Genomic DNA, 144,179 nt, shown 5'->3' on the forward strand with positions numbered 1-144,179 from the left:
AATAGGATTTCCACCCATGTCATCTAAGGAACTGACTCTAGCACCCAAGTGGTTAAGTGATTCAATCACCAGGAAAAGGAACGTGGTTCCAATTTCAGTATCGATGGAGGATGTTGTGAGCAAATGTCTAGGAAAGTCTACAAAGCTCAAAAAGTTAAAAATGGAGGCCATGATTGATTTTGACGAAAGCACGAAGCATTGGACCGCAGACATTGCCTAACCCGCGTCCGACAAAGATGTTGTTTTTTCTTTAGAAGTAGACTATGCTATTGAACGAGTTGATTTGGGGGTCGAAACCAGAGCCGTCGATGTGAAACATCTGAAGACTTCAACTAAATGAATTATCTCTCGTACATGGAAAGATGAAAGAGACAAGGCTGAGTTAAAGGAAAATTTAATGAAAATGGCTTAGTATATTCATGCTTTGTAGAACAGCCCATTGTCGTTGTCTCAAAGTTCAGGACCAATTATCCCAAAATCACCTAGTAATCAGAAATTCTTTGATGAGGTTCAACGAAACAAGATGATTGTCGAGGTCTTCTCAGAGTGGCTCACCTCGATCATGCATCAAGCGACCAATTACATAACGGATTTTGTCCAGATCTTCAAAGATGCAAATGAAGTCACCAAGGCATTGGACTCCGACTTAATCTCATGGCAGAAAGAGAAAACTAAATGTGTCGTGATTTCAAAATAGATGCGTGATATTCAGTGTTATGGTCTGATGAATTTTCTTGCAGAAAATCAAGTGCCAAGGTTAAATGAGGATGTAATGTTTATTTGTAAAGAGAGTATTGAATGGCGCAACCAGATTATTGAACAGGGCCATAATGAATCGGTCAGTCTGTGTTGCGAATTAACAACTCTAAGGGTGACCATGCAGAAGGATCTGCACTGCGTGGATGTTCAATTGCTTAAGGAAGATAATGAAACCCTGGAAGATACCACAAAGATGATTAACCAATTTAGCAGTCACATTAAACAAATCAAAGTGGAGAAATCCTTGGTTGTGGACGATTTCACGAGGATTTCCAAAGTGGATTTGATGCTCACAGTTTGTCTTGATCACCTAGATTCTCACAGAGACAAAGTGCAGATGATGAAGAGAAAGAAGGAGCTCTGGAAGCAGAGAGTAATTCACATCACTTTGCCACACATAACCGTAATTTAAGAATTTTCAAAGGTGCATTGAGAGTGGAGTGTGGTGAAGGCGGTGATGGTGTCTGTCGAAAACACCAACCCGAGTGATCACACCGGGACTGAGCACACGGCATGACTAGCACTGCTGGCAGTTGTTCGCCAGCAAATCTAATCATTTTCTTTAGTTTCGGTTATGCAGTTAGGGTTGTTTTCTATTAACTCTTACGAGTTAATTTTACTTTGGTTAAAAACTATTGGTCTGGCGACCTATATATATGTTTTGTAATGACTTTGAAAAGGTTCACTAAGTTTTTGGAAAAGACTCTTTTAAATTAGCTATAGATGTTGTGTATGCAAAAGGTGGATGTTCATCAATGAATAAAAATCTCATTAACAGTTCTCTTTGATTTCAAATCTGTGTGTTTGTTATTTTGGAATTTGATTTCTGTGAAAATCTGTTTCAAGAAAGGAACCGTTATACTTTCTATGTGTGCAGAAATTATTAGCGAATTTCATCTTTAAGGATTTTTCATTTTGTTTTAGTGTACGCATGAAGTTTGTTGGCTTTATATAAAGAGTTATATATAAATCAGTGCTTGCACTCATTTTGTGTTGACTGGTGAATGCAATTACCTTTTAGTGCTTTCTGGTGAAAAGCATCCTATTGATTGTGTGTAATTTGGAGTTGATTGAATATTTATTAGAGGGAGTTGTACCTAAATTTAGAGGTTAATCAAATATAATGATTTTCCAACTGATTGGTAAAGAATTTGTCTTTCTTTACGTGAGTCAAAATATGCAAGCTTAAATAAATAAGGAAAGACCAATCTATTTACCAACGGCTACTGACCCTTCCAAAGGGTCCAGAGCAAAATTCCTTTACAAGACACTCCACCTTGACCCAAATTAGGAGCTAACCCATTCCCAGGCTTGAGTGAAGGCAAAATACTTGTTTGAGTGAAGAAATGGGAAGAATGAAGACAGAATTACAGCCTAGGGGTGAATTTCGCTCCTGACCCTTGCAAAGGGTCCAGAGCGAAATTCTTGTAGAGTCCTATTTCTTCACAAAATATTGAAGTAAATACCAATTTGAGCTTGATCATGATGGAAGGAAGCTTAACAAAATATTTCCAAGGCATGAGAAGGAGAAAGGAAGTGATAAATTAGCTCAAAATGAGAATTTCGCTCCTGACCCTTCCAAAGGGTCCAAAGCGAAATCCACTTTCCCTCTACTTTTTTCTTTGACATGACCAAATTTGTAGCTCCTAAGGCATGGTTTGAAGGACTTTGATGCATATTTTCCTTGAGAAGAGGTTTGAGGTGATGAAATGATGAAAATCAACCTAGAATGAGAATTTCACTCCTGACCCTTCCAAAGGGTCCAGAGCAAAATCCTCATTTCACCCTCTATTTTGCCTAAGGCATTGAAAAGTGAAGGTTTTGAGCTAAGTGGATGGCAAATGGGGCTTGATGGTTGTAAGGAGAGGTGATTTTGATCAAAATTGAAGGCAAATTGAGGCAATGGAGTGTGAACTCAACCTAATTTATGAATTTTGCTCCTGACCCTTCCAAAGGGTCCAGAGCGAAATTCTTAGAAGACACCCATTTCTTCCTTGATTAGACCAAGATCTTAGTTTCTAAGGCATGTTGGGAAGGTTTTGACATGTTCTTTCCTTAGGAAGTGATTGAAACCATTAAAAAGTGAATATTTTGTCCAAGATTGTGAATTTTGCTCTTGACCCTTGTAAAGGGTCCAGAGCAAAATTCTCCATAAACCTCATTTTATCCCTTGTTTAGGCCAATACTTTAGATCCTTGGGCATATTTGGAAGTGGATTGACATGTTTTTGCCTTAGGGAGTTACTAAAAGTGAAGGAGTGAAGGATTTTAGCCTAAAACTTGAATTTCGCTCCTGACCCTTCCAAAGGGTCCAGAGCAAAATTCCCAAAATCTACCTTTTTCTCTCAATTTTGTGTCAAGCCAAGTGTGGATCAGGGTGAATTAATATTGAAGATGTCCTTAAGTATGGCTTTGAGTTTCTCGTGATCACCAAATGTGAAGGAATTGAGATAAAACTAGAATTTCACTCCTGACCCTTCCAAAGGGTCTAGAGCGAAATTCCTAAAACCTATTCTTTCTCCCAATTTTGTGTCAAGACAAACCTTGATCAAGGTGAAATGAGTTTTGAAATACCCCTAGGCATTCCTTTGAATGGATTGTGGCCACCAATGATGGATATTTTGAGCTAGAACATGGATTTTGCTCCTGACCCTTCCAAAGGGTCTAGAGCGAAATTCCTAAAACCTATTCTTTCTCCCAATTTTGTGTCAAGACAAACCTTGATCAAGGTGAAATGAGTTTTGAAATACCCCTAGGCATTCCTTTGAATGGATTGTGGCCACCAATGATGGATATTTTGAGCTAGAACATGGATTTTGCTCCTGACCCTTCCAAAGGATCTAGAGCAAAATCCTAAATAGGTCTTGTCCCTGGCCATGATTTTTAGCAAAATTCTCCTTTCAAGCCATTTTGAGGTCAACCAAGTGTTATCTTAATGAGAGGGGGATCCAAAGTTGAGAGTCAAAGGAAAACAAGGTATGAAGAATGAATCTAGGTGAAGGAAAACAAACAAGACATGAATTTTGCTCCTGATCCTTCCAAAGGGTCTAGAGCGAAATTCTCAAGATCACCTAAATTGCTCATGATGGAGACTAAGGTAGAAATTCCTAGGCCTTGGTGGAAAGAAATCTAGTATATGCTTGCCTTGGAAAGCAATTTGGGGTAAAAAAATGATGCAATTTGGACATAATCACAAAAATCGCTCCTGACCCTTCCAAAGGGTCCAAGGCAAAGTCCTTTGAAATCCACATTTTTCACCTTGTTTGAAGGCAAATTGCAAGTTCATAAGGGCAAAACATTAGAGTTTAAGGATCAAGATGGTGAAATGATGAAAAAAAATGGAGAAAAGTGGCAAACATTAAAGAAACTTCAATATCTCCTAGACTTGCCTATGCCTCTTCAAGAGATTCACAAGCAAAGTCACAATCAAGACAAATGTTTTCCTCTCCTAAATTGCTGATCAAACCTCATTTGGATAAATAATGCAAATTTGCCTTGATTAAACACTTGTCAAATGGGCTAAAATTGATCTTTGAGCCTTGAAATTCAAAAATTTACTCTTTGCTGCCTAATTGCATTTTTTTTTAAGCTTTATTGATAGGTCGGCCACCTTAGAGATGAATTTTTTAAAATTATATTTATTTATTTGAAGAGATCGCCCTCTTTGAAAAAGGATGAAAGCGCCATATAAAGGAAAGAAAGTTTGCAAGCATTAATCATTCATTCATACTTTCTTCATAAGCGAACGTTAGGAGCAGAATTGGAAGAGCGAATTGCAGCAGGAAGGCGAATTTATGATCTAAAAAGGCTAGTCAAGGACTGAATCTGCAAAGGAGAACCTGAGGTGCAGACCTGAAACTTTGAAACCCTTTAAATATCACTTGGAAGGAAGGTGAATCCAGTAGCAATCTCCATTTTTTTATCCATCTTTTAGGATTAATAAATCGGGGATAAGGTATGTACAATCTAATTTTTTGAAGAGGTGTTGAAGATCTTATTCAAGTTTATATGTCAATCTTCTTAAGGTTAGGTCTTCAATAATCTAGTTTGATTTGTAGGTGATGACTAATTTGAAAATTCATAATTTTAAGGGTTTAGCATTTCATTTTCAAATTTAATTGTTTCTTTAAGAGATCCCAAGACACCTGTCTAAGGTACTATACCTAAACCTAACTTAAGCCTTTTTGTAGGTAGCAAATAGTGACCCCCAAGGCAAGTGGATCCGCTACCTGATAGGCTCTCATTAAAAAAGATCAAAAGAATGATGATTTGGAGACAAGGATCGTGTCCAAATGGAGCAATATTGGTGACACCAACTTAGGGAACTTCAATGTGAAGAAGTTTCGAGAAGCACCCTACATCGGCAAGCCTTCACCCATAGCTAAAAATATTATTGAGAGTGGCATCATCAAGGCTACAGGCTTCCCTCCCGCAGTCAGATGTCATGAGCTAATGATCGAATCTGCCAGACACTATGATTCACATTCAAGGACAATCGTAGCCAAGGATGAGATTGTCCTCGCCTATCCTTCAAAGGAAGCTATAAGTGAAGCTTTTCATCTTCCGGAACCGAGAAATATGATCTACAAGAGCTTAGAAGGAGCTAAGTTTGTCTACGAAGATGACCCTGAACCTATCTGAACTTCATCAATAAGAATTGGTTACTCAAGAGTAGGCCTCGCTTGAATAAGATACCTAATACGCCTCACATAATTGATTTCTAAGAGGAATTCAAAGACTTGATAACCATGCTCAATCAGGTTATAGGGGCCTCTCAAGCCTTCTTTTTCGACAAATGGATGTTCTTCTTTATACAGGTGATTGTTCAAGGAAAATGAATGTTCAATTGGGCCAGAATTATTAGCAACAACCTAGATGTGCAGTTGAGGAGGCTAGTCCCTACTAAGTCATTCCACATGAGTTCATATGTTATATATTCTTTAGTCAGAAGTTTTGAGTATGCAGGGCTACCACATAGAGGAGTTGTTGGGAGAGGGACAGGAGAGATAAGAGTATGTGATTCTTATGCTCAATTGCATCATCCACCTAAGAATTACTACAAGCTAGTCAATGACACCTTCACAATGTATATCACTAGGATGTTGCAAGGAGGGATTCACCAACGACTATCTCCAGAAGCACAGGAGTTCGTGAAGAAACATGGTGCATGGTTCATTCAATTTCCTAAATTAACCTACATCAGGGCCCATGGATGTCCTTTACCTCCTTATATGTTGCCAAGGTATCCTACGGATAGAATAATATTACTTGAAGTAATTAGATAGTTGGCAGCTTGTGCTAAGGCATCAAGACATAAGCATGGGAATGGTATCCCCATACCTATTTCACTGGGAAATTCAATTGAAGTGTGTCCTAATTCTCTAGTAGCTGAAGATGCAGAAAAGGAACTTTCTCTGTATCCATTCACATCCTTTGCCTCGAGAGAGAATTTTGATCCTCGTGGTCATGTGGAACAAACAGTTGGGAAAAAGTACACACGTGTTTCAAGTAGAGGACTTCTGGATGAATGTTCAAGATGATGTGGAGGTGAAAAGAAAGATGCATTCTAGATTACCCTTGGATCTTATCAAGAAATGTAAAGTTTATAGAGTAGCCAATCAAGCACAAGACTGTGGTAGATATCTCCAATCATCCTATGAGAAGGAAGACAAAGAAGTTAAGATGGATTGGAATGAGCAAGAAGTTGCATACATGAGAGCATTGATGGACCCAGTTTTGAATTGCACTCCCAGATGGGTGGACGTTTAGTATAAAAAAATGAAGGAGCAGAATATAGCCATCACATTCAGCCTAGAAGCAAGAATAGAAGAAGGAGAAGCAAGTGTAAGTGAGAACACTTCTCATTCCAAGGGGTCAAAGAGAAAGGAAGGACATGAGAAAATTGAACCATCGAAGAAGAAAAAAAAGGTGAATCCTGATCGTCCATCAAGTACTTCTTCTAGACATGAAAAGGAGATAAGTCAAGGAGAGGATCAAAGAGAGATAGTGTATGAAGTTGATGAGTCTATGGAATCCACGGTGCATAATGATAAACAAGGCAAAGGGCGAACACCTCAGCACTCATCAAGTCAATCTCTTCCTCTCCAAGTTGGTGCTAATGAGCAACAAGAAGAAAAGAATGATGATGAAGCAACATCTCCTTTCAGAGCTGAGGGGCCTTTGCCTGAGGAAATACAAGATAGAGAAAATATTCCATTCCAGATTGGCTAAAAGAAAGACTTATGAGGGTAGTTGTGGTTGAAGATGAAGAGAAAGTATTTGATTTGGAAAGTCTCCTAGGAAACTCTCAAGAAGAAATCGAAAAGAATAAGGCCACGAAGATGTCAAAGGTAATTAGAGATGATGCAGGATCCAGGAAGATACAGGTAGCTACACCAGCAGTGGACAAGTATGAGGATGAGATTGTGGTAGAAGAATATGATTTAGAGACATCTGATCTTGGTCCACTTACCTCCGAGTAAGCCATGGAAGAAGCAACCGATTCAGTAAGAGCAGTTAATGATAAACTAAAGGAAGAAATGGAGAAGAATAAGAGGTTAGAAAAGGAGGTTAACGCTTGGACGAATTATTTTAGCCACCCCAACCAGCCATTAAGGCAACAAGATCCAGCAGTCTCACCCTTGTATGCACTCCCTCCTGAGTCAATAAATGAGGCAGAAAAGATGAAGAACTTAAGCCAGCTCATGAGTACATGGATTGATGAATCCTACAAGGTAGCCATGGAATTTGTAGCAAGAATGATGAAAACAGTCCACAGAGCTATCCAAGTCCTTGAGATCATTCATAATCTAGTAGTGACTGTGGATGCCTTGACTCACACTATAGATATTGGCATCCCTGTATTACAGGTAGTAAGAAGGACATCTAGACAGGTTTTAGCACAAGAGAAGATAATTGGAGGAATCCATAATCTTCTACAATGGTCAACTTTACTCCAAATGAAGGAAGTTCTATTCGAGAACATCAATAGTAGATGCAGCTGAGTGGAGGGTACTATCCATCCTATTCAAGATAAGGTGTTTGATGTATTACGTACAATCCTTGACAGAAGGATAGAGATCGAAATAAATGTGGATGTCCAAGAATTGGAAGACAAGATCAAAGTTTTTTTTTGCAAAGAGGAGAACATGATCATAGAAAAGCAGTGAGATCAGATGTATGCTACTGTGTTCCTGATCAAGAAAACAAAAGAACTAGAACATGGATGGGAGATGACCCTTCTTGCAGCTTTTGATCAGGTCCTTCACTTGGAAGAGCGGATGAAGAACCTACATGAGATTCCCATTGTTGAGATCGAGGGGATTACGTCCAGATTCATTGAATATGCCACAAAAGAACATAGAAAAGGGAACAAAATTCTAGATGAAAAGTTGTTATGAAAGGATGTGGCAATCCAATTCCTATTGGGCTATGTTTCCTCGTTATTTGTGCCAATTTCTATTGGCTATGTTATGATAATGCTTATCTGATTAAGGTTTTTTTTGTGGCAAACCCTAATTAGGGTTTAGCTGTCAAAATCTCAATCTTTGATCTTCTCTAGATCCAGGTCATTGATTGTATTTGAGAGTGCTATATAAGCCCTCATTCAATTCATTTTAAAGAGTTAGAGAAAAGAGAGAAGAATAATAAGATTGTTAGCAACAGAGATACAAGTAGTGAAGAGAGAAAGTTGAACAATTGTTGTTATATTTTTCTATGAGATCAATGAAATATTGAAGTTATGGTGTTTTATTACAATCTTTGTGTCTTTTTACATGGTTGTTTATCTTCTTGAATCACTCTTAGTGGAGATAGTACTCAGATTTTAGAATTAGCTTTAGTGACAAAATATTGTGTTTGATCTTTTGGTAAAACTCATAGTCCAAACCACTAGCCACTTACTAATTGTAAGCGTGCCCTGTGTGGTCAACTGGAGATATTGAAATTGTTTAGAGTTCAATCATTATTTGAATACCGATATGTATCTAATTGATAGTGTCTATGTTCATTAATGATTCGAAAATCCTTGAATTCCCTTAGAAGATCACACCGATTCTAGTAGACTTGTTTTACGGCAATACTGAAATTGGTAGAGTTTCACCAAGATCGCTCTCCATTTAGTCATTCTTAGGTCTAGTTTAGCATAGCCCTCTCGAATACCCTATCTTTTGTCTTTTTTTGAGACATTAGTTAATATTAGGAAAATCCAGTTTCCTCCTTGAAAAGTAATTGCAAGAACTAGCTTTCTTACAAAGTATGTAAGGCCCGTTGATAAAACAACAAACACAACGGCCACTAGTGCTTATCCACAAGTAGAGAACCTACATATCATAACCTTGGAGCTACTCTGATTGATCCTTCTGCGAGATCTTCAACATTCAGGGAAGCTTTATTCAAGAGAGGATAAGGTACCTTTAGGTATTTTATTCTATGTTTGGTCTTGTACAAAAGACACATCAACAGGTTCATAGTTCAAATTTAGTTCAAATTCACCAACATAGTTAAAGATAAAGAATCTTGCCTCTAACACTCTCATGCTCCCTCAATTCTTAATGAAGCAACTCAAATCCAAAAGCTTGTAAATGAAGCCTTTGATTTAGAGTTTGTCTATTTTTGTTTGAAATACCATCTTAAGCAATATATTCTTAAGATGTCTCAAGGATTTCCGAAGAAGGCTCACCTATCTATTAGCTACTCAATTCCTAATAGAGTTAGGGTTATGCATAGCATCAAGTGTCACATTTTCCTACAACATTTGCTATTATAGAACTACCTTATGTAAATTCCAATGTCTTATATATGTAAAGCCCAAAGTAAAAAAAATTATTGAGCCTTTTCAATGTTCTGATTAATAAGAAAAACAGGTTTTCAGGACTCGAAACCTTTAACATAGAAAATTAAGAAATATCATCATAGAGTATCCAGACCATAAAAATCAACTTACAAAATGACTGGTAATAAAGCCAGTAAACAGAAAGGATAGCAAAAGAAAGCAACAACAAAACAACAGAAACCAGGAAAACACTGCACAGTTAAAGAGTCTTTAGGAGGTCCTCCGCCTTAATTACCAACTGGTCATAGGTGGCCGCAACAACTTTGAGTTCCTCCAAGTCCTTATTAGGCTTTCTCCTTGTTTTTACCTCTGGTTCTTGTTCTGGGTCCTTGAACATCTCCTGTGCCTTCAGTGTCAGGGTCAATTTCCAAGGTGTCCTTCTCCTCATCCAATTTGCTTATGAGAGTTTTTCGTATTGCCAACAGAGACCTTCAGAATGTTTAAGCTTTGCTCTGCGATACTTTTGAGACATATCCTGAAATTGAAAAGGAGAAAAAATGCCTGGTGAAGTTATGCAAGGTTTTACTTAACTTCACCAAGCATTTTTTCTCCTTTTCAATTTCAGGATATCTTTCAATGGCCTCCTTGCTCACTTTTCTGTCTCTGTAGTAGTTGTTTCCTTCCCTTCAAAGACCCATGACCTAGGCAATAAGGTCTTCATCTATGACAACAAACTGGTCTCCCATCTTCAAAGTGCCATTTCTCCAGTTTTTACAAAAAAAATTAGTGACTGTGGCGTCCCGTCCATGGAGCCTCTCCATAAATTTTGGAAACCCACCCTTCTACAGAATGTTCCAGACCGCCTCCTTTTGCTTCCACTCCTTACAACTGCTAGGTTCGTAGCGGTATCTATTTCCTCCCATATTTTCACTATTCAAAACAGAATGTCAAAACTTGCAGAGAGCTTTAGACAGAAAGTTTCTCGGAACTACCAAATTTACCCAGAAAGCATGGGAAGTGATTGATTGAATGTTATAATAAATGGTGCTGACAATATTATAATTGCTCGAAGCACTCCTTTTAATCCGTTTCATTATTGTTTTGTACATTAATAATCTTTGGGGTGCTATTATATCGGTCCTTAAAAATAATTAATCTGACATCCTCTAGGAGGCCTTGTTCTCCCTTCCAAGTAATCATTCCATTTTGATTGACCGTCACATTGGTTGCCCAGTCAGCAAAACCATTAGCTTCACAGTAGATATGAGATATGTAACTTTTTTCAAAAGTGTTAATGAGGTCTCTAGCGGCCTTTATAATGTTATTGATAGACCATGAGGGCTTAGAGGTCCCCTTGAGGCATTTGATGATGTTGTTAGAGTCCCCTTCTATCCATATGTAGGGGCAATTCCATCTTTTTGCGAGGAGAATACCTTGGAGTGCTGCCATTACTTCTGCTTGTGGTTTGTTTGGCTTCCTATTGGAACATCAATCATTTCCTTGCATATACCTTTGTCATCTCTAAGAATAGCTCCACATCCCGCAGGGCCCAGATTACCTTTTGCAGCACCATCAAAATTGACTTTGGACCAACCATGAGGAGGAGTTTGTCATCTTGCTTCTAATCTTTTGTTTTGCTTAGGATCAGAACTGTCAACATTTTTCAAATTCCAGGAACCTAAAATGTGAGATTCCAATGGGTTGGTCGAAAAGCATTAACCCCCAATGATCCCAATGTTCTCCACAATCGCCCATTGTATTTTCTGGAACACAATATCCTAAGTAAGAGAAGTGTCCCTCCTTAATATCAATAAAGGCATGCCTCTAAGGAGGTCTTGATCTCTAAGTTCTTGATTTTCATCCTCCATTTTAATTCATTTTGTTTGAGTTATGTCAAATGGGACTTTGACATCTTTTTTGAGAGAAACAAATGTAAACAACTAAATGTTATTGAAAAAGAGAAATGATAAACCCTAGGTCTATAGTGTTGCATAAATAAAGTAAACTACAACGTAGATAAACATCATCTTCCTTTACAATAATATATTTGAAATCTTTATAAATTGAAATATAGTAGAGGATACTACTTAACTATCAATCATCAATTTTTTGAACAATTACTTGAATGGGACAAAGATGGAAAAATGACAAGGAGATGGTCAAGAATGTGCGCCCCTAGAGAAATTGAAGACTAGAAATGACTAGATATGATCACTACGAAAATCTAGAAGTGCAAACCTTGAAAACTTGAGACTTCTATAGCTTTCTTGGACACCTACATCCAACCTATGCTCATGGAGTTCACCTAGCTAGTGACAGTGCTCTTGTCTTTGCTAGAATCCTAAGACTTTTATAAAAAAAATCATCTCTTTATCGTGGTAATGAATTTGTCATAAAAAATTTAATAAGTGTCTCGAATCTCTTACTATTCAAATCTAGAACTAGATGGTATGGGAAAAATAGGTTTGGCTACCTAGGAAACTACTAAAACCAATCCAATGGGTGGTACTTTTCAACCTCAATAGTAATCCATGGAAAGACTAGAATGTGCACTTCTATGTGGAGTGTTTGTAGTGGGTGTAAAGCTTTGCAACAACCATTGACCCTATGAGGATGTCTATTGCTTGGGTGTTGTGTGTTTATGCAATAGAAGACAAGATATGTAATGAAAATTTCATGGACCTACTTGGGAGATGAAAAGGGTGAATGGATCTACAAGAAAGGCTTTTGAAAAAAGATCCTAGCAATAATGGAGATTTTTGTGTGAGATTTGAGCTAGGAAGTCATTAAAAACTAGGAAAAAATCATGTATCTTAAACTGAGAAGGGGAATGAGAGCAAAGGAGAGCTTCAATTATAGAGTTCCCTCATAGTTGCAACTATGGAAGATGTAGAGAAATGCAGATCTAGAATCTTACTTTTTTCAGAGAGATTAGGGAGGGGCAAGAGGGGAGAGATGAATAACCTAAGGAAAATGTCTTTAAAAACATGGTAAAAAAGTTTCAAATTTTGATTCGAGCACTATTATCTAATTGTCTCAATGTCCTTAACACTAGCCTTCAAATGTCTATCCATTTTGAAATTTGAGTCTAAAATTTTCAAGGTAGATTTTTGGCATTTAAAGATGCTTATGGATGGTTGTAAAACATATCAATGATGGCTATAGACTAGAAAACAGACAATCATAAACATATCTATGAGTATGGGCACCTAAATAAATGCAAAAGTGTAAAGTAGAGATTGCAAAGGAAATAATTTCCAACCTTACAATTATCATTAATAAATGGTTTGTAGTCAACTTTGTCAAATTTTTTATTAATTGTTCTCCGACTTTGTTGCATTGTTTACTAATTGTTCTCTTTAAGTAACTACAATGTATATGGTAGTTATTAATAATCAAAATAATGAATGTGTTGTAACATTCAATTGTTGGTTAGCAAAGGAATGTACATCTATGACAACATAAATAGATCTAGGAATAGCAACAAAGGCAATAGTAAAGAAAGAAGTATGAGCAATTTCAAGTTCAATGGTAATAGATCCTAGCTCATGGACCAATTAAATGCTAGTTCAAGAGTGAGATCTTGTTCTTGATGAGTGTATTACTAAGTTTGATACTCATAAGTGTGATTTTGACCATACTATAGAGATTCAAATCATAAGTGAGATCTTAAAGATGCAACTATTATGAAATAAGAGTGAGTTTGATCATGTAGACTCTTGGTAATGTCAAATATATCACAATTACAACTTCTCCCCTATAAATGGTACTCTACTTGACAAATAAGGGCACTAGCCTTCTAACAAGTCCTTGCACTACCAAAGCATTGTATTGAACACTATCCATGAAATACAAGCATTATTTTTTATATCCTTTGTATGTTGTTCCTTGTTTACTAAACATGATTTCAGTTATACTTATGTACTATAACTTGAAGTTTGGTACGAAACAAATATAAATTAAATATTATGGGGTAATGCCTATCCACGAGATAATTGGATAAGATAATGTAACTTAGGAATGTCTTGTAAATAACTATCTTGTAAAATAAGAATATTACATACGTTTATTCACCAAAATTAAGTAAACATTGTGGGATACTATCTTACAAGATTATACGATTGTTGAATAAGATAATCTGATTAATGAATATCTTATCAATAGCTATATTTTCTAATATAACAATATTGCATACTCATATTCGTGCACCAAAATAATTCGAAGCATTACATTCTCTTCATCAACAAAGGAATCAAAACATTATGATTGTCATTTCTTATTACCACGGTTCTTGTCTATTTACGAGTGAGATTCTTGAGCTTTTAAATTTTGTAAAAACAAATAAAAAAATCATTTATGCTTTCAAGTGTTACAATAGAGAAAATTGGGCCCTAGGTAACTTTGTATGATAAAACAGAAATCTACTTCTAAGTAGGTTTTGCACTCTGGTTGTACAACTACGTCAACAGGGAGAAAATCACATAAGAAATCCATTAGCTTCTTTGGTGCATCCTCTACCCCTTTGTTCCTAGGCTTGTTACCAGAGGTACAATCCTACACACTTTCTGGTGTAAAATTAATTAAAATTTAGAGCCTATCCTACAATTGAGATATACATCATATCATAATGCATTAAAGGTCATTTATTGGCACCAACGAAGTGGTGAAAGAGGTAAACACAAGTTATTCTTTTTAATATATGAGATGTGGATCATAGCATCTACTTTTTTTAGGAAGACAATAATGACTTCGTGCGAGCCATGAAGTATTCAACGCGATTTTGAAGGGAGTGAGGATTGTGAATTTCAAATGATTTGAACGGTACTGGTTATGCTTATAATTTATTTACCATGGTGCTTGAGGTGTTTATTACATTCTAATAGTCGTTAAAAATTTGGTTTCCATGTTCATACGAAAGTGCATGGAAGGCTAATGTAGATAGAAATATAAAATATCAAAATTCAAATGCCAATTTACAAGTTAATTCCTGTCCAGAATAAGAAGCAAGCATGACCATCGGATGCAATATTCTATCTATTACACAGCAATTTGTCCTGATTACTCCAAATGAATTTGGCAACCTCAAAAGATAGTATACAACATTAGCTTGACTTAAATACATGTTACGTTTTATTCAACATACAATCCCACAACCTTAATCGAAGGTATAGCTCTTTCATCTCAATCAGTGGATCCATGTTTCTTTTTTATCACAGCCTAAAGAAACTTTAGAAATCAATATAATATCATTATTATGTTTCCTAAAACTCCGCTTGGGCTTAGCTATGAGAGATGCTTTATTTACAACTTCCAACAGCACTATCATCTACACCGAGATGCACCTAAATTGAAGCCAGATGATGATCTTCTCATTTGTGCTCATATACACAGTAGCAGTAGATATGGGTCGCGGGTATCCACTGTTTGTATTGGAAATGTTACATGAATATGTGTCAAATGAAGTAAACTTACAGGATCAAGCTAGTCATTCACTGCTTTAAGGAGAGATACAAATTAAAAAACTCCAAAAGATTGATTCTTGAAATGAAAAGGACTTAAGGGTCAAGGATTCCAACTTTCTATTTATGCATCATGAAGCTGAAGGGTTAATGTTTCCTTCATGTTTCTCTGACTGCACAATTTGAATCCAGAAGAAGAATCTACTAAGTTTATTTTATATTAGACTAGAAATTGCAGGTAGAAACTTGGTTTGTGCAGCACTCTTTGCCTACTCATGTGCTAATGAATAAAATATTTAACAGGCTAATAAAATATTGGTCTCAAATATTTTCAGAAAAATTTTATGAATGGCAGTTTTCGTTTACACCACAGTAAAAGATTGGAAGTCATTGATGTTAGGTCTATGTTGGTTTTGAGTATGCCGCCCATTAATGTCTTCTGACCCTGGGCTGCTTCAAGGTCTAGTGTTCTATAAGCAAGAACCATGGTGTACATTGCTGGATGAAGTTTCCTGCATTCAATCAAATAAATTCTTCATTCCATTTATTAGATTTGCACAAAATCTAGAACATGATGGCATAACGTTTGGACACAGTGATGAAAAGGTACAATGAAAGAGAAATATAACTCGCAACAAATGGTGGTGATCATTCCTAATATAACAGATGTAAATGATGTAAATAGTCAATATAGTCCCCAAAAACAAAATCCAGTTCTCAAGATTTCCCAATGACAAAAAATCTTAATTCCCATGGTGTGGAAAGGACATAGTAGGCAACATTTAATGTGGAGAAACGTAATAGTAATTTACACAAAGCTAAAATGATCAAGGTGAAAAGACTGTATCTCCCCCAAACTTACATATGCAAAGCACTATCCCAAATGAGTGAAATCAAAACGAAGCTAAACTGGGTATAAATTAGGCCCAAATTAGGCCCAAATGTACTAGTGAAAGAAGTTCCAATGCTTCTGAGACTCAGAAACTTACCCTCGTGAGCTTTGGTGAGAAGATCTTCCCATAAACTTTGATCCATCATAGTAATTTAGGCTTTGCCAGTGTCTCCCAAATGGGATTGTCTTTCCTTTCTTGTCCCGTCCAAATGTTTCAACATACCAACCCCCAATATCATGCTTCTCACAGCGAGGTTCAAAAATCCAAAATCTACAATGATAATTTTCAAACAAATGAATATTTAAATTTACACAGCAATCAAAGGTCAATTACACCACAATCAATGAGACAAACAGAAACTAATCCTGGATAGAACAGAATTTGTGATGATATTTCCTCCTTGCTCTGTTAAGATTGTGTTTATAAAAGAAGCATAAAATAATCTCTGTTTACATATTTTAGCAACAGGGCATAGTGAGTGTTTGTCTTATTTTCAAAGTCAATAAGAATTGTTGAATGTACATTGAGATTTTCTGATCACTAGTGTTGTTATCATTGTACATCACAACAAATTAAGTGACTAATAAAGGAAATGTAATCCAAATAATTAAGGTATTTCTTCCCTTAATCAGAAGTCAGGCCTAAAAATATTTGGACATCCCATGGAGTTTGGGAGAATTGGATGCCACACACTTCAGTGTGTGTATGCTTGTATTTAATATTGCATAGGGAAGTTATGTGGTGATTGTACTTTTAAGACATAACTAATGTGGTATCATTTCATCATTAACGCAAGCACTATGACCGTGGGAACAAAGTGTGGCCAAACATTATATTATATCTCATACCCCTCTTAATGACTAAACCAGAGAAAACTCTAATTTTTCCAAATTTTACATAGAATAGCACCAGGAGGTTAGTCATTAGGTCAAAAAATTTATTCCCGAGAAGTGTGGTAGTGGAGAGAAAATTCACCAATGTCAATCAATTGCAAAATGTAATAATGATGAACCTCGATATGTTTAGTGCGAGCATGATAAACTTCACTAACTTCAAGACACATTGATTGTCATAGAAAAGTGGAGTTGGTATATCTCAGTTGCAAATCACTCAAAACTTGGCATAATCATATTGCTTTGCAACTAGCACTGAATATTACTTTGTACCTGCTTCAATGGAAGAAAGGATGTTGAATCTTACTTTGCCATTAAACAGCTCCTGATCCAAGGAGAAAATATAGCATGTAGTTGATCTCACATTATCAATTGAACCAGCCCAATTAGAGTCTATGCATCCTATCAGCACAGAATAATTTGTACTCTGATAGAGAATGCCAAGTCCAAGAGTGCCAATGACATATCACATGTTTCACTCCCTACTAGTGAACAAGCTTCAGTTGGGCTACAAACCAAGAGAGATAACTAACAACAAAACAAAGCCCCAATCATGTGGAAGCAAAATATATCAGACTACCCACCAATTGTTTGTAGAGTGACTCTGACTAGCAATGAATCATCATAGACTAACATCTTCAGCTCAACCTTCATAGGTGTAGTGGAAGATTGCAATCAAATATGCAAAACTGTTGCAAAAGATTCATAGCATATTTGGCATAAGCCATGAAAATGAAATGGCCATGTTGCAAAAATATACATCTAAGCAACATCAATGTGGGCCTAGTATAATCATGTCACAAGAAAAACATTGATCACATTTCATGTGCATCAATGTAATAGCCCCACCATCTATGATGGTAAGATCATCAACATGGACAACAAGAATTGCAATGCCATCACATCATTTTTGACCTATAGATTTCAATCAGAAAGACTTTGAATAAATGCAAGTCTCAAAGATGTTGATCAATTATGATATGCCAAGGTCATGGAGCCTACATATGACTGTACAAAGACTTCAGTAGTTGAAAAATTGGAGGATCGCTACCAGGAATTTGAAATCCTTCAAGTTGCACTCTGTAGACCTCAACAAAATCCCCATTCAAGAATGTGCTCTTCACACACATGATATAATTTGTTACTACAATAAAGTAAAAGAAGAACTAGAACCTCTTTCAAAGGATATACAATATTAGTTTTAAGTATGTGATTAACCACATGTTGGTTAGAATCCATGTTACTGGCTCCTTCACAGGAATACCCCGAATCTCGGTCCAGTTCGTTCTAATATAACCACATGTTGCATCTCCTGGAATACCCCTGTTAATGACTCTGGACCTAGAATCCATGACCACTCCATTGCATGTCCTTGCCTTTGCACTGAGTCCCGAGTATTATAGTCAACAACTCCTTACTGGCACAAGAATTGCCCCATATAGAGATCCCGAAGTTGCTCAAGGGTACAAGGCAGCCCTTTGCAGACTCGTTCACTGTGATGTATGGCCTGCAGTGACGACTGAATTCATGAGTTTTGCAAGCACAAATGATTGTAGTCTTGAAGCTCTTTGGAATAAGCATAGGGTTGCTGCTCATAGTTGGTGGTACTTCAATGGAGAATCATACCAGCACCTACAACCTCTTGCCATCAAAATTTTATTGCAAGTGAGTTCTTATTTTTAGAAAAAAAAAATCTTCTATCTTGCTTTTGAGTTTACTATTGTAATAATTTATATTTTAATTTTATTCATAACTCTTTAACTCTGTAATTTCAAAATCCTGATAGGTTGCTAGCTTATCTTCATCTGAGAAGAATTAGAGCACATACTCCTTCATCGACTCAATAGAGCACAATAGACTACACTCCAAAAAGGCAGAGGACTTGATCTTTGCGCAAACTTGTGGCTCCTCACACACAGACAATTCCTACAAACAAGAGGAGACAAAGCAATTAGATACTGATCCAAAGCATGCCGAGTTGGATGATTCAGTTTCCTGGCTTGCTGCACTTGAAGTTGATGATGACCATGGGCTACCTAGTGATCATGAGACTGAGAATGCTAGTACCACTGCCACTGCCAATGGCACTATTTGTGGTTCTTCTATTTACCACAGCATATGGAGGATGATGATATTTTTGATGAACCAAATGATATTTAGTCATGGCTGATTGTTGACACTTGACATAATTATTTTTGAACTAAAACATTAATATGGTGGTGTAATTTGCTATGTTACTTGAACTGAAACTTTAAAGTTTAATATATATCATGAGTCAAGTTTTGACTATTAATATGGTGGTGTACTTTACTATGTTATTTGACTATTAGCATAGTGGTGTATTTTGAAATTAATTGCTGCCGCATATATGTCTATAATTTTTATTTTTATATGTTTTTGTATGGATGAACCCAACCTTCCAAATAATTTTGACCGAAACCCGCGAACCCGAACCCGAACCCGAACCCGACCCTGAACCGGAACCGGCAACTTAGTTTTAATATATAAAGCATCTCTAGATTTTGTTTTATATATTTTAATATAACGGAAATGAGCGAAACCACACATTTCATGAATCAAAAAATTTATATTTAACAAATATATTTATACCTAATAAAATTAATTTAATTTAATAAATTAAAAAATTATAGAAAATAATCATTAGATCAAAAATAAATAAAATAAAATTTATCTATTTTTAAAGCATGAAATAAAAAAATTTTAAAAATCTAATAAATAACAAATAATGATTCATGAATTTTGCATTAAAATTCACATCAGCTACTTCGCAATATATCATTTAGGTATAAATGATTTATCAAGATTGAAACTAAATACTTGTCAACGAATAAGAGGGAGGCAAAATGTGTGAGTTGATGTGTACAAAAATCATACCCGTCACATTTCTGGGGTCCAGGCTGCCCAAAACATTTTGATTTTATTTAACAGAAGCTGGTCTTGGCTGGCCCAAATTATTTTGATTTTTCTTATGCATGCCTATTCTGGCTGCCCAAAACTATTTGATTTTTGAGCTTCTGAAAATAGCTATGTTCATTTTGATTTTTAGTTTTGATTCTCCCACATCCAGTTCCATAATTTGGGAACTTGCAATTCAATTTCTAGGGGGCTCTGCAGGAACACAGATCGCTGGTTGAACAGCACCATAGTTCACTACAAAGAGAAACTTTTATATCTTTGGAGCTCAGATACAGGAAACCATCTCTACAAATGCCTTTGCTCTGCCTCTGAAATCTCTGCAAACATCAAACAGAAAATCTACACAACAATTCCAACCACTATATTTATTTATGAAAAAGGGTTTTTTACAATTTGGGTTAAGTCATAAGTGTCTTTGGATATGGCACAAATGAGAAGAGCGCCGAATTGACATGTATCCAACACAGCCAAAAATAAGAAAGTTGTTTTAGTACAGTTGGAGATGGCGCCCTGGCCATATCTGGGCCATATTGTATCTATACCTGTGCTTGCTATGGCAGTATGCATACCAGGGTTTCTGTCCAGGTGTATCCTGCAATTACTCTTTATGCAGCAGCACTTGGACTCACCATAATGTTACCTCTGACTAACAATGTGAGATGCATTATTATCCATACAATAAATGGATCAATTTTAATAAACTTGTCAAGATAAGTGAACATTTTTACCATAGATTCTATGAACAAATTCATAAACAAAACATGTTCATTATTATTATTGCAAATCAGGATCAGGTGGGACATATGGTACACTCATTTTTAGAAAAATTAAACATTGAAATGACTGTTATTAATGTTCTTAAATATGAGCCCTTTAGAAATAATGAGTTTTGGTCAATAATCACTAGTATGGACAAGCATGAAATGGTAATTTGAATGCTTCCGGTTTTAAAAGTATCCTTAATTGTATGTGACACTTTAAATTATTGACTCTTGAATCAAGTTCCATTTGATCTTTAAAATAAATAGATCACTAAATAAAAGAAATTTGAAGAGACAAATTGGAATGAATCCCAGCATAAATAGAACCACCTAGTTTGTTTAAGATTAATTTACTACTACATGCTTTCATGTTCCCACATGCACAAAAGGTTACCTCAATTAGCCCAAAGGTATGCAAACTGCTCTTCTTTGGACAAATCATCTTCAAAGCAACACGTAACATTTTCAATATTTACATTATATGCATCTTTAAATTTTGAAAGCTTGTTTTGCTTGATTGTTTATCGATCTCTTGACCTAATCTCTTAACTACTTCACTTCAGTGGGGCACAGACTTGCTGAAATCTTAGAAGAAACACTTAAATATAAGCTTTTAAGAAGTGTCGATTCAATAAAAGTCAATCGCAATCAATTCCACATAGCCTTTACATATTAACAAAACTCTACAGAACAATATCTTTATCATTTCTCTATGAAAATTAAATTACTCACTTGCTTGGTGGGAGACGTGCTCTCGTACACCTACATTCACAAGCTGAATTTTCTTGCCCAACATCATACCAATACATGTGCTTAACCTGAAGAGAAGACAGACTCCAAATTCAAATTAAAAGAGAGAAACCACACAATACCAAACAATATAACATTAAAACAACATTGGAAGAACTATCACTTGTTAAAGTTCAATATCACAAGATAACATCAAATTTTCTGTAAAATTGATTTATCTCTAGTATAAAACATCAACAATAATATAAGCAATTTAAAGACAGTTCAATTATAGGTCAGTAAGGTCTACTAAGGATTGACACTAATTAATAAGAGAAACATGTACTAAGGTTGTGCAAGCAATATTCACGCTTTTGGTATTCCCCTTCTACTGTTTTTAGAAAATTGTTACTGACTCTATAGGGTGAACTTGCCCAGCCTTCTACTAAACCCAACAACCTCAACCTCATTTGCATTACAAGATGAAGTCGGGAGAAACATTGTTCATCACAAAATGTATGCTGTAAGTTTAGTTTCCACCAAAGATATGGTTTTTTGACAAAAATCAAAGCCTTATATTATAAAAAAAATGAGAGGTACAAATTATATCATAATTATGAAGCTTAAAATACGATCAAGGTTAGAGATCAGAGAGCAAAGCCCCACCAAGACTAAACACGAAGAAAATCAAGAAGGAAAAAAACTTACGTTGCTATTTTGGGTTCAGGTTCAGCAGTTCACAGATTTTTTTGTTTCCTTGGGCTCAGTACAGCTAGATTTGGTTGTACGATATAAATAAAAAATAGAGTTATACGTTTGTAACAATAAATATATTAGAAATAAACAAATATAAAACATATTGACAATAACTTTAATATATAACGGCAATCCAAAATATACTAATATGTATATAATAAACTAATTTATATATATTTTTCTAAACCAATAATAAATATGTTATATAAATAGAAACAAATTGTAGAGAAATAAAATTAAATATATCGTATGATTGTTTAGGGTGTTGAGCTCAACGCTTTGTCATGTGGTAGTGTTTTAATTCACACGTACCAATGCTACAAAAAAACAGAATAGATATGTGGTTGATTTGCTTTGAATTAGAATGGGAAGCTCCCTATAAAAAAAGATTAACCTAACCTGAACAATATGGAATTTCTGTTTACAATCTACACATTCTTTTCTTTGGTGGTTCACTCTTAGCAAACAAAATTAAATCCTATCTTTCTCGTTATCAGGCTCAGCAAAAGGCAAATACACACTTCCACTCAAGGCATGAATTTTTTAATTATTTTTACCAAAAAAAAACCTACATAACTATCAAACATCCACTCTTTCCACCTAAAAACTAAGGCTGAAAACATTTGAGGACGACACGAAGATTGAATAGGTTTAACTTTAAACACAACAACACAGACACTTTGGTAAACTGAATCAAGAAATTACGTATAAAGTCACACTTTCCAACTGAAAGATCCCAACTCAATTCTGTCCTGATTTCTTCAGTTTAAGTGTGTCGGCATTTTGTCAAATACTTGTCATGCAAGGTCACTGGGTTCTGATTTCTGAGTTTAATGCTTGGTTTTGATGCTTGTTTAAGAGGATTTTCACAAATGCCAAATAAAAGTACATAAACTATAATTTTGCATTCAAAGACAACAGAATTTCTATGACAAATATGTCTCCATTATCATCGAAACAATTCTGATTACAAATTTTAACAGGTCTGAAATAATTCCAACTCCCTGAAGTCCCATCAAATGGCTATTTGGAACAACATATGAATTAATTAATTGGCACCAAAATGACAATTAGGAACCGTACCAGGTAATTTGAATACAGGAGTGAATATTACTGATTTTTCCAAGTCACTGAGTTCTCCTGCATTCTGATCTGAGTGATTACCAGCACCATATGATATAAATCTGCTACAGGATGATGCCCTAGCTGATGTCAGCTACAGCTGGGTACTGTACGGCCCTAGAGGGAATGTAATGAATCTAAAACTTGCTTAAAATCTGCTCCAGGAGTGACCAATCTGAACACTAGCTGATAATGGCACCTGCGCACTGCAAAATCATGCAAGAAAACCCTTCCTTACAAGGTGACGTCAGCTATATGGATAAGTACGGTACAGCTGGGAATGATTTTGATGCTAATTATTGCTGCTCCTCCTTGATCTGCAATAAACCTCAGATTTCTTATCCACAACTGTAAATTCTCCACAATTCTGATAAACAAAATGCTCTCCAAGCTGATAAAACAATTAATTCTCAATCTGTGAACAAGCTGGGGAGACGTCCAACCTGTTTACTCCAAGCAATTCAATGTTACAACTTCTCATTAACAATCACAAATACTTCCAGCAATGGGGTATCGTCCAAGCTGCTCAAAATCAAGGGGTTTCATCCTCAATCCTCTGAAAACTCCAAATCTGAAGCTCTCCAATAACCTGTAAGTGTAAATTCCCAATCACACATGTACAAAATGCACTCCCAAACACCTTTTATTTTCAGCCCAAACCTTAATTTCGAATTAGGGTTTCATTTGCCCTTTTTATTAATAAAATAACTTTATTTTATTTGCAAGACAATCCCTTTAGAAGTTTGATTGGCTAGAGGGGTCAATTATTCATTGAATGGGGCCAAAGTCACTTAAACCAACTACAAGTTGCCATGCCTAGGAAAGGTGTTCTAGCTTTTATTTAATAATATAATATGATAAGTGATTAATATAATCACCTTTTTATTATTTAATCAACTTAAGAAATATTTTAATATTTTCTATTTTATTCATCAAGTGCTCAAATAAACTCAAAATTGTAAACTGATTGAAGTCACCTGCCTGTGGATAATGCCTGAGCCACATAAGCCAATTGGTAGTTTTCCCCTAAAATCTAGGGATGCTCCTAAAAAGGAGACCGGACATGTCACCTTGAAACTGAATCCCAATGGTTCCCCTCTGCTATGTGCACCTCTGAAATGTCTGTGAATGAACTGGAAGTTCCTCCTAAAAAATGGGAGCGCCTCCTAAAAAATAGGAGATGCACTCAAAGTCTCCAAAACGCTTCCGGAGGTCTCTGGATGCCCCCTAGACCACTCCCAGTCAATCCCTAAAAAATAGGGATCCCTCTTAAATTTTAGGAAACTATTGTCAACTACTCCAAACTACCTGAAAGGCTCATGCATGACTCTCTAAGCCCCTGAGTTGGTTCCCTCCACGCTCTTGTAGCCTACGGGAACCAGATAACACACCAACCCTGCTAGAAATGTTGTTACTAAGGGCGGGCAAAAATTGGGGACATGACAGTCCTCCCTTCCCAAAGATTGCTTGTCCTCAAGCAACCTGTACCTGCATACTGCACATCAATTGTCGAATCCCATACCAATCTGAGGCATGTCGCATCACTTATCCGTTGCGCTACTCTGATACAAACATCAATATCCCCAAAGTGTAGCAATGCACCATGAATCCACCGGAGGAATGTATTATACATGTCAATACCCGGATTCCAAACCAAGATGAAAAATCCTCTATAGGAGCTGAAGTAGGAGAGTACGATGTCAAACAAACCATCACACAGCAAGGATAATGCTGCCACATTAAGAGTAACCGGTGGCGACCTCATAGGTAAAGTATATATGCCATCATAAGAAGAGTCAAAGCATGTGTCATGTGTATCCAACACTGCAGAATTACTATGGCTCAGGTCCCCATGATTATATGCATAAATGCCATAACAAAGGAACAATAAATCACTGTTGTTATAAATCTGAAAATTAGGACTGAATAGTTCCCTTGTGTCCATACCTTTAGAGTAATCAGAGTTGGTGCAAACAAACATGCTCTCCGCTGCCCTGTCAAGAAAACCATGAGACCACCTCATAATGGAAGTATATGTGCCATCCATGCTCATAAGGGACAACTCTTGAGTGGCTGGCCCACTAAGAGAATCATCCATCATACCCCTATCATTAACATGAGAATGATCAAATGTCTCAACTGGCAATGCTGAATTAAGCAGCTCATGTACCTCAAATGAATGGTAAACATCATAAATATGTAGAGGATTGGTCTAGCTTGTTGAGCCACAGTCTTAGCTCTCTTTGCCTCTTCTAACCTTCCTTCTTTCAACTTCCAGAACTGCTTTACAACAGCGATTCCAAGGTATCTGAAATCAATCTGATAATGGTATGCATCAGACAAATCACCATGACCGATGCATGCTCCTTGTGTACCAACAGTTATAGACTCTTCTTCACAAGTTTTTCCATGTGTAAGGGTGCCAATCTCATATGAATGAGGAAGACGAATATCGCTGTCCCAAATCAGACCTTTGAGATTCTCTTCTTTTCTTGCATTGTAGTCATCAAACAACATTGAATCTTGATTAGTCTCATGCTTTTCCCAAGTGTTTTGAAATGTAAGTGGCTCAAATAAGTCTTCATCCAAGATGCTATGACATCCATAATCAGATCGCTTGCATTCTAAACTCGTTTCATTCTCATGTGAGAATAGAGAGTTATGGTCACCATACTGAAAATCAGAACTTTTGTCTAGCTCCTTTGAAGTAATTTCAGGTTCATCAACAAAAGTTAAATGTGCTTCATCAAATGCTGGGACATGTTGTGACCTTTTTCACACATCGCCCCATTGCAAATGGGGACCCTCTCTTAGCCTGCTTTCTAGGGTTTTTGTTAGTGTCCCATGGCCTTCCACTTCATTTTTTGCCAAGCCTTCTCAGTTTTGAACAGTTCAAGTCCTAGAGATTGAAAGCTAGTTTTTGCAAGCCAAGTGATTTCGAAGTTCGGAAACCGTCAAAGTGCCTAGAAAGGCCAAAGGACGAAGATCGCAATTGATTTGGACGAATTTGGACAACTTTCTATTTTTAGAAAGTTTGCTTTTTTGCTTTTTCCTATTTTTTAGGAAGTTTCATTTTTGGCATTTTTAGCCCAATCCCCGGTATGGCTATTTTTAAAAAGTTTTCCCTATTTTTTAGGGATATCTGCTTTTTGCTTTTTCGGGATGCGAACCTAGTGTTTACACTTGCACCACTAACCAGCTTCGACCGGAACTCGAAAATTCCAAGTTTTGACCTAAAAAGCTAAATCCCTAGATTTTAGGCCTTTTTTGCTTTTTCGGGATGCAAACCTAGGGTTTACACTTGCACCACTGACCAGCTTCGACCGGAACTCGAGAATTCCAAAATTTGACCTAAAAAGCTAAATCCCTAGATTTTAGGCTTTTTTGCTTTTTCGGGATGCAAACCTAGGGTTTACACTTGTACCACTGACCAGCTTCGACCGGAACTTGAAAACTCCAAGTTTTGACCTAAAAAGCTAAATCCCTAGATTTTAGGCTTTTTGCTGCTTCAGACGATCCACCTAAGCATGGATTTCAAATTTCAAGTTAATCCGGTTAAATTTGATTAAGCTATGAAATTTTGAAATTTCTCTAAAAATTCTTCTAAGTCTGGCTAACAAGGGTTTTGAAGTATTGTTGCAGGTTCAAACTCCACCACGATGCGGGAGACCATGTGTTGAAGACTATCCAAAGTCCACCATGCATTGGGAGGCCATGTGGGAGCACTCACCAAAATCCACCATGCATTGGGAGGCCATGTGGGAGCACTCTCCAAAGTCCACCAAGGTTGGGAGGCCATGAAGACCAACACTCCAAAGTCCGCCATGTATGCATTGGGAGGTCATGTGGGAGCACCCCCCAAAGTCTGCCACTGTCTTGGAGGTCATGTAGGAGGCACCTTCAAAGTCCGCCATGTATGTGTAAGGTGCATAGGGGTATAGCCCAAAGTCTGCCCAAGCATGCCAAGTGATGGAGAAGCCTAGCCTGAAGTCCACCATAGGTTAATAGGCCATGAGGAGAGGTGCTTGAAGTCCGCCCAAGGTCTTAAGTGTTGGGAGCAACCTTCAAAGTCTGCCTAGGCCAAGAGGAGGGATGTCTAAAGTCCATCATAGGCTAGGAGGGTCATGAGGAGAGGTCTCCAAAGTCCGCCATGTGTGTGGGGTGCCTAGGGGTAAGGTCTAAAGTCCGCCCTAGGGGGGATGTGTTCTAAACTCCGCCCTAAGCCATGGGAGATAGTTAAGTCTAAACTCCGCGATGTGTGTGATGCCACCAACACCTTCCAAACTCCGCCATACATGTTGGGAAGGCCATGAGGAGCCTTGTTCAAAGTCTGCCTAGGCCATGAGAAGCCAAGTTTAAACTCCGCCATAGGTTAGAGGGCCACGAGGATAGGTGCTTAAAGTCCGCCCATGAGGAGATGTGTTGAAGTCCGCCATGCATGAGGAAGACCTTCAAAGTCCGCCTTGGTTGAGGTCTAGAAGTCCGCCCATGAGGAGAATCCTTAGAAGTCTGCCCTACCCTAGCACCAAGCTAGAGGACTCACCAAAGTCCGCTCTAGGAAAAGGTAACACCAAAGTCCGCCCTATGACTTGTGGAGTGAGGAAAGAAAGTGTGGAAGCCTCATCAAAAGTCCGCCTTAGAAGGAAGGCATGTGAAGTTGAAGACCCTCTAAACTCCGCCTTGAAGAGCAAAGGTCTAGAAGTCCGCCCATGTTGGAGATGTCTAGAAGTCCGCCCATGTTGGAGATGTCTTAGAAGTCCGCCTAGGGGGTGTCTTCCAACGTCTGCCCTATGCCTTAGCCAAAAATTCGCCTTGATTGAGCTTTGCTCAAAGTCCGCCCTCCATGTTGAAGGGACCCTTCAAAACTCCATCCAAGGAAGTAGATGCTAAGTATGATGATGAAGAGCCTTATGAAAACTCCGCCCTAGGCCTTCAAACGTTGAAGAGGTAACACCAAAGTCCGCCTTGGTGGAGGTAGCATCAAAACTCCGCCCTATCCAAAAGGATGATGGAAAGCTTCTAGGAGTCCGCCATGCTGGTTGAAGACCAGCAAAAGTCCGACATGTCTTGGGAAGATGCCCTCAAACTCCGCCTTGACTTAACCATGACTAAGCTAGAGGAATGTCCAAAGTCCGCTATGCTTGAAGGAGAAGTCTTCAAACTTCGCCCAAAATGCTAAGTATGATGTTGAAGAGCCTTCTCAAACTCCGCCATGCCTTGGAGAGGTAAGGAAAGTACGCCCAAGTTTGAGGAAGATGAAGGTAAGCCTCCAAAAGTCCGCCTACACATAAAAGTCAAACAAAATCAACGAAAATACAAGTGATGTCATGAAAATCCTTCAAGATTTCGAACTTAAATCCAAAATAGAAAGTTTTCAAAAGGAGAATATTGGAAGATTGATAAGGATTTCGAACTTAAATCCAAAATGGAAAGTTTTTTTAAAGAGAATATTGGAAGATTAATAAATATTTTGAACTTATAGCCAAATTGGAAACTTTTGGAAGATATTTTCTTCGAATTTGGAAACATGACAACACTTTCCAAAAGAATGAAGTTAAAATTGGAAACATGATTTGGAAGATTTTAAGGGTTTCTGATTGAGGATTTAACTTTATTTACAAATACTTCGTTGTAAACTTCATTTCTACACCAAGAAGTTCAAAAATATTAAGGAGAGCATAGTAAAATACTTTCAGTTTGGAGTTCATCTGGAGAAAGTTTTGGATATTGCTGGAAGTTGGATAAACTTTTTTGACAAAAGTTTCACAGATTTTTGGAGAAAGACAACCAGTATAAGGAAGAATTATTGAATCTCTCCTGAATTTTTGAGTTGGATTGTGATCACAGTTATCTTGAAGGTTGGAGAATTTACATGTGAAAATCCCATTCTCATGGCTAAGTATGAAAATGAAGTGAAATTTTCCAAACACTTAGCCGTTCGCAGCCTCAATTTTCTTTAATCCAAGATAGATTTCTAACTTATTTTCCTTTGGTTTTACAGGTCGCAGGAGGAAATAGAAGCGAGATCATCATAGAGATCGCAGTTGGAGTTTCAAGCCAAACGAAAGATTGAGGACAAGTTCACCGGCAAGGTTCATCCGGGCGTGAAGATAGCCAAAATTTGGCTAAGTATGGGAAATGTTTCACAAAGAAAATTCCAATTTCCTCAATTATGATGAAGGCATGGAGAAATTCTTCTCCAAATGTCAGGATATCGAGAAGAAGGACATGATCACAGCGAATGCCTAAACAACTTGATCCCATCATTTCATATTTGCAAGGGGTTATCTAGAGCTTTTACCCTCCTCCCACACAACATAAATTGGCAACTGAAGGCAGGATCATCACAGAAAACACAAATGGAGTTTCAAGCCAAATTCAGAATTGAAGATGAGACCACGAGCAAGGTTCGTCCGAGTATAGAGAGGGCCAAAATTTGGCTAAGTATGAGAAAAACTTCACAAGGGGATTTCTTCTACAAATTCAAGGCATCAAGAAAGAAAAGTTCTCAGACTTGGTGAAAATATGGAAAAGTTAGATAAACTTCCAACTTCTTGAAGGATTTCATCTCCTGAAGGAATTAAAAAAGACAAGCTCCCAAGCAAAATCAAATGGCGACAAGAAGGAATCAAATTTCCATACTTAGACGATTTCTTGACACAAGTTGGAGAATTCAAGGAAGACATCCAACACGTTGAGGTGGTGCCTCGTCATTTTCCAACCAATCAAATCGCTCCAAGTTAGCATGTCCAAGTTTGATGAACCTGACTTATCCAAAAGCTTCTAGAAGGACACACTTTACAATGCAACAACCTTCTATTTTCATTGATGGTTCATATTTAGCAAGAAGGACAAGTATCCCAAATGTAATTTTCTCATTGGTCGGGGGTAATTTTAGAAACCTTAATTAGGGTTTGTATCTTTCAATCTGGGCCCTTGATCACTGTTTGATCTCGGCCGTTCATTTATTATTGAAAAACTATATAAGGTTGCCTCCTCTCATTTGGAGAGTGTGAGGTTTTTGATGTATTGTTGCTTAAGGTCATTTCCAGATAATATATTGCATGTGCGCTACTTTGTAATCTCTATTATTTGAATGATTTGCATGGTTTCAATTGCCTCAACACTTAGTTAAAATTAATCTAGATTTGCTTTCATTGTTGTTAATTTGAATAAGGATTTGATAAGTATCAATTGATGGTGCATCTCCGCTCATACTTTTGGTAAATGGATGATTTCCATTCTATCGTGCAAAATTAGTCTGAGCCCATCCCCTGTACATCCCAACATCTCGATCATAAGCACAACCCATTGAAGATTGCACCGGGCTTGTGTAGTTGTCCCTAGTGTGGCGAAGCAAGGTTTGGTTTCTCGAGAGCACCCAGTTGATACCGTCTCCAAAGTTCGTAGGATTAGATTAGCCTTCTCAAACCCTGTCCCTTTTTCCCTTTCTTTTGAAAGTCTAAATCCAAAGAAAATCCAGAAAAAAGAAGAGCCTAAAATTGCTAAATCCATCTAAGTCCAGCAGTTCAAGAAACTTGTTAAACGTAAGTCCCCCTTGAAATTTCAGCATACACTACCCAAGAAGCTATTCCACTAAAGTCACTTGTTCGCACATATAGACCTTGAAATTAGTAGTGATTTTTCAGGAGAGGATAGAATACCTTCGGGTATCCTATTCTAATGTTTGGTAGATGATAAAACAGACACCAACTGGACAAAATACTGATTTTCTACACCTCTTGCATTATCATTTTTCTTTATAGGAGCAGCTGTTATAAGAGGCTGATTTTCTCCAACAATGAATGTGTGGTGGAGACCTCTCCAAATTCTATGCTGGTCCTCATAGCTCAATGTAAAGTCCAAGAAAACATTCCAAATCTGCATTTCCTGTATGCTTTTTGCCTCCAAACACAACCATAGTGAAATGATCATGACAAACCAAACATTATCATATTATAGAACCATCTTCTTAGGCATTCTCGTAGATCCAACAATCAGCTCACCAAGGCAAAATGCCTCGTATGATCTCATCAAGTATTCCTCCAAGGCAAATATGTGAATGAAACAAGTGGAATCAAACTTACTACTAGACCACCTTTTTGTAGTGCTTCCATATGAGAGAACAACATCACTGTCCAACGCACAAATTGAATTTTTTCCTATTAAACATAGAGTTGATTCATTCCCTTCAACCTCAAGGTTGTCATGAAGACCTCTATGTGCTCCTTTTGCAGGGGCAATGGTTGATTCTTGCTGGTCCATATATTCATAGGTAGGATGGAACACCTCCTTGTTCTCTTCTTCCACCATAGGGCTCCCACATGACTGAATTTTGTTTTTTATTTTGAACATGGATTGGCTGAAGCCAATCTTTTTTCCTTCTCCTTGTGTAGTACCTATCAAAAGGTTCGATAACCTTGCTCTCCTTGGGTTCACATTAGTAGTCATCAAAGATTCTAGTCACTTCCTCATGCACAGGTATACTTTTCCTCGTTAGAGCTAGATACTCTTGAAATGTTAGATGGTTCTTCTTCTTCTAATACCTGTTATACCAACTAGCAATTTTGATGGCTGCTAATTCATTTTCCCACTCTTCCATTTTTGTAACCATCCCTTACCATACCACAGGCAGGCAAGGTCTTGGCTCTAATACCACTAAAAGATCCCAGCTCAATTCTGTCCTGATTTCTTCAGTTTAAGTGTGTCGGCATTTTGTCAAATACTTGTCATGCAAGGTCACTGGGTTCTGATTTCTGAGTTTAATGCTTGGTTTTGATGCTTGTTTAAGAGGATTTTCACAAATGCCAAATAAAAGTACATAAACTATAATTTTGCATTCAAAGACAACAGAATTTCTATGACAAATATGTCTCCATTATCATCGAAACAATTCTGATTACAAAGTTTAACAGGTCTGAAATAATTCCAACTCCCTGAAGTCCCATCAAATGGCTATTTGGAACAACATATGAATTAATTAATTGGCACCAAAATGACAATTAGGAACCGTACCAGGTAATTTGAATACAGGAGTGAATATTACTGATTTTTCCAAGTCACTGAGTTCTCCTGCATTCTGATCTGAGTGATTACCAGCACCATATGATATAAATCTGCTACAGGATGATGCCCTAGCTGATGTCAGCTACAGCTGGGTACTGTACGGCCCTAGAGGGAATGTAATGAATCTAAAACTTGCTTAAAATCTGCTCCAGGAGTGACCAATCTGAACACTAGCTGATAATGGCACCTGCGCACTGCAAAATCATGCAAGAAAACCCTTCCTTACAAGGTGACGTCAGCTATATGGATAAGTACGGTACAGCTGGGAATGATTTTGATGCTAATTATTGCTGCTCTTCCTTGATCTGCAATAAACCTCAGATTTCTTATCCACAACTGTAAATTCTCCACAATTCTGATAAACAAAATGCTCTCCAAGCTGATAAAACAATTAATTCTCAATCTGTGAACAAGCTGGGGAGACGTCCAACCTGTTTACTCCAAGCAATTCAATGTTACAACTTCTCATTAACAATCACAAATACTTCCAGCAATGGGGTATCGTCCAAGCTGCTCAAAATCAAGGGGTTTCATCCTCAATCCTCTGAAAACTCCAAATCTGAAGCTCTCCAATAACCTGTAAGTGTAAATTCCCAATCACACATGTACAAAATGCACTCCCAAACACCTTTTATTTTCAGCCCAAACCTTAATTTCGAATTAGGGTTTCATTTGCCCTTTTTATTAATAAAATAACTTTATTTTATTTGCAAGACAATCCCTTTAGAAGTTTGATTGGCTAGAGGGGTCAATTATTCATTGAATGGGGCCAAAATCACTTAAACCAACTGCAAGTTGCCATGCCTAGGAAAGGTGTTCTAGCTTTTATTTAATAATATAATAAGATAAGTGATTAATATAATCACCTTTTTATTATTTAATCAACTTAAGAAATATTTTAATATTTTCTATTTTATTCATCAAGTGCTCAAATAAACTCAAAATTGTAAACTGATTGAAGTCACCTGCCTGTGGATAATGCCTAAGCCACATAAGCCAACTGGTAGTTTTCCCCTAAAATCTAGGGATGCGCCTAAAAATTAGGAGACTGGACCTATCACCTTGAAACTGAATCCCAATGGTTCTCCTCTATTGTGTGCTAAGTCACAAAATTCGCCAAATTTCAACCATGAAGTTCGAAATTCGGCGAACTTCAAAACATGACTAGAATTTCATTAAAATTTGTCTCATATTTGAACAGGTTTAGGGCATAATTTTTTTTTCAATAAAATGAATTAAAAAACGTGGTTTTTTACCACTTTGATTCAATGTTTTCCCCATTTGGGCAGCTCCAGGACATTAGAAATCCCTCTGGCAGGGATGGGGGGTCAAGATTAACAAATTATTGCAAGCTGTCATACTCAGGCAATGCCCCAGGTCTGCGCATAGGTGGAGCCGCACGAATTAAATTTTTGTGCATTGAAGCGTAGTTTGCAAAATTATGGTTCAGCGTCCCTAATATATCTTAAATGTTTGAGGTAAATTAAAATCGTAATGAGAGTTTTCCTATGTTGCAAATTAAAATTGTATTAAGAGTTTTCTTATGTTGCCGAATTAGATATGTCTTCTTGATATATTTGAATAAAATCGTAAATTAAGATATGTCTTCCTACTTAAGATATGTAAAATCGTAAATTAGAGGTCAACATTAAAATCATATTAGAGGTCGTAAAAAAAAGATGTCTTCCTACTACATATATCTAATATAGTTATTCAAATATATATATCAAAGTTGCATATTTGATATATTTATGATTTATAATATTTATAGTAATAATATTTAAACTAAAATTTTGAACTTATTTATATTATAATATTTTAAAATTTATTATAACATACAATATATTCAAATTTAATATAATATTATTTTTTTTAGTTTATTATTATAAATATTTATTATTTATATTTAAAAAATTAAATTTATATAAGATGGATTTCATTCGAATTTTTTTTCCTCGTCGAATTTCATTCGAATTTTATTGTTGTCGAACTCGAATTCGAACCTTGTGACTTAGGCCATGTGCACCTCCGGAATGTCTTTCAATGAACTAGGAGTTCCTCCTAAAAATAGGAGATGCACTCAAAGTCTCCAAAACGTTCCCAAAGGTCTCCGGATGCCCCCTAAAACACTCCAGTCAATCCCTAAAAAATAGGGATCCCTCCTAAATTTTAGGAAATTGTTGTCAACTACACCAAACTACCTGAAAGGCTCATGCATGACTCTCTAAGCCCCTGAGTTGGTTCCCTCCACGATCTGCTGGCCTACGAGAACCAGATAATAGACCAACCCTGCTAGAAATGTTGTTACTAAGGAAGGGCAAAAATTGGGGACATGACACCAACTTTTAGTAAACCTACAATACAAAGCATGCAGCCTCACTAAAATAATTTAAATTACCTGACACACATACACAGCATTAGAAGCCAAACATAGTACAGGTATTCAAAGCTACAACAACCAACTTAACATCTACAATAATACAAAGCTTTCAATAAATACCAAGTGATACTCAACTCATAAAAGCACAATAACACATAAGAAAGGCCACTTAAATAGCAATTTGAGCAGAAAAAAAAGGCATACTAAATTCATATTAAATGATATTGAATTACTCTAAACCCCTAACCTAAGTACCCAAAGCACTTATTTATAATGTTTACAAAACTATTGGATGAAAAATAATTAAAAAGCTAAATCAATTCTTCTACCCAAGAAAAGATTACTTGCAAGCAATTCAAATTTTATTACAAATTGAGTCCAATAATAACAATTCTAAACTCAAACCATCTTAAGTTAGACTCGGTAAAGATACTACAAATTATGAATAGAACTTCAAGGTCATCTAAAAATAGGCTTCTCAAAATATGCTTATCTCAAAAACAAGGATGACTAAAACTAACACAAGCTAAAAAAATAATTTTCTAACAATTACCTTGTAGGCGATTCTGATTAAGTTGCTTAGTTCTCACTATAGCAATTTTTCTGATCAAGTTCTGAAATGCTAATAATTCCTTGTTGATGCCACAAATCCAAAAAAAACCCATTTAGTTGATCTTGCATCAAACCCTATTCACAACTTGCAATCTTAGATATTCTGAAACTACCCAAGGTTTGATAATAGCTCTCGATATGATGATGTTATATATGTTGATATCTTATTTTTAGTTAGACTTGTAGAATACTAGAAAGTATGATAAAACCCTAATCACCTTTGACCTCTCTGCAAACTCTTCACATTTGCCTTTATGTAGCTGATTTCTGCTAGAATACTTCACTGGAAAGATGAATAAGCTAATTCAATTCCGAAGAGGAGATAACTAGAGTTTCTAGATAAGAATTTGGAAGTCAATTAAAATACTATGTTACCCCGAGTTTCCGGGACAGCAGGGAATGGGGGTACACGTTTCCGGGACGGTGATTTTTGCCAATTTTGGGGACGGCTAGGGGATGGCTATATAAAATTGGGAAAATTAAAATATATAGGAAAATTTAAAATATTCATATAAAAACATGAATAAAGCATGCATATATACATTATAGAACCTTAACATATAAGAACTAGCAAAGTTCTTATGCCAAATTTGTGTTAAATTGAGAGTCAAAGTCAAATTGCTTATATAATTCATTGTCAATATGCAGATTTTATGGGGATGTCCCCTAGGAGTTCCTTGTCCCCGAGACGGGGACACCTGAAAAAAACACGGGGCGCATCCCCGGGTAACGTAGTTAAAATACACGATGTTATTTTTTTATGAAATCTGAATTCCCTAAAAAATTCTTGTAGTGGACAAAACCCTAGTTGATGATACAAACACCCAGCCAATTACTCCTTGAAATTTTGCTGATTTTAATGTAAAATTAATGTAAAATAGAAGAAAGGTCAAAACCGAAGATCACTAGAACCAGGTACTGTGACTGATGACTTGCTGAATTTAGATTCACTGCAGATGCAAGAATAAATTCGCTGCTGCCAAACCCCTGCTGTAGCACTGATATAACTGCTGGCATGATGGTTTTCAATGAAACCCTAAAAATTTGTAAGAAAACTGCTGTTACATGTCTGATAACTTGCTCAATGTGAATGCCCAACAGACGGCTAATTAGAATACAAATGCTGGTATGAACGAAATACATCTTCTCTGCTGTAGGTCACTAACTATGACTTCTCTTCAAGTCACCCCTCTGCTGCTTGTGACATTCTGTTCTATTTACCAAAACCCTGCCACTGAGAGGATGAAACAATGGTAAACAATGAAAGGTGAAGGTTTTATTTAAACACGAGATATCCTTTTTTTCAGCCCTTAGCCACCCCTCTATTTATATCAAATCCTTAAATTGACGACTGCTGGTCAGCCAGCTATATTTGGTGCCTCTATGCATGTTTTTGAATCCCTTTTTGAAAAAGAGCCAACTTCCACTATGAAAGTGTGCACTGCATGAGGCAAACACGGCTTTTAACTTGGAAATCACCCCATCTACTCTTGGGTGCACACTCATGTACAGGGATTTCAAGCTTTTGTTGATCAAAATACAGTATCTTTCATCAAGCACACACCCATGAATAGAGTTGCATGTTTTGACTTTGACCTTGCATTTACACAAAATGTACTTGCTATTGTCTTTGTATGATTTTGGTTTTGAATGCTCATTTTACACGTACAAGTGCACAACTCACAATACAAACATAGACTTTTGAAAACATGTCTGATCCTTGCTTATACAAGTGTGCACCTAATAAGGCATTTACTCACTTGGAAACTTGAAATCCATATTACCCATTCATAGGTGCATGTGTTGCAAGGTGTACGCCCTTGGTCTCTGTGCAACACAAGCGGTGGGTTTGTGACATGGCTTAACCGCCTCCCGAGGATTCTCTGTGTCTAGTGATTGTAGCAGACATTGATAGGTCGACCTTTTGGTGTAATGGCAACCGTACCCAACAAATGGTATCAGAGCTGGGTCGCGAGTTCAAACCCATCTTGCACTGAGGGGGGGATTGTTGCAAGGTGTGCACCCTAGGTCTCTGTGCAGCACAAGCGGTGGGTTTCCGACATGGCTTAACCGCCTCCTGTGGATTTTATGTGTCTGGGGGTTGTAGCAGGCATTGACAGGTTGACCTTTTGGTGCAACGGCAACTGTACCCAACAGCATGCGTATGTAATAATGTACAGTCCTCATGTTTTTTGAAGAGCCAAACTTGTTTTGACTTATATAGGTGCACCCTTGACGATAAAAGGTGGATTTTGCATGTTTAGTTTCAACTTGTTTGATTTTCCTATGCACAGCGCACACCTCATAATGCATTCTCTAAGCTTTGACTTTGAATATATGTTTCCTTAATCAAGTGCAGACCTCCATTAGTATTTGTGGACTATGTGATAACTCATTGGTGCTTCCCATTTACAAGTGCAAACCTAATTTAGATGTTTCATGCCTTTTCAAAAGGGGAAAATCTATATCCCCATTCATAGGTGCACATGTTGATATTGCTTGAATGAATGAAGTTTTTTGAAATTATGGGAGCCTTTATGTCACACGTGCTTGATAAAGAAATCACATCCCTTAACCTCTAAGCATGCTCTTGTAATGCCCCCATCCTAGTCAGGGACATTGGTTTGAGGAGTTAGCCTATTTTTGGACCCTTGTAGGCTAACAGGGTATGGATAAGGGGGTCAATAATGCAGTATCTTGAGGAGTGGTCTGTCTATTTGTTCTAGTTCAGTGTTGAGTTCAGTTCTGGTCTTCGTTTCATCAATCTCTAACATTATATGAGGATTTCCTAATTTTTGGGGAAAAACTGCTAAAAATAGACATGGTCCTATTTTCATTGGTGTGGCGAACTGTGGCCCCAGCTTCTGACAGATTTAGTTTCCGAGCAATAATGAGAGAGATATGAATTTTTAAGTGGTTTCGCAGGCAATTAATATTTTAATGAAATATTAATATAAAATCACAAAGTGCATCACTTAAATTTATTTAAGTGAAAAATTAATATCTCCTAAGCTAGGCTTTGCTTTTAGGGTTAAGTTGGGAACCCTAAAAGCAAGTTATGCTTTTTAAATCCCTAATTGCCAAAAATCATACTTTTTGGGTATTTACGCAGCCAAGATGGAAATTAAACCTCATTCATTGATATTGAGCATTTGACATTTCTTTTGAGCACTTGGCTATGGCGGCTAGGGTTTGGACCTGTTTTGGAGAGCGTGCATTCTTTAGAATTCAGTAGCTTTGAGATTGTGAAAGATCAATCGAATTGTTGCAACTTGGTTGGCTTCATTCAGAAGTCAAATTGAATTAAATTGGGGCAAATTTGGCTTCTTACAAGACAGATTTGTTGTAGGTTTCCTATTTACTGTTTGTTGTTAATTCTTCTGTGGTTTGGAGGCTTATTTTTTCCAAACACACAACTTGCTCATTTATTGGCGCCATCTTTCACTGTTTGGGCGTCTTAGTATTAAATAAGAGCAGATCTGAATTGTTTCAGAATAAAAATCAGAACTTTGTAAGTTGCTGATTGAATTCTTTTAATTCAATAAAATGGCTAAGGACCTACAGGTATGCTTCTAAATTCTCCAGTTTATTGTTTTAGTTGATTAATTTCATGTATTATTTCAATGTGTTGCAAATTAAAGAAACCCCCTTCTGCAACTTCTGTCTATTTCTGAAAGACCATCTTAGTAATAAAAATTACAAAGAAGATCTACAAATTACAGCAGGTTGAAGAGTTGAACGAGCAAGGGTTCATCACAGCTCTCTACTTTATATAGTGTGCACTTGATACATCATATAAAGAAACCCTCATTTCTTCCTTTGTTTGGTTCCATTTCCATGGTATGGGCTTCTTATTTTCATGCATTAATGCTTTCACCTCTTGATTGATGATTCCTTTGAAAACTTCATTTATCAATCTTGTAGAGATACATTCAAGTAGAAACAAAAACCACATAGTCAAGGAAGACAAGCCTAATATTGACTCGTGCTTATCGAAAAGGAAAGGATTTAGCTTAAAAATGTGATGTAATATGAAAATTTTGTATGGGTACAGCATCATGTAGCATGATAGAAAATTAAAACAGCTATATGCAAATGCATCGGAATTAGACGCAGTTAAGGACATGATGTGATGGTTGTAGATCTAGGTTCAGAAGGTGAATGCTAGACAATTGAAGAATGAAGTACTGTCATTCTTTTTATTTTATTTTTGTTTGAAGAGATTACATTGTCATTTGAAGGGATTATACAAGTGTTTAAAGGAATCTAATGATGTTTCATGGGATTTTGTGGGCATTCAAAGAGGCTTTGCGGGTGTATGAAATGATTCAACAGTCACTCAAAGGGGCTCCAACGTCATTTGAAGGAAATTGAAGACATTTGAAAGGTTCTTGAAGATCTTTCCATTTTATCACAAGGCCTTCTTTCTCTTTTTCCTGCATACTTCTTATCAGGTTTTCTCTACACGTGAGGGCAGCAATTGTCCAATGTTGGTGTAGTTCAAGGGCTTCAATTCCTATGCTAGCATGTTTGTTCATTTCATAAATGCAGCCCTCTTTACTAAGGCTTTCGACCATGGAGCACAACTCTACAGCAAGGGATTCTTCAGGCACAGCCTCCAACATGTGATCTACTTTGCATGAGCATGAAAATGTGAGTTTTATATGTTTTTTTATGCTCAGAAAAGAAACACAACCCAAAGCAGAAAAAAATTTAGATTCAAAACTATGACTAAGCATATGGGGCCTTCCCTGACACAAGTGTGTATTACTCATCACCATCACAAGTTGTTGACTCCCAAACTAAAATATACCAATATTTACAGGTGATAGACTCTAAAATCCAGGATCTCTTTTCCCTATTCTAGGTACAATTGTAGGACAAAGATAATATTATTGCTGATTTGCTAGCAAGGCTTACTAAACTCAAACAGATCCTAGCTAGTCCAACTGATTCCCCATGCCTCCAACATCTTAATGAAGTGGTTTCAAAAATTAAACAAGCAAATAGAGATAGCCAATTAGCATGAGCAACTTCTACAAGAAACCAGGAATTAGCATGAGCACCTTCTACAAGAAACCACAATTATTGAAAAACAAGTTGACAAACAAAATTCATTGGTGCAAGTGGTTAAGGGGAATAAAGCATCTCCAACAATGGATATGGTTGTCCAAGAAAAGTTTGAAGAAGAAAAGGCACATCCAACTAACGCACTTAGCCATCATGTCTATGGCCTCCCTAAACTAGATCCCTTATACAAAAGTCATGTGTTCTTATATGAGTCTTTGAACTTGAATGATATCCACCTCAACAATGTTTGGACACTATTGGACAATACCAGTTTCATTCAATTCAAGGCTATAGGAGAGCATTTGCAAGCTCTGGAAAAAAGAAACCATTTTCCCTTTTGCAGAAAATCTATGTTGCTGTGGATCTTCAAAAAGATCCTATTCAAATTATTTCTAACAAGAAAGAAAACAAGTGAGTTGTTATTAGGGAAAGTAGGTTTGTCATTCGTGCTTCTCCCCCTAGTAGGTGGTCGTGCCCTAGACCATCAACATTACAAGGTCATTAGGTCTTGGTGGGTGGCGATGGCATCTCTATTACTTGTTGCAAATCTAGTGGTGCTATATGATTTTCTCCAAGGACTTTCTAGGATGTTAATACTTCCAAGAACTCATGTTCCTCACTGAAACCCGAGCATTGAACAGTTCTCCCTACTATCACAAGTTAGTTTTAGGACTCAACTTTTCATTGTGATACTCATGCATCTAGTGGTTTTGTGGTTCAAGAGGGGTGGCTTGTCTCATCTGTAATGACTCAAGTCTAAAGTTTCAACGGTAGCCTTTGATGTCTACTCTTGATACATGTGGCTCCAAGTTCATAAGAAGCCTGCTCTTCGAGATGGTTGCATTGTCATGCTACTGTTGGTATTTTGGATATGTTGATATGGTTTTGTCATTGATGTCAACACTTATCAGCACTTGGAGATCTTTGATTATGTTCACCGACACTTGGAATGACTTGGAGATTACTTGGTTATGTCGAAGACATTGTTTGGACACTTGGTTTGTTCATTGGTTTATTCGGGTTTGCATATTTGTTGTTACTGGCAAATAGGTCCAGGTTATACACCGGCAAACATATCTATTCCAGATCAGCATAGCATGTCATGAAGATGATTTGTTATTATTGTAAATGCATTGAGCCGACATGATGCATCGGATATTGATTCATTTGTAATTGATTTTATTGTAATATCTTAGTGAGCCGACCTACTCATTTGGTCTTAGGTTTTGGTATATATGTAAGATCTCATTTATGAGATTGTGTGGAAGAGTGTGGAAAAGGATTGTAATAAGGTAAATGCGAATATAAGTAGAGCTATACATGCAGACATCATTCAAAATTGAAGGAAGGTTTGAAGAAGGCATATCAGAGCTTAACCGATACTGAATCCAGAATATGAAGATGCTATTCTAAGCAGTACATTATCATTGAATTTGACCATCCAATTGTAGTCAGTGTGACTCCCATTTTGTGATGGAGCAGTGAGCTCTAGGCAGTTGGCCTTTCTGCATGTGCAGACTCCATTTGTACACACATACTATCTGCAGTAGTATCATATGATTGTGGGTAAGGTTTCCCACTGTGGTTTTTCCATGTACAAATAACTATGTTATGTGTTGTGTATGTTATTTGTCCTTCTGTTTCATGCATTAAACTTTACCGGTACTGCAATTAACTGTTAAACTATCTACCGGCATTAAGCATTAAGTTTGGTTAGCTTAGTTTTGGTTTGTATTTATTGGACAACTGATTCACACCCCCCCGCCTCCCCCCTCTCAGTTGCCTCCGGGACCTAACAGCTACTTCCCCCCCACCTCATCTTCATTTGCCATTGACATTGGTAGAAACCCATACATGGAACACTATCCTAATCTTTCCATATACTTCAAAATTGGTGATATGATTCTTTTGGGTGACTTTAATGCCCATATTAGAACCCATCAAACACCCATTCATGATCTTATAGAAGATGATTTATGTCTACATGAGATGGATCGAGAGGAGTTTTGTTTACAAGAGTTTTTAATGATGGGAATACTGCTGCTATGGCTTATGTGAGACAACTTCTCCAATTAGGGGAATCTTAGAGCCATCTTAGAAAAAATTTAGGGCCATCTATTCATTAACAAGCACACACTTTGCTTTCATCTACCACTCTTTTACTTAACTATCAAAATTTTGAACTGACTTAACCTTGTTTTTAATTGTTGGTGGAATTTGTTATCACTTTAGCCATGTTTTCGATGTTAAGGCAAGTTCTTGGATGGTTCAACCCACTTGGGTGTGTGCCTAGACACATCAACCATCTTTTTATGACTTGGTGGGGATTTATAGTAGCCAAACCATCAGAAATGTGCACCCAACCAGCTTAGGTGGAGTTTTTCATTAACTTAACCATGTTTCTAGAGATTGAGTGGAATCATTTCATGGCTGAACCCAGCATAAAATGCACTCGATTTGGTTAACAAAACAAGTGGAATCCTTAGCAAAGAATGACATCAATGGTGCCACTTTTTCATAACTTAAATATGGCGAACACTATTCTGGTACATGCCTGCTCTACATTTGCCACTTATTTGACACTGAAGTGGAATTTAAGAGTGTTTAAACCTATTTTTATGCTGGTAGAACTCTTGCTCAATGTCGTCAGGCAGGATTACTATTTCAAAGATTGAAAATTTGGTATCCAATTGTGTAAAGGCGGGAGTTCATTTTGTTTCTTTCAATTTCATATGAGTTCATAGCCTTTGCAGTAGCTTCATCAAAAGAGCCATATTCTGACTTTTACAGGGGAAATATCCAACAATGGGTTCCATGGAATGGAATTTTTATTTTTGGACCTGTCGACATCTACAATTAAAACTTTCGATGCAGTTTGGCACACAATAATTTCTATATATTTATCATAAATTTGTACCCCCTAGGTCGATAAGCGAACCCCTAAATCATAGGGAGGGGCTTATTTAATACCTGTTTTGGGAAATATTATAATTTTGACATCTTGGAAGAAAAATATTTTCAAAAATGAAAGAACTTGAAATTTTTTCATTTACATCCTCAATAGTTTTTCTTTTTCTTTGTCATTGAGATCTATCAAAAAGATTTACATCAATTCTTTTCTTCTTTAGTTTTAAGAAGAGACATGCAGGTATTTCACTTCACGTATCCTTCTTTATCACTCGAAGATGTTATGTAGGGCATTCAACTAGAGAACAATTTCTTTGAAACATAGTGGATAGGGATCCTGTTAAAACCTCTTTTGAAAAATGGTCTTGTCGGCTTTATGTGAAATACTCATTTGGCTGAGGGAAAAGATTTGAGTGGAGTTATCCAATGTTGAGGCCATGGAGAAAGTGAGCTTGACCTTATTTCTGTCACTTCTCACTTATCCAAGGAAAAACTTTGGACTACTTGGGCCAAGACAAAAGTTTGCATCACATATGCCAACTTACAAGTCTATGAGAAAGTTTTTCAAGACTGTCACCACTTTTACAATGTTGGCAGAGATTTCGAGTGGATCAGCCATAGAGCAATTGTGCCCATGACTTATTAACCATGACAATTAGGCAGAACTTCTAATTACTTATGCCATAAGGAAAACTTTGGAAGTACTCTGCCACCTTTCCAATGCTACTAAGCGTTAGTCTTGCTGATCCATGCTAAGGTGAAGTAATCAACCAGCTTAGTCATCTTCCCATTCCTTCTTTTCGCCAATGCAATTGATATCTTCTCAAACATTGTCATCTTCCTCTGACAAATTCGTGGCAATCACCATCCTCCTACAAAATTCATCAGTTGAAGAATGAAGACCATGACATGAAAACCTTTGCAAACTGACTGAGACCATGAATTGAACCGGATTGATGCACAAACAACAGTCATTTTGAGGACCAATGAGAAAAATGGAAGTATGAAAACTGAGTTTTGTGGGGATGCAACAAGGTTGTGTGTTGAACCCCAAGTGATATTTCATTGCTTTTGCTTTGCGACTTCAAAAAAAAGATGATGCAATCAGTTCGAGCAGTGATGCCAGCAAAGCAGTATAGTGGCACATAGAATATCACATAGCACATTATGATAAGGTCATACATGCCAAATGACAAATGTACAAAATTTCCCAGAAAATTGGCTGAGTTGGCTCATAGATGTCAGTCAAATCATGGCATTTTATGCTTCTTCATCCAACCAACTATCCAATCATCAATCTAGTCAACAAGAACAATCAAAAACAACATACATTCAACAAGAGTAGCCCAATTGGTGAATAGTCAATGGGAACAATCACAGAAACGCATAAACAATGGGAATAATCAAGTCAGCACGCAATCAAAAAAAGCAATCAAATAAGCACATAGTCAATGGAAGCAATCAAGTCAAAGCAAAATCAACGTGTTCAACAACACCTATTCATTCCAAATATCACAATCAAGTGTTTTACTGACATCTTCTAATATTTTATATTTTATATTTTCCTGCGAGAGCTTAAGTTTGATGGTTGTATCATCATCACTTGATACCATTTGAGCACTCAACCTTCCAAAGGTCACAAAGTTTGTATATAGACTCCATTTGAACATGTTTTTTAAGCATTAGAAAGTTAATTTTGAGCTTTATGCACTTAAATATTTTGTTTCTTATTCTCTAAGTTACCAGTTCACTCAAAAATAGCCCCAAGTCCAAGTCCAATTTGCACCTAGTCAAAGTACCTACCCTATGGATCATAACAAACAATGCAAAAAAAATGTAGGGCAGTTGGTTTGTTGGTTGAGGCAAGTTATTCACACATCTTTTGGACTTGTGCTATTCACTCTTTCAACTTTCCAATACAAAATATGGGCAACAAAATTGATTGGATCAAATAAATGCATGCCAATGCCATCTAAATGTCCACCAACAACCACTATTAGAGTTAATAATTATTTAATGGTCATTTAGTATTAGTTATTTTAGTTAGATAGTTTCTATTTCAGTCTTCTGCTTTTGATTGTTTCGTTTAGAAACATTGTAATGTAAATCGCGTATATGTAATTCATTTCTATTCATTAATAGATCATGCATTTACCATTTCATGGTATCAGAGATAGAAACAGTTTTCTGGCAAAAAAAATTAGGAAAATAAATTTGTGGTTTTTCCTAAAAAGAAAAATTTTGAGAAACTTTTTAGAATTTTGTTTTACGATTTTTTTTCCAACAAAAAATCATGAGTTTGATTTTCTGATTAAAGGTGAAAATTGAAGAAGTTTCTTTTGTGTGCAAGATCGTGTACTTGTTTGCAAATCGATATTTTACTGGGTTCATGGCGTATTGAGAACTAAAATCTCTGCATTTTCGAAGGTCTGTGCTCAAGAATCGCATCAAATTTTTGGTGAAGGGCATTTGTCTTTCTCTTCTTGCATAAAATCCTCATCTTCGTTTCCTGCAACGTGTTTTCTTTTGCTGCACGACAGAGGTGTGTTGCATCATGCCTAGTCTTTTTTACCCACTTGCGATCTAATTGAAGGCCTATGTTGCAACAGATTTCAAGAAACGTCACATGTAGGGTCTATGTTTCTTTTCTGCGACAGGCGAAACTTTTGACATTTTTTGTTTTGCAAAATTGTGATTCCTTGCAACACGATTAGGGCTTTCTCTGCAACCAGGTTCCTACGACTAGGGCTTCTATTCCTTCTTGCACGATTTTTCCAAATAGATCATGGGTTCTTTGTGTTTTTTCCGCCCTAGGGTTTCTGCTCAATTTTTTTAAGGCTTGTGGGTTTTGTGCTAGCGTTTTTTCCAACTGAGATCCTTTTTTTTTGCGATCTAGATTTTTAATATCTACGACTAGGTTTTCAAAGCTCGTGGGTTGGTATTTTTTGTTGGCAATTTTTCAATATAAAAATCATGGACTTTTATTCTGCACATGTTTTTTGACTAATTTTTTATATAAAAATCAGGGGTTTTTTTCTGACAGGCACCTCAAGATTGTGCCCTGGGATCTGTGCCTCGAAGTTTGTGCTAGGGTTTTGACTGATGTTTTTACCACAAAAATCAGCTATTCGTTGTTGCAGTTTTCCCTTCATTTTTGTGCATTGAAAAGCAAGAGGGAAGGCGTCTTTCACCAACATAATGTTGGAAAATAATCAATGCTTCAACAGCAAAAATTACAAAATGTGGAAACAAAGCATGCTCACAAACTTTGAATACTGGTGTCTAGACAAGATTGTTTTGGGTAAGTCTACTCGTCCCTCGATGGTAGGAAAAGACCAGGACAAGTACAATGAGCACAATCAAGAAGCAGTTATGCTCATCAAATTGTCAGTCACCGACAACATGCTCCCACAAGTGTCGTTCGGCAAGTCAACTTTGGAGATTTGGACAAATCTAAAGTATCTCCATGAGATGTCAAACAAGAGCCAAGCATTCTTTCTGAAGAACATGTTTTCAATAATGATGGATAGTAAGATGTCTTTGAAAGAGCATCTTACGAAGATCAAGGATATTCGCGATCAGCTAGAAGCTATTGGTCACAAAATGGAGAAAGAATACATGGTGGTGATCACTCTCGAGAGTTTACCACGCTTATATGAACATTTTATTGAGACGCTCAACATTACATCCACGAATGTTGAGCTCAAGTTTCCTGAACTGTGCAACAAACTTTTGCAGCAAGATTGGTGGAAACAATAGTTTGGGACCAACAGCGAATCATCAACTACGAAACAACCCTTCATTGCCAAAGCCAAGGACAAAGGCAAAAGCAAAGGCAAGTCCTTTCAACCAAAAGGATAGAGAAAACCTGGGAGCATCTCCAAGAAAGTTATCACATGTCACTATTGTGGTAAGCTTAGCCACATGAAGTAATGTTGCAAACGGTTGGTTGATGAGCAATCCAACCAGGGTGGGTCTCAGTAGAAGGCCCATGTTGCAAAGCACATTGAGAAGGAGTCTTCTTTTTATGCTTTTATGGCCAAAAGACCAGCAGACCGGGTGAAATTATGTCTGGTACATTGATTTTGGAGCTTCTCAACATTTCACGCATAGAAGAGATTGGTTCATGAAGTACACAACTTGCTCTGATTCGGTGATCTTTGGAGGAGGTGACGAGTATACGGTTGTCGGCAAGGGCAACGTTCAAATAACATCAAGAGGGAGGAATCTTATATTCCTCAACGTATACTATGTTCCGAGCATGGAGCTTAATCTGTTGTTTGTTAGCCAGATGATGAGACATTGTCCAAAGTTGGATGTCATCTTCAGTGCACACAAGAGCCACATTATTGATAGAGTCAAAGAAGACAATTGTTGTTGGCCTCGAAGATCATGGATTGTACAGGCTGATTGATATTGGCAAGTCTCAAGAGATTGCAATGGCTGCAAAGAGTTCTTTCATAAGCATTCTTTGGCATCAACTGTATGGGCATCTCAACCTATCAAATCTCTCTCAGTTAGCTCGAGAGAATCTTGTAGAAGGCTTACTTGAGATTTAGCAGCAGACACATGGTGTATGCAAAGCTTGCCAAGCAAGGAAGCAGCATCAAACTCCATTCTCCAATGGAAAAGCTTGGAGAGCATCCAAGGTATTGTAGTTGGTTCATGCAAATGTTTGTGGACCAATAAATACGGCATCGATCACTAGTGCTAGGTATTTTCTTTTGTTCATAGATGATTTCAGCAGAAAAATGTGGGTGTTTTTTCTAAAAGCAAAATCCAATATCTTTAATGAATTTTAGAAGCTAAAGGCAATAGTTGATAAAGAGTCAAGTCATTAGATTGTAATCTCTTAGGTCAGATAATGGGGGTGAGTTTTGTTCCACTAAATCCACAGACTTATGTGCTCAAAACGACATCAAGCATCAATTTACCACACCCTATACTCCTCAGCAAAATGGTGTTGTTGAGTGGAGGTACCTGTTGTGACCTAATCACACATCACCCCATCCCAGATAGGGACCCCCCTTAGCTTTTAGGCCCTTCCGGTCATTTGGCTTTCGTTTTTGTGTGTGTTAGTGGCAATCTCTTCAATCTCTTCGCGTTATGGGTGTTTGGGAGTCTGTTAGGGTTGATCTGCTTCTCTGTCAAGCAAATTTTGTGAGGTCTAGGGCTTGTTTTGTCCTCTTTCTAGGGTTTTGCCTTTTGTCCTAGATTTTAGGGGTTCTTGTTAGGGTTTCGAGAAAACTAAGCATACAACTGGAATCGGGACCCTTCAAGGGACCTCCCAGTGAAATTTGAGCCCAAACGGAGCAACTTTCTATCTTTAGAAAGTCCCTATTTTTTAGGGATTTTTTCAAGTCCCAGAATGTCGCCATTTTGCCAAAAATCAAACTTACTATTTTTAGTAATTTCTATTTTTAGTAAATTCCTATTTTTAGTAAGTCATCTGACGTCCTATCTTGGGCTCTAACTCTGACATTTTGGAAAGTTTCTATTTCGGAAAATCTATTTATGGCAGGATCAATCTAGCAGACAGCGGAGAATCAACATGCACAATCACTTCTAAATTTGGAAAGTTGAAAGCAGGCAGGCAAGGGTCTAAAATGGCTAAATGTGAGAATCATCCCTGAAGTGGAAGGTCAAAATATTCTAAGTCTGGAAGCCATTCACAAGTGCAATTTTCCGCCTCTCCATGGACAGAGCAAAAATGCGCCCAGGTCTGGTCTGGGGCGCTGAAACCAAGGATGGATTCACAAGTGCAATTTTCCGCCTCCATGGACATGTGCAAAATGCGCCCAAGTCTGGTCTGGGGCGCTGAAACCAAGGATGGATTCACAAGTGCAATTTTCTGCCTCTCCATGGACATGTGCAAAATGCGCCCAGGTTTGGTCTGGGGCACTGAAACCAAGGATGGATTCACAAGTGCAATTTTCTGCCTCTCCATGGACAGAGCAAAAATGCGCCCAGGTCTAGTCTGGGGCGCTGAAACCAAGGATGGATTCACAAGTGCAATTTTCCGCCTCTCCATGGACAGAGCAAAAATGCGCCCAGGTCTGGTCTGGAGCGCTGAAACCAAGGATGGATTCACAAGTGCAATTTTTCGCCTCTCCATGGACATGTGCAAAATGCACCCAAGTCTGGTATGGGGCGCTGAAACCAAGGATGGATTCACAAGTGCAATTTTCCGCCTCTCCATGGATAGAGCAAAAATGCGCCCAAGTCTGGTCTGGGGCACTGAATCCATGAAGGCATTCACAAGTGGAAAATTCATGAATCCTTGGCGTGGTAAAATTTCCCCCAAGCAGAGAATTTGAAATTTTGCCTAAGGCACGGAATCCAAGGAGTCAAGGAAGGATAAAACAGAAATTCCCCTCGGGTGAATTTTCAAATATGTTATTTTTAGACATCAAACCCCGGCCAAATATAGAATTTTTTATAGATTCCGAATCAAGACGAAATTCCCCATCCAATGAACCTGACTCCTAAAATTTAGGAAGATCCCTAAAAAATAGGGATATGGAGAAAAGCCAGGAAAGTTCCTTCGACAGAGCGAGATGACAAGTCGGAGTGGAATTGAGCAAATCCCGAGAAAGATCCTGCAATCTCCCTCCAAAATTGGAAAGTGTGAAATCAACGAGTTGGCAGGAGGAATCTTCCAAGTATGACGCATGACTGGGAGCATTTAAGGAAGGTTCTAAATTTGAACTCACACGCATGGGAAACTACCTTGAATGTCGTAATGATTAAGGAAAGTATGACGCGCCATAAATGCAATTTCTAATTTGACGCCTCTTGAGAACTCTATATAAGTTCGGAAAAACATTTCATTTTTCACGTGCAAGATTCAAGAAAGAAAGAGTAAAGAAGTGAAAAGTTTTTTATACTTAGTCTCTATTTCATCATTTCGAAGTATTCCCAAGATGGCGGAACCTAGCAAGACAGCTACTATCTCCAAGCAGGCAATGATCAAAGCAGAGATGAAGGGTTTCCTTCCCCATTCTCGATTGAGTTCAAGATGGGAAGAGATCAATGATACCAACTTCAACACATTCAACTGGACTGCATTCAAGATAAGAATGTTCGGAACTGCAGGGCACAATCCATCTCCGACAGTTGTCAAAATTGGGAGAAGTGGAATAGTTGCAGCAGCTGGCTTTCCTCCCGCCATTCAATGCCCAAATCTAGTCTTAGAATGTGCAGCACATTACAATCTGGAGCGGAAGACAATCTCAATGCCAGATGTCAAGTTACTGGCAACATTGACTCCAGAGGCAATTGGTGAAGCCCTCGGAATCCCTTCACATTACTCCATGACGTATAGGACCAATAGCGGTGCTCAAGCAGTCTATGAAGCAGGCCCCGCCAGATGTGCTGATTTGATCAACAAGCAGTGGTTGCTGAAGCCTAGCGTACACGTTTTCAAGATGCCCAAAACTCTCACAATCTTCGAGTTCAAGCAGGAGTATGTGGACATGATAAAGATGCTAAGCAGAGTAATGGGATGCTCGCACTTGGTAAACTTCGAGCCTTGGATGTTCTTCTACATAGGCGAGATCATGAATTCGAATACATTGATCGGCTGGGCTAGATTGATCAGCCACTACTTGCACAAACAATTGAAGAACCTGCAGGAGAAAAGGTCTCAGTCCTTTTCCATAAGTTCCTACCTATTCTATATGCTAGCACGAAGGGGTGGATTCGACGGGCTGCCAGCAAGAGGAATCATAGGCTGCAGGCCAGCTCAGCTAAAGGTGCATGAATGTTATCCTCAGCTACATCTCCACAACATGAATTCTTACAAATTGGCGAATGACACCTTCACCATGTATCTGACACGACTTATGCAAAATAAGTTGCACATGAGGTTGTCTCCGCAAGCAAGTGCTTTGGTCCAAAAGTATGGCGCCGCATTCCTGCGGTTCCCCAAATTCACCTACATCAGGACGCAGGGCTTCTCCTTCTAGTCTTACAAATTGCCTAGATATCCGTCGGATAAGCTTATATTGCTCGAGCTCATGAGGCAATTGACTGCCTATGATCAGCTGCAGAAGAAGAAGAAGCAATCTATTGAATTTCCAATTGTCTTGCGGGATTTCATGGAGATATGCCCAGGATTGGAGACCGCTGAAAGTGCAGCGAGCGAATTGGCATTCTACTAGCTACCATTTTACACTTCCAGGGCCCAATATGATCCTTACAGCCAGATTAGGAAGGTTGCTGATGTCAAATTCATACATAAATTTCACTTGGAGGATTACTGGGCAGGAGCCGAGGATGACCTTGAGGTCCAGAGAAGAATGCACTCCAAACTGCCCCTCGACACCATCAGAATAAGTGAGATTCATCAGGTACCAGACCAGGTGAAGGAAGACTCAGATTTGATGCAACCCGAATTCGAAAAGATAAAGGATCAACCTATCCTGTTGCCAAATTGGTCGGAGCCTGAGGTAGATGATTTGAACACTTTGGCCAAACCAGTGCTAAAATTCACTAAGCACTGGATCGACAGGCAGACAAGAAAGTTGGTGGAAAACCATGTCCATCTGACATACCAACTGATGGGAAATCTGGATTCTCACAGCGAGGCAACTGAAGGCTCTTCACAGGGTCAGGCAGAAAGAGAGGCCCGGGTGGACAAAGGAAAAAGTGCCCCAAAGAGGCCAAGGGTAACAAAGACAAAGGATATCCAATAGGAAATCCCGTGCGAGGTTCAGCAGGAAGCCTAGCAGGAGGAGCCTCCACAAAAGAGAACGAGGACAGGAAGGGAACATTCACCAGTCAGCTCCGCAAGAGTACAAGAAGTAGAAATGTTCCCACATCCCGTAGGCCCACTTCCAGGGAATGTTCCAGCACCTGATATACTTAGCATCAATGCTTCACAGGGCCGTCATCAGCCAAGAAGTCAAAGACAAGAAGTTTCCCCGCACCTGGAAGAGGTTCGCCAGGATAATTTCATAGAGACTATCTTTGGCGAAATGGAAGAAGAATCTCTAGAACAGGAGCATGCAGAGGATTATAGCCATTCCATCCCCATGCCAAATTGGTTGGTAGGCAGATTGGGAAATGAAGCAGGAAGGGAGCCCAATCCTGCTCAAGAATTAGAAGAATTATTGAAGAGGATGGATCAGCCACCAGAAAGAAAAGCCCCTCGGAAGTTTTCCAAGGTAGTCAGGTTAGAATCTGGAGCCCAAACCTTGCACATTGCTGAACCTGCGGTGGATAAGGATAGTAGTGAGATTAGGCAGGAAGATTACATCATCAGACAGGTGGATCTTGGCCATGCTTCCACCGGTCAAGTAATGGGAGATTTCGACGATTCTTCCTTTGCCATGAAGGAGAAATTGCTGAAGTCAAAAGCAAAATGTAAGCGGCTGAAGGAGGAAAACGGACTTCTATGAGAGTATGTCAGGAGTTTCAAGAAACCCCTCAGGGAAGCAGGTCCTTCATCCACTCCCCCTCCCTTCCTTCCCAAGGAAGTAATTGATGATGCAAAACTTACAAAGGCAATGGCACAGAATTCCCGAGAATGGGTAGAAGATGTTTATGCTGAGGTAGGGAAATTTGTAGAAGATCTAGCTCAGCTCCATTCGAGAATCGTGGCCCTCTTGAGTAGGTTGGAAACGGCGGAAGGACTATGGGAAGATGTTGATGTCTACCAAGATTTAACCATTTCCCGACTCGTGGCTCTGATGAGGAGCCCAAGGCAAACACTAGTAGGCGGAAAAGTAATCCAAGAGAATGAAGCCTATGACTTTCCCCGATGGTTCTATGCCATCTGTTCAGGGAATAACACCCTTGATAAATTCAGCATTGATTCCGTCACCTTGAAGGAATCTATCAGAGGGATACAAGAAGAAATCCTCAGTGCCATGGAAGCTTTATTTTCAAGGAAACTCAGCGACGGGGGAATAACAGTGAATTCTTTGAAATCCCAATTGCATGATTTCTTCTTCGTCGGTTCGTTTCCCAAGGAACATTTTGCAAATGTTTCTTCATTCTCCGGTATGATGAAGAAAACATAGGAAGCCATGGCGGATTGGGAAAGTTTCTTTTCCAGAAGTGAAGAGGAGATTGCCTTGATGGAATTCAACATTGAGAATGTACCAAGTGTCTTCATCGGAGAATTGGAGGCCGTCCTCGGTAGGTTCATTAACCAACATTGGTTGAGAATGCCAAACGTCGGTAATTGCCAATTAACCAACAACTTTCAAGGACAAAAACTTAATTACATTTATTTTATTTTATCTTATTGCTTGTAGACTACATCAGCTCCCCCACAAAGAAAGTCATCTTCCAATGACAATGACAAAATCGAGGACTAAATCAACATAGAACAAGACCAGTAAAAAGATAGGGGACGTCCCTGGATGAACATATGAGGTAGGAGTGGACATAGGTGAGCACATCTGTCACAGTCAATGAACCTCTCCAAACACAATTTCAGATGTTGAGTTGCTGCCAACTCTCGTTTTCTTGTTGCCTTCACCATGTGGTAGCCTCCATCAATTGACGCTTAGTCTACTCCATTTCCTTCTCCTTTGCAGCTAGTTATGTCTCCTTCTTGGCCAATTTTTCCTGTGTTGTTGTTGCCTTCGCTCATTCTATCTCAATAAGATGGGTCTATTGTGCTAACAGTTCCCAAAAAACTTGACTCCTATCAGGTTGTACCATTCAGAGGGCCTCATCTCTATGCTATGCAATGGCATCGGTAGAAATGATCTAGAACTTCAACCAAAGGAAGAAGTCTCTAAAACAAGTCTCCATAACAAACAAGGATAAAAGTATGTGACCATGTCTTCCTCTAACTGTCGGCCTAGCACAGTGCCAAGCTGCCATCATCTCTGGGGTCTCAACTTCTAGCCATCCCCGACTATTGAAGCATCTCGCAAATTCTCCTTCGCACTCCATCTGCATAAATGCCAAGATGCATTGTGCTTCATTGGCTACCAAGGGAAAGTGTCCAATGTCCAGTCTCTGGGAGATATCCCCCACCTCTTAATGAGAACATTGCATTAAGATCATAGATGTGTGTTATGCTTCTAATGCTCATCTTAATATGTGAAAAGATTGCCCTTGCTTCAAAGAGATATCCATGACATTATGCAAACATGGGACCAGCCAAAACAGTTTCTTACGATTACAATTGATAAATTACAAACTTTGCAAATCTCCAATCATTAATAAGTCACAGTGAATTAAAGACACAGATATATGCCTTGGGATAATATCAGAGTTGCGCAGCAGAAGCTAATTATATCACAAGGAGAATCTAAGGGTTATTTTAGGGATCCTCAAATTGAAATGATTTGGCTAAAACTATCATTGCTCGAAGACAAGCAATCTCAGGAAGGGAAGACTGTCATGTCCCTGCCTAAATGGTAGCATTAACTTTGCATCAATTGACAGAAAATTGTCTTATTCATAAGACATCACAATTTTCTGATCCATAGAAGGCAGCGATCAGGTTAAAGAATAGTCAATGGTCATACATCATCAACTGCAATAATTAGCATGCAAACAAACAAGATCGAAGATGAACCACGCAATTATAATATTTGAAGATCTTTAAGCAACAAATAAAATATGTAAACAAACCATCAGCGATCTACCTTAGTAAGAGACATGTGAAAGATATTAAGGAATGATGTCATTAAGGTTAACAAAGTCTTAACAAAAAGGCACGGGTCAGATGTGAGGAGATGCAGCCTTGGAGAAGGTTGCACATAAGGAAAGACACGACCCTTCATTGCCATAGAACGGATATATAAAACAGATTCACATTTGCATCAAGGTATCATCATCAAAGAAGAGAGAATAAGCATTCGAAAAAGTCAGAGATTCAGTGTCTCATTATTAATAAATTAGACAGCAGTTTACATGCTGGTCAAGTATTTTGGTATGAAGTATAATGCATGGCATTCTGAATGACTAAATTGTTATTTGTCTTCCATTTGATAGGAAGTAGGAATATTACATAGTTAATATATTGCTACTGTTATATATATTTATATATGTTGTTATTCATACTCCTATGTTGTCTATGCATAATAGAATAGATATAAAATGACTCCTTTAAAGCTTTCATCCAATCTGCCATCCCATTATGGAGGGGATAAAGTGCATATGAGGAATGCAAGCAGCTAGGAAGCCATTCAGGTAAGACACCCCAAGTGGGGTTGGGAGGCCGAACGGCGGGTGACATTCCATGCTCCTAGGTTTGATGGAACAGTTTGAGGCACCTTGTATGATCTCCCACAGTGCTTCATAATGTGGATGGGTTGTTGAGAAAAGCCTTAAAAGAATCCACATGCATATTTATAATTATAATGATGATTAAAGATAATATTCGTAATCCTAGTCAGAAAGATCAATTTAATACCTAACATGACTGAGGGGTCTCAATTAGAATCTAATTAGTAAATGATATCTCTATTTCATTTCTTATTATACTTGGAATTGTAATTTTAGGGCAAAAACTAGGGCATTGAAAAAGGGGACATTACAATATGTTGTAGAAATCAAACCATATGTTCAAGGGAAATGAGAGTCCTACATTGCAAGTTTTCAATGAGTGATGTTGCACTCTATCCTTGCAAAAAAGTTGTACGCTTCTTTCTTGAGGGAGGGCACACGATGAATACCTTTTGTGTGTTGTGTTGAAGAGGGTCATATAGTAGAAAAAGAGAATGGTCATAGCAAAGAGTAGACGAATCCGTTCGCTGAAATTGATCTGCTTAGGTTGTACAATGATGTCATCTGCTAGAGGGGTATGTGTCGTATGATGTGGCTCAATATCTATAGACGGCGTCATGCAAGGGTTTGTACACTAAAGATTGTGCATAATGAATAAAATCGATAAGGATTCTTTTTCCTTGGCAATATGGTTTCTATAATTCCCCATGTCTGTATTTGTCATGCTTTACGAAAATACATTGGCCAAACTTTATAATTTTAAAAAAGTAATATTTTAATATTGGTCACCTTTAATATTTAAATAGTCCTTATATTTATTTTTTCCCTCTTTAATTTTTTAATAATCACCAACTTTATATCCCTCTTTTATTTATTAATAATCACCAACTTTATATTCCTATTTCTTGGCTTGGATAGTTAATTAATTTTCCCTTGAATATTTTAATATTTTTTAACTTTGACAATCTAATAATTATTTTCAATTTCCTCCTCCCTTCTCCATTTTTCCTTTTTAATTTGATATTTTTTGGCCTTGATACTTTAATACCTTCCTTTTTTTAATTTTTTATATTGGTCAACTTTATATTCCCCAAATTTAATTTTTCAATATGTTTTGACTCCACTTTCTACTTTTTCTTTTCATTTTCCATCCCACCGCCCAGTTTTCTCTTTTGACCTTGTATAATTTTTCCCTTGATTTCCTTATTGTTCCTTCAGTGACATGAGTAGTACATTTGTTTGTAACATTCGTTTTCATGGCATGCGCCCATTATTCTAGATCAAAAAAAAATCCAACTATAGGCAATGATGTCATACCTTTTTCTAACTTTTGACGACCATCCAGAAGTCTTCATCCACATTGTTGGTACCAGGTAACCGTGTCCCTATGTATTGGGTTATTGGCTGAGTTGTGAACGACTCACCAAAGCCTACTTGTACAAGGTAATGGTGGTGGCGGTATCCCCTTTTGTTTTGCATACTCAACCACATCCTCATTATATCTTGACCTCTCTGCAACCATAAAGCATTATGCCAATAGTACAAGTCATAAATTCGGGCGCCTTCTCCCTCTTCTGCAAACTCAGGCCATACCGCTTCCTTCTCACCTCCTTCCATGATGTCTTAATCCATTTCAAAGCTTGCATACCCAAATCTCCTTCATGAATAGGGAACATGCATTATTTGGGAGGTTTCATAGAATTTTATTTGACTAGCCAGTGACCTAACCATGCAACAATATGAGGAAAGGAACTACCAAGGAGAGGAAGAATGTGACACCAATAGGAGACATACCCCCAGGAATTAATTAATGTGCAGCCAAACAAAGATAGGACATGAATTCCAAGCAATCACAAAGTGATAGAAGGATCGATGAGAAGATCCCTTAAATTGAGACAACAAGGAGAACAACGAAGGTGATTGAGAAGAATTGCCAAAGAAATTGAAAGCCAAGCTCGCCAAAAAAGTAAAAGCTGAAGCATCAGCCAAAGTTGTAGTCAAGAAGAAAGTAAGACATTCATTGAAGAACCTACACCAAACGAGCGGGAGGAAATAGCCAAACACCTACAACTCCCTAATGAAGTACACCAAGACCTTGTTGACCAAGCAAACAATCCGTCTGTATAGTCAACATCGAGTGAGGAGGACGAAGAATAAAACCCTGAATTAACTGAGGCATTTGAGAATAACATACGCGCATCGAGAGGCTATTCATCTCGAAGGTAACAAGAATCAAAGTAACTGAACCAAAGACCTCTAGACGAAGGGAGTATAGGAACAAGTCTGAAGATAACCATAGTGCAAGGGACGCTTGAGGAGGATGCATAGAGGACTTGTACATGGTTGAGAGTGCAAAGCAAGCACCAAAACATAGAGGTCAAGACAGTCCACTCAGGTCCAATGCACAAAGACAAAAATCAAGGAAGGAAAATACTAACTCCTCCAGCGAGTTCGAATGTGGAAAGACAAACTCCTGAAGTTCACAAAGAACAGGTCTGAAGATCCTATGAGATAATGGAAGACATGTGAAACCATATGGATAGCAAGCAGCCAATTTGACAAAGACTATTGGCCGATAGCATTTCCAGCCATGCTATGAGGTATAGCCATAGACGAGTTCACCCAACTTGATGCATTGAAGAAGGCGTTCGAGGCAAAGTTCAAACTAATGAGAGATGATAATGATATCGTGGCAAAGATCTACAACACTAAGCAAGGAAAAAATGAGAACGAGCAAGATTACAATTGTAGGCTCAAAGAACTGCAGGTGAAATTGGAGAACCAACCGGCTGATGGGATGAAGAAGCGATACTTCATTGATAATACGACGATCAATATGGCAAGGTTCATTTACGAACAAATTTTCACCCAGTACGACATTCCCATCCGAATTACTAGCGATTGGGGAGGACCTTTTATGAACCACGCCATTTGCTTAATGATGACAAAGCTCTGAATTTTTCACAGCTTATCAAGCCTGTACTATCTAAGAGCAAATGGCCAGGCAGAGTCAACAAACAAAGAACCTATCTCAATTATTCATAAGTTGTGAGGCATTAGATAAGCAAATTGGGAGAAGAAGCTGCTAGCCATATTACGGGGATACCGCACAACATTCAAGATGGCAATGGGACACACATTGTTTCAAGTTTCAACTGATGTACGGCCAAGAAGCAGTGATCCCCACTAAGTACATGATTCCAAGTCTAAGAATTGTTGTGCAGAAACGACTTGGCAATACAAAGAGTTTAAGGGAATGTGTAATGTCCCCTATTTATAGGTTGTCGATTACCAAAGGGAAACATACATTACTATCTAATATATTACATCAATTCGGAGTGGATAATTAAAGTTGTCCATGATTCAACTTAATGTTGTCATTACTCCAGTCCTAATTCCTAATCCCTTCTCATTCTTAATCCTAGAAGAGGGTACATTGGCTTGTCTAGGGTGCTATGACACCACCTCACTAATTCAGCCAAGATGTCAGGAACATCAGTCCTTTCATCCTTGGGGCTCTTTCATCTTGGAAAGGATTTTCTCTGCCTCTTCCTAACAGCACCCGTCTCCCTTGGGGAATAGAATTAGAATTGATTAAGTATTTAGACTATGAATATATTTGTTTTTCAATTATTATGAATATATATGAAATTAAATATGACTGTCATACATATTGCATTCTATATTAATATTAATATTACTACTAAATTCAGCATAAGAATATTAACAGGCTTCATATATTAAGCACGTCACCATGCATACCACCAAGAACAAGATGTTACGGCCTGTAACTTAATTAACAGTTCTGATCTGATCTGATCGATCTTGCTGAGTATTAGCATCTCATATATTATCAGTCTCAATCCCTTCAATGCCTTCTGGGAGTGGTCAGTTTATTGTATAAATATATCTCCATAGGGATGAGAGGTCGTGTCCTTTCATAAAGTCGCAGCCTTAAAAGATGTCCATTCATATGTTGACTTTTCATAACCATTGGAACCTTTAGAGGAACCGCACCCCTTCAGAGATTAATAACAACACTCGTCAATATCATTAGTAAACACTATAAAAAATTAATGAGATAGCTTCTATTTATGGTTTGTTCTTTTTCCCTGATCGCAGTGAACCAAGTTAGAATTTAGATTAATGTTTATGGTTTGCTGTCAGTGCCTCTCCATAATGATCACTGCACCATAGGAAGGAAGGATCGATCCTTAAGACTGATGTTGTTTAATATCTAGCAAGCCTCTGTACATAAGATAAGCGATTGAGTCATAGTGTTTGATCTTGTGAAATCGTGAAGTCTTACTTTGTAAGACAATTTCACACTTAGGTTCGTTGATTATTGGATATCAGATCGGGGGCATGACAGAGTGACTCTTCACACTGAATAAGCTTAACGAATGAAGGGTGCTTGCTCAGTGGACCACTGTAGCTATGCAGAAAAGAAGGAAGTATTGGCACGACAAGCACCTGCGAAGAATGAACTTTCAGTCAGGAAAGTTCGTTTTAAAATATAACGGCCATAATGAAATCAAACCACAGAAGTTCAAGGTAAGATGGCTTTGTCCCTTTAAAATCTGAGAAGTTTGTGATAAAAGAGCTATCAAATTGGAGAACATGGATGGCACCTTGCTGAGATATAGTGTTAACAGATCAAAACTAAAACTGTATAAAGAGAGCACAAAGATTCCATTTCAATATGGTGGACTATACAAAAGAACCTGTTAACCAGAATAGAGTAATGGGGGAACAACTTGCTGTGCAAGCGATTGAAGGAATTGCGATATCAACAGCCATCAATGTGAGTTGTGGGTCCCGCCCATAAGAGACCCATTGTAGATTGTACACCACAAGACATTAAAGGGCAGCTCATCATGCAAAGAATGGATTAAGTACCAGATTTGGACTCCTCAAAGGTTGTGGTGAATGTAGTGCAATTAACTATCAGAATACTATGAAGCATGAAGAGGACATTAAGAGATTAAAAGGTAAAATTTTGCACTTTAGGCAAGAGAATTTGAGTTTGATGGCAGCTATGTCAAAAATGTCTAATATATCAACTGCACCTCAACCTGTGGCACTTCCATCAGCTTCAAGAGAAAGCCTTCCACAAGCCAAACCCCAAAAACAAATCACTTGTTGTAGGCATTTCATAGGAAGAATCGCCTGACAAATTGCAGCAACAAATTAACGAATAGAAAGCATTAGTTGAAAGGTTGAGAAGAAAGAAAAGCCAAGCATCAAAGCAAGTCAACCTCCCGACTCCAGGGTGAAGAAGGATCAACTAAGATTCAAGTAAAAGAGAACCTTACAAATTTGCTGGCTCTAAGGTTGAAAAGTATCATCAATGCTGCCAAGTTCATTTCGGATGTTTTACATGCTAATTTTTTCACATGCAAGAATAAGCAAACCTCCATGAAAAATGGAATCATATAACCAGAGCATACTTGAAGAAATAAATTGGGATGGTTAGATTTTCTCATTGCAGCATAGTTAAAAAAATAAAATAAAGAAAAAAAACTCACCAAAGGTGTCCTGTGGAGAACTATCATGTGAGATTTTTTTCCATCAGCACCATGTATAAAGCATGTACCTTCTGACGAAGTTGTCCCAAGTCCATAAATTGTACCAATAAGAACTTTTGAAGAACCATGAACAGCTGTTTTGGAATCAGAGCCTACAGAATATGACTGTTCTGTATGGGATGTAGTTTGATCCACCTCCAAAAAAACAGATATGCAATCTTGGGAATCCTTGCCTTGATTTGAACCATGAAATTGTGCTGGAGGAACCCTAGTTGCTCTAGCAACAACCTTTCCAAAAAGGTGAATCTCCAAATCTTTATAAGCATCCAATTGATTGATTTTAAGAGATTCTTTCTCAACTTGTAGCGGGTATGTATCTTTAAGGTGATTTGGAACTTCGGCATTATTCTCTGAGAAGACCTGCTGATTTGCTCTTTCAAGTTTTTCCTTGGTGGACATTTGTTCCATGGAAGGATATATTGGCATGGTATATGAAGGAAAACAAGTTGCATTGGAGGACGGTTCATGTGGAAGATTAATAAATGTATCAGCAAAGCAGACAACTCCAAAGAGGTGACGGCCAGAAACAAGATGTAAAACCTCTGATACTGTAGAATCTGACCTTTCCTCTGCTTCAAAACAGTCTGGCAATGTATACGTGGATTCAATTGATGGACCAAAGTATGCTGCTCTAATAGCAGAATGAATCTCTCCTTCAAGGTATTCTCGTAATCCTGATCCCACACCTATCTCAGTTCGTGAGACAATATCATTGACCGCATGCCTATACCATTTTAGCCATTCTACCACTTCCATGTGCTGCATTCTGGAGCAGTTGTCATATATAATGTCATGTGTATATATATTTGGATGATTTTTGAATTGTTTTTCATCCATGTGCCTTTGGAGTAACAAGTCAGCATCATATTGGGCTCGCTTCTGTGGATCAGAAAGAATCTGCACTCCAATTCCAAGCAGCTCCTACTATAGTCAGACCATCCATTTTTTTAGAAAGCTGAATCATCTTTTACTGGTTTCAATGTATGCTATAGTTTGTTCCTAAAGGAAAAGTTCTGCATAAAATGTCAGATTCTTCACTTTAAATAACCCCAATAAGATAATTTTAGGATCAATACACACCCAGAAGTACAAAATTGACATTAGAAACTATACAAGCAATATCTCAGAAGTCACAGCAATAACATAAAACTTATCTCATTGTCAGCGAAAGATACACTTTTGCATCAGGAAAAATGGACATCTATTAGACCTCGACTGTAATAACTAATTTTCTGCTGAAACTAAAGGTGGTTCGTGTAAAGAGATGCAATGTCACCTATTTGTGAATACCATAATTTTGCCCTATATCACAATTTCCAAGTAAAACAAGAATAGGGTTAGAGATGTCATTCAACTGATTGAGGCCCTGCAAACAGGTTAGAAGCCATTTATAACAATAATTTTTAAATAGATCTTCTTAATTAGGAATCATCAAAAGCATATATTAGAAATATAAATTTAATCATATGATATCTTTAATCTATTTGGAAAACTCAACTATAGGGAAGCTAGGATAAGGTGACTTGATGGGGTACCCTAGAGATCCTCTACCCTAGCCCAAGAGCGGATATACCATCCCTCTTGGCCTTATGTGGATCGTGCCATCCATATGAGGTGGTGTACCTAGTGAGGTGTCCTATAACCGTTCCCCTTCATCATGCCATACATCTCCCACTTCCTATGATTGGGCTCCTTAGTGTATTGATTCACCATAATAGAGGGTTGAGATGCATTCACAATAGGGTGCCCCAGAAGTCCATCCTTTCTAAGCCCAAAGGCAGTACCCCTTTTACCCCCTTGGCCTCATGGGACTCCCTGGTCTACTAAAATAAGGTGGTGTACCTAGAAGAGGACCCCAACGCCGTTTTGCCTCCTTGTAGAATCCTATATTATGGCATGTATTACATACATACACACACACACACATACATACATAAACACATACACACACATACATGCATACACACACACACATACAAACACACACACACACACATTAAACAGTCATAAACAGCAACATATTAATAATCAGCAAGGAGCAGATATAAAGAATATTCATTATGCTATGTATAAGAAACTCATACCAAAACCGCAATATATGTTTGAACTGCTGTATACTTAATTGATTATTAATATCCAATCTGAACCGATCGATTGAATGAATTACTTTGATTGTATGACTCAAATTATTGGTGAGTCATGATTAAGTGATGGTTGATTAAGTCATTGAAAAGTGATGATGTAATGAATGCTGGTTTCATATATTGGTGAAAGATGATTGACTGAATGCTGATTTGATACTATGAGTTGCTAATTGATTGTTTGCTTGATTTGATAATTGATGATTGCTTTTGTGGATCCATGAGTGATGAGTGATGATTGAGTCAGTGATCCTCGAATGCTTGGAATGATCTCTCCTTTAAACTTTATTGGTGGAAAAGTCACCACCTTTCATAACAATTGAGTCACCACTTTTCACTGCTGCTTTTGAGAATAATATATTATTCTCCAAATTGATCTCCCTTCCATCTCTTCCTCAAATGAACCTTCTTCCTTTAATATCTTCCCAAGAGAGGGTGAGGTCGCATCTTCTCTTCCCCGGAACTCCGTAACTCCGGAACCCTAAAGTTCCTAAGTCTTCTCTCCCTCGGAACTCCGGAACCCCGAAGTTCCCAAGTTCCTAAGTCTTCTCTTCCCCGGAACTCTGTAACCCCGAAACCCTAAAGTTCCCAAGTTCCTAAGTCTTCTCTTCCCCAGAACTCTGTAACTCCAGAACCCCGAAGTTCCCAAGTTCCTAAGTCTTCTCTTCCCCAGAACCCCGTAACCCCAAAGTTCCCAAGTTCCTAAGTCTTCTCTTCCCCGGAACTCCGTAACTCCGGAACCCCGTAAACCCAAGTTTCCCAAATCTTCCGACTTCCTACAGCTTGCAACACTTCCAAATAGGGGTACATTTAATGATTTTTGCAAGATTTCCATCAAGTTGAGTACAAGGCCATGCTTATTTATGGTTACTTGTTGACCTTCATATCATGCCTGCATGCTCTGACTTTGGAATGATAGACAATCCACCTTCTAGAAGTACTTTTCTTCTTGGGATTGCTTTGTCAAGGTATGGTCGGGTTGCTTGCATGTACACCATGTCAGGTGCATGCACTTCCCTATATTCCTTGACTGACATTCCTCTGCACACACAAGGATCAAGGCTTCTCTTCCTTGACCAATGGTCTCTCCTTTGCGACCAATTTTCTATATAAAGGTTGTTAAGCCTCATTGTAAAGGGTTCTCTCCCTGCTGGCTTGAGCTATTCTATGTTCTTTCACTTCTCTTGAAGACTTGTATTTATCTTGCATTTATGCAACTGTAAGTTTGGCCATTGGCCTTATAATGAATTGAAATCATCATTCTTGCCTTACTTCAACTTATGCATGTTGTGTGTGTGTTCTTACCTTCATTGTAAGTGTTGTTTGTGGCTTTCTTTCACATATATGTTGTGTTGACATGTTTCTGGGTGTGACTTGTGGGAAACTTTCTCCCCTCTTGACATTCAGCAAGTTCTAAATTCCATACATGCGTTGAGGTCATTCATGCAACTGAAGTTTGTGCATCTCCTAGGTATTCCATTTGATTCTTTGTGCCATTTCAAGTGGGGAGAGAAATATCTCTTATCTTGGTGCATCACCTCCTTTCATTTTAAGCATTCCTCTCTTCCCTTTTCCTCTGCAAGCTGTTAGGATAGGTTTAGAAGTATAATTTGGAGTGTTAAGTTGGTTCAGCACCTACACCTGGATTGAGAAGAAAGTCGGCCTTCTCCGGAGATTCAACCCCCTTACGCAAGGTCCCACACTTCGGGATTGTTTCCATGTTTTACAAGATTGTTGAGTTGATAGCTCAGCAAGGGTGCAAGCTTTTGTGATAACAGCTCCCATGCGAGAGAAGATACCAATAAGAAGGCCAGTGGTCGCCTCATCATCAAAAGATCCTACCTCAGACAATGAGGTGGTCGAAATTGATCATCCACCTACCCCTCCTCCACATAATGGTCTAGTTGCCCAGGAAACAAGTGATCCGCAGCAGACTAATGAGTAGGGAACGGATATGCAAATCATTAATTTGGATAGGCCTGAAAATCAAGTCGAGGATGAATTTCTGCAAAATGAAGAACAGTAAGAAAAGGGTGACGCAGGAGGTAGTACTACAGTTGAAGGAGATAAAGGAGGATAAAACCGAAGAGCCCCACGAGACTGAAGAGCAATCGGCATTAGAAGCTACTCAGCAGTTGCTAAATGAGGTGGGCAAAAATTCCACTATGAGCAAAGGTGAAAACGCAGCACCTAATCAGCCTTCTTCCACATCCGATCAGTCGCAGGTATGCAGTGATTCTATCTAGGCATCTAGAGAGCAAGGTAGGGAGTTAGTGGTCACATCAGGTCAAACCATCCCTCGCTAATGGTTTCTAGCCTGATCCCAACAAAAGGCAGCTATCAAGCCGCCAATCAACCTGGAAGATATATTTTCTCGGATGGGAGAATCTCAAGCCAAAGGAAAGAAGACAAGAACCTATTCCAGGATCACCAAAGATGAGCAAAGAAATCGGACCATCCATATTGCTGCCTCACCTAAGGATAAACCGGCAAAAAAGGTCACCTTGGCTGATTGCAGCATCACATCTATCCCGTTGGGGAAAGCGACCAAGGAACAGAAAAGGGAAGAGTTTAAGGACTCTGTACAAAACATACTTAGGCAACTGGATACATAGACCACTTGCTAAGGCCGATGCAACATGTTGTTGAATCTCATGTTCCTCCATTGGCATTGGCGCAGAAAACTACAATTGAGTTTGAGGGAGTGCGCGACACAACTAAGGCAATTAGAGAATGGATCAAGAATGTTAGGGTAAGGGGAAAGCAAATAATCAAGGATGCACTCGACATGGCAATCGATGTAGAGTCAACCCGCATAAAGATGCTGGAGGTTGAGAAAGAATACCTCAAATTCCAGGAAACAAATTGGTATGGCTCTACCCATCATGAGAGCCTCATTCTGGACTCATGCTCGGATTCCCATGCTGCAGGCAATCCTTGATCCCCATAATATCAGCACTTTTAAGGAATGGTACTGAGTTGTTAGCATGAAGAATGACATGCCAAGCACCATCAACAAAGTACGGGAGGAAAGCAAGGAAGCCTTGTCTAGTGTCGAGAATTTCGGTGAGAATATCCTCGGGGCATTGATCACCGACAAGAAGGATAACATGCAGGGAGACGATATGATATCACGCTAGAATGACAGGTTAAAGACTAATAAGACCACATACTCCACGACTGACATAGAATTCGTCAACAAGTTGCACGCAGAAGTACTGCGTTTTGAAACTTATCAGGTAGAATGGCGCGGGCAACTAAGAGTCGTGGACAGCCATCGCGAGGATATCCATTTCAAAATGCATAATCCTCTTATTCCTCCTAGTAAGGAATTGTTTCCTATGTGCATAAAGTTTCAAGAATATGTTCGGCCGAACGCGCAACAAACCGGGATATTTGGAAGGAATATTTGGATGGAGAAAATGACTTTTTGGAGAAAGAACCCCCCTCCGGATCATAAAAAGTGCTTTCTCCAAAGTTAGTTATTTCTTTCCAACCACTAAAGTGCTTTTTCAGTTTTGAGCTTCGCGCAAGTGCACTTTTTGGGGGGGCAGCTTTATGATAGGTAGTTATTAGTTAGTTAGTAGTTGGTAAGGAGATATTTTCCTTATTAAATAGGTATGGGCAGCCATTCCTTGGGGGATGAATCTGGGCCACTTGTATAATTAAATTTGGGCCATTCATCTAATTTTGGAAACCTATATAAAGGGATTGGAGATCCCTTGTTTTGGTAAGAAGTTCTAGAATTATTGCTGAAACTCTGCCGGAATTTATATAGAACTAATGGAAGTTAAAGCTGTTATGATTTCATGTGAGTGCATGGTCCCCTTCTTCACCATTTGAATTTATGCTATGTATTTTGTTTTCAACTAGTGTATTCAGGTTACTATTTGACAGAAATCTTCAAGTTCATACCATTAAGGATTGGCCGATTGCCATTCCCCCTGTATGGTTAGCCTGAACTCATTTATAAGCTTAGTTCGGTTATTAGATGTTAAATTGGTGGATGTAAAAACTCTGCATCTATGTTTAATGACTTAAAAATCTAGTTTCCCTTGAAGATTGCATCAGATTTTACATTGTTGTGTTGTATTTGCTGGCAAGCAAAGTTAAATTTGGTTTCCAAAAAGATTTTCGTCTATTTACCTAGATATGTTGTTTAGATAGATTAGCTAGTCTCTTTCTTACTCTATCTGCCCTTTTTCCCTTTTTTTAATCTAAAAGTTGAAGCCATAAACAGCATCATGTCAAAGAACAATTTGATGAAGTTAAGACTGTAGAGTCTTAGGGAACTTGTGAAACCAAAGCTTCTTCTATCTAACCATGTAAGTCCCCTTGTGTTTCCAACAAGACACATCAAACCGTTGAACTATTTTGTAGTCATGAACTAACATTTGGAACCTTGAGGTTGTCCCCTTTGATCAACTAAAATAGCATTAGGGATTTCCTTATGTGAGAGGATAGGTTGACCGGAAGGAGTTGGTTATCCGACTTTAGCCACGTCAACATAGTCAAATATTAATATTATTAATATATGATAGTAAATTGTAATAGTTAATAGTTAATACCTAAGTCACAAGGTTCGAATTCGAGTTCGGGTTCAGCAACGATGAAATTTGGATGAAATTTGACGGATAAAAAATTCGAAAAAAAAAATCGACATTAAATTCGCCTTATACAATCTTTCAAAAAATATAAATAATAAATTTAATTTTTTAATATATAAACAATAAAATAAAAATTAATAATATTATATTAAATTTGAATAAATTATAATAAATTTTAAAATATTATAATATAAATGTGCTTGAAATGTTAATTTAAATAATATTAAAGATAAATAGTAAATATATTATTATTTTAAAATCTAATTTAAATAATTTTTAAAAAATAAAATGAAAAAACAAAGGACATGGGCTAAAATCATAAAATATAAAGTTACTAAATTTTATTTTAAAAAACAAAAGATTAAAATAAAAACAAAACTTAAAAATAAAAGGTTCGTTCGCAAAAAGCCCTAATGAGATCAGCTCGAGGAGGAAGGAGCACGCAAGCACAACCATCGGGAGTTTCATGGAGCAGAGACAAAAATCCCGTCGCGCGTGAAATTCGCGAAGGATAGAATGGGAAAAACAGTAGTGGCACAGAGGAAAAAATGGAGAGAATGGAAGGATAAATGACAATAACTGTAATGGATAGACGGAAAAAACAGTGATACATCGATATTCCTCTTTGCGCATATTTCAAAGCTCAACCCACTCCGTATTTAGGGTTTTTTTAATTGACGGGCAAGAAAGAAAAAACTATAAACTTTAGCCGCACGAATCTAAGGCGAATTTGAATGTATTTTTATTCACGTTTTGGAGTTCGCCAAATTTCGAACTTCATGGTTGAAATTCGGCGAACCCTGTGACTTAGGTTAATACAATAATCTGACTATTGTAATTTGTATCATTATTATACACGGTAAGATTACACTAATGGTAAGGATCTTATAATCTTACTGTGTATTAAATAATAATGATACACAGTAATAATCATTATAAATTTATACATAGTAATATTAAAATTTCGAACTATAATGATTACTATCAGATTATTACTTTGTATTACACAGTAATAATCTGATAGTAATCATTATATGATTCTATTTGAACTGTTTATATTTGAGGTAAATTATAGTAATCAGTTTGCCGAGACAAAAATCGTATTTCATATTTGTTTAGATTTTAAACAAAAACGATTTTAAACAAATATGAAATACGATTCTATGATTTAGATTTGAATGAAAACCTAGAATAAAACCCTAGTCGCAATACTTTGGGTGCAAAAATCGCATTGCGTCGTCTTTAAGCTCTCGTGGTCGCTTGCGCAATGAAATGAATTTTTTCGGTTTCAATTTTTTCTGCCTTTCGACTTAAGTCATTTTTTTCGCGTTTTTAGGCGGGTTTAGGCAAGTTTGAATGATTTAAACGCAAAAAATCGTGGTGATTAGTGCGAAAACTCGGAGCCGAGTTTACAGGCGATTCACTCGCGTGCCATTAGGGCTCGCGATTACTCGCGTGTTTTCCTATGGCGCGTAGAGTTTTACAACCTTGGTTTTCACACATCCCTCATTGCAAATGGGGACCCCCACTTTTTTGTTTTCTAGGTTAGTTGTCTTAGCTTAGCCGTTGGTATTTGTCGTGTCTTTTCTATTAGCCTTTCATTTGTAAGGCGTGTAGTTGGTTAGGAGCTGATCACGTCTCTCTCTTTAGGATGAAGTGAGGTACAACACTTCCTCTGCCCTCCAAAGCTTTCGACTTGCCTTTCCCAGCACTACCAGTGGATGCCCAAGCCCGATTGCTTCCCTTCTATCTCCCCTCTTTTCCATTTCCTTCCATCTTTCCATCTCACTCCTCCTTCATCCCACAACCCCTCCATCTTTTCTACCTTCCACTTCTTTCCTCCCATCTCTCTATGCCTTCACCACATTCTCCTATCCTCCATCTCACCTTTCATTTCCATTTCCCCTCACTTATCAATCTTTCCTTCCTACCTTTCCATTCTAACATTCACTCCCATCTCCTTTCACTACCTCTCCATCATTCATCCCCTCCACTTCACCTTCTCCCCTTCTCCTTCCATCCTACATTTCTACTTCGCCTCACTTTCTTCTATTTCACCCCATATCCTTTACCTTCCACCTATCCTTCTTCCTCCACCTTCTACTTCCTACCTTCCACTCCCATCTCCTTCCATTTCCTAACCTCCCTTCCCTAAACCTCTCCTTCCATTCACCCTACCTTTCTCTAACCTTCATCCCCACTGCCTACCTTTCTTCTACCTCTCATACCTTTCATTCCCTACATTTTCTAACCTATATCTCACACCTCTTAACCTACCCATCCACTACCCACACTCCCTTACCACCCTACCTCCTACCTCTATCCTATCCTAGGCCACACTCCCTTACCCTTCTACTACCCCTTATACCTCCCACTCCACTTTACTCCCCAACATATTCTAACTCCATTAACTACCCCTTATACCTCCCACATCCTTCATCTGCCTTACCCCCACGACATGTGCCACCCTTCCCTACATCCCCCACATCCATATCCCTTATGTCTCCCTTTCTCCCAGCATCCTCTACTTCCCTTTCCCACGTGGTACCTTTCCTTACCACTCTTCACTTTCAACCCACAAAAAAAGAGCAGAAGTAAATGACAATACAAACGTGCAAATTCAGATTTGAATTGAGGAAAATCTGAGCAGAATAAAACAAATTCGGTTAGAAACAAAGGTGAATTTGGAGGCAGAACTGTGGCAGGCCCTGATTCTGATTTTTTTACCAGAAATAAAGAAGGGTGGGTTTCCAGCCAGGGGAGAAGCAAATAAACTGACATTGGAAAGAAAATTAGATTCAGAAAAGTCATCAGCAGAGAGTCATCTTCATTTCCAGGCTCAAATATTCACTTCCAGATCCGAAAGGAGGGTTTTGATGGCATGATTTATGAAGTGGTATTTCATTGTGAATTAAAGAGATGCAAATTTGAGTTTTATTTCATTTTCTTCAATTCAAAATGTGTTCTCTTTCAGGTTTGACATGAAGAAGGGTACAAGATGATGAAATATAGGGAGGATCATTTCACACTCGAGGATATCTGATTGCAAGTGGATAAAGGGTGAAGCATAAGAATGGAGAAATTCAACATATGAGGAACCAAGTGCAGAAGGACTTCAATTCCAAGGCGAATTAGGAGGAGCAGAAACTAGGCCTTGTCAAAATCAGACCTAAATGAATTTGTCAGTAGACTGAGTTTTGTGAACTCAGGTAGGGCGAATTCCATCAGAATTTTAGAACAAATCCCTTGCATTTTGAGGTGGATTTACAGGCAGATCAGACCTGTATCATTTTGATCAGCAACAAAGGCACTTTAAAGTTGAATCTCATGCAATTTTCAATTAAATCAGAGGTATTTTCCAGCAATGAAGCAAATTCTTAAGGAAGAAGGGAATTCCAGTCAGATCACAACAAAATAAAGAAGCAAATGGAGCACAAAACACCGATTTCCCTTGGTGCAATAAGGTGATCAATGTTTGATCAAACAAATGTGCTTGTGTAAATGGAAGCAAATGGGACGGTTTAGAAATGAGAGTTTTTTGTTCAAAAAACGATAAGAAATATGTTAACCAAGTTTTTTTGTGCAAACAAAGCCCCAAAGACTGCCAACATAGTGTGAGCAAAAAGCAAAGATCTGCCACATCTAGAGGGAATTGTGCAAATGAGGCACAAAACACCGCCTTGTCTTGATGAAATAGGGCAATCAAAAGTTGATCAAACACACCTGTTCGTGCAAACAAAAGACAAAATACCGCCTTGCAACAAAGATCAATTTACCAAAATCTTGGTATGCAAATGAAGCCAAAAGGACCGATTTTCTTAGGATCAATGAAGTGATCAAAACTCAATCAAACCAACTTGTGTACAAATGACCAAGTTAACCCCGATTTGTCTTGGTGTAACAAGGCAATCAAAAAATCGATCAAACAAATCATCTTGTGCAAATGAGACCATGAAGGCCGATTTGCCAATACAAATGAAGCTCATAATGCCGAAATGCTTCTGCAAATGAAGACCATGTTACCAAAATCATGATGTAAATGGATGATCAAAGGCTGAAGCATAATGTGCAAATAAGGAGACAAATGTCGCCTGTTGATGGCAAAAATCATAATGCTACTCTTTCAGTCAACACAAAATAGAATGCTAAGTATCCTATCCTCTCTTGAATAAGGAAATCCCTAATGCTGTTTTCAATGATCAAAGGGGACAACCTCAAGGTTCCAACTGTCAGGTCTTAATGGCTTAGGATAACTCAGTGGTTTGATGTGTTTTGTTAGTAAACACAAGGGGACTTACGAATGCAACAAGCTGGCCTACATCTAACGATGCCTTGGATCTCAAGCTGGGTAAATAAACAACAAAAGAGATAGGGTTTAAGGATCCTAAGGACAATGATAACAATGGTTGATGTTGCGGGTAGACAGATTTGCATAAACTAAACCCTGCTCAGCCAGAGATATACTCACAACTCCACAGGGATAGTGCAAGCTCCAACGGATAAGAGGATTTTCAGACTATGGGCATTTCGCTAGGCACCCACTTCTGGCGTAGCCTAAGTCAAACACCTGTAGTTGAACTAAGCACAATAAAAAGGTTCAAACTAGCCATGCACGGGGGCTTACAATCAGCAAGCCTCCAATGGTATGAACCTGAAATCACATCCAATACCCTCACACTTCACAATTAAAATCATTGAACACCAACTAACTAAATGAAGAGAAACCATGCAAACAAATTAGGACAAACAACACAACACCATGCTTCAATGTTCCATATATTCATTCTAATTGCCATTACAACAATTTCTTTCCAGCAGTCCTATCCTATTCTACTTCTAACCTGCAAACTACATATAACTATTCTAACCTTTAAAATTCTAACTACTAAAATCTAACCCTTCACAAAGAGAGAGGCCCTAGCCTTTTATAGCTTTTACATTTTGAATCAAAAGGCAGGATTGAAACCATCCAATGGCTGAAATCTGCCCTCTAGAAGCCTGGCAGCTTTAACCCATGCCTAGTAACTCCCATAACTTCCTAGTTGCCACTTTCAACCACCTTCTCAACTGCCTACAACTGTTTGACATCAGTTTTGTAGATCAAGTAGTTGGGAATAACTAGCTTGTGTCCCCTTGTTTTAAATAGCATTAATGGGGACCCACTGGTAGTTCTTTTACAATAAAGTATTTCTGTTACACAAAAACTAATTTTTGTTGTGTAATTTTTGGTTTTGCACATTCTTGGGTAGCATTTTGAGCTTTGTTCATCCAACCTTCAATCTTGTTAGTGGACCTCAACTTGTTGTCCGGTGGTGGTGCTTATCTCCGTGCTTTGTTCCTAGCTCTGCAGTGCACTCTTAATTGGCAATGCTCTGCAATCACCATTTTGATCCTACGCGTTGCACCTTTACTTTCCGACTTTATTACAATCATATCATTCGGCCTGCATAAACAAGTAAATCAAGGATCAATTAACCACACTTTAGAAACATAAAACACCAATCTTTATCCTTTGCCTTTTTGACTCTTAGCCTTTTGCTTTACGACATTTTATCAGTGATTTCAGGAGGCCTAGAAGGAGAATGCGAATTTGGTATTGTGCATTAAAATGTATGGACTCACCTTTATTGGTATAAGTCGAGTTCACTTTGTGTGATCCTTTCAGACATCAATTTTAAAAGAAGACCCACAAGATAGTTGGGGTATTCTTCGGCTTCATAAGGGGTGCAACAACAAAACACTTTGCCCTTAAAAAGCATTCGAACTCCATTTTCATTTCAACCTCTTATGGATGCACTGTTTATCGAGGTTATTGTCGAGCCTTTACAGTTTGAACTTTGGCCTTCTACCACCATCTCTCGACAGTCTAAGCTTGGCATCTTCATCGGCAATTTTGATGGGGTAGGAAGCAAAAATTAAAAAAGATGTAGCCTTAGCAACAAATTTAATCTTGATCCACTCAAAACGCCATTAAGTCATTTTGGGATACCTATTTGGCGAAATGAAGATAATACAAGGCTTTCTCACTTTAATGTCCAAGACTCACTTTATTCATTCCAACTTAGATCGCAACCCTTTTCGGCATAAAGATTAGGATTTATAAGGCAAACACGATTTTCGGCACTTTCCATGGGGAAAGAAGGCATTATAGAAGCGATCGCATTTTTTTATCTCTAAAGAAATGCCCAAACTTCAATAGACACCCTCTCTCCATTTTGGCATTTTTTTACTAGAGAACTTGGGTTTTCTTTAGCGATTTAAAGGGTGAAATGAAAAAACGCCCCTTTAGGAAAATGAGCGATTAACATATGTTTGAGCCTTAGCTGAATCGAGCCCCATCTTGTATTTATTTTTTCATATTATCAACTCCTTAGTAGGCTTTTTCTCAGCAAATAGAAGGCCTGCAACTCTGGAAGATACCCGTCCAAACATTTTGGCTGAATTTGGTTGTGATGTGATCCCTTTTGAATGGAATACAAATTTGGAGGTGGGGATTCATCAACATTTTAAGGCCCAATATACAATTTTAGTTATTTTCGACCTTTCAGAGCCTAACACTTTCGACAGTTATTTTCTGATGATTGTAGGAGCTCGAGATGAAACCTAGATTTCGGCCTTTGCTCCCTACGTGATGTTCACGACCTTTTCGAGGGTTTTCTTCGAGTATTGCAGAGGTTACTGGTAAGAGGAAGAACGACTCCACCTCGGCCCTCATTTTAAAGTTTTGCTTGGCTTGGGATATTTTCGATGTATGCAAGGCCCGTTAATAGAAGAATGGCGCAAATCCTTCAAATCGTGCAATAACATATTCCACATTTGCCTTAGGGATTATTATCGGCACTTTCACAAGCGAGGGAGGGCACACAAAACATGTGACCCATGAATACGAATTCGGGAGTTCCTTGGCAATTTGGAGGGCTTGGCAAGTGTGTCAACAAAACGATCCTCCACAAGCCTAGTTCTCTCTCTCTCTCTCTCTCTCTCTCTCTCTCTCTCTCTCTCTCTCTCTCTCTCTCTCAATCGAGTAGATTACAAGAGGGGGTCCCTATCCTAAACAGGGTGTGGTGGTGTTGTAGTGTAAATGAGGCACTAAACACCTATCTATGTGAAATGGTCTAATGCAAACCAAAGGTAAAGGGCCGAATCATATGTTTGAGCCTTAGCTGAATCGAGCCCCATCTTGTATTTATTTTTTCATATTATCAACTCCTTAGTAGGCTTTTTCTCAGCAAATAGAAGGCCTGCAACTCTGGAAGATACCCGTCCAAACATTTTGGCTGAATTTGGTTGTGATGTGATCCCTTTTGAATGGAATACAAATTTGGAGGTGGGGATTCATCAACATTTTAAGGCCCAATATACAATTTTAGTTATTTTCGACCTTTCAGAGCCTAACACTTTCGACAGTTATTTTCTGATGATTGTAGGAGCTCGAGATGAAACCTAGATTTCGGCCTTTGCTCCCTACGTGATGTTCACGACCTTTTCGAGGGTTTTCTTCGAGTATTGCAGAGGTTACTGGTAAGAGGAAGAACGACTCCACCTCGGCCCTCATTTTAAAGTTTTGCTTGGCTTGGGATATTTTCGATGTATGCAAGGCCCGTTAATAGAAGAATGGCGCAAATCCTTCAAATCGTGCAATAACATATTCCACATTTGCCTTAGGGATTATTATCGGCACTTTCACAAGCGAGGGAGGGCACACAAAACATGTGACCCATGAATACGAATTCGGGAGTTCCTTGGCAATTTGGAGGGCTTGGCAAGTGTGTCAACAAAACGATCCTCCACAAGCCTAGTTCTCTCTCTCTCTCTCTCTCTCTCTCTCTCTCTCTCTCTCTCTCTCTCTCTCTCAATCGAGTAGATTACAAGAGGGGGTCCCTATCGCAAATGGGGACCCCCTCTTTTTGCTTGTTTTTCGCTTGTTTTCGCTTTCGTTTTTAGGGTTTTGTTAGTCAGTTAGTTGTCTGGATTTAGGGCTAAGCCTTAGGGTTTTAAATCTTGCCTTTTCAAGCCAAAATCCAGTCTTTTTTTTAGAGCTTTTGAGCTTTCTTTTCTAGAATGCAAATTTTGAATGCAATGATCTCGCCAAAATGGTCTAATTTTCAATTGGAATGTTCATGCAGAGCTTAAACTTGTCTAAATGATGACCGTCAATATGAATTTTTGTCTGACTGAATATTTTGACCAAATTTTGACTTTTTTGAAGTTTGATCCTGGGCATTGGAATTGATTTGTTTTCGCCTCGTGAAGTGTTAAAATGTGAAAAATCTTGTTATTTTGGCCTGTAGGAGCAAAATCGCTCCTGTCCCTCAGTGAAGGACGGGAGCTCATTTTCAAATATCTCATCATCCTTGTAGAGTCCGGACAAATTTTACGTTTGAAGTGATAGAGAACGACAAGATCTTTCATTTGAATATAAATTGAAGATTTTCATGAGCACAGAAAGGCCTCCAGGAAGAAAATCGCCCCTGTCCCTCAGTAAAGGACCGGAGCTACAATTCAAATTTCGCCTTGTCCTTGCAAGATTTTGATAACTTAACAATTTGAGGACGCCCAAAGGAAGATACTTTGCCAAATGAATATAATTTGAGATGCAAAAACGAAGGAAAATGACCTATATTGACTAAATCGCTCCTGTCCCTCTCCAAGGGACCAGGGCGAAGTACCTTGTAGCTCTCGTCCCTCTCCTAGGGACCAGAGCGATTTCCTCCATTTTGCAAAATCCAGACAAGGGTCGAGGCAAGTTTACGTTCAAAAACAAGGGAAAACATGAGATGAGCACATTGAATATAAATTGAAGATTTTTGGGACGTCCATACCAGTGCTAAATGCCTAGTTCGCTCCTGTCCCTCAGGAAGGGACCAGAGCGATTTTTGATATAATTGCTTTTTTTGCAAAATTACAAACAATGTCAAGGCTTGGGCGGATAGAGGGAAGAAGGACGACTCCGTTGAATATAAACTTGGAACCTGGCAAAGTAAGATAAAGGCCACAAAGGGAGGATCGCTCCTGTCCCTCTCCAAGGGACCAGGGCAATACAATGGTGATGATACGTCCCTCCAAAGTTCAAGGTCGTCCCTCCAAGGTTCAAGGCCGATCCAAGCCAGGACGAAGGGTGGCGAGGACATTTCAAGGCATTTCCATCAAGCGCAACGTTGCAAAGGTCATCACATGGAAGGATTTGCACTCTAAAGACCTAGATCGCTCCTGTCCCTCTCCAAGGGACCAGAGCGATATCTACATAATGGCGTAAATTTCAAAAGGCAAACAAGTTTCAAGTTACCAAGAGGGTCGAAAGGACATCATTCCACGCAATGAAGATGATTGCAAGTTGGTACAAACAAGAACAAGCATGTTATGATGAACTTCGCTCCTGTCCCTCAGGAAGGGACTAGAGCGATATTGATATATTAGATTAATCCATGCAAGATTTACGTAAAGACAAAGATACACAAGGTTACATATGCTCCAGGACATCGTTTGAAGATAATTTGCAAGAGTTTTAAACGTCCAAACATTGCTAATCAAGGTAAAAGTCTCCCATCGCTCCTGTCCTTTGGACAAGGACCAAGGCGATACTATTAAAACACTCCCGTTCCTTCAAAGATCAAGGCGAAGCGAGGTTAGGAAGTGCGAAGGACAACGTTTGAAGGACATTGCAAAGGAGATCGAAGTTTAAAAGTCGCCAAGATCAAGGAGAAATAATGGATCGCTCCTGTCCCTCTCCAAGGGACAAGGGCGATGGTCCCTTTTATGCATCCAAACACATAATGAAAGCCAATGGAAATAAGCGCAAAGGACACGAGCAATGATATTTCGAAGGTCAAAAATGCAAGGTGAACGCGAAAACATGGAGATCGCTCCTGTCCCTCTCCAAGGGACCAGGGCGATAATGGTCATGGGATGCATTTGCTCGCACAAGAGAGGCATTCAAATTCGAAGGACCACCAGATGATCGATTCGGGAGGTGAAAATGAAGGAGTTGAACGTTAAAAACGCAAGAATCATGCCAAAAATCATGGATCGCTCCTGTCCCTCTCCAAGGGACCAGAGCGATGAGGTACGTCCTTTTATTTTCATATCTTTGGCGCCAAATTTAAACAATTTGAATTTCATTAAATGCTTAATCGATTTACAAATTGAAAATCTTATTTTTTATTGGCATTTAATATGGCGTTAACATTTATTAATTATTTTTGCCTTATTTAAAAATCGAAATTTGCAATTTAAAAACGCAAGGCATTAATAAGTAATTATTTAATTAATAAAAAAAAATCGATTTGAGCGCTCATATATGGAGGTCGGCCTTGTTATGTCATTGCAAATCATTTAAAAAATGGTTTTATTTTTATTAAGTCGGCCTAAGGGGTAAAGGATGCAAGCGCTATATAAGGGGGGTAGAATTATCATTTTCTACATCATTATTTTACCTTCCTTCATGCGAGTTAGCAAGAGGCGAATATAGTGCGAGTTTCATTTATCCAAGGTGGCGAAGACACTCCAAAGGTGGTGCGAATTGCATTGAAGACCAAGGGTGGCGCGCTTAGACATTCCAAAGGTGGTGCGACTTCAAACCAAAGGTGGCGTAGACATTCCCAAGGTGGTGTGAGGCGTGCGAAGTGTGTTTGAAGAGGTGCGAATTGCATTGAAGATCAAAGGTGGTGCGAATTCGAAGACCACGTCCAAGGTGATAATTGAAGATCACATTCTCTCCAGAGGTGGCGAAATCAAATTTGAGGGGATCATATTGAAGATTATCTTTATACCTCAATTTTGCCTAGGCAAATTTTGTTTTTGCATTCTAGAGTTAGCTCTCTATCGAGGTATGGCGATTTAATTATTATTGTTTTATTCATTCATCGTCATATTTCAAATTTTGAATTTTAAATCTCTTAGCTCAATCATTGTATTTTAGGAAATGATAACTCTAGGGACTTATCATGAGGTTTCCTAAAATCTATCTCTCTTATCTACGTTATTTATTGCAAAATCTATTTCTTATAATGAAATGTTGTGTAGGTATGGCAACCCCAAAGGCGGGAGCATCCACCAGTCGCTCGGCTCTCATGAAAGAAGATCAGAAGACTGAAGAAGTGGAGACCAAGATCGTGTCCAAGTGGAGCAACATTGGAGATACAAACTTGGGGAACTTTAGCACGAAGAAGTTCCGAGAGGTCCCTTACATCGGCAAGCCATCACCTATCGCCCGGAGAATAATAGAGAGTGGCATTATCAAGGCGGCCGGTTTTCCTCCAGCTATTCAGTGCCACGAGTTGATGATCGAGTGTGCCCGTCATTACAATCCACAGTCCAGGACAATTGTGTCCAATGAGGGAAGCACTTTGGCGTACCTTTCAGAGGAGGCCATAAGTGAAGCCTTCCATCTTCCAGAGCACAGGGACATGATATACAAGAGCATTGAAGGAGCCAGATCAGTGTACGATGATGATCCAGATGCTTGTCTAAGCATAATCAACAAGAACTGACTACTCAAGAGTCGTCCCCGTCTGAGCAAAGTACCGAACACACCGCACCGGATTGATTTCCAAGAGGAGTACAGAGAGTTGATTACCATGCTCAACAGAGTTACAGGAGCACCTCATGCCTTCTATTTTGAGAAATGGATGTTTTATTTCATCCAGGTGATTGTTCAAGGAAAGGGTACAATACATTGGGCTAGGATAATTAGCCATTGCTTAGACGTACAGTTGAGAAGACTCAGGGCTACTAAGTCCTTCCACATGAGTTCATATGTCATCTATGCCTTAATCAGGAGCGTTGAGTATGCAGGACTACCTCACAGAGGAGTGATTGGAAGAGGACCCGGCGAGGTCAGAGTTTGTGAATCCTATACCCACTTGCATCATCCACCAGGGAAGAACTACAAGTTAATCAATGATACTTTCACGATGAACATCACCAGGACGCTGCAAGGAGGGATTCACAACAGATTATCTCAGGATGCCCAGGAGTTAATCAAGAGGTACGGTGCTTGGTTCATTCAGTTTCCCAAGTTCACTTACATTAGAGTGTATGGATGTCCTTTACCTCCATACATGTTGCCGAGGTACCCTACAGATAGAATTGTGTTACTTGAAGTAACAAGGCAGTTGGCAGCATATGTGAAGGCATTCAGACACAGACATCAGAATGGAGTTCAGGTACCTATTATTTTGGGTAATTCAGTTGAGGTATGTCCCAATGTCTCAGCCATGGATGACGCAGAGAGGGAGTTAGCCTTGTATCCTTTTTCATCTTTTGCTTGGAGGAATAGTTTTGATCCTCATGGACATTTAGAGGAGACAGTCGGTAGAAGATTTAGACATGAGTACCAGATTGAAGATTTTATGATGAATCTCCTAGATGATCTCGAAGTGAAACGTAAGATACATTCTAGATTGCCTTTGGATTTTATCAGGAAATGTAAGATTTACAGAGTAGCCGACCAAGCTCAGGACAACGGCAGGCACATCCAATCTTCATATGATAGAGAGAGCAAAACAATAAGTTTGAATTGGAATGAGCCCGAGGCCGTGGATTTAGATGATTTGATGGCACCAGTCTTGTCTTGTACTCGCAGATGGGTAGACGTTCAACATCAGAAGTTGAGAGAACAAGGCATAGCCATGTCTTTTACTTTGGAAGAAAAGCCAGCCGAAGGTGGAGCCAGTGTTAGTGAAGGCAATCCTAATCCTAGGAATTCAGGTGAAGGTAACCTTCGATGTGCCAGTGAGGGCAATCTCCATTCGAGAGGTTCAAAGAGAAAGGAAAGATCAGAAAAGAAAGAGCCTTCCAAGAAAAAGCAAGGTGCTAACAAAGATCAAACACCAGGTACTTCTTCCAGGCCAGAGGATAGAACAGTTCGAGTGGAAGAATCCATGGAATCGATGGTACAGAATGATAGACAGGAAGAGGAACAGGCACAGCATGTTTCATCCGATGGATCTCTCCAAGACTATGATTTAGATAATGATAACGAAATAACATCTCCTCCCAGACAAGAAGAAGTAGTACATAAAGAAATTCAAGTTCAAGAGACAAGATCAAATATCCCAGATTGGTTGAAGGAAAGATTGACTAAGGTGATCGTAATTGAGGATGAAGACAGTGCAATTGATTTAGAGAGCCTCGTGGGACATTCACATATGACAACAGAGAAGAAGAAGGCTATAAAGATGTCCAAGATGATTCGAGATGAGACTGGATCTAGAAAACTGCAGATAGCTACACCGGCAGCAGACAAATATGAGGGTGAGATCCTAGCAGAAGACTATCATATACAGACTATTGAGTTAGGACCATCCACAGCAGAGCAGACTTTAGATGATGCCACCGACACATTTGAGGCATTGAAGGATAAATTTAGAGAAGAAGTAGAAAAGAATAGAAAGCTTGAGAAAGAGGTCGGTGCATGGAGGACATATTTCAGTCACATCAATGAACCTTTGGGACGTCAGGATCCAGTTAGATCACCATTGCAGGCATTGCCCCTTCAATCAATCAATGAAGCAGAAAGATTCAGGAATATGGTCCAGCGTACATGTAATTGGATGGATAGATCTCACACGGTGGCCATTGAGTTTATTACAAGGATGTCGAAGATCACCCACCAGGCTATCCAAGTTCTTGAGATAATCCACAGATTGATGGCAACAGTAGCTGCATTTGCCCATACCAAGGACGTTGTCATCCCTGTCTTGAAAGTTATAAGACATACATCTAGAAGAATTTTAGCACAAGAGAGGATCTTAGAAGGTGATTCTCACAGTTTGTTTCAGTGGTCAACCTTACTCCATATAAAGAGTGTTCTCTTTGAGGACATCAGTGTTAGATGTGGTCAAGTTGAGGAGGTGATCAATCCGATCCAGGACAGAGTATTTGAAGTACTTCGTACCATTCTTGGCAGAGGGATCGAGGTCGAGACAGATGTGGATTTACAGGAATTTGAAGATAGAATCAAGATCATCTTTCGCAAAGACGTAGATGTTACAGATGAGCAGTATGATCAGATGTATGCCACCATGCTCCTGATTGATAGAACAAAGGAACTTGAACCTACTTGGGACACAGCTCTTCTAGATGCATTTGATCAGGTTATCCACTTAGAAGAGAGTATCAAGAATCTTCCCGAGATTCCAATCACAGAAATCGAAGGAATCGTGACAAAATTCATTGCATATGCTAAGAAGGAAAATTGGAAAGGGAATAAGATTCTAGATGAAAGGTTGTTACAGATGACATGACATCTTATTTCTCATTGGTTGATACCTCCTAGATTTTTGTGCCAAATTTAATATTTGGCTATGTATTTAATATTGTTCAGTAAAAAGGAGGTCATTTGTAACAAACCCTAATTAGGGTTTAGGTGTCATGATCTTGTCCGTTGATTTACTTTCAATCTGGACCTTTCATTGTAATTGGGGATGCTATTTATACCCCCATTTTTCATTTCATTTGTAATAGTCAGTTAATAGAGAATAGAGTTAAGAGTGAAATAGAGAGATTAGAATTGTAAGCAATTTTTATTTTGTAGCAAGATTGAGTCTTGAAGAGAGAAATTCAAGCAATTGTTGTATATGATGACTTGGAAATCAATAAAATATTGAAGTTATGGTGTTTTGTTGCAAATTTCTTAAGTTATCTTCATGGTTGTTGGATGTACTTGAATCACGCTCAATCAAAGTAGTTTGTTAATTTGAAAGACTAAGTGTGAGATTTGATATTTGGTAGGATTCGTAATCCAAACCACTAGCTTCTTGCTGATTGTAGGAACGCCTTGCGTGGTCGACTGGAAAACACTTTGAGTCCTTAACCTTCAAGCATTTTCGCATCTAGGATATGTACCTTCGTAGTAGTGTCCTTGGTCTTTGATGCATTGAACACCATTATTACCTTAGAAGATCGCACTAATTTCAGTTAAGTTGTTATCTTATGGCAAAATTGAAATTGGTTGAGTCTTGCCAAATCTCATTCATGCTAAGTCGTTCATAGGGTTAGGCTAGATTAGACCTCTTAAGCCCTATCTTTTTCCATTTTTTTTGAAAGTTCTTTTTAGATTAGTGAAATCTTCGAACCATTGAATCCGTAAGAAGCCTTGGAGGAAACAGCAAATCACATCATACCACTAAAAAGCTTGTCCACACGTGGAGACCCCACTAAAAGAACCTTGGAGTCCATCTAACTGATCCTTTTTGCAGATCTTCAGCAGTTAGAGACTATTTTCTCAAGAGAGGATAAGATGCCTGTCGGTATTTTATTCTGTGTATGATTGTGTACAAAATACACGTCAACAGGATTCATCAACATTTTAAGGCCCAATATACAATTTTAGTTATTTTCGACCTTTCAGAGCCTAACACTTTCGACAGTTATTTTCTGATGATTGTAGGAGCTCGAGACGAAACCTAGATTTCGGCCTTTGCTCCCTACGTGATGTTCACGACCTTTTCGAGGGTTTTCTTCGAGTATTGCAGAGGTTACTGGTAAGAGGAAGAACGACTCCACCTCGGCCCTCATTTTAAAGTTTTGCTTGGCTTGGGATATTTTCGATGTATGCAAGGCCCGTTAATAGAAGAATGGCGCAAATCCTTCAAATCGTGCAATAACATATTCCACATTTGCCTTAGGGATTATTATCGGCACTTTCACAAGCGAGGGAGGGCACACAAAACATGTGACCCATGAATACGAATTCGGGAGTTCCTTGGCAATTTGGAGGGCTTGGCAAGTGTGTCAACAAAACGATCCTCCACAAGCCTAGTTCTCTCTCTCTCTCTCTCTCTCTCTCTCTCTCTCTCTCTCTCTCTCTCTCTCTCTCTCTCTCAATCGAGTAGATTACAAGAGGGGGTCCCTATCCTAAACAGGGTGTGGTGGTGTTGTAGTGTAAATGAGGCACTAAACACCTATCTATGTGAAATGGTCTAATGCAAACCAAAGGTAAAGGGCCGAATTGATTGTGTAAATGAAGGTTGAAATGTTGACTAGGCAAATTGACTTGTGCAAACAAAGATTAAGATCTCACCTAGATTGTGCAAACAAAGCCCTTTATGCTGCCTAAATCATAATGCAAATGGATCACTTAAGACCGACTCAAATGAGCAAATCAACCCCTATATGCCCACATCTCCAAGCAATGCAAAGTGGAAGGAGATGAAGTCAAAGCTCAAAGTCAAGTATATCATGAACAAGGGAAGATCAACCAAGGTCATCACATAGTCTACATCAAACGTGATCAAGGAAGCAGATAGCTTCAAAAGAGTTAATCAAAGATTGCTTAATCATAATGATGCTTCCCGTTATCATCGCATTGGGCAAGCTGAATAATGTTGAGTATCAAGATATATTGCTCAAACACTTTGTGTTGATCTACCAAGTACAAGCAAACTGAGGTGTCATCCTTGTCACCACTCAACCAATCAAAGGGTTCCAAATCAGCATGTCCAGATGTAATGTACCTGACTCATCCCATGGGGGCGCAAATTTTGAGATACCTAACCTCTTTCTCTATTGGTTCACATTTAATATGTGACATGTGTCAAATTCCATGTAATGATCTCATTGGCCAAAAGGAGTTTGTTGCAGCAAACCCTAATTAGGGTTTTCATCTTGTAATCTTGGCCATTGATTTGAGAGTCAATCTAAGCCATTCATTGTAAAGAGCTATCTATATAAGGCTCAGTTTTCTCATTTGTAAAGGGTCAACAAGAGTAGAGTAATAGCTAATAGTTCATAGATAGCAATCACTAGTTAGCAATTAGAATAGAAGTTAGATTAGGAGAAGGCAAAGATTGTTGCCAAGACTTTGTTGTAAAGAGCATATGATTTCATTAAAGCTATGGTGAATTTGATGTGGTATTTCAACAAGTTGAATGGTCTCTACTTCTCAATTCGTTTTCATGTTGTTTAGATGAATGAAAGAACTTTGTGCATGATCAATGGTGAAAGTCATATCCACACCACTAGCAATTTGCTGATTGTAAGTTTGCATTGTGTGGTCAACTGGAATCCTTAAATGAGCTTAACTTCAATTGCTATTCACACTTTGATATGCATTGCCTTGATGGTATCCTTGTTAATAGTGATTTGAACATCGCATGCTCTCCTTAGAAGATCGCACTAAGCTTTGTGGAGTTGTTGCTTTGCATGTCAAAGCAAGGCTTACTTGAGTTTCACCAAAGATTAACTTCTTCAACCTTCTTTTGCCCTTTTATTTTCCAAGCAAGTAGTTATAATCTAAGTTCCAGCAGCATCCAAACATTCAAGTATTAGCATAAGTCCACCTTGTGATTCCAGCAACATCCAAACATTCAAGCATTCAAGTATTAACGTAGGTCCACCTTGTGATTCCAGCAATATCACATCAAACCATCGAGCTATCCATATGTCATGACCTGACAATAGAAACCTTGCATTCATCTTGGTTGATCATATAATTCAGCATCCAAGAAGATTTTGATCAAGAGAGTATAGAATACCTTTGGTATTTTATTTTGTGTTAGAGGTGCATAAAAACACATCAACACATACCACATACAAGAGTAAAATATATCTTTATTTTCTCATGAAATTATTACAGAAGAAGACCGGAGATGATCAGCCAAGGATAGAGTCGATCCGACTAGATATCATACAACATTCCTTGATGATACATAATATATTTAAAGGACCCAAAGGTTGCCAAGAGGAACACAAACCCGTCAACCAACCACCGCTTATAACTACCCAAAGCCAACAATTAATACATAGTCAAATAACCAATATTATCATAACATAATAATAGACATTGTAAGCTGACTACATCATCTGCCCCAAAAGAAAAAGTCGTCTTCCAAATGACAAATAAACATCAAGTAATGTTATTGAAAAAAAAAACATCAAGTAATGTTTGGGAAGACTAATGACAATATTGCAAATGATGACTTGCACTTTGTAGACTCAATTGTGCTTGCAAAATCAAATGAGTGCGATGGAAGTTTTGGGGCAATGCCCCCAGCAAACTCAAGGGGCAGCACCCCCAATGGGGTCCCAAGCCCAAATTAAGACCTTCAAAGCCAAGAGATTGTCATGGCACACATCATTTTCATGATTTTTTAGAGGCAAAAAGAAATGTTGACAAAGCCCGAGAAATAGAGATTTTTTAGTGTTTAGGCAATGGATGTCAACCAGGGAAGGAAGGTGCAGAAAGGATTGATGGTTCTTGTGTAGTGAACCAAAGTTCTAGTCATACATGGGAAGAGTGCAATGCTCTCCAGATGAAATTCCTAACTTGCTCATAAAGCTAGATGCTGAAATGAAAGGGTGTCAATATTGTTCATTGTGTGAATGAACACCTGTCAGGCTATACGTTGCAACAATGAGAAGCTTTCCAAACTTGTGTTACAGCCTGGGGCCATGTAATGAAAGGGTCTGGACGTACACTATAACAAATAACTAGAGTAAGTCGTACAAGAGAGGATCATACGCAAATGAGAGAACAACTAGATGGTTCACATGTAAAGAGTCGTACAATGACAGAAGATAGCTGTATGCAAAAGGAAAAATGCAAGGACCGTACATCCACAACACAAGGAGAGTCCTTTGATGGAGAGAAGGAATTGGTGTCGTATGATGAAGAGAAGGAATTGTTGTCATACGCTCCTTTTTGGTCATACGATGAAGGATAAGAAAGTTTGTTGTAAAAATACTAATATCCATTGTCCTACAATACAATACTTTTAAGTGAGTCATGTGTCCAAGCTCACAAGTGAAATCGTTTTATGAGGGTGTATGCTAGAGACCATACGATGTGGTGAAGAGGGTGTCATACCACTGAAAATTTCATTCTCCAACATGCTAATTTTGATGGTACAATGCAACCAAATGGAAACCATATGCTAGTAGTAAGGGGTCGTATGATGCAATTTTGATGTTGCGCTTTGTTTGCAAAGTGTGGTCGCACTTTGTTCTCCTATGGCTGATTTTTTAGTAATATAGTGCTCAAAGACAAGTGTGATTCCTTTATATTCACTATCTTTTATTTGGCTATCACAATAGTTACCTTGCCTAGCTTTATTATAATTTAATGATATTATTTCAATATTCTCTTGTTTCATTTCCTCAACCTTTAATTTTCTTTCCATAACCTTAATAATTTTTCCTTTTATTTAATTTTTCACAGTCTTAATATTTTAATACCTCTTTAAAAAAAAAATCACAATAACTGACTCCAAATTTCTCCTTTTTGATTTTTTTATTTTTTCAAACTCCATTATTTTTTGCTTTTTCTTTCCATTTTCCATTCCTCCTAATTTTTTCTTTCTTTTTCTATGAACTTTCGGTGAATTTGATTTCTCTTGACAAATATTTGTATGCTCCACATTGATTATTTTTCTCTTCACATTGTCATATGTATCATCCATAATTTTAGATGCTTTAATCGATTCTCTTCACCAAGAGTTATAGCTTCAAGAAAAATAAATGTTAACGGAAATACCTCATAGTCTTCCATTTCCCAGTGAAATAAGACACAAAGAGAATTTGTTTCATCCTCCAAGCATGACTGTAACTCCTAAACCCCTTTGTCATTCTATTCCATCTGACCTTGACTCTCCATCCATTCTTCTCTGGAGTTTGAATCTGACAAATCCGAGGAAGTTGCTTCCTCACTGTCAACTTGGTTCTTTAAATCAATTATATGCTTTTGACCCTTGTTTTCAATGGAGATTATATTCTTTTTCCGATTGTGATCGACTTTGGCTGCTACCAACCATCCTCTCCCGAGCAATGCATCATACACTTTCTTCTACAACGAGATGACCACAAAATTCAAGACAAATTGTTAGGTCCTGATCATTACATTCTATGCCATCAACATCCCCAACGGCTTGATTCCATGTTGGTCGGTGCCTACTAGTTGGAATGTCAATGGCCAAAGGGTTGGCTTCTTGAGGCATTTCTAGGTATCTTTCAACTCTTGATCCTCCATCAATAATGGTGGTTGTTAGTTCTTCCCCATGATTTCCATCTGAACAACAATCGGCCTCTTCTCGATGTTCACTGTCAGCAGCATTAGGTCAATGACATGTTCACCCTTGGATGGCAGCTCTACTATCATGTCTTTACTTGGGTCTTCATGCTACTAACTTTGGTCATCACCGATCATGTTGGTGATTGCCACTCTCAGTTGTGGCGTGGCTTGAAGGTCTATCACCTTGATTGGTACAATTGTCTGTAGCACCTATTGCACTATGTTCTTCTCTAACTCCAACTGTAATGACATACTTGCAGTTCCATTGGAGGAACTTTGTTCCTTTACCATTGCTTATTCTACTTTTTCTCTGGCTTGTCAGAGTCATTCCTTCTCCATACGAGAATTTATATTAGTTGCCTTCTTTATATGTGATCTAGTAATTGCCAAAAAATGTCCTCATCTTGTTCCTCCATATCCACCATGTTGATACCCTTTTGTTTCAGGCAATCAATGTCCTTGTGATCACCCGGTCCACACCATTTGCACAATAATTGCACTTTGACTTGCTTGTTCTAGCAATCTCTCACAAAGTGTCCCCATTAGATACATTGTCAACATTATATGATAGGACATACTTTGGAGTCATACTCTATTTGATTTCGCCCTCATTGATTTCCATAACTCCCTAGAGATTCATTTTGTGGCTTCAATGGGGTGGACGACTCTCCCTATGCGAAGAGTACTTGTGTACTTCTAGTCTTCAAATTGTATAGGCACTCCTTTACTGAATGACCCATAACCTGACAAATCTCACAAAACATCTTTCTAGGACAATAACCTTTCATGTGCCCCTCAATTTTGCACTTAGTACACCATAGTTCATTAGTTTCTTTATTGGTTTCTTTCTCTGCCTTCAATAATTTCATCATTCTCATCATATCCAGCTGTGGGGCTTGGACTGTTTTTTATTCTTCGTCATTGCTGCCTTAAATGCTTCCATCATCGTTTGTCCTCCTCTTCCCTCAGAAGGATGTTTTATTTTTACTCTCGATGTCCATCGCCCAATTGTAAGCATCAACATACAAGGATGGAGACACCACTTTCATCTTCTTGCACGAGGAGGGAATCAATCCCTCGATGAACCACTACTTCTTCAATCCATTAGTCAGCTGGTTCTCCAACTTTACTAGCAACTCCTTGAGCCTACGATTGTAAGCTCATGCGTTCTCATTTTTTCCTTACTTATTGTTGTAGATCTCTAGCACGATCTCATTATCATCTCTCAATAGTCTAAACTCTGCCTTAAACGCCTTCTCGAGCGCATCCCATGAGGCAGTAGATTCTTCACCAAATTCCAGGAACTAGTCAATGGCTATACCCCGCAACGTTGCTGGAAACGCTCTTAGCTAATAGCCTTTGTCTTCTTGTCACTCACAATCCAAATGGTTTCACACATCATGCAATGCTTCACAGGATCTTTACCCATTCCCCGTGAATTTTAGGAATTTCTATCTTTCCACATTCGGACTTGCCAAGGGAGTCACTATTTTTCTTGCCAAATTGTGTCCTTGTGCATTGGACCTAGGTTGACTAACTTGACCTTAACGTTTCGATGCCCACCTTGCATTCATGGCCACATCCACCTTCAATGTCCCTTGCACTCTGGATATTTACAACCTCGTTCCTATACTCCCTTCGCCCTAGGATCTTCGGTTTAGTTCCTTCGATTCTCTGTTCCTCTCCCAAGATGGATAGTTCTTAGATGTAACATATGTTATTCTCAAATGCTTCAGTTAGTTCATGGCTAGGGTCTTTGTCTTCTTCATCGTCTAATGTTGTCTGTACAACAGCTGTCATGCTTGGTCAGCAAGATCTTGGTATGTTTCGTCAAGGAACAATACGTGTCTTGCAAATTCTTCCCACTCTCCCTTCGAGAGTTCTTCAATGAAGGTTTTCCTCTCTTCCCGACTGTAATGTCCCCTATTGAGATTGCCCTAAAATCACAAGTTCCATTACAATAAGATATATTCAATAGTTAGAGTTGCAAACTTGCAACTTTACCAATAAAAATGTTTTAAGCAATATAAATCCTGGTTTAGATCCTGCAATCATATTAGACAATACTGAACATATAATTCATATTATTAAAATATTCAATGTTGTATTAGACAATGGAGATGAAGTCTCCTTATATAGATTTACAAAGACAATGTTTCTAAAAGAAACAATCATGAACTAAAACTAGAAATAGAAACTACCTAAGCAAACTAGACAACTAGATGACCATTAAAGAAACAATACATTATTCTAACACCCTACCTTAATGGTCATCGTTCTACCAACCAAGAGAACAACAGAGAAGGTTGCCCCCTTCTTCTTAGAATGCTCTGCAACAAGAGCCTGCCACTGACCCTCCCAGAATCTACAAAAAGTTGTCTCTCCTTGTAGCCAGAGACACCGAGATGAGGATGAAACTGAAACCATGATTTTGAGGAAAAATCGGCAAACCCTCAACAAACTTTTGCAGATGAGCGTGACGCCCCAAAACAGATTGCAACAAGCCACGACTTCTGAGGAAAAATTCACCAAACCCAGAAACAAAAGATTACAAAGCATCATTTTTTTGAAAAAAACGATAAAAACCCTAAGATAGAAACACTTGTACCCATGATTTTTAAGGAAAAAATCAGGCAAAACCCATAATTGCATGCAAACATCGCCAATTACAGATGTCTAGACATGATTTTTGAGGTAAAAAATTGATCAAAACTGAACACGATTTTTGAGGTAAAAAATTGATCAAAATCGAACACGATTTTTAAGGCAAAAAAATGGCACAAAGCCCACAATAGTTTTTTATGGACAAAAATTAAAAAACCCAAACAAACGAAATCCCTAATTTTTATACAAAAAATCAATAAAAAAACCCACGATTTTTCTTTTTTTCAAAAATCATACAAAAACCAAAATCTGAAACCCTTCATCGCACAAGGCACGAATACTCACGAACCAAAAAAACCGAGACACGAGTCTAAGATCACCTTCAAATCCCATCACAAGCAACAGGGACAAGCATGGAAAACACGAACAAACCCCGCCAAAACGTGCAAAAACGCGTTGGAAAATGCAGAGCTAAAAAAAGGCCCAAGAAAATGTGGGTTGCAAAAGGCCTCGCATCCACTACAAAATTCCGTGACACATCAAACGCAGAAATATTTCGCACCACCAATAGAAACACAAAACAGGTCACCGCAGAAAATGTTTCGTTCAGAAATCGCGACCCAAAAACAGAAACCCGCGACACCAACCAGAAACACAATCATACTTCAAAAAACGCGCACAAAAATCACCACCAAGCGGAAAAAAACGCAAGCCGAGGGTAAAACTGAACCGCTACAGCCATCGCACGCAAAAGGAAAACGCACGTAGGCCATCGCAATATTTGCGCAGAAAAAAATGCGAAAAATTGTGTAGAAGACCATCATGCGAAAAAGTCACGACTGCAGACCCAAATCACAAAGAAGGGAGGTGAAAAGCGGTGCCTTCAAAAAGAAAACCCTAATGCAAGTTGCACACGAACAAACAACGCGGATTCGCACAGAATACAGAGAAAAACCCTCGATCTCTGAAAAGAACCTCCACAAAAACACCCACGAATCTGTGATTAAAAGATCCACCAAAAAGTGTAATGATTTTTTCATAAAAAAATCGATTAAAAATTTTTGGAATAAATTCGAGAGAGAAGGCTCATGAATTTTTATTAAAAAATTCGCCAAATCTTAAAGAACCCCATCGACCCGCTCCAATACCATATTATTAAAATATTCGATGTTGTTGTATTAAACAATGGAGATGAAGTCTCCTTATATAGATTTACAAAGACAATGTTTCTAAAAGAAACAATCGTGAACTAAAACCAGAAATAGAAACTACCTAAGCAAACTAGACAACTAGATGACCATTAAAGAAACAATACATTATTCTAACAATTCATTAGACTAATTATTTCTACAAAGGTTAGGGATCAAACGTATAAGTGCATACACATATATTAATATTCACCATAATCCATTAGATAAACCATGTGATACCTATGTTCACTTTAGTATTCATCCATAACAGGGGTTGAATGAGGGAGCACAATAGGGTGCCTGAAGCAACCCTCACACTAGGCCCAAGAGCAACTTTATACCCCCTTGGCCCACAAGTGGTAGACATGTTAGTCACCCACCATAGGGTGGCCTACCTAGTGGGGGTTCTCGTCTTTGCCCTCTCTATTCATGACACCTTATTCGCCCATCTTATGATTGTGACTTCAACAATCAACAATCGTAGAGGTTGGAGAGGATATCACAATAGGGCGCCCGGAAATCTTCCTATCTAAGCCCAAGAGTGGACTTTATACCACCTTGGCCCACATGTGACAAACACGTCAATCATCCAACATGGGGTGGCCTACTTAGAAGGGGATCTCATATCAGCTCTCCCTCCTTGTATTTCCCTCTCACCTCCATATGGTTACTTGCTGGAGGAATAAGTAAATTGATAAATAAGGAACAGCATTTCATATTAATGCATATATGAAACATATGTAATTATTAATTAGGTATCAAATCTATCATTGCATACCAAACACTTGTATTATTAAAGTTATTGCATATTTCTTTAAGAATGCTGAGTGCAAATTAAATGTTGACTTCTGATTTTCCTTGTCTGATTCAATCTTGCTTGATGCCTTCCTTTTAATGGAATGTTCCTTTATATAGCGTTCGATTAGAACGGAAAGGTCATGTCCCTTCCTGCGGTTATGGCCCCTTTTAAGAGTGGTGCACTTTCACATCATCCTTTTCACTTCTTAACTAATCGTTGTTTTTTAACATCAGTTTTTGCATTAATGGAATCGCCTCTTAACAACATCAAATGGTTGCCTTAATGAAATTGTTTCTTAATCTTAGCAAATCTTTGTGGTAGGTGAGATTGCTGCCTTAAGGAGTTTTCCCTTCAACCATAAAGAGATTGCTTCCTTTCCCTTCAACCATAAACAGATCACTCCCTTAGAGAATCCACTCCTCAACCATTATCATATGTAAATGCTGTGTATACACCCATCTTTGTATCAATGTGGGGTCAGATTGATGTCTGGGTTCAATTTAAGTTTCAGAAAATTGTTAAGACTTGAAACGGGACTCTTTTCTTTATTAAAGATGATGCAAGCATTTGTTGCCATGGCTTTTTCTTCGTTCTCGGGAAGAGCTCCGACTTGGGAATCATCCAACTGGATTTTCCTCGAATGTTTCTCATAATCTTCTCCGTCCTCTCTGTAAACAACATATGAATTGAGAAAGTAAACAAGTATATTTTATTCATCAACGCACTTCACACAAAATTTGGGATCAAGAACTCTTTTGCACAAAGCAAGCCCTTATCTAACTAGACGGAAATATTTAAACTTGCCAATGGTTGCTAAGGACTTTCTAACCATCGGCAACTACCCAACCAGCGTGTCTTAACTATTCTTGTCGAGTGTACAACATAATAAAAGTAATATGTAATTTATCTATCTACACTTCTATCTTAGCTAGGACCAAATCAGTTGTGGATATGTTTTTGTGGAAAAAAAGATCAAATGGAGTGAATAATTCAGATAGCTTGTCATAAAATCATCAAAAGAAAGACTAAAGTAGTACCTCCTCCTTCTTCACATATAAAATCAAAAGCAGTAGTAAAGGGTAGCAGTAGAAGTCAGAATGAAGAGAATAGTCAAATTCCATGAGTAACAAGTACTTCAGATGCAGGTCAGGTAGTCCCAAAGTTAAAGTTGGTTGCTATGAAGAGCACAATATCTCCTCATCATCAAGTATAGAAACTGACATTGTATAATATATTCAGGTTTCCACTTTTTTCTCATCCTAGGAATCCCTCCATTCATTCCCCGTCACCCATATCTTTGAATGTTATCTCAACATCCAAACCCAAACACCTTTCATCCCACCTTCCATTCCTTCTCCATCCCGCTTTCAAGATCTTCCACCTACTATTTTTCCTGATCCCATTATTATCTTTTTCCCTAGTCCTCCTAGAAAGCATAAGAATGAGAAAGAAGCACAGAGATGGCAAAATCTGTAGTCAATAGAAAGAGGAAGGTCGTTAGCTCTTATCATATTGATTTTGATTCACATGCTTCCATGCTATCAAAGACAAGACCCAAGAAACCAAAAAAGTAATCTAGAGTGTAGAAGAATTAAGATGGTAACTTAGTTTTAGAAACTGCAATTCTATGGGGAAAGCTATGCATGAGAATGAAACTGTGGACTTTCAGTTGACCAAAACTGATTTTGGGGCAAGAACACACCAAGAGGATGTGAGTTTCTAACTGCTGTCACTGAAAATATCAAGGAAAGTGTCCTCAAGGATGGCAAGCACAAAGATGCCCTGTTAGATAAGAACCCACCCCTTGAGGAGTTTATAGTTCATTTATTATAAACTACACTAAGCTCTATGGGATGTGTTCTACAGATTTTATACTCTACATATCAGCAAAGGTAACTAGATCAACTAGTTGCAAATGGAGAAAGTCTTAAAAAATGGATAGATAAAATCCATAGTAGGTGTCAATAGTACTTACCAAGTTATATGCTTTATTGACCAAACCAAAGCTTGTGAGGAAAGAGATTTCAGATTTAGAGTAGCATACGATAAGAAGGGTTTCCAACTACAAGAACTTTATAGAAAGACCCTTGAGGTTGAGTGAAATGGGGGTGGTAGCCAATGACAGGGTAGAACAAACATTCACTTGGTCATATTAGTACAAGTTTCTAATTCAACTACATGATGAAGTTGTCATCATAGTAACAGATCAGAAGGGGAAATTGGATGAGGTTAAACAGCAGGTTGCTTCCTTGGTAGCTTCTCTTTCATGTCCTTTTGTTGACGATAATGGTATTCAAATTGATTAGGATGAGGCATAAGCATAGTTTCTGAGGTTGGTTAAGGGTAAACAAAGGAGAGCTCAGTAAGATGAGAACAAAAATGCATTCTCCACAGTTGTCAGAAACATTAAGGATGCCGAAGAGGAGGTGACTGAGATAATCACACTGGTTACACAAAGTAGTTGTAATGGACACCCTAGAATGCCCAAAAACTAAACCAACTGCTGATAGGAATTTAGTCAAACAGTTTGCATCCAACTCCTTATTTCTCTGTTTAATGTTTAAACCTCTTATGGCTTCAGAAATGAAATGTTTGTTTGTTTTTAAGTCTTTGCATAGGTTTAAAATCACATAACATGAACTAGAAGGAAATTACAATAATATGCAACATGAAGATTGAACTACTGTTGATATGATATTATTTCCAGAATTAATAAAGTCAAATACATAGCAGATTTTTCAACTCGCTAAATACTCCAGCATTTTTGACATAACGTTCCAACAATGACTTCCCATCTTGCTGCTACAGTAACATGAATAGTGCCACGCTACAGTAGCATGAATAGTGTTGCGCTACAGTGCTGCTACAGTATTAATTAGTTTTCAATCAATCCAATATCTTCATAAAATCATCCCTTCAAAATGGCATAAGCATTGGTCAAGAAGTGAAGAAGGTATGAGCAAAACACCAAATCTGCCTGTAGCTGGAGATGCACCCAATCTGCCTGTTAATGAAGCTGATAGCAATGGATTCCAAAGGCCAAACCCCAAGGGAATGACGTCTAGAATGTCACAAGAGAGGATAGACGTCCTCTAATGCCAAGAACGGATCTGCAACTCACACATCAATTTCTTCTCATATTCAACATGCTGAATGAAGCCACAAAAGCTTCCTTTTATTCTTTCTCCAAGGGTCGACCCAGCTCACTTGAGCAATGTGGGATAAAAGATGTGCAATATAAAACATATTAAAATATTCACTTATGTCTCCCTTGGCCCTTTGATTTGCACACATCCCCATATAATAAATATTAAAGTAACACTTTAATATTTTACAATTGAATTAAATGTTACTTTAATAACACTTCAGGCATTAAAATATATTAGCAATCGGTCTCCGAATAGCGTGAGTGACAACTCGTCGAGGAGTATCGAATCCAATCACCAAAGCTAGCCTCCGTTGTGTCCTGTTGACTTACTAAAAATATTAAGTATGCCTGAAACTAAGTAAATCAACTCCGTTTTAGCCCAAACTGGAAATGACTAGGCTAAAACACTCCAGGATCCCCTTAAACCCTTCATTAGCCCTCGGGACCATGTAGAGCTAGGCTAACGCACATACACTTGGTCAACTGCTAAAGTGGGGACATTACAGTAGCCTCACCTTCAATGTGCAAATGATTCAGATGGATTTGATGCCACAACCTGACCAAACACAAATACAGAGTTCCATTAAAAGTTTTCAGAGGGCACATGATTCAAAGGATAATACTATTATTGTTTCTGTTGTGCCAAGATTGTCCAGGGGTGCTCCAGAGTAGCTATCTTTGGCTACTATTAATTTTAGTGGATCTTGTCTGCTTGCAACCTGTTGTGACCTAATCACACATCACCCCATCCTAGATAGGGACCCCCTAACTTGTAGGCCCTTTTGGTCGTTTGGTCTTGGTTTTGTGTGGGTTTTGGTGGCGGTCTCGTCAGTTTCTCCGCTTTGCAGGTGTTCGAGGGTCATTTGGATTTAGTCTGCTTTTCGTTTGAGCGAGTTTGGTGAAGTCTAGGGCCTATTTTGTCTTTTTTAGGGTTTCTTCCTTTTGTCCTAGATTTTAGAGGTTTTTGTTAGGGTTTTGAAGAAACTAAACATACAACTGGAATCAGGACCCTTCAAGGTACCTCCCAGTAAAATTTGAGCCAAAATGGAGCAACTTTCTAATTTTAGAAAGTTCCTATTTTTTAGGGATTTTATTGAGTCCTAGAATGTCGTCATTTTGCCAAAAATCAAACTTACTATTTTTAGTAATTTCTATTTTTAGTAAGTTTCTATTTATAGTAAGGCATTCATGTGTCCTGTCTAGGGATCTAACGCTGACATTTTAAAGGTTTCTATTTTTGGAAAGTTTGTCCTAACAGGACCATTCAGGCAAGATGACAAAGATTGGGCATTTGCGACTACTTCTAATTCCGGAAAGTCAGAAAGCAGACAAGGAGAGTCAAAAAATGGTTAAGTACTCGAAGCCGTTCCTAAAATGGAAAGCTCAAGAAATTTGTCTAAGTCCGGGAAATCGCCTCAAGTTCTTATAGGTGGCCCGATCCGGAAGAGGCTCAAAATCCATCCAAGTCTGGAAAGCATGGAAACTAGTGAAATTCCTCCTTCATAGTGAAATTCCACCCAAATCCTGTGGAGGGTGCCAAAATGGAAGTCTCATGGAGGATTCACAATTCAGTGAAATTCCTCCTTCATAGTGAAATTCCACCCAAATCCTGTGGAGGGCGCCAAAATGGAAGGCTTGTGGAGGATTCACAATTCAATGAAATTCCTCCTCCACAGTGAAATTCTGCCCTACTCCTCCAGAGAGCGCTAAAACACACAATGCATGAAATGCCTAGAGAAGTCAATGAATCCATGACCAAGGCAAAATTCTGCCCTACTCTTACTCCTTAGGAGGGCGTTGAAATAAGGAGGTCCGGGAGGTGAAGGAAAAGTTGTGAATTCCTTCCTCAGGTGAAATAGTGCCCAAGATGAAAGGAAGGCGCCAAAACAAGGAGGTGATGGAAGATTCAAAAAAAGTGTGAATTCCTCCTTCATCAAGTTTAGCGCCCAAGCCATGATCAAAGCGCCAAAAGAGAGGGGTCATGGAGAAATCAAAAGTTGATGAATTTCTCTGCACATGGAAATAGCGCCTTAGACTAATGGAAAGCGCCAAATTGAGGGGTGCTTGGAGGCATGGAAAATGATCAAATTCCAAGACATGGTGAATTCCATGCTTAAGCTTGAAAATTAAAAATTTGTCTAAGGCATGAAAGTCAAAGGGTCAAGGAGGAATCAAAAGTAAAAATCCCCTCGAGCAAATTTTTGAATTTTCCATTTTTAGACACCAAATGTTATCAGAATGTGGAAAATTTTATAGATTCGGAATCGTGGGGAATTTCTCTATCCAATGAACCTAGCTCCTAAATTTTAGGAGGATCCCTAAAAAATAGGGGATGTTGAAAAGGGCATGAAAATTCCTTCAAAAGCAGAATGCAACAAGTTAGAATAAAATCAAGTGAATCTTAAAGAATCTTTCAATTTCCAAATTGAAATTTGAAAGAGTGGGAGTTAATGAGTTGGCGAAAGGAATCTTCCAAGTATGACGCATAACTTAGTGCATTAAATGAAACTTCTAAATTTGAACTCACTCACAAGGGAAGTTTCTTTTGCATGGCGTAGTGATTGGGAAAGTATGACACATCATAAATTCAATTGCTAAATTGATGCCTCCTAACTTAGCAATACGATCTAAAGGTTTCTATATAAGCATGGAGAGGCATTTTATTTCTCACGTGCAGGATTCGGGAAAGAAGAATTGGAGAAGTGAAGAGTGGTCATACTTAGTCTTTGTTTTCATCATTTCCAAGGTGCTTTTCAGGATGGCGGAATCAAGCAAGGCAGCTACCCTCTCCAAGAAGGCATTGATCAAGGCAGAGATGAAAGGTTTCCTTCCTCGTTCCTAGATGAATTCTAGATGGGAGGAAATCAGCGATACAAATTTGGGCACATTTAATCTGGCTGCATTCAAGATCAGAATGTTTGGGACAGCAGGGCATAGTCCATCACCAATAGTTGTCAAAATTGTTGCGAGCGGAATTGTTGTGGCAGCTGGTTTACCTCCTGCTATTCAGTGTCCAAACTTGATTCTGGAGTGTGCAGAACATTATAATTTGGAGCGGAAGACAATTTCAACATCAGATGGCAAGTTGCTGGCAACATTGACTTCGGAGTCAATTGATGAGGCTTTTAGAATTCCTTCGCACTATTCCATGCATACAGGACCAGCAGCGGAGCTAAGGTAGTATATGAAGCAGGTCCTGCAGGTGTGCTGATTTGATTAATAAACAATGGTTGTTGAAGCCCACAATGCATGCCTCCAAGATGCCAACGACTCTCACTATCTTTGAGTTCAAGCAGGAGTATGTGGACCTGATAAAGATGCTGAGCAGAGTAATGGGGTGTTCACATTCTGTGAACTTTGAAACCTGGATGTTCTTCTACATAGGCGAGATCATGAATGCAAATGGGCTAGTTGACTGGGCCAGATTGATTAGTCGTTACTTGCACAAACAACTAAAAAACTTAAAAGAAAAAAGGTTCCAGTCCTTCTTCATGAGCTCCTACCTAATCTATATGCTTGCGCAAAGGTGAGGATTTGATGGTCTGCTAGCAAGTGGAATCATGGGTTGCGGACCAGCACAGCTGAAAGTACATGAGTGTTATCCCCAGCTGCATCTTCACAATGTTAGTTCTTACAGGTTGGCGAATGACACCTTCACTATGTACTTGACACGGCTTATGCAGAAGAAGTTGCACGTAAGGGTGTCGCTGCAAGCAAGTGCCCTGGTCCAGAAGTATGGAGCTACATTCTTGCAATTTCCTAAATTCACCTACATCAGAACGCAAGGATTCTCATTCTAGTCATACAAGTTGCCAAGGTATCCATCAGACAAACTCGTATTGCTAGAGCTCATGAGACAGTTAACAGCCTATGATCAATTACAGAAGAAGAAGAAGAAGAAGCAATCAATTGAATTCCCAGTTGTCCTAGGTGACTTCATGGAAATATGCCCAAGCTTGGAGGCCGCTAAGAGTGTAGCACGGGAATTGGCATTCTATCGCCTGCCATTTTATACATCCAGGGCCCAGTATGATCCTTACCGCCAAATCAGGAAGGTTGCTGGAGTCAAATTCATACACAAGTTTCACTTAGAAGATTATTGGGTAGGTGTCGAGGATGACCTTGAGGTCCGGAAGAAAATGCATTCCAGATTACCCCTTTATACCATCAGGTTAAGTGAAATTTACCAGGTGCCAAATCAGGTGAAGGAGGATTCAGATTTGGTACAACCTGAATTTGAGAAAGTAAAAGATCAACCCATTCAATTGCCAGATTGGTCAGAGCCTAAAATTGATTAATTGAATGTCCTGGCTAGACTAGTGCTGAAATTCACTAGGCACTGGATTGACCGGCAGATAAGGAAGTTGGCGAAAGGAAATGTTCATTTGACATATCAGCTAAAGGGAAGTCTAGATTCCAACGGTGAGGCGACCGAAGGCTCTTCACAGGCCCAAGCAGAAGGGGAAGTCCGAATTGATAAAGGAAAAAATGCCCCAAAGAGACCAAGGACAGCAAGGAAGAAGGATATTCAGCAGGAAGTTCCACAAGAGGTTCAACAAGAAGTCCAGCAGGAAGAACCTCCACAAAAGAGAGCAAGGATAGAGAGGGAGCATTCACCGGCGATTTCCTCAAGTGTACAGGAAGTAGAGATGTTTTCACATCCAGCAGGTCCACCTCCAGAGAACATTCTGGCACAAGATATACTCAGCATTAACGCTTCACAAAGACACAATCAGCCAAGAAGTCAAAGACCAGAAAGTCCCTCACACCTGGAAGAGGCTCGTTGGGATACCTTCATGGAAGTTATCCTTGGCGAAATGGAAGAAGAGTCACAGGAGCAGGAGCACGTAGAGGTTCATAGTCACTCCATCCCCGCTCTAGATTGGTTGATAGGAAGGCTAAGAAAGGAACCCAAAAAAGAAACTAATCCAGCCCGGGAGTTAGAAGAATTGTTGAAAAAGATGGATCAGCCAGCCAAAAGGAAGGGTGCCCAGAAATTCTCTAAGGTTGTAAGGGAAGAGTCTGGATCCCAGACCCTGCACATTGTTGAGCCTACTGTAGATAAAGACAGGAACGAAATCAGGCAGGAAGATTATGTTATCAAACAAATTGATCTTGGCCATGCTTCCACAGGTCAAGTAATGGGAGACTTTGAAGAATCTTCCTTAGCCGTGAAGGAAAAGATGCTGAAATCAAAGGCGAAATGTAAGAGGCTGAGGAAAGAAAATAGAGCCCTATGCGAGTACATCAGAAGTTTCAAAAGGCCCCTCAAGGAGGCAGGTCCTTCATTCACTCCTCCTTCCTCCCTTCCTAAGGAAGTTGTTGATGATGTGGAAGTTATTAGAGCAATGGCAGAAAATTCCAGGGAATGGATAGAAGATGTTTACACTGAAGCGGGAAAATTCATCAAGGACCTAGCTCAGCTTCATTCACAGTTTGTGGCCCTCCTGAGCAAATTGGAGACAGCGGAAGGATTGTGGGAGGATGTGCATGTATACCAGGACTTAACCATTCTGCGGCTCAAAGGATGTGCATGTATACCAGGACTTAACCATTCCGCAGCTCAGGGCTCTGACAAAGATTCCAAGGCAAATTCTAATTGATGAAAAAGTAATTCAGGAGAATGAAGCTTATGGCTTTCCCCGATTGGTTCTACGACGTTTGCTCAGGAAAGAACACCTTCGATAAATTCAGCGTAGAGTCCTTAACTTTGAAAGATTCCATCAGAGGGGTGCAGGAGGAAATCATCAATGCAATTGAGGCATTGTTCGTAAGGAAACTCAATGACGGTGGAATAACAGTGAACTCCCCGAAATCTCAGTTGCACGAGTTCTCGTAGGTTCATTCCCTAAGGAACATTTTGCAAATGTTTCTTCATTTTCCAGTATAATGAAGAAGACACTAGAAATCATGATGGAGTGGGAGAGCTTCTTTTCCAAGAGCGAGGAAGAAATTGCCTTGATGGAATTCGACATTGAAAATGTGCCAAGTGTCTCCATCGGAGAGCTGGAAGCAGTCGTCAACAAATTCATTGCATACGCCATAAATGAACAGGATAATGGTCATCCATTCTTGGATGAGAATCTTTTAGTTGAAAAGTGGAGGCGTATTTACTGCTGGGGGTATTTTGACTAAGTGGTGGTCCGGTCAATGCATGTCGTCGTCGCATGAGGAATCTTCTTGCATGCAACCGCATTATTTATGATTCTATGACAAATTCTCTATGCATGTCGCTGTCGCATGAAGAATGTTGGGCATTTATTCCTTGCATGGAGATGTTTATTATATTTTGGGCATGATTGATATAGCGGGGTGCATTTAATGCACTAGTGGGCGCTATTTTGGGCTCATGGAATAATGCTATATGGGCTTTATGGGATATTTATTGCTGATTCCCACCTTGTTGCATCTCGAGTGGAGAATCTTCTAGGGTGAAACCCTAATTAGGGTTTGCATGGCCTGAGGCCTATATAAAGGGGTGACCCCCCTCATTTGTAAGGGAGGAGAGATTATTATCTGAGATTGTTGCATCAGGAATGTTGAAGTAGCCAACTTAATACATTGTTCGATTTTGATGGTGTATTCTTGTTCTATTTTAGCAATCTGCATGGTCTTGCTCTCTTTGGTTATATTAGATTTGCTTACATGTTGTTAGGAGAACCGGATTTGATAGGAGTACTTGTTGCAAAATCCGAGCTCATATTTTTGGTGTGCAGTTGATTGTTGTATATCGTGCAAAGTTAGCCTGAGCCTTTTGTTATGTGTGTACGCTTAACTTCGATCATCAGTGAAGATTGTTCGATCTGATGGTCCATATTGGTGATCTGAAAAACCTCTACACACCCTTTGAAGATTGCACCGCCTTTGCATAGTTGTGCTCTGCTGGCGAAGTGAAGCGTGGTTTGATTTTGCATGAGTGATCCTGTCTCCTGTTCTTAGGATTAGATTAGCTTTAGCATAGCTCTCTCTACCCTACTCTCATCTGCATAATTCGAAAATCAAAAATCTAAAACTAGGGCTTTCATTGCAAATCATCCATATAGAAATCCTCAATCTTGCATGAGTTTATCATCTTCTTCAATTGAACACACGTAAGGCCCCTTGGGTTAACAGCAAACCCATCAAACAACTGACACGTCCACGCATTGGAGGAACCTTGGAATTAGCCATTTGAACTTTATGCAATCTTAGCAAACAGACTAATTTTGATCAAGAGAGGGTAAGGTGACTGTTGGTAATTTTATTTTGTGTTCGACGCTGTCAAAAAAAACATGTCAACACTACCCCTGTATGTTGATCTGCTATTTTGAGAAGAGCTTGTAGAAAATCTATTTGGGAGGTTGTTAGTTTTAATGACCTTCTAGAAGTTCTATTTTTATTGTAGTTATCAATGATCATCATCAAAAAACTATTTAAAGATTTCCTGATTTAAGTATTCAATTTGTGGATTGAATTGTATTTTAGTCTTGCTTTGAGTGCAAGCAAACTATTTTTTGTTTACAGATCTACAATGTGCTTTTCATTTATCTTAAATAAATCGCATTCAAAACCTTGTTGTTTGCACTTTAATTTTCGAAAGAATTTGGTGTGCCTATTTGCTGCTTCAATTGTTGTTCAAAGTCTTTTATGAAATCCAATCTATATATGGTATGGTAAATAGAATTGCTTTTGCTGAATTTCCAAACTTTCTATTGCAGGCTTCCATAAAGTTGGAGATTGTGGCTTTGTATACAATTCATTGATTCTTTTTACTGAACTGTGTGTCTTTTGATCAACTCAATTCAGTCCTTGTGTTATACTCGTGCTTTTTAGTTTCTGTCTTTAGTTGAAACTTGAAAGTACCAGAGTTTGATGTCAATTAAGTTTTCTGTGCTAGATTAAAAACATAAAATCTTGTCTGCTGTGGAAATGTTGAATAGCCTTGTGCCCTAGGCTGAAAGCAAAAAGAAAGAATTTCCTTTAAGCTTGATTATACCACATACTCAAAGAAATCCTGCTAGTTCTAGATTTTATTTGTAGTTTTCCATGTAAGTGAATTTATTGTTTCCTTCGCTCTTTTAAAGGGAGCTTCCCCTTCAAATTTGAAGAAAGGCTATACCTTACATGCTGTTCCATTTTGTATTGTACTGCAAAAAATGCTAAGAACTGTCACAGAAAAATTTCAAAAGGTTAGAATATGCAAATTCTAGTTTAGTGGCAATGGCAAAATTTTCACATAAACTTATCTCTAAATGGCACTTGAGAAAAAACTTGAATTGGGAGGCAATCATTGCTAGGAACTTAAGGGTTTCAAATAGGGAACCATAGGGGTGCATCCTCCTCCAAAATCCCCACATTTCCAGGACACGAGACTTGGGAGAAACATCTCCCTACTGCACCACCACCTTTGCCTTGGCACTAGGGAAGTAGGAGACACTAGGACATCTAGGAGATTTACAAGCACTCCCTAACCGTCCCGGGGATGCCCAAGCATCTCCCACAACCGCCATTAGAAAATCCAAGTGGAAACAAAAAGGTTGATAAAATTTGAAATGACATTCGTCATGAAGGTTTTGGAAGTTTTGGAAGCCTTACTTGTGCTTTTTGATGGGGGCTCCGCCCCTTGACCTTGTCTTGTATCGCATCAAGGAGCACACCATGGGCACTACCTTGGACCCCGGAAGGGACTTTGCCCCTAGACCCCCACAAGGGGTGCTGCCCCTTGACCCTGCTAAGGACTCTACCCCCAAACCCCGCATGAGGTGCTACTCCTCAACCCTGCTAGGAGCTCTACCCCTAGACTCCCACAAGGGGGACTGCTCCTTGACCCCTCTAAGGACTCTACCCCCAAAACCCCACAAAGGGCACTTCCCCTTGACCCCAATGAGAGCTCTACCCCCAAACCCCACAAGGGGCACTGCCCCTTGACCCCAAGCCTCCACCCACCATTGTTATTGTTCAATGCAATCATTGTCATGGTTTTTATGTTTATTAGTTTAAAATTCAATTCTTATACTTATTCTTGATTTGCTCCCAAAGTTCCAACCCTCTGCCCACCATTGTTAATGTTCAATGCAATCATTGTCATGTTTTTAATGTTTATTGGTTTAAACCATAGTTTTAAAACTCGTGGACTCGCCACGGACTCGCGAGTCCATGGGAGCCACAAGTCCTGGCGAGTCCATCTGAAAGACTCGCGAGTCTTTTGCAAGGACTCGCGCGAGTCTTTTGCATGGACTCGCGAGTCTTTCAGATGGACTTGCGCGACCCAGAAAAAAAGTCATGCAAGCTTTAATATTGAGTTTTTTTTTTTAAATTTGCCTTCATTTGGCATAACTGAGGGAGTGAAAAATAAAAGAAAAATAACACCTGGCGCCTTTATAAAATAATAAAAGTATTTTTGGCCTCGCAGGGCGCTGCCCCTCGACCCCAACTTGGGGGTGCTGCCCCCAAACCCCCGTCAAAAAATATAGGGGGAAATTGCGCTGATGGAAGTAGGGAAAATTTAACCTCTAAGTCTGATTAGACTCCATATAAAAGCATAATTAGCATTGAAGAAATCTTGGTATTATACATTTTAGAGTTGAAAGTTTGAAACTATGAGTATGTGACATGTGTAATGTTTCAATTATGGCTCTTATGTTCTCTAAATGCATTAATTTCTTTATGTTTTTTTGTAAAACTACGGTTTTTTTTTTTGCCGAGTCTTTCGCGAGTCTTTCACGAGTCTGAGTCCAAGTCCAAATTTTTGGTTTGCCGAGTCCGTGGCGAGTCCGAGTTTTTCAACTATGGTTTAAACTTTACGACATATGCCAAAGTTTCATTTGCAATTCTTATACTAATTCCTTACACTTTTTTTATAACTAAATTTTCAAATACTGTATATATTTGGGCCACCCCCTCGTCGCTCCCCTCATTGTCCTCAAACTTAGGCCCTTCATCCCCTTCCGCCCAGTTCCCCATCAAGAAACTCCGTGGAACTATGGCTTCAAACAACCTCAACGGACTTCGATCCTCAGGGTAAGTGGATGAAATGAATAGCTTTGACAAGGTCATCTATGGATGGATTGCGCTAAGCCTACATCACCACATGTACGCCTTTGAGAAAGTTATCCAATTCCCCAAAAAGCCTTCCAGAGAGTTATCAGATTCTCCAGAATATGGATGTCTTAATAGTAAATCCTATGATTTTTTTCTCAAAATTAAGCTATAATAGATTTTTTTTATCTAGGAAAGATCCACGGATTATTCTATAAATTGGACTTCTATTCTATAATAAAAATGTTTTCCTTCCTTCAGATTCGTTGATAGAATAGTGGGGCTGGCGGCACCGCTTTCATTCATTCTAGATAGCACACGCTAGTAGTGGTAATCTTTGGCGGCAGCTCTGAGAGCTTACCTGGTAGTCTCGGTTTGAGCTTGGTCATACATTAAAAATGAGTACAAACATTTGAGTTTATGTAGCTCTAAATAAATTGCATGGGTCAATGATTGCAGGAAAAAAAGAGAATTTACATCATTAGATTCTCTCAGTCAATAATAATGTGCAAGTCTTTTGTTGCAAACTGTGCGAGTATTTTTAACATCAACTTTTATCATCCTGTCACTGATGAGATTTGAAACTTTGATATTAAAAATAATTACATAGATTACTCAAAAAAAACTTGCACACGGAAAGATAATTATCATCCCGAAAGAGAAATTACCTCGTAAGCAGCGAGAATGTGGACAAAACGATCTTTGAGAAAATCGGCCTGCAAATGTATATGCAAGTCCGGATGAGTTTCCTTTGCCAGCTTACGAAATGCTGCTTTGATTTCAACATCGCTGCAATTGTTTGCCACTCCTAGAATCTCATATGCGTTTAAATCCCCTTTGATGCTGCTAAAAAATCTTGTCCTTGGCGACCACACCATAAACTTCACAACAAACGAGGTACAATTGAATTGACTCGGAGTGCATCTCAACAATCCCATATTTGAAGCCAAATTAAATTTCCTTCCCTAACCAAATTGCTCCAGAAGGATAGATAAGAGATTGACTGCACTATCGCCTACTTTCCATAGCCTATATTACCATGTGCGGATCAGCTTTCCGCCTCCACAGAAGTGTGGAACAGAGCTATTCATTCGCTTCATTTTTTGCAGGGTTTTGTTTGGCCCATGAGCACTCTCCGTGTCACTCCGTTAAATCGCCCTTTTTAAAAAATGGGCTAAAGAAAGGATATGGGTTCGATTAATTTAAGCTAGGATGGATGAAGTCCCTACTTCTTTTACTTTACTCACATTTTTTTTTGAGTTGGTTATTCTAATTAATATTCAAGTCTTTCGGATGGATGAAGCTTTTGTTGTTTACATATTTTGAATGAATGAATTTTAATGATGTTCATGAGATCATCAATTTATAAGATCAAGAGCAGCAATGTTAACAATTTTCAAGTTTTTTTCAATATCAACTCTTCTATTGTGGATCTTGATCAAGAAGCTTGCAATTTTGTGAATTCTTACCTTTTCAAATAGCTCCTTTAGACTGCACCCCTTCAAATTGTCCTCATACGTTGCACACTCAAAGATGAAGTGTCATTTAGTTTCTACCACCCTTTTATTGCAGAAAAGACAAGTTCTTTCCTCCCAATCCTCTTTAGGGACTGTCCATCTACCTGTCTCACATCTAAGATGCAAGGGTGCAGTTCTAATTTGAGCAAAAAAAGTCCAGCCTTTCCCTTAATTGGCACCCTAGGCAGTCTTTTTCATCATGCTCGCCTAAAGGGTTAAACTCTTTGATACAGTGTGCTTTTTCTTGGAGTGGGTGAGTGTTCAACTTACATGGATACTCAAGTAAATTTTACATTGAGACTTGTAATGTGAGCTCCTTGAATAACTTGTTTGAAGAAGAGGATAACAAAATTGCAAATTGCTTGATCAAGGTCCAAGATCCAAAAGAAAAGGGAGATCAAGTAGGCACTATGTTGGTGATCTACTTGTTTTAGGCTTTTGCACTTAACCATGTGGTTGATTATCTATTGTGGTCTCATAAGTTGTTTGGCTTCATGGACATTATTAAAAAAAAAAATTATTTATTTAATTTTAATATTGAAATAAGTTTAGAAATATAGTTCATGTAAAACATCATATTACAAAATAAAAACTAATAAAGAGAATAGCTATGTTATTATGGAGTTAATGTTGAATTGACTTATACATTGAATTACATATAATATAATTTCATAAGGTTATCTAATAGGGAGTTTATCAACACTATACCAAGAACATATTTAGTACAAACAATCATTTAATAAAGTTAGGCTTGTTCTTTTTCTTATCAAGATTAGCAATCATATATTCAACATTCTTTCTCTAAGAGTTTATTCTAAAAGCAATACACTCCTAAAGTCAATGTTCCAAGTACATTTTGATAGGAACTGTTGAGCTATGCAAACAAGAATCACCATTACTAGAATCTCACTACTAACACTGCCATGAGCAATCATAAGGATTGAATCATCAAAAGTAACATTATTACCCTTCCCAAAAGAAGCAAAACTATCAATAACACCAAGAGCATACTTAACAGCAAAAATAGAACCATCCTTAATAGCAACATCAACAACAATGTTAATATTATCAATAGTGTTAGGAACAATAACACCAATAGTCAGAGAGGAGTCACTAGGAGTAGAATATGCTAAAGGATGGGGAACCTTATTCTTATCTTCAAAAATGAGAATTTCTAAGTCAAATGGAGTTGGAACATCATTATAATGTGGTTTTTGTTATTTAGGTAAACATCATTTGAGAGAGGAGGACCCACATGATGTTCAAAAGAAGAAATATAATCTAGAACATCAAGGTCATTGTTGTCATTTTATTCATAATATCATTTTGATGATGACAATTACCATTCATAAAAGAGAATCATAAATTAATTTGTTGTGAGAATTGAGGTTAACAAGAACCTAGGGATCACCATCTATAAACTTGTTTATATCTTTTCTCTTTTTATACACTTGCAAAACCACATTGTTAACCACAATAAAAAGTATCTTTTCTAAAAAATCAACGAACAATTGATCCTTGTCTTGAAACCCCCATATTTTTCTCAATTTATAAAAATAGAGAATCACAATAGACATAACTAATTGTAGCTTAGTAAGAGACTTCTCAAGATGATAACTTATAGCAATTTTCTTAAATAAGCTAGCAAACCAACTAACTCCTTATCGGCACTTTTATTCCAATAAAGAAGAAAATAATCCTAAACAAACTTAGCATATAGACAATCAAAAAATAAATTCTAAATAGACTCATTTCCACAAATAGAGCAAAGATTTCAACTCCTAATTTACCATGATTGCACCTACAACTAACTTGTTGAACAAAAGTATACACCTAAACAAGACTTTTTAGGCTCAATACTATTATACCAAATTATTTGCTTATGTTTTGACCAAGTATGCATGAAGATTATTGGGCATTTTTGAATTACAATAATTCAAAATTTCCCCACAAACCAACATTAGTAACCATGGAATATATTCTTATTTATAGCTTTGGAGTGTCAAACTTGGATTAAAAATTATCCAAGAAATCAAGCTTCCACCAACCAAAATATTATCAATGCACATAATACATTTAATGGTTCAAGCTTTGCAAGAACAACCTCTATAGAAGCAAGTAGACAATTCTTTCCATGCAATGTCTACCACAAGGAATGGAAGCCCAAAATTGTATTCTTATTATTATTGAAACCCAATGACCTTTTGTGAGTCTCTTAAAAAATAACTAAACCTTCATAATAGAATCAAAAATAGAAAAGCCAAAAGGATTGATATCAAATTTACCAAACAAAATGTCTTGATAATAGAGACTAGACTAATTTTGACTCTATTAGAGACACTTATAAATATCATATCTCAAAAGGACCTTCATATTTTTTTCACATAGTGGAGTTTTAATAACCTGTTTAATTGGGCTCATTTATGGGCCTGTGTGGGCTCATCCACCTAAGCAGAAAGTTGGTGAAGTGGTATGGATTAATTCAAAAGAATGATGGACAAAAACCTATTTTGATGAAGCGCCCAAAGGGAACCCCAGGCCTTCTGGTGTCGAATATGCAGCTAAAAACTGGAAAGGTAATATCTTGGCAATGAGTGCTCAAAAATTGGCTAATGGAACTAATAATATAGTTGAAGCATCGATAAATTTTCTCGCTATTGACTTGGTGCTTAAACTAATGATCATTAAGTTCCACTTGGAAGGGGATTCACAAATAATGGTAAATGCAATTGTCAAAGGGGAGGCACATGATTTGGAAGATCAACAAAATTGTAAAACTAATAATATCCAGATTAAACAATTTCTATTATTTTCAAATTTCACACAGAAGGCGTGATGGAAACAAAGTGGCTAACACACTGGAAAATTGGGTGTTGTCATTTAATGAGGGGAAAAATGATAAGGTGGTGGAGGCTTTTCACGAGGGCACTGGCTATGCAGCCCTTTAAACAGCACTGCATAGCCTAGCCTGTCCTACTCGGCACTAGCTATGCAACCCTTTAAACAACACTGCATAGCCTAGCATGTCCTACTCCCTATATATGCTAATTATACGGTGTTTGTGGCCCCATATACATTTATGTCAATGCAGTGTTGTGTCGTGCCTATAGCGGTGGGAAAAAGGAAAGTGATGCCCTAGGAAACCCTTCCTCCCAGGGAAGTTTTTCTAATAACTTTTTTCTTTATTTTAAAATATCATTGGTCAAGGTTTTTAAAGGGGAGGGGGTGGCCCCCCATCCCCTTTAAAATAATTTTTTTTGGTTTTTTTAAATTTTATTTAATATTTAATATATTATATTTAACAAATTTTTTATTTATTTTTTTCAATATATTTTATTTATATTATATTTTTTAATTTTTTTTATATTTTAACTATTATATTCTAATATATTATTATTATTTTTAATATATTTTATTTATAGTATACATTATTTTTTTTCAATATACTTTCTTTATATACTTTTTTTTATTGTATTTTATTTATAATAATTTTTTTAATTTTTAATATATTTTTTATATTATATTTTTAATATATGTAATTATGAATTAGTTAAATTTAAAAAGCGCATAATTAAAATATGGTAAAGATGGTTTACAAATTGTCTAATTTATCTCTTCAAATAACTTAAGGTTTATGTTGAAATTTATGGCATTGGTCTCATTCCAAAAGATAATAGAAATTTTTACAAAAATAAATTATTATTTTAAGCAAAAGTAGACACAAAGTCTGCGAGCACAATGGCCTAGCAGGTGTTTGAACCTTGGTGGCAGCTTCACCAATGAAGTGTTTTAACCACAACACTACATGTCTAAAGAAAATTTGAAGAGCTATTTAATTTTTATATGAATTTCAATATATTTTTTAAACAATGCATCAAACTTACTTTAACTTTTTTGACTAGTTATTTTGTTTTTTATATAAGTAATATATAAATAGTGTGTTTTTTAATTGAGAAAGTAGTGCAAACCAGGGTACTATGTTATGTTTATGTTGTATGTATCATATGGATGGGGTGATGATAGGGGTTAAACCTATAAGATATAGTTGTTTGGCATGATTATGTGTAGAACTCAGCATAATATGAAATATTTCACGTGGATATGAATATTGATAAAAATATTTATATCAAACACATTAGTAACTTTTTGGATTCTACCTTATTCTCTTAAAATTTTAAAAACTCAATGTTATATATAGCTGGTCTTTCATTTCATTTATTATTTAATTAAATTCAATATTAAAATATTGAAATTCTTATCTTTTGTTTATTTTTTAGTTTCTCATCAACCTAAGGTATATTTATTATTGGAAGTTCATTTAATTTAATCCATGATATTGTACTACCTTTCTTTCACCTAGAATGTATAGCCTTATAAATTATGTGTTTTATACCACTTATTTTAGGAGAGGTGAGGAGAAAAAAAAAACTATTTTGTTATATTAAAAAAGGGTAAACCTAATTAGGTGAAACTTTTATTTTATCAAAATTAGACATTGAATTCAAGTAACTAAAATTTTACTTTTAAAGTTTATTCAAGTAACTTTTATATAGTAGCAAGGCTTTTATGCTTCAAAGAACATAATTTTAAAAAAATCTCTAAAGACCTATAATTAAAATTTGACATTGTAAAAATTTCTATCTCTTGTAATGCCATTTAGGCCAATGGCATAGATGTCATTATAAACCTTAAGTTATTTCAAGAGATAAATTAGATAATTTGTAAGCCATCTTTACCATATTTTAATTGTGTGTATTTTAAATTTAACTTGTTCATAATTACATATATTAAAAATTTTAAAAATTAAAAAATAATATAAAAAAAGTATATTAAAAAAATATACTATAAATAAAATCTTTTAAAAAATAATAATAATATAAAAAAGTATATCAAAAACTGCAGGCATGACATGACACTAATATAAAGAGTAGGGCACGCTAGGCTATGCAGTGTAGTTTAAAGGTCGAAGCTATTTTGGCTTCAAAACAGACCTTTTGTACAACATGATAGTGACGTGTTAGTCAATCGCAATCGTTTATTGTGAAATCGACGGTGTAAAACGCATGACTAACATGCATGTTAGTCAATCCATACTATCATTTTGGAGCCAGAATAGACAAGTCCCTATTTAAAGGTCTGCATAGTGGCCGCAGCTATTCTAGCTCCAAAACAGACCTATCATATAGCGTGTTAGTGACAGGTTAGTCAATCGCAACCATTAACTGCAAAGTTGAAGGTGTAAAACGTGCGACTAACACGTGTTAGTCAATCTATACTGCCTTTTTGGAGCCAGAATAGATGTGTCCCTGCATGGCCAATGCCTTTCACGGTCGCGACTATTCTAGCTCCAAAACAAACCTTTCGTACAACGTGTTAGTGATAGGTTAGTCAATCGCAACCGTTAATTGCAAAATCAACAATGTAAAATGCGCGACTAACACGTGTGTTAGTCAATCCGTACTATCTTTTTGGAGCCAGAATAAATGCGTTCACCTTTCACGACTGCAGTTATTCTAGCTCCAAAACTGACCTTTCATACAACGTGTTAGTGACAGGTTAGTCAATCGCAACCATTAATTGCAAAATCGACGGTGTAAAATGCGCAACTAACACGCATGTTAGTCAATTCGTACTGTCTTTTTGGAGCCAGAATAGACGCGTCCGCCTTTCATGGGCTGAAGCTATTTTTGGCTCGAAAACAAACTTTTTCGTACAACGTGTTAGCGACGGGATAGTCAATCGCAGCCATTTATTGCAAAATCGACGGTGTAAAACGTGTGACTAACACGCATGTTAGTCAATCTGTACTGTCATTTTGGAACCAGAATAGATGTGTCCTCTTTCACAAGGGTCGCAGCTATTCTAGCTCCAAAACAGACCTTTCGTACAACGTGTTAGTGACAGGTTAGTCAATCGTAGTCGTTAATCACAAAATCAACGGTGTAAAACGCGTGACTAACACGCGTGTTAGTCAATCCGTACTATCTTTGACAAGTCATTGAATGTAGTGAGAATTTTGATGTGCCAAAGCGTGCGAAACAACCACATAGGCAAAGTTGGAGCTACAACCAAATATTAATGTAAGTGAAGGATGCAAAGGTAGGTGGAAAAGAATGTAAGTACATTTTACGTTGTGAACTAAGAAATAGTTGAAGCCATTTTTGGGTCACATCTCAGAAGATCACATGAAGTTTATGTTCAAAATTGATGGCTCATTCTTCTTTCAAATTGTCAAGATGATTATAGGTGAAGAATACTTGGGTGTAGAAGAGAATTGGTACAAAAAAAAATTGGATGTTGCTTCTCTTTTCATGGAGTGGTGTTTAGAACTTGGTAGCAAAGAATAAACAAGGTAAATAATGGAGTTGTTGTTAACGATGAGTGGTGCTACAAGATGGGGGCGTTCATTGCCATCCCCATTCCAAGTGATGGTTTTTGTGGCATACTTCACTCTGCCCTTGCAACCCTTTCTTCTTTGGGGAGCCAACATCAATAAGGAGGATAGACAAGTAGAGGCTCAAATTGGCCAACATTTTTCAAAAGAGTATTTGGATGTATGGAAGAAGGAAAAAGAGGCAGAGGTTGTAGGTCGAGCTCCACCACAAAAGAGAATAAGATTTGTGAAGAAGAATTACTGGGAAGGGAAAAAATTGAAGAAGATGGTGATGGAATTGGCCAAGATGTGTATGTGATTTTTTGTGCATAATTTTTTTTGTAAATTTGTAAATTTTGTAAACTATATATTATGAAATTATGAAATGGCTATGTATTTTTTTAAGTTTTTAGTAATAATGATATAAAATATATATTAATCGATCAAAAAAATAAAAAATCATTTAGTTGAAAGAAAAACAAAATGAAGAAAAATATCCTTTAAACCTATATTCCTTAATCTTTTAGGTTTGATACATTGATCTCAAGATATAGCATGGTGCTTTTTGTTTTATTGATATAAGACCAAAGTAATATCCTAATGAATGAACTTAACTAATTAATCTTAGAGGAGGCCACTAACCAACATGAAGAGAAATAAATATCATAGGAAAAAAAAGTTGTTTTTGACATACTTGAAACTATCCAACCAAAAATGAAGCTTGCCTTCTCATTTCACATTTTTTAAATTTTTGTCCATTACCCAATTTGGCATGTCCTTTGTGTAATAGATCAACAGAACAAAAAGTACTTAAAAACATCATAATCACATTAGCACCAAACAATTTACAAAACTTATTCATAATCCAACTAAGAAAACAATCATTCTAGCCTAGAAAACGCATTTTTAAGTTGTGATCTTTGAATTAGAAGATATATAGTATATATTGAGTCCCTTATCCAAATTAATCAAATTGTTGTCATTAAGTTAGACAAAATGGAAGTATCATTAACATAGACAAAATGGAAGTATCATTAACAAATTGCAAGTCAATAATCAAATTTCTTGAAGATAATCTCAACCTATTAACAAGCATAACTCAATAGTCAGTTTCTCAAAAAACTGAATAAACGTGTAGTCAATGTAAAGAAACAATGGGAAAAAGGAAAACCCTTTTTAATTAACTCTAATATAAAAAGACTGAAAAAGGACACCATTAACACTAATCTAAGTTAAGCATCTCTAACTAAAACAATTGTCATCTTATAAAATTATTTGCCAAACCTCAAAGATGTCAACATAAGTATAGATTAAGGCCATTTGATTTTATCACCAAATTTTCAAAATCTAAAAGAATTAAAGTTATACTTTGATTACAGTACTTGGCCCCTGAGCCTCCCAATTGGTAATTAATTTATCAAATATGTACCTACCCTTCACAAAACATTTTTGGGTAGGAGATAAAATCTTGGAAAAAAGCTTTTAAGTTCTTTAAGTGGAGACCTTACCCAAAAACTTTATAAGACGTGTATAAAATAATACTTTCACCTTATTTAGTGATCATTTTAATGGTACCCTTATTAATATAAGTTTCTCTAGGGTACCAAAAATAATTACTTTTGTATACACTAGTAATAGAATTGTGCTTATCCAATTAGAATTAGCCTTGTAAAATTTAACTAAAAATTCATCATAGCTACAAGACTTGCCTTTTTAAAATGATTAATGGCATCAACACTTTCATCCAAGAAAAGAGTGTTATCTAAGCTAGAAACCTCCTCACTACTAATCTTATGAGTAATAACTCGATATACAATATCCCTAGCTTTAACAATCTCTAGACTATCATCTAAAGAGAAAAAACTACTATGAAAATCCTAAAAGCCTTCTCCAATACTATACTTATCCTCAACATGAGAGCCATAAAACCATACAACTTTAATTCTTTTCTTCACATGCTTCACTTTCAAAACTCAAAGAGAAAAGTTGACCTGTATCATTCAAATGAAGCCATGTAGGCATAGAGATATATGTACCTTGCTCCTCTAGCTTGGTAAAACCAAGTATACCTAAAAAATTGAATAGAATTGTGATATAAAGAGTCATCAAAAGGCCTACATTGGAGGTTATTCTCAACAAAAAAATAATTTATCACGACCTCCTAACTCTACTCAATCTTAACTTAGCTTTATTCTTTCCATAAATTTTCATAAAGTCAACAACTAACTAAATATCTCCATTCCATCTACAATTATTATATAACCAACTAATTATTTACCAAAGTTCAAAATTGCAACGTCTCTTTCCACGAAGTCATTCCAGGACTTATTAGCTTATTTAATTCTCATAGGCCCTGTAGTCAGGAAAAAGCCCAAACTAATAAATTTAATCATTTAATATCATCTCTCAAAAGTTTAATATAAGACTAATATTATTTAATTAATTTAATAAATATTTGAAATAACTTGAATGGTTGTTTAAGTGATATTTTAATAAAGTCACTTTATTATTTCCCTAAGCTTAAGTTTAAATTAAAAAGTGTGAGGAATTGAAAATAGTTCTACAAGCTTCCCCAAAAGGTTATAGGAGTAGTAAGGGGTTTGTTTGGGATATGTTGGGTTCTTTTCACACATTGATTTGGAGAGCTTCTTTGATCTTCAAACCCTAGGACAAAAACCCTAGAGGATTGTTGGTATTAATAGTGAGAGTATATGCCCTAGTGGATTGTAAGAGATATCATATAGGTATTGCACAATGCATTTCCAGTTGGGTTTGTCAAATTTGTAAAGTCTCTTTCATAGAAAAATTTATATGGGTTCTAGTTTGTTGGGTGAAAATTTTGTAAACTCGGGGAGGTTTACAAACTATGGGTTTTCACCACAGTATGCAAGACAATATCTCTCTCAAGGAAAGATAGAGTCTCTCCTATTTATAAGGGAAGACTCCCCCTTTCTAAAAAAATCTACATCTAATATTATTCTACCTGCTAACTTTACACTAATCTAAGATGGTACAATTACTTCACTCTCTTTTTTCAGAGTAAGTATTTTCTCAATTCTCTATCTAGAATAGATTTCCTTTCTTGATACCTAAAACAGTTCTCACTTGCAGTAATTTAAAAATCTATACTAATTAGAAGCAAAGTGTCCATAAGAGTACAAAGCCTCTCGTTGCTTCCTATTTTGAAAATGACTTATGGAACGAGAAAATAGCAATGAAGCTCAAAGTCTTCACCTTACCACTATCCTATTAACCTCTTTGCAAATAACTCTTTTAACCAATATTTTTCCAAATAAAAAATGAAGCACAAAGCCTTTATGTTGCTACTTGAATACAATTAATGAAATTTTTCAAAATATAATAAAGTAAAGCTCAAAGTCTTTAACCAATTATCCACACACAATTCTTACTTCAAAATTCTAAAGTAATATAGAGTTTGCTTAGAAAATAGGAATGACTCTTCTATATCACACAATTCACTCTACTCAACTCAATCTCATCAAGAATATATAACATAAATGACATAGAAACATCTATATCATAAAAAAAGATGAGACCAACACAAAGTTTGAAAGCCAAATTTTTTATTCTTCTTAATTTGATTGAGCTTGCAAAATCACAATTTAAACACAAAGTCTCACTTTTCTTTTCACTTTGGCAGAGTTTTATTAGATAAAATAAAAGATGAAAATTGCAAAGAGCACCCTCATATATATAGGAGAGGGACTATGAGCAAAATTAGGAAAAAATAAACTAACTATGACTAAGTCAAAAGTAGAGTTTGATTTGACTTAGGACTTGTGCAATCCTACATGCAAAACTGTATATACAAAATGACACTTGGAGTGTCAATTGGAATTACAAAATGCCACTACACTAGAGATGCATAAAAATGACTAAGTGTCCAGAGACACATTTTTATTATGATCATCCTTCTTCATAAAATCTTCATATTGTTGCCAGGTAGCCTGTATTTCAAAATCATCTAGTTTTCACAATGTTTGGCACCACTAAGGATCATTTTTATTATGATCATCCTTCTTCATAAAATCTTCATATTGTTGCCAGGTAGCCTGTATTTCAAAATCATCTAGTGTTCACAATGTTTGACACCACTAAGGATGGTGGGAAGACCAGATAGGAGTCTTGCTTCTTGAATTTTATTTTATTTTTCCTTGGAGATGGTTCTGACATTTACAAATAGCTTGAACTGCATCAGAGTTCAAAAGGGTCCTCCAAAATTTGATGAAATCATCATCATAGAAAAACATCTTCAATACTTCCAGCATTGGTACATTTCTATACTTAGAAAAATTTCCAAGTATTAGGTGTAAATCGAGTCTATAGACCCAATTTGCACCTAAGCGAAAAACATGTATTTAAATGCAAATTGGGCCTATAAACCCAATTAACACTCAAAGTGGGTGGGTGAAAACATTTGTGAGAACCAGGTTTATGAACTCGATTCACACTTTGGGAACAAAGTGGTAAGACTCAATGTGTGATTCGGATCCACAGACTCGAACTACATGGGAAAATATATGTTGAGGTGTAGTTTGGGTCTATGGACCCGAATCACACCAATTTGAAGGATGCCTTAGGTGGAGTTCGAGTTTGCCAACTCAAACTACACCACTTTGGATAACTCTTAGGTGTAGTTTGGGTTGGTAAACTCAAACTCTATCATTTTAGATTGAATGCAAGGATGTCTAAAGGTGGTGTAGGTCGGGTTTGTGAACTCGAACCACACCATATTGCTATGACTTTAGTGTAGTTTGAGTTGACAGGCCCAACTTACACCATAAAAAAAAATGCAATGAAAACAATGTAGAGAGGGTTTGGTGTATGTTGGTCCTATGGACCTAGACTACACCACGTCACATACACTTAATGTGTATTTTGGGTTCATGGGCCCAAACTACACTTGAAATTGATTTCTAGGTGTATGGTTGGGTTTTAAACTCGACAATACACCAAAACAACAAAAATAAAACTAACTCTTAAAACACATTTTGTTCAATCTTTCAAATTGACAACTTGAGACTTAAAATTGAGATGATATCTCGAGGGCCAAGTCATGAATGGAGACAATGAAATGTTACCTCGATCAACATGCCTAGAACACATGGGCAACAAAATGGACAAAATTCTAAATCTAAGGCATGGGAGATTGGCAATTTAGATGACTTATATTCCTACTTTATTTTAGTGTGAGATTATTCCATATTTTTGCATGTCATGGGATTTTTCATTTCATTTCATGAGTTTCTTATAACTTCGTAGGTGCTTCTTCCTTTGGTGTGAGCATTCAACAGTTTGGCATGATTTCCTATAGTTGTTGGGCATACAAGTGTGGAAGCTCTTACAAATGATGGACTTGGTCTATGAAGAGTGCTTGAGCTTGCAAAGAGGAGTTATCTCTATTTTGTACCTCTGTATTGATTGTGGGTACGGTTTGGAAATAATATATCATATAGTGAGATTTTTGGTTGCTAAAATATATTTTTTAGTGTTGTTGTTGCATCTGTAGACTATCAAATATAATTTCAAAGAACTACTATAATCACTTTGTTATCCCAATTTTAGCTAAGTGAAATTTTGGGATAACCCCCAATTTTTTGGCCAAATCGTGGCCCATAAACTCTAAGTTCATTTTTTATTCAGACCAATTAACTCATCTTTGGGATCATTTTAGAGTTAGTTTTATTTTTGGTTATTTCTGTGTATTGTCAGATTTTAAACCCTACTCTACACTTAAATGTGGGTCAGGTGCATATCGGGTTTATGAACCTGAAATGCACATTTAAGTACAAATTAGGTCCATGAACCCGATATACATCTTATTTAATACACACGTATTAGGCATTTATGTTACTTAGTTTGAGTTTTAATAGGACTCGTTTATTCTTCTGAATCCATTTTATAAGCATTTTTGTTTCATTTTCACCTTGCCATTCATATTTCAAGGCAAAGTTCATCAAATTTTTCAGCATTTCATCTTTCTCAGAGTCGTCATTTCTTCCAGGTTTTTCGTTGTTATTTCTTTTTTACATTTTTATTTTGTTTCAACATTTCTTTCAAGTTTAGGGTTTGTCTTTAGTTCGAGCTCATGGCTTCGAACTCCCCCTCTTTTTCATCATGTGAAATGATCTTTTCAAAGAACAAATTGAGCTCATGGCTCTAAATCACACCTTAATGCTTTAAGGTGTGTTTCTAGTCCATGGACCCGAACTAGTTTTGTTTTATTGTTTATGGCTTTCACTTTCGTATTGTGTAACTAGAGCTTATCAGATCGGACTACACATTATCAAATATTTTGTGGTGTATCTCAGGTCAACACGCCCTACCTATATTGTTTTCCCATTACACTAAAGTCATATGGTGTGGTTCAAGCCAAAAAACCTAAACCACACTATTATCAAGTGTCATGTGTTATGGTTCAGGTTTGTCGACCCGACCTACACCACAGTTTTACCTTTGAACCAAAGGTGAGGTTCAAGTCCATAGACCTAAACTACAACTTAGCATCACACTCTCTTGTGTAGTTTTGATTTGTGGATCCCAAACGCACAAACCAAATTTCATTGCTAAGCTTAAACATAAAATGGCGCGGTTCGGGTCCACAAACCTGAACTACATCCAAATGCATGTTTTCCATGTATTGTTCGGGCCTATGCACCCGAACCACACATTGTGTTTTACACCATTTTTCAAAGGTGTAATTCGGGTTCACAAACTCGATTTACACAATGTATATACATCTTCCATTTTAGGTGTAAATCGGGTTTGTGAGCCCGATTTGCACTTACCAATATGTTTTTCCCTAGTTTGTCAAGGTGCAGATCGAGTCTATAGACTCAATTTACACCTAATGCTTTCCAAGTATAGAAATGCATCAATGTTAGAGATCTATTAGTATGGAAGATGTTTTTCCATGATGATATTTTTGTAAAATTCTAGAGGACCTTTTTGAACTCTGATGTAGTTCAATCTATTAACAAATGTTAGAGCCATCTCCAAGAAAGAAGACAATGAAGTTAAAGAAACAAGACCTGCATCCATTCTTTCCACCATCTATAGTGGCATCAAACATGTTGTCTTCATTTTTTAAACAATTAGAAAATGAGACACATCCCTACAATTTTACCCAAGTTGCAGTTCACATATTCCGAGATGCTTTATGTAAAATTTAAATCATATGTCCTAAAGTGTCGAGTTTAGGGTTTTCATTTTTATCATTTTTTATTAATTTTAATCAATGTTGACTCCCATGTTAGTCTGCCCAAACTACACAAAGGAATTTATCATGTATATCTATGCCTCAAAGCATACTATATCAACTATACTCATACATAAAAATAGTGAGGGAATTGAATCTCTTATTACACTTTGAGTTATCCACTAAAGGATCATAAACTGAAATATTCTCTGATGGAGAAATATGCTTTTTCTGTAGTTAAAATAGTAAAGAATTTTGGGTTTTACATTATGAATTCTCATGTTATTACTTTGGTTCCAAATACAATTGTTAAGTCAATCTTGGCTCAACATGATTTTGGTACCAAGCAAGGCAATTGGATTGCTAAGATTTAGGAATATGACATGGAGATCAAACCTATGAAGTTGGTTTGTGGAAAAGGTTTATGTCAGCTTATTGCTATGAATGAGTCAAATGAAAAGGAAGAAGACAATTTTGGATCTCTTCCTCAAGTTTTGTTTGTCAGTACAACTGATGAATGGTACTCAAATATTGCCTATTTTCTGACTTATGGGGAATGAACGCTCATTTTTCATATGAAGAAAAGCATAATATCAATCTCAAAGCCTCATCCTTTGTCCTTTGGGATAATGGTCTATACAAAAGTGGTTTGGATGGAACTTTTCTACGTTGTGTTTATAAACAACAACAACTATAGTTGTTGGAGTCTTTCCATAATTTAGCCTTTGGTGAAAAATTTTCTACTCTTGTAATAGCTCATAAGATCCTAAGGGGAAAGTATTACTATCCCACATTCTTCCAAGATGCATACAATTGGGTATGTAAATGCGATCTTTGTCAGCAATTTGTAGGTGAGAAAAAGTTATTAGCTCTAACATTGAAGCTAGTGATAATTGAAGAGCCTTTCAAACAATGGGGAATTGATTTCATTGGTGTCATTAATCCATCTTCAAGTGCTACACATACATATGTTCTTAGTACCACAAATTACTTCTCCAAATGGGTAGGAAAAACATGGAGACTTCATGTCGAAAGCATATACAAATGTTGATTGGTTTGGAAGTGTTGATGACAGTAAGAGTACAAGTGGTGGAGCATTATTTTAAGGAGACAAATTGGTTTCATGGATGAGTAAGAAACAAGAATCTAAATCATTATCAACTACTGAAGTTGAACATATTGTTGCAACATCTTGATGTACTCAAGTTTTAAGGATGAAATAAACTCTTAAGGATATCAGAGTTGTATACAATGAAGCTATCCTTATTACGTGTGACAATGCCAGTGCTATAAACATCTCAAAGAATCCAATTATGCATTCAATAACTAAAAATATTTCAGTCTGTTATCATTTCTTGAGAGAGAAGGTTGCAGAAAAGAAAGTCAGATTAGAATACATTTCTACATCAGAGCAGTTAGCAGACATTTTTACAAAGGATTTAGTGAAGGATACTTTTGAGTATCTCAAACAAAATTTAGGGGTTATTTCTCCTCTTTTTTCTAACTAGAAGCAATTTTAGTGGTGTGTCTTTCCAGGGGGAGACTTCGTGCTTATCCTTATTTCTTGGATTTATGTTGATGCTGCTCTTGGGGGGAGTACTAGTGGTGTGAGTGGTCAGTATGTTTCTGTTTATCTTTATGTGCCCTTTGTCATTGTTGTCAAAGGGGGAGAGATTTATTGTGAGATTATTGGAGAGAGTTGTTGTGAGATTATGGGAGAGAGGTGTAATGAGATTATTAGTTTTTCATTGGTGTTGGTTATTGGATTATTGGTGTTGTCGTCAATGACAAAGGGGGAGATTGTTGGAGATTGTTGTTAGCATGAGCTTGGATGGTTATCATTGATCTCAAAATTGGTTATCTAGATGGATAGTGGTATATATATGCTTTGTCAAACCTTGGTTATCTAGATGGAGTTTGGTTCGGATACTCTTTTGGTGTTGATTGTGTTATCTTGTATTTAGGGTGGTCCAAAATCCTTTTTGTAGCCTCTGAATATGTTGTTAATTGCATTGTGGTTTAGTGGATCATGTTCTTTGGGTCTAGATATGTGTTGGAAGACATGTTGAGATGTTTATTTGGGTCTCACTTTGGTTTGTGGAGATTCACATGGAGTATTTTGCATTGGAAGTAGTTATGTGGTTGACTGGCTGATTATATCTACACATTATATTTTGTAACGTCTTTTGGAATATGTGTTAGTGTGTGTGGATTATCGAATTGTTCACGGGATGATGTATTATAGTATATTTTGGTTCCTTTTTTCTCTTGGAATGAACCAATCTAAGTATTTTAGGTCTGGGTGGCTTATTTTGTGTAAAATTGCTTATTTTGTTTTGCTAGACCCTTGATTGTGATTTCAATGTTGTATCTCCTATATAAGATGTGAAAATGCATGAATAGAGAAGGGATGAGAAGTGAATTGTGTGAGAAGTGTATGTGAATAATTTGCAAGCAGATTTGAGTTTGTGGTGATGCAAAAGTTATTTTGAGAAGAGCTTTGAAGCTAATATATTTTGCAAGACAGAGTGTTGTGATAGTGGATATTATTATAGATGTTTTCCTTATTATTGGTTGCTTGATTTTTATTCAAGGAAAATTTCATGATTTAGAGAATCCTTCTCAATTTCAATTTAGATATTTCATTCGTTGTTGATTGACAGTGATTCCTTCAACAAATTTTTGTATCTTGTCTTGAAGTACAATGTTCTTTAGTTGTACAAGTCTTTTGTATCTTGCCTAGGGTAGTGCATGCCTTAGTTCTACAAGTCCTTCAGGTGTTGGAGTTCCTTGGATACAAGACTAAAATATCACAAACATTTTTATTCATATTGAGTTATATTCTCATTGTGGTTTTTCCCTATTTGAGCTTTCCATGTAAATCTAGTGTTCACATGTTTATGTGTTTCTGCTTGATGTGTTGATGATTAAAGTGTTGATATTAAATTAGTTGGTTAATAATTATTTTTGAGGTTCTAGACTAATTCACCCCCCCCTCTCAGTCCTACTGGGTGTTCAACATAAACATCATAGAAAAACTTCTCTGCCAAAGAGAAAAAATGAAATAAGTGCATAGAAGTGAAAGAACAATGGAAGGAGGACTCAATATGACCTCTAATGACTAATTCTATTACACAAGTACAAAGAATATCCCCTCAATATGAGAGAGAAAATGAAGATTTGATATCGCCATAAATAAATATCTCTTGTTCCAATGATGTAAGCCTAAATCTAGAACATGATCCACTGCCTGCAAATAACATTTCTCCCTTTATGAATAAACAAACCCACTGATGCTTAAAAAATCCATTCCCTAAGATAATGAATAAAAAATATAAATCTAATTGATGTGTACCTTTGAAAATTGTTTAAATAATTTCCTATCAAAATGATATAATGTCAGTCCAAAATCATTTGGTGATTTATTTAAAACAAGCTCCAAAGATAATGATAATGGGCTAACAATAATGATGTGGATTTCATGAGAGAGGAGATGAATGTCCTCAAAATAGTCCTCTAAATTTGCAATATGAGACTCTAAAAATAAGAATGATATATTATATAGATATAAATCCTATAATTATATCTAGAAGGGTGTGAATATCATTTGCATTGAATCAATAGGGACCTTATATGTGGTGATGTTAATCTAGTTAGGAATAATAGAATATGGAGATTTGGTCTTGATATGGAGAGTGGGAGCAAGAAGAAAATTATCTAAACTGCATGAAAGACCTATGATATACATAAGCTCCATTAAAGTATCATAAACAAATGGTATGCAATGTACATCAAGGAGAATGCAAAACATTGAAGGGAACTTGGTTTAATGGAAAAGTCCATGTAGTAGGAACCTAGAAGGTGTTGAGTTCAAATTTTCTACAACACAAAAATGAGAATGGACAATCTATAGTAGGATCCTATAGGAATGAAGAGATATCAGGGTTTCCATGTATTTCCTAAAGTGTAGTCTAAAGTGTTTGCGAACAATCAATATTTGATACAACATACATACTATTGTAATGTCATAAATTAAATATCCTCATACAAGTTAATGCTCACTTGGGCCTCACTTTAGTGTTTCTACCTTATTTTCTCTAATTATGCCTGACTTTACTCAAATCGATGCCAGATCTATGGTCTCTTCTCTCTATTGTCACTTCCTAACCTTTGACCAATTTAAAAGGATTGGGCTAAGGTACCTAGCACCCAAGTCCTCTTGTACAAAGGCATGAGGGCTTCACTTAGTGAACCTAGGTTATAACACATGCATTCATGGAATACTATTAGAATCCCCCTATTTTCAAAAAATATTGCCTTAAACTGCTTTTTTATCAGCCCCTCCCAATACACGGCCTGAATTAAAAGCCCCCCTATTTTCACCAAATATTGGATTTTTTCATAGTCAGAATAAAAAAAACCCCCTATTTTCATTGATAAGCAATATATTGCACCCTCATTTTTAGGATATTAAACCCCCCAATATGAATGCACGTGATATAATATTGCCTAGCCAGTGAAGCCCCCATGTAGAAAGGCGCTAGGTGCCATAGTCCCATCCAAAAGGACCCAAATTTGAATCCTCCAATGGTCAAAAAAAGTTGAGTAGGAAATGATACCTAATGTCGACCTTCATAATATTCAACATGTTTCATGAGGTCAAGTATAAAATGAATTCTTATCCCCTCATTTTAAACATCTCTCAATCATCTCTCAATTACATTTCCTGAAGAGCAATTAAATTTCAATTGAGCAATCCATCAAGCATCATTAAGGCAGTGAAGGAGAGGTCAAGTATTTAGGTTTTTAAGCATTCAAGATGGAATCCATGGTCAAATTTATGTGAAGACATGCATGATTTCCTATATAGAAACATAAGCCTTTAATGAAGACTTTAAGGCAAGGTAGATTCATGAATTAAGGTATAGAATTTCAATTGAGTATTATATTCTAGATCTAGCCTCTTCCTTATAAGGATAAGCTCTCTTTTCTATTTATTCACCATTATAGTATTAATTCCAAACCTAGGGTTTGACCTAGGCAAACTCCTATCAACTCAACACCTTTTTCCCTCTCTTGTATGTCTATGTTACAGGTTTATTAGAGAAGTAATGTATATATTCAAAAAATTCAGACTAGAACAAAACCAGATTTTGAAGGAGCAAAAAACCCTAGACATCGTGGTACCGTAGTGTCTGACATTTTTCCAATGAAATTTTAGGAAGGTATTTTGAGTGACATGTCCTGATCTTGAATCTATTTCCAATATCCACATTTTACATGTTTAGGACTAGGATGCCTATTGAAACGCTCTAGCACTTTCAGGCTCAAATTGGAGACACAAGTTCTCTTTTGTTCCTATTTCTAGATATGTGCTTAGAGTTTGCATATCTGATTTATAGCTTATTATTTATATTGATTACTCTCAATATTTCATCATTAGTTCTTTCATTTAATCATTATATCTTATCCAATTACAAGAATTCAACAAAAGGAAGTAACCGACCATTGTGCTCATCACTACCAATAGGTTTGAAGTTTGCCTCATTGGTTGTTTCCTTAATGTGGGTTGATGTGAATGGGTTTGATTCTTAGTTTACATGTTTATATTAGTGAATCTCATTCCTCAAATCTACACCTATTGCTATCAAGACTAGAACAAATCAATCCTATAATAACATGATCAATAATGTTACCCCATATTGATATTCTCCTTGATATTTTTAATTCGAGTATGAGTCCATAAATATAAAAAGAAATATTAGACTACATAAGATGTGTCAAGATATTATTTTGTGAAGACTCATATTTATCCTCTTCTAGGATGATCATTAAAGTGTGAATAGAAAAACACATGATCATACCTTCTCAAATTAATAACTCACATGCCAATAACCTCATGCATTTGAAGCATATCAAATGAAAATATCTCATGCAAATAGATAATTTCAAGGTGTCAATAGGTCTATGTAATTAACCAAAATGTGAAATAATGAAAAATGAATTAATTTTTTTGTTATCAAACTTAATTACACCTTTAAGAAAGTAACATGTTGACTATATTTTCAATTGACACCATGGAAACACTCCAAGATCATGGGTGAAGAGAAATTAGTTATATTGAGAGAGCGGTGAATTAATATAACAACAACCCCTCTCAGTATAACAACAATCTTTTAATTTTTCAAAACTTAATTAACAACAACAGTAATATTTTAAAACTTAACCATCCATAACAATAACACACATCGAAGACCTAGCAATAAGGAACACAATATGAATACATGATTGACATGGAAACCCTTGCAAGAGAAAACCATGACAAAATGATTCTTAAATAGATCTTCTTACGAAATTCATAGGTACCAACCCACAAGAGACACAAATCCACTCTCAATGATTCATATGCATGAACCCACTAGAGACACCAAGCCCCACCATTAAGAAACAACTCATCAAGATACACCAATATCTTTATTTAGTAGGTGTTGAACACACACCAAATGTTGAGAGAGGGGGTGAATCAGTATCAATTAAAATTCTAGACTTCAATCTTGCATTAATTAGTTTATTCCAAATAAGAACATAAATAAGCTTTAAACAAAGATATCATAACACATTCACACATGAACACCAATATTTTATACGTGGAAAACCCAAAATGGGAAAAACCACGGTGATTGTTAGCTCACAAAATTAATCCACCATATAAAAATGATTACATATGGGAGCTCACTACTCCAGACTTGCTGACCAAGGCCAACTTCTCTTAGGGCAAGATACAAAAAGGGGACTTGCACCCTAAAGCTAACTGCAACAAGGCAAGATATATATTATAGTTTATAGAAAAAAAACTGCATGAATAAAGGCATCTTTGTATGTTGATCACAAATTTTGTTACAGTACGAATCTAGACCTAACAAAAATATCCAGACCACAAAGTCTCTGGATCACTAAACTCATACAAACTAATATCTATGCATTACTTACATCACCATCCTTACATTAAGTCGCACATTCAATCATTGTCGTATTTTTCTTTAACACATACACACATACATGCATGTACTCTATCTAACCTACATTTGTACATATATACCAATATGAAACAATCATTTTCACCAAGTCAGTCACAAAAGAGATTGTAAACGTGTATGCACACCTCTAACCCAAAATATACAACCAAACCCAAAACATGAAACATATGGATCTTAATCTAGACCAAAAAAAAACAAAAAACAAGAAGCTCTGGATGAAAAAGAAATACCTAGATTATTGAATGATACAAGAAAGGGTCTTCCGATATGCTCCAATAACAATATCTATACACAAAAGTCTTTCGAATCAAAATAAATACACTAAACCAAAACACAGCTTTCAGATCCAAATTTCTTCTCCTAGTGTACTTCCAAATTTTGGTCTACTTCTGGATCAAAGGGGTTGCAATCAATGCCAAGATAAAGACATGTATTTGTAACATCTCCCCCTTTGTCATTGATAGCAATACCTACTAATTAGCTTGCTAATCCATCTATCAAAAAAATTTATGTCTTTGCATCTTATCCATTCCTCCCAAACAATTGCTCTTTCTCTCCCCCTTTACCATCAAAGACAAAGGATACAAGAGACTCCCCCTAATAAAAATAATATATACAACCATAAATAAATTAAGCACTATGAAGAGCTAGAGTGTTGCCTCCACCATGCATTGTCTACAATTGTTGTAGAACAATATTCTAGTCTATATCTACAGATTCAAGCACTCTAATCTGAATTTCCATTTCTAAAATGTATTTTTCAACATCCTCACAACCTCATGGAGATGAGACAACAACAAACAACATCTTTGCATTATTTGACACTTTTAACATTTCAGATATATGAATTTCAACGGTGTCCCTCAATTTGTCAAAGTCTTTCTTAATTGCTTCTTTTTGAACATTCCATAACTCTGAATCCTTGTTTAACTGAGAAATTTTCATCCTTTTGAAACTGTCTGCATCTATTTGGGGATCAAAATTATTCAAAACATCCAATATTTCTTGTTCTGTATCCAAGATTCTTTTCTAAATGTCTTTAGTGGTCTTCAACAAAGAAAGACTAACTCTAAATGTCTCTATTGCACAATCTATGCTAGCATAAATTGAGGATATATTTTCCTTTAGCCTAACATGAGATTTTGAATACTTGATTTTCAGTCATTGCAATTTCTGAGATGTCACCTTCTTTTCAATAGATTTAGCAAGTCTTTCTTCAAAATTCATTGCATGATATTTCAACTTATTGAAAGCATTTCTCATTTTCCCTTCATCATTCTAGGATTCAACTTTAACTTCAACATATCCTCAACTAAAACTCTTGAAAAATAACTCTTCTTTCTAGATTTAGAGAGTAAAGAGTTACGTAATAACATTTGTTGTGGAGATAACATATAAATATCTAATTTACCTTGTGAGACATGAATATGAAGTAACACGTGAAATATCAGATTCGAGAGCTGTAGCAGATATAATTACGAAAGTCTTTTCAGACTTTACTCCTTTCATTTCTTCCTCAAGTCCTCCTTCTCCTTCCACTTTTGCATTCTCTCCCTCAGAAGCACTTCCTTATGATTATAATAAAGAATCCAAGGCATTATTTGCTTATAAATCTTCTAGGTTTTCAAACACATTCTCAGGCTCTCATTTAGTCTCTTTCTCTTCTTCTTTCTCTACCTCTGTATCAAAAACATCTACAATTTAATCGAAACCAATTTTGATTCATTTACAGGCACATCTGCTCTAGATACCGGAGCAACACAATTTCCACTAGACACCCAAATCAATTTTCTTAGAGATCTTCTCTAGATGAGAATATAGCGAAAGAGTAACGCGTTCCGCAACTTCCTCAACTATATCATTTGTTTGTCTCCTTATTCTCTTATTTCCCTCCAGATTATCAACCATGATGTAGGTGTTTAGTTCTTGCTAAACCCTTAATCAAGACTCCTTTCTTAGAGGAATACAAACTTTATCCATTGCAACAATTTGAAATTTGATTATTTAGTCATTGCATCCTTTCTTTTCTCTACCAATATTTCATAAAGTTTTTTCAAAATTTCATTTTTTATATTCTTCCAATACCGGATGGGGCTGAAGGTGTTTCTTTTGGTGCTTTCTTCTGTGCAGGTACCCTAATAGTAACTTTCTTAACTGGTTGCTTCTTATCCTTTACCTTGGTCTCTTCATTTTTATTCCTTATTACCCTTTTGAATGCCAGGGGTGTGTCGTCTTTAGATGTAGACTCTGATGCAAAAGGTTCAATGAATACTTCTGGTTCTTTTCTCTTCCCGCCTTTTTTCGAGACAACATCAATCAATGCTTTGATGTCCTATGAAACCTTTTCAACAAACTTACATGCCTTTCCTTCCCACTTCTCTCTTTTCTTCTAGTTGAACTCAGTGTCAACCTCTTGTGTCTTTTGCTTAGCAGTGCCAAAGGTTTTAACATCTTTGCATAAGCATCAAGAATCTGAGCATCAACTTCATAACCCATCTCCTCAATCTAGATCTTCCGGGGTTCAGGGAAAACTTTAAGAAACCCCCCCCTTGGACAAGGTGTAAAAACTTAGCGAAAGTTGTATAATTCTGAGGAAAATTTTAATTTTACTGGCGATTTTTTGCGGTTTACGGAGAAAAATAATAATCTCCATTGGTGAATTAGCCGTGATCGCTCAAAGTTTGTGAAAAATCCAGGCGAATTGTACTATTTTTAAAACCCAAAAAATAATTGCATGGGAAAATGGTAATGTTTTTAAAACCAGAAAAATATTTGCATTGGCGATTTCAACCTATTTTCAAACCATAAAAATAAAATATTGGCGATTTCATGCTATTTTCAAACCATAAAAATAAAATATTGGCGATTTCAAGCTATTTTCAAACCATAAAAATAAAATTTTGGCAATTTTAAGATATTAACTTTAAGTAATTAAAACACGTGGCACACAGTTGTCAACTCTCTGCCTCTCACAATCGTCAACTCTCTCTATCTCCAACTCGCAAGCTGAAAATGCTAAGCCTTCTTAACCTTGAGATCTAGCGACTGAGGGAAATTGAACTGGCACTTGCCAATTCTTGACCACAAATGTTAAGTCCTCATCACCGCAGCGACTTGGAGATAGTGGTAACTTAAAAACTTTAACCCTTGTCGCGTACTTGCCAACATAAAACTGTTTATCTCAGACCAACTTGAGACCTCACGACCAAAGCAATTTCACTAACAATCTCCAGCTCGGTAACATAAAATGCTAACACCCAAAAAGCTAGAGACTTCGCAATGTAAACCCAAACCAACTTGTCACCAACTCGCGGCTTGATCACGTCTTCAGACATTTTACCTCGTGAGCTAGCAATAACCATAAAACTTAACTACAAACTATCTGGTCGCTAGCTCGCAACCTAAAATTTTTAAGGCTTGGATGCTGACTCATTCCTGAGGGACTAGTTTGAAGGTTTCTCTTGAGTTGAGGTTGATTAGACAAGTGAGGACGACGGTTTTAGAGGCATAAAAGGATTTGATAGCTTCTGAGTTAGAGATGGGAGATCACAAATTTCTGTGAGAAATAAGAGCTCAGGTTGCTTGTTGTCACAGATTTTGAAGTAGAATTTGTCCAATCAAGGATGAATAAAATCAGAACAAAATCGTTCACAATAGATGAGCCTTAGCAGGATGCAATGGATTTGATAGGCATGATGATGACTTATAGGAATCTAGAGTCTACAGTCATGTTGAAAACCACCAAAATGATAATTTTTCACGTGAATGCAAAATGAACATCACCAAATGAAGTGTGAAAATGTTATAAATACAATGGAGTGGTGACTTAATTGGTAGAAGAGAAAATAAACCTTTTTCATTTTCTGAGAGTGGTTTTTTTCCTTAGAAAGGAAGATGATGTTTGAGCAGGATCGTGCATGGAGTTGTACTTGTTGTGTGCTCTGTGATACCAGATGGGTGTTTTTTTGTTTTCTTCTATGTGAGTTTGTTTATTGTCAGAGGGGTTGTGAAAGTGAGAAGGATAGCCAAAGGGGGTGTGAAAGCCTTTTTTGTCAAGAAGGGCCAAGCATGGCACATCCTCTGCTTCTACTCTGCCATAGGATGACAAGGGGTTTGAAGAAGGAGCCCACAGAGGAATGAAAGAAGGATTTGTTTGGGTGGGGAGTGGCAGCCAGTCATATTTGTGATGACATGGAAGCTGCAACACCCCCCCCCCCCCAACAGATTACATTTACCCTAAAGCTCCTATTTCCACTTTCCCTAATCATGGGCATGAAGGCTCAAGTTCCTCTTTCCATTTTCTCTATTCCTAGGCATGAAGGCTTCCTCCTCAATTTGGAAACAATCTGTTGGACTTGGACAAAACGTAACATCTACATTCCATCTGAAATGAAGGCATCAGGGTGATAATGGCATGGCTCAAGCAGTTTTGCAAGTTGTATAGTCATTGGGGTTCCTTTTTTGGTTCCGGTAGTGATTCTAGACTCTAGGTGAAGGGAGCAAGTTGTATATCCTAATCCGATCAATAATAAAAATAGACTAGATATCCCAGTCAGGCATCATAATCATACCAGTACTCTTTATCAATTGTCTTGCCTATTCCATAGATATTTCCTCCCTGCCAAGATCATATTCCTGCAGTGCCTTGATGATCTCCTCTTTCTTTTCTTCATTTGCTTCCTCTATGATCAGATTTTGTTTCAACCTTGTCAAAAAACTTTTAAATTCATTTGACTTAATAAAGTCATCATCTTTCATGAACTCATTTGACAACATCACACGCTCATCAAAGCCTTGAGCAAGGGCTTCATTTGTTTCTCCCTGTTCTTCATTCTGCCCTGCTTCTCTAAGATGTGTCCTTATTTGATGAAAGTAGTGTCCTTGTTCATTAACAATTGCTCTAGCAGCATCTCTCCTCACAATTGTACCGACCTCAGTGGTTTTTTGTTTCTTTGCAGCTGGCACTTGGGTAGATTGAACTTCATCCCCACTCTCTACATCATCAACAGACACACTAAGTGGCCTCTTGCCATGTGAAGAATGTCCATCTTGGGGGTCTTGCTGCTAAGCAGTCACTTTTGGAATTTGAGGCATTTGTTCCATCAAAGTTTCATATAAACTCAACATTTTGTTAATCCTCGCCAAGTACTGGTTATCAGGGCAAAAACCTGAGAAACTAGGGTCAGCAGCCAACAATTCTGCTTCAACTCTCATCAAATTTTTTCATTTTCTTCTCCTTTCTTGTACTTCATCTTTTCTCAGCAAATTTCTAACCACATCTCCATCATCCAATGGTTCATGGTCCTTTATTGTGGCCCAAGGTGTCATTTTTGGCATTGCAACTTTAATAAATTGTTCCAGATCACAGAATCTAGACACAACATTAACCAACCTATATTGTTTAAGGAAATTGTTTACTTCATCAAAGGAACTCCTACTAATGGTAAAATCAGACGCAACCCAAAGCCTAGGAGGAAAAGTACCCTTCCTATGTTTATCAAGGTATTCTTTTTCAACTAGGGTCAATTGCCAGATAAACTCCATAAAAGCAATCCTAATTGGAACAAATTTTGGTAAAATATGGGGAGGTTGAGGACACCCATAGACTCTCATCACAGTAAAGTTATCAAAAAAATAAAAGTCCCCCTATTTATGTGAAATAGGCCAGTTTGGAACATACTGGTAAGGTCTCAAAACTCTCCTAACATTAATTGACAATCGTTCCCTATTTATTCCTAGCATTTCCATAATTGGCGAAATAATTCGATTTTCAAAGAAAAGGAAAGAAGAATGGGGAGAACTACTGTCCCAAACCTGGGTACATCTTTGTATTGGCACTAAGACACCAAATTCTTCTTTGAAAAGCTCCAATTCTTTATCCATGAACTCAACATTATAGAACAAGATTAAATGCATCAGCAATGAATAATGCTTGAATGTAGGGCTGGGTGCACCACTCTAAATTTCAACTAGAGCATTATGAATGTGTTCAACCAAATAGCCCACATAATCATAATCTTTTTTAACATCTGGGTGTTGAATGTCCATAGCCATCATCAGTAATTCAGCTGACACTGTTGAATCTCCATCAAAACCCAACACTCTGCATAATCCATAGATTGTACAATGCATATAATGGTGGAAATGTGTGATGTCAAATGGTGGTTCGATACTCTCTGGAATTATAACCGACTTCTTATTCACCCTAGGCATGTATTTGGGCATTGCATGCTTCTTGATAACACATTTGTATTTGTGATAATCCTCTGCAATCCGCTCCAAATCTATTTCTGTACATGCAGCACCAGTAATCTGGAAAGCTTCAACAAAGCTAGCTTTGTTAATTGAAACTAGGGCAGACTGGATCTTTCTTCTGATTACCCTAGATATTGGGCAATAGTGTTTGCCCAACTCTTTGATCAAATCCACATCAACATACACATTTGGCACAATTAACTTTGCCATATTTAAATCCCAAGGGTTTGACATCGGGACACCCTTAACCCTATTTTTCCAGAAATAATGAAACAGAGCAGAACCAGCCATATTAAGCATGGTAGGGTTTCTACATTGGCTCCATAAATCTCTCCATGCCAAATAATTTGTATTAAAAGCAACGGAAGTCCCTGGCATCAAATCTACAAATTCATCTTTGTATTTCTTAACCATCATTTCCTCAGCGGCACTAGCCTTGGAACCTCCAGGTCCACCTGCTCCACTTGTCGTGGCCTTGGGCTTGGAACCTCCAGCACCACTCGTCGCCTGACTCATTTTAGATGCAGGAGAAAAAATTAACCAATTTTCTAAAATTTTCTCACACCCAACACTCTGAATTCTCCAACGTTGTTGCAGAGCTCAATTCACTAGATTACCTCGAAGATAGAATGCATTAATGCAATTATACAAAACCTTAGCTTGATCATGCAATTTATGGTATTTTCTATTTGAATTTTGGGCACCGCCACCTCTCTCAAGTCTCAAGTCTCATTAATTGCCACACTTGCATGAACTAGCTAGTAGCTACTGTGGCATAATGACATTAATTCAAACTTCAAACTGAAGTACTCGAGCGAAATTTGAATTCATGCCCTTCTATTTGATTGGTGATTGGCATTCAATACTTTTACAGAACCTGACAAACAAGTCCATGTGTTAGCGAGTTAGCAACAATGCTACCAAATCCTCTTAATCGCAAGCTCGCAACCCCTTTTACAAATCCTTAAATAATCTCGCGAGTGAGAGAAAGCCGTTGATCTAACAAAACAACTTATTTCATCGCAAGCTCGCAACTAGAAACTTAACTTGACTTAAACCCTTGCGATCCCGTGACAACAAGACACTTAACCACCTTCGCATGCTCGCAACACCTTTTGACTTAATACTTACAAACCCGTGAGCATGCAATGACCACAAAATCAGACCAAAACTTACCTGTCGCCAGATCGCAACTTAAAATGCTAAACAACTTCAAAACCTGCGAGCAAGCGACTTAACCGCATCACATGATCGCAAATTAAAATGACTTAACCGTGAAGACCTCGTGACCTTGCGATAACATAAAATCACACCCAGTCGCAACCTCGCAACATAAAATGGTATTTGGGCGCCGTCAAGTGACCAAGTCTCATTAACTGCCACACTTGCATGAACTAGCTAGTGTGACATTAATTCAATTAAACTGATAGAATGCATTAATGCAATTCTACAAATGTCAAAATCTTGGCTCGATCATGTCAAAACTTTTACAGAACCTGACAAGCAAGTCCACGTGTCAATCCCCATCTTTAATCGCACACTCTCAACCAGTTATAACAATTAGGAAAGGAACCGACGAGTTAGCGACAATGCTACCAAATCTGCTTAATCGCAAGCTCGCAACCCCTTTTATGAATCCTCATAGAATCTTGCGAGTGAGCGACAACTGTTGATCTAACAAAATAACTTATTTCATCGCAAGCTCCCAACTCAAAACTTAACTTGACTTAAACCCTTGATATCCCGCAATAACAAGGCACTTAACCGCCATCACATGCTCGCAACACTTTTTGACTTAAGACTTACAAACCCGCGAGCATGTGATGACCACAAAATCAGACCAAAACTTACCTGTCGCCAGATCGCAACTTAAAATGCTAAACAACTTCAAAACCTGCGAGCAAGCGACGAAACCAACTAAGTTGCGATACCTCATACCAACTACATCGCATGATCACAAATTAAAATGACTTAACCATGAACACCTCACGACTGTGCGACAACATAAAATCACACCCAGTCGCAACCTCGCAACATAAAATGGTCAAGTGCAAAACATCTTGCGAGCTAGCGACACAAGCTCGCGACTTAAACTGACTTGATGATAAAGGACCTGCGAGCTAGCGATAACCATTAAACATGTCTGACCAACTGTTTGACCATACTTGACGTTGACATGGACAAATAAATAGAGGACAACTTTGATTTTCAACGCACGACAACTTCGGTTTACTAGCCAACTAAGACAAAAAACAAACACAAAACCGTAATCGCCATGAACATCATTTTAAGCGTTTAATGTAGAACAATAGAAAGGTAACAAAGGTTCTAGCAGTAACAGTTATGCAATATGAATAATTTTATGGATCTTGTGACACAAATTTGTTGCATTTCATGTTCAACATGTTACATAATGTGGAACCAAATACCAATTTACTAATAGTTCAATTGTTTAGTAATAATTCAAATTCACAATTAAAAATATGAAATAAGTATCCGTTCTACTTCTGATTGACAAATTCAAGGAATACAATATCAAAAATCATCAATGACAACTAACAGATTTAACAATCCTGTCAAAATCTTCCTTTTTAACTGGTAGTGCTCTGCCTCGCTTGCTCGTCTTAGATTGGTGCATTGGTATCTGAAATCCTTTTACAAAGACACATAAGTCATTTTTTGTATTGAAATGTAAAAAAATTTCAGCATGATTCAAATCTGTAATTATTTGCCACCTAAAAAAATTTGGGCTTCGCCCTGTTAGATCTGAATATAGACCATCCAGTCTCAAGCATGTCATTTTACGTAGAGTGCTATACTCATTGATATACATAGTTCTATCTTGGGCTTTCTTAACAAGTTTGTTCATTGAATCTAGCATGGGGAGAAGACTAGCTAAAGTTAACAGAGTCTCTATATCACTTAACTTATGTAAGAGATTAGGAGCTTTGTCTACTATAAGGCATTGCTCATATGTTAGTCTAATCAAGGATTGATATTCTGTTAGAAATCATTTCGCTGGTCCATGCAAGGAGATCCATCTAGTCTCAACATCCTTGAGAAGCTTGTTTCCTTCTATTACTCCCTCAGCAAAAATCTGAAATTCTGCAAAACGTTTAGGAATGAATGCCTGGGCCTATGTTGCAGGATTGTAACTCTGGCCCTCCGCCCTACAATGAACTTTGACTTTCCAACTCAATTTGCGGAATGTGAATCGAGACTCAAGACTCCAAGAGCTCCCAATTTACTAATCAGGCACGAACAAATTGTAAGAAAGAGTGTAATAAATAGTGTATTTATAGCAATCCATGATTGCATTTTTGGCGAATTGCGTGGGGCCCGGGCGTCGCAATTGCCAATAAACATTTAATTTAATTGCATTTTTGGCGAATTGCACGGGTGTGCAATGAACATTTAATTTAAGCGGGGCGAAATGGGTCCTCAAATGCTTATAATGTTTTATTTGATATTGGCGAATTTGGCCGACGCATGCAATGAACATGTAATTTACCATTGGTGAATTAGGTCCTAGGTACGTGGTCGTTTAACTATTGTTGGCAAATAGCGGAGGTGATCTAATACCCACGTTTGAGTGATTCCAGATGAATATTACAGGCATGCACATCGATGGGGTGTGGTCATTGGCGAAGCCAATTTCAACAGTGTGTTGTTAACCCCAAAATTCTGGGTGATTTGAACACGATGGTGCCCAAGACTATTCTTGCGGAATTCACCAATTGGCAAAGATTCGCCACTAAAAAACTCTCTGCCGGGGTTTGATCTCTTCCATGAGTGTTTCATCTTTCTTAACCATGAAGCATATGTCAGTTGAGTATCTATCAATAGTGTGCTTTAGAACCCTCATCCTAGAATTCATAGCCTTTTGAAATGCTTTAAAATATCCCCATACTTTGTCATCTCTTTGACTACCCAATGTAGCAATAGACTATTTCAGTTGCCTCCCTATCGAGATATCAAATTCCCATTGTCTCTTCCCAAAACCGGGAGTCTCATTGATGAAAAATAGCATTAAAAAAATAATTAGGTTACCATACCGAAAAGTCCCCTTCTTTTCCCCTTTAATCTTTCCTAGGTTTATCAATAGTTCATCTAACATCCAACCACATAGATCTATCTTCTCATTCTGCCTCATCATTTTATAAGTTGCATAAATGCAGGAGATAGAAATAGAATTCAGTCGGTTTGATTATCTTACCTTGTAACCGATGAACATGCTAGCGAATCTGATGTTTGTATCGGTGATAGTACTGATCCTCATTGACCGCCTATCTGATGTTGTGCGAGTAATCTTGTTAACCTGATCATTTGAAATTTTCTTCTCCGGACGTTGTCCAACCTGTGGTAAACCAGTGATTGCCCTGATGGCCTCTTTTATAATCATATATGGTCTATCTAACCAAATAAACTCTCCATGCACTCTGCTCAAAACATACCTAACAATTTTATCTTTGAGTTCCAAAATATCCAGATTTTTGGTAAACCCTAGATCAACAATATGATGGTATTTAGGTTTAATCTTTCTAGAGTCTCCCATTAACTCATTCATGTACATGCTCTTGATATTAGTTATTCCCAAATTCTCAATATGACAGTGGATGTAGGCTCTTACATCTTCGACATACACAACTTCTTTCGGGACATGGGAAAAAGCTCCAACTGAATCATCCAGGGTAGCTAGATGCGGATATCGCTTGAAAATAGGCCTAGCCGATGGTCCTTGACCTCAACTATAGTTGGATTTACAACAAATATAGGTATAGATGATGATCCCGTTTCCATGATTGAAGATAAATACCTGTGAATTGTTGCCAGTGAAAAACCCTAATGACCTCTTCCAATCGCTTGTGAAATTGCTCAAGAAGATTTATGATCGCACTGAATCGCCCTTAATCACTTTGAATGCAAGGTGATCAAAACTGAAGTGAATTCAACCTTTTATCCTCCAAGAAAAACCCTAAAGACCTCTTCCAATCACTCGTGAAATCACTCAGGAAGATATCTAATTGCACTGAATCACCCTTAATCACTTTGAATGCAAGGTGATCAAAACTAAAGTGAATTCAACCTTTTATCCTCTAAGAAAAACCCTAATCTTTCATTGACGTCAATGACTTCCGGTGAAAGATATCAGATCTCGGTTAAACATATCCATGCCAGATAAGCATCTCTAATGTATGGAACATCTTTCAGAACCTCTTCCCAAAGCATATGCAAAATCTTCATGAATTTTGCCTACCCCTAAGGCATCTTCCTTAGTTACTGGTTGAGCTTCCTGCTGGTGCAGGAACAACCTCCTCTGTCAGATAAGTAACCAGAGCATTACCATCTACAAATTGTTCTTCTGATTTCCTGACCCATCTTTGGGTATGATCTTGCCGGATTTCATTAACCTTTTCTTTCCCTTTCTCATTTGATCCTCCATTAGCAACTAGTGGATTTATGCTTCTACATAATTTAGGAATATGTCCAATCTCATTACATGCATAACATGTAACATTGTTCTTTTGAATTGCTTTGCTAAAACCAGTATAATTGCTTGACCTGCACTGATTATCCATATGTCCAAATTTTCCACATGCATAACACTTAACATTCATTCTGCAATCTTCTATCTTATGCCCATACTTATTACATTTAGAACATTGACCGGGAGCAGAATCGGGGTTTTGATTTGCTTCGTTTTTACATTGCCTAGCCATGTGACCAAATTTATTACAAACAAAACATCTATCATTAAATTTATAAGAATTAAACTGCCTTACCGGTGCCTTATGGTTTTGATCTTCATTTGATCAAACAAAATCATATATTTGATCACAACTTTTTGCAAGATGTCTTTATTCACAGGTTCATATTCATCATAGGTTTCGAAAACATAGCTCAAAGATTGACTATCAACTAAAACATTAACCAAAATTTCCCAGTTCAAGACTCCTGCCTTTGAACTCTCCTCTTTCTTTGTAGACTTCCTCTTTCCTTGTCTAGAGGATGATCCTCTTTTATGCTTCTTTACCAGAGGTTCTTTCACAAGAGTCTCTCCAGACTTCGCTTTCTTGAGACATTACAAATATTTCCTTTTCTGCCTCGTCATTGATGCTTTCATTAGTTTCCTCTGCTTTTCTTTGCGCTTTTGTTTTTCTCCTAGGTTTTGTTTTCTAGTCTATGAGTATATCTTCACTCTGCACACTTTTAGATACCTCTCAAATAGTGGTCTTAGCAGGAGAGGACAAGGATGTGGACTTAGACATCCGAAAAAGCATATTTATGAGAAGTTTTTGTAATCCCCATTTTAGTGAATATGTCATATTCTCTCTTATTAAGGGTATTTGCATATTTTTATTTCCTCATAGTTTCTTCAATTTCTCCCACTGTTTCAAATCAGTCCTCATTGGGATCCTTGTCCAAATTCTTCAATTGCTCAATGTTCCCTATTGCCATTTCATCAGATACCTTGTAGGGCATCTTTGGAATCCACCCAATACATGGTTCTACTACAATAATATAGCAATCGTCTTTACTAACAAAAACATTAAATGTGTCTCTGTATCGGTTCACTAAGTTAAATGAAAACCTATATCTCTGTTGCATAGATGATTGCAACTCCTTAAACCAACCACTAAATTCCCTTTGGTATTTCTTATGATCCAACATACATTTTTTACATAATCCCCTATCTGCATCCTCAATGGAGATGTTTTCTCCCATACAACATTACCTCTTTTGGGGAATTCATTCAAAAATATGAAAGCTAGATAAACTATTAATGAACCAAACTTGAAAGGGTACTTGCTCTTCCTCTTTTTTTTTATGATCTCCATTAATTCTCCCAAAAGAAGCTCACAAAGATCAAAGGATTCATTACATACCACAATTCTAAAGGTTGTATGAATTACTATAGTTGTAGTTGTACCTTCATTATTTTGAAAGCCTTGCTAATCCGCTACCCTAAATTCTGAGGTTATTGATATTCTCAATAGTCATGCCCAGTATTTTGTTACAATCTTCATTCTGAGGTTATTGATATTCTCAACAATCATTGTTCTTCCATCACATTTTGCTCCTATGAGAGTGTTAATAGTACCATTCCTTACAAATTGCTAAGTCAAAACTTCTCCCAATTGACATAGATCGGTTGGGGTTCGGAGGACATCCTTTGTAATATGGTAGGGTTTGTCAAGATACATTGTGTATCCATGAATGTAGCTCAAAATTATTCTAATCCACTTGGTCTCATTAGAAAAACCAAGAAAGACTCTCCAAATGTCTAAACCAACAACTTCAATATTTTTGTATTCCTTCTTCAAAGTCACATCATCTTTCTCAGTTACTTTTTTTCATAGGTCATTGAATTTTAGATGAATCACCTTTGCCATTTCGGCATGAATGTATGCACGTAAATATTTAATATATAGACAATGAGAGGGAAGTCTAGAAAATGCTCCATCCTTATCGGTTAACATCGTGACAAACAAATATGGCTTCAGCACTGGTCGAGGCTTCAACTTTGGATCAATGACAATTGGAATTGACATACTGTAGACTTTGGGTTTTCTTTGTGCAACAAACTGAGCTCCTCTTCACACTAAAATTCCTTAGGCTTTGTTCTTGCAAATGATTGAAAAAAAGACTAGTAATCTAGTAATGACTAGAATGAGTTCTCCTTCTCTAGCTCAATAGAATACTAGTATTTAAAGAAAGTCCAAATCAATAGCCTTTCTCAATTTACAATGATAAATTAATTGGATAATTTATCTCAACTAAAGGGACACTTATGTCTCTTATATTGACTTTTTAAAAATGTACAAAATTTGTTTTCCAAATTACCATATAAGATCTTAATTTTAATAATCATGTAGTCCTTATCATACCAATACATGTTATGCCTAATATTATACATTTTAAAGGGATATAAAAAACCTATCTATTTATTTCCCCCTCCTATAGAATCCATTTTTTTGGGCAATATGTGTTATCATTGATGTCAACCTCATGTTTGACAATACACATTATTGTTGTGATTGATGATATGGTGTTTCATTGGATAGAGAACTTCTCTAGTTATTGAGAAAATAGTGATGCAGTTGTATGTTGATCAGTGAGGAGATTGTTGGCAACTGATTATTAGTTGTTTGTGTCTTGCATGATTGATACAAAGAGATTGATGTAAAAAAATATGGTTATTGGTTGAAGATGATTTTTAGGTGTCCACCTTCTTGGTGTCTAATCTCTACATTGAGTATGCTAGGTTGATACAGTTGATGATGTTGACAACGTGGCTGGTCACAATGATATCATGATGAAATTTAGATAAATTTATATATTAAGATGAGGATTAGATGCATTACGAAAGAATGAAGATATTGTACTCAATAAAAGGTGATATTTATGAGACAAATTTGCTCCTTAGTTTGATAAAGAAAGTTGGTGCAAAAGTATGTATTGATGTGTGTTCGGAAGAATGCTCCACATTCCTCCACATTTGTTGATATGGCCTTGCAAACTTGGATACAATGTTTACACTCTATGTACATTGCACTCTTATATTTTTAGGTCCTTGGTGTTGCAACTAATACATGTTTGGTGATTATAGCTGGTTAACAATCTGGTTGTTTGCAAAATTGGTTCGAAAAATGCTCTGCATTTCTCTGCATTGATGTTTCAGGTGTTGCAACTTGAAGGACATGTTTATAATGTTTGTGCTATGTATTAGTCCAATTTTTATAAGCTTACATGTTGTCGACAAGCAATGATAATTTTTATAAGTAGTGACAAGGTGGTACCCAAAAATTATTGTCATTGTTCCCATGCTTCTCATGGATTCTATAATGTATGCTAATTGTTATTTTCATGTCATTGAAAAGATCCTTGCATTTATGTTCAATCGCATCTTCCTTGAGGAGGCATGAATAATCATTCTATCCAAAATTTGCAAGGTTGAGTTCATCAATTGATGTATGTTAAACTAGAAGTGTATCCTTAAAATAGGGTCGAGAATTTATACCCCCAACAATGGAATTCCCAATCCTCATCTAAACTCCCATCAAGATCATAGGTGTTCAATTCCTACTTAGGATAGAAACCACATGATTTACTAGGGTCTTACGCTTATTGAACATATGCTTTAAACAAACTTAGGGATCTTGAACATAATCAACACTTTTCAAGGTCAAATATTCATATCTACATAGGTCTTAGGGTAACATAGGGTGTTCATGGAAAATAAATTATTGTTATAATATCTTAATTTTTGTTATTGATGCGTTATCTACACTATTACCACCAATTTTGGATGTTAAAATGACTATCATTTGAGTCGACTACCTCATACTTTATGGTTAATATTCTTATAAGAGTAGCAATCGAAATGATATTAATTTTTTTTTCCCCTTAGTTCGCCATTGTAAATGACATATTGATAATTCGACATGGTTTGCACAATTATCAACAACCCAATCATTTAACATTTGATAAGAATTAAAACTCAAATTTGAAGTCCTAATCATCGAACTTCACTTGTCATCCTAACAGATTGATAATCCTAAATTAGATTATGCAAGTACATTTACATCTAAGCTTGGTACTATAGGGACCTCTAAGTTTATTTATTAATCCCTCTCACATTATCCTATAGTGACTTGCAAGTATTTAACACAACTTGGACCCAAACATTGCTCTAGTGTTGCAACCTAGGGATTTGATACCAAGTGTAATGCTGAAGATTTTTTAATGAATATTTGACCTAATTTTTCACCTTTAGAACAAAACTCACCTATTTTTTTTTCTTTTTGTTATTTTATTATTTTAACAACATAAAATTATGAATGTAAACCTGAAATGGGAAAAACTCAACAATTACTTTTAGCTCTACTAGATTGATCAGGCCCAAAGTTTCACACGTAATGCAAATTGGTGTGACAATAAGTATTACTAGTAAGGTCTATAATCATGTTCATCCCAATTCCTTACAGATCATAATAATAACTATGCTACTATAATTCACCTAAAACCTAATAAATATTTACTAATACTCATTCAATTTAATAAGCGTTCAATTAATAGACAAAATCATTTATTGTCTAATCATTATTTGTTTTACGCCTTACCTCATCTTTGCACCTAATCATTGATATTTGTGTAATTCTAAAAATTAAATTAATATTGAGAAACTTAGCTTATTCTTTAATATCCAATGATATTTAAGCAATGATTCTCTTACTTTGAGTCTACAATATGACTTGTTTTTCTTGACATTTTGATAAATAAGAAACTGCTTCAATAAGCGTAAGACCCTAGTATTACCAGACATGAATCTGCTTCAAGTATTACCAGAACCATCTACTCTAA

The 144,179-nt window shown here is 37.4% G+C and overlaps 1 protein-coding gene across 6 annotated transcripts; it reads right to left on the bottom strand.

The window, feature by feature from the left end:
* Nucleotides 1-14,601: 14,601 nt before the first annotated feature.
* Nucleotides 14,602-106,578, bottom strand: LOC131044500 (uncharacterized). 6 transcript variants are annotated; one of them, XM_057977830.2, is made up of 5 exons: nucleotides 106,082-106,578; nucleotides 60,840-61,796; nucleotides 21,207-21,292; nucleotides 15,980-16,153; nucleotides 14,602-15,502 (listed from the first exon to the last, which is right to left on the bottom strand). In XM_057977830.2, the coding sequence occupies exons 1-5, from the start codon at nucleotides 106,349-106,351 to the stop codon at nucleotides 15,322-15,324; spliced, it is 1,668 nt and encodes a 555-aa protein (XP_057833813.1). In that variant the 5' UTR covers nucleotides 106,352-106,578; the 3' UTR covers nucleotides 14,602-15,321. The 6 variants fall into 6 exon arrangements, 5 of the variants coding, with proteins under 5 accessions (XP_057833813.1, XP_057833812.1, XP_057833818.1 ...); XM_057977829.2 differs by having other exon boundaries at nucleotides 60,840-61,820; XM_057977835.2 differs by having other exon boundaries at nucleotides 60,840-61,823.
* Between the last annotated feature and the right edge of the window lie 37,601 nt (nucleotides 106,579-144,179).

Source organism: Cryptomeria japonica, chromosome 9 (assembly GCF_030272615.1).
Source record: "Cryptomeria japonica chromosome 9, Sugi_1.0, whole genome shotgun sequence".
Lineage (NCBI taxonomy): Eukaryota > Viridiplantae > Streptophyta > Pinopsida > Cupressales > Cupressaceae > Cryptomeria > Cryptomeria japonica.

Coding starts and splice junctions, on each gene's coding strand:
- LOC131044500 (XM_057977829.2), bottom strand. CDS start 106,351: ATGGGATTGTTGAGATGCACTCCGAGTCAATTCAATTGTACCTCGTTT. Junction 21,293..60,839: donor TTCTCCACAGGACACCTTTG/GTGAGTTTTTTT, acceptor TCTTCTCTTCAG/GTTAAGCACATGTATTGGTA. Junction 15,503..15,979: donor TCTCACCAAAGCTCACGAGG/GTAAGTTTCTGA, acceptor GATTGAATGCAG/GAAACTTCATCCAGCAATGT.